A 132,821-nucleotide genomic window follows, 5' to 3' on the forward strand; every position below is an offset into this window, starting at 1 on the left:
GAGGAGAAGGGGACGGCAGAGGATGAGATGGTTGGATGGGATCACCGACTCAGTGGACATGAGTTTGAGTAAACTCTGGGATTTGGTGATGGACAGGAAGGCCTGGGGTGCTGCAGTCCATGGGGTTGCAAAGAGTCAGACAGGACCGAGTGACTAAACTGAACTGAACTGTTTCTACAACCTACCAAGGGTGTGACCTTGGGCAATTTCTTTCATCTCCCTGTGTCTCAGTTTCTTCACCTGTACAATGAGGATATGATAGCACCATTAGGAAGGCTACACTTCAACTTCATGAGAATGGCTGGTTCTGATGAGAGGGCAATACACCCAGTGTGTAGAAGGGAGGCTGGAGCAAAACAGGAGCTCAATAAATATTTGTGGAATTAATAAAAACATGACATTAACAAACCAATCTTGAGCTGGTACCATGGTTCAGAAGTAGAATGTTGAGAACATACACAAATGTTGAGAACATTCACTTCAACTCTCTGAGAATAACATCGGTAGGAAACTCTGCTTTGAACTGGACAGCGAACACTTGGTTCTTCTAAATGCACCTAAAGATCTGGGACTGATGCTAGACCCCCAGGGAGAAAAATAAATCAATTTTTTTTCCTTTTTCCAGTCTGCTCTTCTTAGATTTTGGTTTGGAAAGCAGATAAGAAATTGAGTGTGGATGGTGACGGGGAGAGTTGGAGTAAGAGTCAAGATGGATTTTTACAGGCAAGTACAGCAAATGAGTGTGGATGGTGACGGGGAGAGTTGGAGTGAGAGTCAAGATGGATTTTTACAGGCAAGTACAGCAAGCTGCCAATCTTTGACTTCCAAGGATTTCAGAGGACTTGCTCGTTCTTGGTCAAGGTTGTTAAGATTTCCACATCTACCCAGATCTTATCCATGGCAAATCACTTCAGGGAATTAAGATGTGAAGGCAGCCTGGGTTGGGCTAATACACATCTAGGGAGGCCTAAGCCCCTGGGGGCACCATACGCAGTGCAGGGAGACACACAGCGCTCCCAGAACACAGTCTGGCGCACCAGGACTGAGGCAAGTAGACACACGTCAATGCAGATAGTATCTGTAGGTGCAGAGAACCAAACAGGGTTGCTAAAGGAAGCAGCATTTCCAGGGAAGTTTTACTGCCTTGGGAACACTGCTCAAGACCTTCTGAAAGCAGATGTGTTTCTTTAAGGATTGCCTTTGCTCTTGGTATCATTTATTTATTTGGCTGTGCTGGATCTTAGTTGCGGCATACAGGATCTAGCTCCCTGACCAGGGATGGAACCCAGGGCCCCCTATATTGGGAACACGGAGTCTAAGCCACTGAAGCACTAGGTAAGCCCCTCTTGGTATCATTTTACCATGTCTTTTATTCAAACTGTATTTCCCTCTCAAACTGAAAAGAGTGACAGTGCTTACCCCCCTCCTCTAATCATATGTTCAGGTATTTAAAAATCAAGTATTAAAAAAAAAACTGTAAGGAACTAAAGCTCACCTGTAATTTTATCCTCCTTCCAGAGATAAAGTGGGGTGTATATACCTCTTGACTGTGACAGATTTCCTGTTGTCCCCAATAGCTCTTGTCCACTTCTTCCACAGAATTTTAGTTGGGCATATGGTTGCTCAGGATAAAATCTGTATTTCTCAGCCTCTTTGCAGGTAGGTATGCCCACAGACTGAACTTTGGCCAATGGGACGGAAGCAGCATTCCAGAGATGTGATGAAGGGTTAGGATATTTTCCTTTCCTTCCTTCCTTCCTATACATTTATCCATCCATCTATCTAGAGATATTTTATAGAGATATAGAGAGACAGAGGAAGACTGGGAGAGAGATAGAGATTATCAGAAATTGGTTCATGTAATCATGTGTGGTAAGTCCAAAACCTATAGAGCCAATGTCCTAGTTGGAGTCTGAAGGCTGGAAGTTGTTTTGGATTCCAGTTCCAGTTCAATAAATGCCCGAGGCAGGAAGAATTCTCTCTTACTAAGAATTCACCATACTAAGATGTGGTATGGTGCTGAGTCATGTCTTTGCAGCCTCATGGACTGTAGCCCTCCTCTGTCCGTGGAATTTTCCAGGTAAGGATTCTGGAGTGGGGTTGCCATTTCCTACCCGAGAGGATCTTCCCAACCCAGGGATGGAACCCACGTCTCCAGTTCTTACCACTAACTAGCTCCACCTTAAACAGGGAAGGGTCAGATCAGATCAGATCAGTCGCTCAGTCATGTCAGACTCTTTTCGACCCCATGAATCGCAGCACGCCAGGCCTCCCTGTCCATCACCAACTCCTGGAGTTCACCCAGACTCACGTCCATCAAGTCAGTGATGCCATCCAGCCATCTCATCCTCTGTCATCCCCTTCTCCTCCTGCCCCCAATCCCTCCCAGCAAAGGAGTCTTTTCCAATGAGTCAACTCTTCGCATGAGGTGGCCTAAGTACTGGAGTTTCAGCTTTACAATCATTCCTTCCAAAGAAATCCCAGGGCTGATCTCCTTCAGGATGGACTGGTTGGATCTCCTTGCAGTCCAAGGGCCTCTCAAGAGTCTTCTCCAACACCACAGTTCAAAAGCATCAATTCTTCGGCACTCAGCCTTCTTCACATTCCAACTCTCACATCCATACATGACCACAGGAAAAAAGGGTCAGTCTTTTGTTTTATTCAGGCCTTCAACTGACTGGATTAGGTTCCTTATGGAGGATAATCTGCTTTACTCAATCAAGTGATTTAAGTGTTAATCTCACCCCAAAACACTCTCACAGAAATACCTAGAATGTTTGGTCAAATATCTGGACATTTCCTGGCCCACTCAAGTTGACACATACATTTAATCATTTCACTGACCAATAAACAACTTTCGGGGATTGGATTAGTTGTCCATTTTCAACTCAAAGCAGGAGCTTCCACCTCTTACTAGTTTTAGAAAACCTACAACCCAACATAAACATTGGACAACACTCTTCTCACAAGCTTGAAGCCACACACCTCTGCTGCTTTCTCCTCTGGTTCTATGAATTTAACTTTCCTTGATGGGCCTAACATCTCACTGACTGCTTCTGGTGAATCCACAGCAGCAAAAAGCACAAAATACCAACTGTTTAATAGTGGAATCTTACCACACATGTTGTCTTATAATCTGCTTTCTTATGATATCTTAGATATTATTCTATGTTAGCATAAATGGAGTTACATATTTTTTAATGTCTACAGTTTTCTGCTGCATCATTGAAAAAGCAAGAGAGTTCCAGAAAAACATCTACTTCTCCTTTATTGACTATGCCAAAGCCTTTGACTGTGTGGATCACAATAAACTGTGGAAAATTCTGAAAGAGATGGGAATACCAGACCACCTGACCTGCCTCTTGAGAAACCTATATGCAGGTCAGGAAGCAACAGTTAGAACTGGACATGGAACAACAGACTGGTTCCAAATAGGAAAAGGAGTACGTCAAGGCTGTATATTGTCACCCTGCTTATTTCACTTATATGCAGAGTACATCATGAAAAACGCTGGGCTGGAAGAAGCACAAGCTGGAATCAAGATTGCAGGGAGAAATATCAATAACCTCAGATATGCAGACAACACCACCCTTATGGCAGAAAGTGAAGAGGAACTCAAAAGCCTCTTGATGAAGGTGAAAGAGGACAGTGAAAAAGTTGGCTTAAAGCTCAACATTCAGAAAACAAAGATCATGGCATCTGGTCCCATCACTTCATGGGAAATAGATGGGGAAACAGTGTCAGACTTTATTTGGGGGGCTCCAAAATCACTGCAGATGGTGATTGCAGCCATGAAATTAAAAGATGCTTACTCCTTGGAAGGAAAGTTATGACCAACCTAGATAGCATCTTGAAAAGCAGAGACATTACTTTGCCAGCAAAACATAGTCAAGGCTATGGTTTTTCCAGTGGTCATGTATGAATGTGAGAGTTGGACTGTGAAGAAACCTGAGCGCCGAAGACTTGATGCTTTTGAACTGTGGTGTTGGAGAAGACTCTTGAGAGGCCCTTGGACTGCAAGGAGATCCAACCAGTCCATTCTAAAGGAGATCAGTCCTGGGTGTTCATTGGAAGGACTGATGCTAAAGCTGAAACTCCAATACTTTGGCCACCTCATGTGAAGAGTTGACTCATTGGAAAAGACTCTGATGCTGGGAGGGATTGGGAGCAGGAGGAAAAGGGGATGACACAGGATGAGATGGCTGGATGGCATCACCGACTCGATGGACATGAGTTTGAGTAAACTTCGGGAGTTGGTGATGGACAGGGAGGCCTGGTGTGCTGCGATTCACAGGGTCGCAAAGAGTCAGACATGACTGAGCGACTGAACTGAACTGAACAGTTTTTCTTAGCAAGAATGTACCACAATTGAGTGAACTATTTTGTCACTGTTACACAGTAGGGTCATGTACAAGTTTTTACCTTTATAAATAGCACTCTGATGTACATGATTGTGTATGCTTGTCTGTATACATATGTATATATATATATTGGCTTATGTATCAAAGGTCAGTTACAAGACAGAAACTATACTAATTATTTTAACACAGAAAATTTAACATAAAGAATTGTTTCAGTTCAGTTCAGTCGTGTCCGACTCTGTGACCCCATGAATTGTAGCATGCCAGGCCTCCCTGTCCATCACCAACTCCTGGAGTTCACTCAAAGTCATGTCCATCGAGTCAGTGATGCCATCCAGCCATCTCATCCTCTGTCGTCCCCTTTTCCTCCTGCCCCCAATCCCTCCCAACATCAGAGTCTTTTCCAATGAGTCAACTCTTTGCATGAGGTGGCCAAAGTACTTGAGTACTTTGAATTGTTTAAGACCCCCAAATAGCCAAAGAAATCTTGAGAAAGAAGAACAAAGTTGGAGGTATCCTGCTTCCTGGTTTTAAAATTATATTTCAAAGCTATGGTAACCAAACCAGTATGGTATTGATATAAATAAGACACATAGATCAATGGAACCAAATAGAATGCCCAGAAATAAAGCCACAAATATATATGGTTAATGGTTTTATGACAGTGGAGCCAAGAATATACAATGGGGAAGGGACAGTCTCTTCAATAAATAGTATTGAGAAAACTGAAGGACAACAAGCAAAATAATAACACTGGACTACTGTCTCACACCACACACAATATTAACTCAAAATGGATTAAAGGCTTGAATCTAAGACCCTAAACCATAAACCTCTGGAAGAAAACATAGGCCGTAAGCTCCCTGACATCAGTGTTGGTGATGATTTTTTAGATTTGACAGTAAAAACAAAAACAGACATGTGGGACTATATCAAACTTAAAAAGCATTTGCACAGGGCTTCCCTGGTGGGTCAGTGGTAAATAATCCGCCTGCCAATTCATGAGAAATGGGTTCAATCCCTGGTCTAGGAAGACCCCACATGCTGGGGAGCAACTAAGCCCCTGTGCCACAAGTACCAACCTTGTGCTCTAGAGTGTGGGAGCCAAGGGCTGCAACTGCTGAAGCCTACATGCCCAGAGGCCCTGCTCCATAGTAAGAGAGCTCATCGGAAGGTGAGAATCCATGTACCACCGCAAAGAGAAGCCCCTGCTCTCCGAAACCAGAGAAAAGCTCTTGCAGCATTGAAGACCCAGTATAGCCAAAAATAAATTTTTTTTAAGTTTTTGCACAGCAAAGAAAACCATCAACAAAATGAAAAAGCAACATACCAAATGGGAGAAAATATTTGCAAATCATATATCCAGTAAGAGTCTAATTAATACCCAAAATATATAGGGAACTCACACAACTCAATAGCAAACACCCCAGAAAATCTGATTAAAAATCTGAATAGACATTTTTTCCATTGAAGACATATAGATGGCCAATGGTTACATACATGAAAAGGTGTTCAATATCATTAATCATCTGGGAAATGCAAATCGAAACCAAAAGGTGGTATCACCTTACACCTGTTAGAACAGCTATCATCAAAAAGCCAAGAAAGAACAACTGTTGGTGAAGCTGTGGAGAAAATAAGGACTCCTTATGCACTGTTGGTGGTAATGTAATTAGTATAACTGCTATGGAAAACAGTATGAAGTTTCTTCAAAATATTAAAAATAGAACTGCTGCCGTTCATGGGGTTGCAGAGTCGGACACGACTGAGCGACTGAACTGAACTGAATTGTATGACCCAGCAATTCCACTTCCAGTTATTTACCCAAAGGAAATGAAAACACTAACTCAAAACCATATCTGCACCTCCATATCCATAGCAACATTATTAACAACAGCCAAGACATGAAAGCAGCCTAAGTGTCCATCAGTGGATGAAGGAAGAAAGAAAACATGGTATATACACACGATGAAATTTTACTCAGCCATTAAAAAGAAGGAAATCTTAGGACTTAGGACTTCCCTGGTGGTCCAGTGGGTTGAGACTCCTATGCTTTCACGGTGGAAGGCCTGGGGTTCAATCCTGGGTTGAGGAACTAAGATCTGACAAGCTACAAGGTGTGGCCAAAAAAAAAAAAAAAAGATAACTGAACCTACTTCTACACCATAACTACTACTCTGCTGCAAGTCGAGTGTTAACACGGAAGCAGCAAATAGCTATTAAGGAGGATGGGTAGTTAAGGAACACTTCATGCAGGAGGTGTGTTTAAGTAAAGTTAAGATTCAGTAAGATATCTGCAAGCAGAGATGGAAATTTCTTGGTAAATTGTGAGATCTTCTTTCCTAAGTACCCTCGAGCCCCTGCCTGGATTATAATCCTGGCTCTCTAGTTCACTGGCTCTGTGACCTTGGGAACCTGTCTGAGCCTTCAGTCTCTTCATTTGTAAAATGGCAAAGCGACAGTAATGGTACCTTCTGCGAGAACTGCGGTGAGGATTAGTTGATACCTGTAAAAGTGCTTAGATCATTACTTGGTACAGAGTAAATGTTATAGGTGTTATCTATTCTTATTTTTTTCTTTTTTATGAAAATAAAAAGACATGAGTTTGAGTAAGCTCCGAGAGTTGGTGAGGGACAGGGAGGATTGGCGTGCTGCAGTCCATGGGGTCGCAAAGAGTCGGACACGACTGAGCGACCGAACTGATGAAAATAAATGTTTATTGTGGGAAAAAAAAAATCTAAGACGAAAATAAAAATCACCTATAAATTCTACCACCCAGAGACAATCACTAGTAACTGTTTTACTGTATTTTTCTTTCACAATTCTTTGTACAGATATATATGGGGCTTATCCACGCATCTCTGTAGACTTCCTCCTCACACACGCCTCCAACCACCCCACCGTTTTCCAAGCACCAACAAAACAGAATTTAACGATTCTTCATTTCGTCACGCAAAGCACGCATGCGCGCTCCCAGAGGTTGGGGGGTCGCCGGCGGAGGAGGGCGCCGAGGGGAAGTGACGTCAGCACGTTCGCAGTGACGACGCGAGGGGCGCGGAAGTGTGCGAGTCGGCCGGCGCGCCGCGCTGCTTTCCGGAAGTGGCTGCCGAGGCACCATGCTCTCGGAGCTGGGCTTCATCCGGACCATAGGCGAAGATGAGGACGTGCAGGTGGAGCCGGAGACTGACTCTGAGGACGAGGAGGAGGAGGTACTGGCCGATCGGGGTGGCAGCGCGGCGGCAGGCAGTCGCTGTCCTTGACTGCTTCCCTTCTCCGTCGTGCCTCAGGTCCCTGCCCCCAGGTCCTCTGTATCCTCTGCCCGGCTGCCAAGTGTCCCTGGGCCTCACCTGGACCCCCGGTGGTTGCCACTAGCCTTTCCTCACCTGTGCCCGTGCCATTCTGTGTCGCCTTGGTGAGCTCCGTACCCATTCACTGAACTGAAGTTTAATCCAGGCCTGTGTCAGAGATCCAGAGACGGAGTCAGTCCTGGTTTCTTATTCAAGGAGCCGTGTTATCCATGCATTCATTAAGTCAGTACTGATTGAACTGATTTACGTGTGCGACACCTAGTGTTGAGCATCCAGGGCATAGCGGTGAACAGAGTAGACAAGGAAACCGCTCTCCTGAAGCTTATGTTGCTTGGGGAGTTAAGAGACTTAAGCAGGATGGCGATTAAAAAGGCATAGGTGTCCTGGAAAGGTGCTCACCCTTTAAAGATCCAGCTCAAGTATTTCCCCCTCTGTGGCCTCATCTGCTTACTGACACCTCCGTTTGGGGGTCCCTTGGCCTCTAAGGGTTCAGTTTTTTCAAAACTGAACTCTTGGGTCTCCCTCACCCTGCCAACCTGCTCCATCTCACACCAGAAACCCTGCAGTCATGCAGCTTCCTTCTCCTCTCTCCCCTCCAATGCTCTGTAGGCTACCTTGGAAATCTCTCTTCAGCGACTTCTGGGCTCAGTCCACACTGCTTCCACCCTAGTCCAGCCCACTACCATCGTGTACCTGGTTACCTACAGTCTTAATATACCTGGTCTCTAGCTGTTTCTCTCGCCTCCCTCTTCCCCCACAGTGTATTTTCCACTTAGCAGCCAGAATGATCTTTTCACTTCGTGAATGGAAAACTGTCATAGAAAAGTTATCGCTTACATGTGGAATCTAAAATATGACACAAATATAGAGAGCAGACTTGTTGCAGGGGAGGGACGGATTAGGAATTTGGGATTAGCTGATGCAAACTATTATATATATAAGATGGAGAAGCAACAAGGTCCTTCTGCATCTGGGATCTAGTTCCCTGACCAGGGATTGAACCCGGGTCCCCTGCATGGGGAGGGTGGGGTCTTAGCCACTGGACCACCAAGGAAGTCCCTCATTTCCTTCTTCTCTTTCTGGTGTTCTTTCATCTTAGTCCCATAGTCATCCTTCTTCTCCCTCTTCCCAGGGGCCCATTGTGCTGGGCAGAAAGCAGAAAGCCTTACAAAAGAACCGCAGCGCTGATTTCAACCCTGACTTTGTTTTCACTGAGAAGGAGGGAATGTACGATGGCAGCTGGGCCATGGCTGATGTCCTAAGCCAGCTGAAGAAGAAGGTGAGATTGACAGTGATAGGCAGTTCCAGGCCGAGAATCGGACACAGTTAAGGTTGGACACTGGGTTTCAGGATCCAGTGTTGTAGGAATACCAAATGTCACATATAAATTGCTTGACTAAAAAATGGACATAGCTGTGTTAAAATGGTCTCTCTTCTAGATGTTCATTCCTCTAGAAAGAAACCTTTTTAATGTCAGTTTATTACAAAGAACAGTCCAGCAGATTTCCTTGGTAGTGGGGTTTCTGAAGGCTTGATGCAGTCCCCAGAGACTGTTACTCTCTGTCACTTGTCAGGTGATCTCAGGTGACTTTAGTGTTTAGGATTCCTGGTTCCCACACATCACAGGCAAAACCACCACAAATGTTGTTGTCATCTGCTTATTTGCCAAAATCCTGTGCTTTCCTTTGAATGTGGTTATTAACAAGCTAGAAGATGCTTGAAAGTTTTTTCCATTTCATGTGCTTCAGAGAGAATTATTGCCTGCTCAGAGCAGTTTAATCCAGACTGCTGGTCTGCCAGGAGAAATATCAGTAACCTCAGATATGCAGATGACACCACCCTTGTGGCAGAAAACGAAGAAGAACTAAAGAGCCTCTTGAAAGTGAAAGAGGAGAGGGAAAAAATTGGCTTAAAACTCTACATTCAGAAGACTAAGATCCTGGCATCCAGTCTCATCACTTCATGGGAAATAGATGGGGAAACAATGGAAATAGTGCCAGACTTTATTTTTTGGGGCTCCAAAATCACTGCAGACGGCAACTGCAGCCATGAAATTAAAAGACACTTGCTCCTTGGAAGAAAAGTTATGACCAACTTAGATAGCATATTAAAAAGCAGAGACACTACTTTGCCAACAAAGGTCCGTCTAGTCAAAGCTATGGTTTTTCCAGTAGTCAGGTATGGATGTGAGAGTTGGACTATAAAGAAACCTGAGTGCCAAGGAATTGATGCTTTTGAACTGTGGTGTTGGAGAAGACTCTTGAGAGTCCCTTGGACTGTAAGGAGATCCAACCAGTCCATCCTAAAGGAAATCAGTCCTGAATATTCGTTGGAAGGGCCGATGTTAAAGCTGGAACTCCAATACTTTGGCCTCCTGATTGAAGAACTGACTGGAAAAGACCCTGATGCTGGGTAAGATTGAAGGTGTGAGGAGAAGGGGACAACAGAGATGAGATGGTTGGATGGCATCACTGACTCGATGGACATGGGTTTGAGTAAACTCCGGGAGTTGGTGATGGACAGGGAGGCCTGGCATACTGCAGTCCGTGGGGTCACAGAGTCAGACGTGACTGAGTGAATGAACTGAACTGAACTGCTGGTCCTTGTTCTGACTGAAATGAAACAGCATTGCCTTTTCAAAGTCATCTTGGAAGGATTTTTTTTTCTTTTCATATGAAATTCATGTAATTGAAGACTTACATTCTTAAGTCTTATAGAGCTTACATTCTAGCAGGATAGAAAATAACTAGACAAATAATTAAACAGTTAATTGTGGTTATGGTAAGTACCATAGCAGTTTAAGGTGCTTTGAGCGTGCAAAAGGGGGGCCTGCCATTACTTACTCTTTCTAGAGTTTTAGCAGTACCCATCATTCCCTGAATTTGCTCAGATTTCAATATTTTATTTGATAGGCTAAATTATGTTCAATCGGCAAGGGGGAAAGTTTTTTCCAAGTAGCATTCATTCAGATATGATGTGACATCTCTTGGTAATTGTATCATTCTTAATAGTCAACACTTTCTAGAATGTGGATGTCCTTATTGGTTCCAGGTAATTTAAAGGTATTTTTTAAACAAACAGACCATTTATTTAATGTTTTTTTGTTTGCTTGTTTGCCTTATTGTGAGTAATCTAGATTGATCAATCTGTCCAAGGACAGACGAGCTTTTTCTATACTGAACATCTCAGAACCAACCCTCAGAAGATGCTTGCTTTGTCTCTTTCCCGTATGTATGTTTCTTTTTCATCTCTTCATTTTTATTTGTAGAGGGCTGCCACAACATTAGATGAGAAGATTGAGAAAGTTCGAAAGAAAAGGAAAACAGAGGTGAGTAAGCAAAGCATCACTTCTCTTTGTTGGTCAGCCTTGAGCGTTGCTCTCAGAGCAACCCTCCTGTTTCTCATTGAGCCTAGGTCGCAGTGCAGCTGGTCCAGGCAGGCTTTCTCTGCGTGTCTGTGGTTAATACTCACTCAGAGTCCACATAGCGTTCTCCCAGGGTGGCGAGCATAACATTGTTCATAGGTTCTTGATTGCCTAAAATGTGTAGTCGTCTTGCTTTATTACAGTTTCTTTTTCTAGGATAAAGAAGCCAAGTCTGGAAAGTCAGAGAAGGAGAAAGAAGCAAAGGAGGGCTCTGAACCAGAGGAGGAGGAAGACCTTGAAAGAAAAGATGTAGAAGCCTCAGAAGATGAAGAATCAGAGACTGACTACTCATCAGCTGATGAGAACATCCTCACCAAGGCAGGTAGGTGATGCTGTGAGAAGCAGGGACAGGAAACCAGAGTGTTCGTCTTGACTTCTGTAGATTATTTTATGCCCTTCTGCACAGTTAAATTTAAGATGTCTCCATGTTGAACTCCTTTCTTTTAGCTTCTCTTTTCCTTGGGATTTTATTAGGGCTGTTGTACTTCGCAGACTGAATTCAGTCTTTCTTTTTTTTTCCTCTTGGCTCATGCCATGAGGTATGTGGGATCTTTCCTGACCAGAGATTGAACCTGTGCCCCCTGGATTGCAAGTGCAATCTTTTTTTTTTTTTAAGTAATTATTTTAGGTGGGGTGGAGCTCAAAGTCTTAATCCCTGGACCACCAGGGAAATCTTTTTTTCTTTTTTTTTTTTTTGGCCATGCTACATGGCTGGCAGGATCTTAGTTCTCTTGAGTAGAGATCAAACCCAGGCCCCAGTGAAAGCCATGAGTTCTAACCACTGGACTGCCAAGGAGGTCCCAAGCTCACTCTTTTCCTCATCTCCAGCCCCACACAGCAATTGGCACTTCTGTGACTCAAACTTATTTGGGGTGATGGGTCTCCCACCTCAGAAGAGTCCACCCACGTAGTAGCTGCTCCATGAATAACTTCTTGCAGAAATGAAGTTCAGAGCTAAAGCATTATTACACAGCACAGTGACTGGGAGTCTGGTCTCTGGAACGTGGTAAGCTTTCTTCGTCTGAGTGACTTACCTTCCCAGCCGCACAGCCTCCTCTTCTGTGAGGTGACGCTGGTGACAGCAGCTCCCCCAGGTCATGGTGTGGCTTCAGTGAGGTGTCTGTCCAGGTAATGCACTTAGGACAGTGTCTAGCTGACTGAGTGCTCAGGAGGTGTGAGCCCTGATTATTTGCTCTCTTTTTCTCCATAGATACACTCAAAATAAAGGAGCGGAAGAAGAAAAAGAAGAAAGGACAGGTGAGCATGGGCTTGGACAACCGTATGGAGCTTATTTTACAACCTGAAAGGATTTTCAGGTCATTTAGTTTTCTTAGTCCCCTTTTGCTGAATTCTCTTTGTCTTTTGATTTTCTGGTGTAGGAAGCAGGAGGATTTTTTGAAGATGCATCTCAGTACGATGAAAACCTCTCATTCCAGGACATGAACCTTTCCCGCCCTCTGCTGAAGGTAGTGGCTACTTTCGTCAACCATGGGATTCTTGCAGTTGCCCCGTAACTGGGCTCTCTGCCCTAAGCTGGGTTGGTGGCCTCCCTGAACTGCGTTGTCCACACAGCTGCTGGAGAGCCTGCTCTTGCGAGGTTTCCCCTGCTGGCCTGTGCGTACGGCCCTGCCCCTTCTGGTCCCCTCTGATGAGGCTTCCCAGCAGCTGTTCTGCTCTGGCCACGCTGGCCTCCTCGCTGACCCTCACACAGGTCAGGCATCTTCTTCCTCAAGGCCTTTGCACTTGGTGTTCCCACTGCCTGGAAGATGGTTCCAAAAACCTGGTTGGGCTGCTCTTCGCTTCTCTCAGGGTTCTCCTCAGTATACCCTGGCCACCTTCCTGGAAATCGCTCTCATCCCTTCCCTGCCGCCCTCCCTAGCCTGCTCAACTGCTGTGGTTTTCCCCACAGCTTTTCTCTTCACATCCCAGCTGTTTGGTTTTGGCCTGTTTTTTTCTCACAGACTCCAAGATTCCTAAGGGCAGGGTTGTTTCTTTTGTTGCCTGCTCTGTGCTCAGTGCCTGGAATATCGACATATACATACACACACCAGACGGACTGAATGATGGGAAGGGACTGAAACCCGACGGAAACCTGCCTTGTTAGTTTGACGCTCAGACCCCCTCCCCCTCCTGTCTGGTCCCACCTTCTCTCTTCAGGCCATCACAGCCATGGGCTTCAAGCAGCCCACCCCCATCCAGAAGGCGTGCATACCTGTGGGGCTGCTGGGGAAGGACATCTGTGCCTGCGCAGCCACGGGGACAGGTACCGAGGACAGGGAGCTGGGGTGGCGGCGGGGGGACGGCAGGAGGAGGACGCATAACGGAGCAGAGGCTCAGGGCTGGCTGACTACAAGGCTGCTTTGCTAAATACGCAGACACACATTTTAATGCAACGACACTATGTATTCTGTATAGTAACTTCCCTTCTAAGTAATGCTTATATATATCTTCTCTTTCTTTAAATGCTCTCTACTTTTTTTAAATAGGGTAGTCACAGGTTACAGGTTTTAGGGGCTCTATCAGGGTGTCTCTGTGACCATGACCTCTTGGCACTCCCGTGATAGGCCCCTGTCATTGGAATAAAGATTTTATAGAAGGGATATTTATCACAACATTGTGGACTAGTGCAGTTAATCATACAGTCATGTCATAGAGAAGAAATAATCATGTAATAGAATACGATGTACTCATTTAAAAGTAGAGTACATAAAGAAATGGGAAAATATATATATAAAGGGAAGTTACTAAACAGTATATAGTATTATTGCATTAAAGTGTATATTTTTATATATTTCTGTCCATTAATAAAAAATGATTGGTAATATAGATAGTTTTGTTAATGCTTACCTCTGGTTGGCTGAACTGTGGATGATTAAAAAAAATTTTTTTTTGTATTTCCCAGATGTTTTACATTAACCATGTGATTTTAAAACCAGAGAGAAAGTTTTATGAAAACTCAGTTCCCTCACTTCCCTCTGAGCAGATGTGCAGGCTCTCTGTACGCAGGTGAACACCTGGGCCTGTGAGTGTTTCACACCCTTCTGCTTACTGTGCTCCTGCTGCGCTTCCCTCCAGGTAAAACGGCAGCTTTTGCCCTGCCGGTCTTGGAGCGCCTGATCTACAAACCCCGCCAGGCTCCAGTGACCCGCGTGCTGGTGCTGGTTCCCACCCGAGAACTGGGCATCCAGGTGCACTCCGTCACCAAGCAGCTGGCCCAGTTCTGCAGCATCACCACCTGCCTGGCTGTGGGTGAGTGTCTGGCTGAGGGCCGTTTGCCCCTGGAAGGCTGACACGGGAAGAATGGATGTGTGCCACCGTGAAGGATGACTGGTGTAGGAAAACCTTCATGGGGCTGATGACGTTTCCACAGTAGAGAATGAGGGGGACGGGGAGGGAGGAACCTTGCAAAATGGAACTTCAGAATACTGAGAACACTTTTTTTCTTGGTACTCAACAAATTTAGGATATAATTTTTGTCTTGCATGAATACTGAATCAAATATTAATTGGAGCAGGCTTTTTCTGATGACGTTATATGATAGTCACTCAGTCTTCATTTTACCCTTTATGCGGTAGGAAGTCACAGGTGATTTAGAAAGATTATCGGTTTCACAGCTGCATCTCTCAGTCCTTGGATGGTTGACTCGTTCTATTCTGTGGCTCCTTTTATTCCGCAGTGCCTTTGTGTCGTCCTCTTTTTTTGATTTTTGCATTTAGTACAGTTGGAGTTAACTAACCCATCTCTCCCAGTGTCCTGTAAAATCCATGCGGGTGGGGCCTCCGCTGGCCTTGTCCTCTGCCTTTTGCTCTGCATTTGCCGTGAGACCTGGCGGGTGGCAGGGCTCAGTCCTTCCAGGTAGCGAGTCCTTACGGTAATGACTCGGCTGCCCACCTGGTGGGCTCTGCTCTTTGCAGGTGGCCTGGACGTGAAGTCTCAGGAAGCAGCGCTTCGGGCAGCGCCTGACATCCTCATCGCCACCCCAGGCCGGCTCATCGATCACCTCCACAACTGCCCTTCCTTCCACCTGAGCAGCATCGAGGTGCTCATCTTGGATGAGGCTGACAGGTACACCTGAAATGCTGGGGTCCCCAGGGCCCCACCCCTGGATGGGAACCTGCACTCCACATGGTCCTACGTAGCTCTCACCAGTTTAGCTGTCAGGTTCACGCCTTTGTCCATCTTCGCCCAGATTATCCGGCTCTCTTTCTCTCTGTGTAACGTGATGGTTAAGAGGGAAGGCAGGTCAGATTCTGGCTCTGTCACTTCCTGAGATTGGGAAGCAATTATGTAGATTCTCAAAGCAAATCCTTTTTGTTTGTAAGTGGGGGTTAAGTACCCAACCTCATGTTGTTGAGGATTCAAGGAGTAACCCCGGTAAAGTGCCAGTGTTTCTGGTGAGGATTCAGCCAGCAGCCTCGATTACCTGAATTTCTTAATGGTGATAATGACATTGTGTCTGTGTAGGGGAGAATCCTTGTCCTTAGGGAACGTGTGCTGAAATATTTAGGGGTCAGGTGTTGTGATACCTGCCACTGAAAAGCAAATGATTCCGCAAAAGGAAAAAGAAAGATTACGCAAATGTGGCCAGATGGTAATTCTTGGTGAATATTGGTAAAAGGATAAAGTAACACTCATAAAATAAGGAAATACGTGAGCCTGAAACGTAGCTAGGGATGATACGCAAACATCTCCTGTATGTTTTCTGTGCTTCGTCGATACAGACGCAGGCCCAGCCCATTTTGTTGACCTCTCCCCTCCCCTGTTGGCCAGGATGCTGGACGAGTACTTTGAGGAGCAGATGAAGGAGATCATCCGCATGTGCTCCCACCACCGCCAGACCATGCTTTTCTCAGCCACGATGACGGACGAGGTGGGCCGTGGGGAATGGAGAGACAGTACAGAGGCCCCTGGGCTGGGCTGGGCTGGGGCAGCATCTCCCTCCTGCCCTCTGGCAGACCAGTCAGCCTCTCTGTCTTTGTGGCTGGCAGGTGAAAGATCTGGCCTCTGTCTCCTTGAAGAATCCCGTCCGGATATTTGTGAATAGCAACACGGATGTGGCCCCCTTCCTGCGGCAGGAGTTCATCCGGATCCGGCCTAACCGGGAAGGGGACCGGGAAGCCATCGTGGCAGGTGAAAGCCCGGGGTGGGACCGGGGAGGGTGGGGTGCTCAACTCCCCTGAGCTTCACACGGAAGGTTTGGTTTCTCCCGCGGCACCCCCTCCTCCATCCAGTCTCCCCCAGTCCCGTGCCTGGGCCTGCTGTCTGCTCCATACTTTAACCAGGGGTGCTTCCCCTCTCTCTTTCATCCCCTCACCTCCCTTCGACCATCCAGCCTTCCTTATGTCCTGCTGAACTCCTGGACACCTCCTCCAGCGGTCCCTCTGGCTCTTCTCCTGGGCCACTACTGCGTCGCCTGGCTTGTTGCAGCAGCCTCTTACCTGGCTCTCTGCTTCCACTCTGTCTCTTCTCCACACTGCAGACCATTAAAGAGGATCATTAACAAACAAGCATTCACCCCGTTCCTTCGCTGTTGAACCCCTCTGCCATCTCTCATCGCTCTTAGACTGAAATCCACGCTCCCTAGCAAGTCCTGTAAAATCCTCTGGACCTGCCCCTGCTTTCCTGGCCTTGGAGCCTTAGCTCATGGTTTTCTAGCCATACCCGCTTGCTTTCGCTTTCACAAACCCATCGAGCTTTTGTGTTTGACTGAACCTTTACATTTGCTCTTGATCCTCTGCCTGGAATCCTCCCCTAGATTGTCTCGTAGATGAGCCTGTCCCATACTTCAGCCTAACGTCACCTCTTCAGAGAGGCCAGCCCTGAAGCGGTGCTGGCTTCCCTGCTTCTGTCCTGCAGTGGAAGCTCCACACGGCGGGGCCCTCACTTGTTTTGGCGGCCCCAGGCACAGCAGCCACACTGCGGGCGAGGAGCAGGACGTGCTTGGAGATGGCCACTGGCTCACTCTTGTCTCCCTGGCAGCTCTGTTGATGAGAACCTTCACTGACCATGTGATGCTGTTCACCCAGACCAAGAAGCAGGCCCACCGTATGCACATCCTTCTGGGGCTGATGGGGCTGCAGGTGGGCGAGCTCCATGGCAACCTGTCTCAGACGCAGCGGCTGGAGGCCCTCCGGTAAAGTCTCGGGGGCTGAGGCTCCCACGCATCCTTCAGAGAGGGCTGTCTTCATTCCAGAGGGGGAGTCCTCCCAGAGGTCATGGTAGTGTAATGGCAGGGCACTCAGCAGAGTTCCCCACATTCTGGCCTAACCATTGTAGGGTCATGTCTCAGACACATTCAGAACTTTGACTTTGTAGGAAATGATACCCTTGCCCCAGGGCTTAGAAACTGGGAGCTGCTGAGTGGGGTCACAGCAGGAAATTCCGACTCGGGAAGAAGCAGGTTCTGACCTCTGCAGCCTTTCCAGAGCAGTGGACGTCCCCAGGTCTGCTGGAGCGAGATCCTGAATCAAATCCATTCACTATTTCTTGAGTGTTTACTTTGCCAGACCCTGTGCTTTTCCATGTGATTTCTTAAGTCCCACAGAATGGGATCAACTTGGTAGGCAAGGAAGTACCCTTTAGAACACTCCACCTGTCCCTATTCATTATCATAGGCAGTTGAGAGTTGTTTGTTTTTTTTTAATTGCTTATTTGGCTGTGCTTAGTTATGTTTATAGAGAAGGCAGTGGCACCCCACTCCAGTACTCTTGCCTGGAAAATCCCATGGGCGGAGGAGCCTGGTAGGCTGCAGTCCATGGAGTTGCTGAGAGTTGGACACGACTGAGCGACTTCACTTTCACTTGTCACTTTCATGCATTGGAGAAGGAAATGGCAACCCACTCCAGTGTTCTTGCCTGGAGAATCCCAGGGACAGGGGAGCCTGGTGGGCTGCCGTCTCTGGGGTCGCACGGAGTTGGACATGACTGAAGTGACTTAGCAGCAGCAGCAGCAGTATGTTTAACTGCTGCATGTGGGATCTAGTTCCCTGACCAGGGATTGAACCTGGGCCCCCTGCACTGGGAGTTCAGAGTCTTAGCCATCAGACCATAAGGGAAGCCCAAGAGTTGTTTCTTAAAGGCTGCTTTGAATGCTGAGACATTTGCGTGTGCTGCTGCTTATAGTCTAGCTCTGTGGTTCCCGAGCTTCCACATTCATAGGAATTTCTGTTTAAAGTTGGATCCACAAAACTACGTTTGCTGTATGTTGTGGGATGTTTGGGGGGCACATAAGTGTTGTTAGGCTGATATTTAGGACCTGTCCCCACCGTGACGGTCTGTACTCTGCTGCTTGACTCCAGAAGGGTTTGTGTTCTTGCTGTGGGTTCAGGCTCCTGCAGAGCGTTGGGGTCGAATATTCAGAGGAACGTGTTTGTGGCTGTTTGTAGGCGCTTTAAAGACGAACAGATTGACATCCTCGTGGCCACCGATGTAGCAGCCCGTGGACTGGACATCGAGGGGGTCAAAACGGTGAGCAGGCTTCCCTTTGCTTGAGCTTCCGGTGGGGATCCTTCTGCCTCCTTGTGCCCTCCTCTCCCTGCCAGCTCCCAGACCTGACTGATGCTCAGCTTTGGCCTTCCAGGTAATCAACTTCACCATGCCCAACACCATTAAGCATTACGTCCACCGGGTGGGACGCACAGCTCGTGCTGGCCGGGCCGGGCGCTCGGTCTCTCTGGTAGGGGAAGAGGAGCGGAAGATGCTGAAGGAAATTGTCAAGGCCGCCAAGGCCCCTGTGAAGGCCCGCATTCTGCCCCAGGGTGAGCAGGCATCAGTGTAGCAGCCCAGGATGGCTTGGGGTGGGGCACGGAGCGGGCAGGGTCCTCAATCAGACCCAGGAGGGCGGGGCAGGGGACAGAAGGTGATGGGTAAGAGCAGGTGCTTTGCTGTTAGGAGCCAGATCAGTATCCCAGCTCTGCCACTTCGTTGTTGAGGAGTCTTGGGCAAGACTGTGTGTGAGAGGGAGTGAGGAAAGGCTTGTGCCCGAAGTGTTTACTCACAGGATTTGTCAGCCTTTGGGAAGAGAAGGCTTCTTCTTAAGGTGCCACCCCCATTAACCCTTCCTCCCTTCTTCTTCCAGAGAGTGAGGAGGAAGTCAGTACTCATTCTTTTTGGATAGTTTTCATTCTTTTTGTTGTTCTCATCCGTAAGGGTCATATAAAGTGCATCCTTACAAAATTTTTTTTTTTAAGTTACAAAAATAATATGTATTCAGTGTTGGAAAAAAGTAAATCAAATAAGAGTAAAATGTGATTGTAGGAACTTCCCCTGCAGTCCAGGCTTCCCAGGTGGCTTAGTGGTAAAGAATCTGCCTGCGATGCAGGAGACGCATGTTCCATCCTTGTGTCGGGAAGATCCCCTGGAGGAGGGCACGGCTACCCACTCCAGTATTCTTGCCTGGAGAATTCCATGGATAGGGAGCCTGGCGGGCTACAGTCCATGGATCACAAAGTCAGACGTGCCTGAAGTGACTGAACACGCGCACACCCCAGTGGTTCAGTTCTTAGGACTCTGCCTTCCAAGGCAGGGGCTATGAGTTTGATCCCTGGTCAGGGAGCTAACATCCCACATGCATTGCAGCCAAAAGCCAAAATATAAAACAGAAGCAAGATTGTAGCAGATTCAATAGACCTTAAAAATAATCCACATAAAAAAAAAAAAATCTTTAAAAAATGTAATTGCATATGAAAGAGCTTACCGCTTGTAGCATTTGAGGTACATCTTTTCAGACCTTTTTTCCCATTCATGGGTCTTTTTCTTTCCCTTTCATTTAAAATTTTTTTCATTTGATTGATTCAGTCTATTGCTCTTTATTGTATTCTAGGTATTGGGGATAGAGCAGGAAACAAAGCAGCTGACTTTGATGAGAAAGAGGCACAATAAATAAGTCAATAGTAGATGTGATTGAGAACAACAGGAGAAGTGACTATTTTTGAAAAGCTATTGGGAAAGGACTCTGAACAGATGGCATTTGAGCTGAGTCCTGGATGATAAGAATGAGGTGGGGGTGGTCTGGGGACAGCTTGTGCTGAGCAGAGAAAACCAGGGCAAAGACTCAGAGACAGGAACACACTTGGTGTGTGAGTAGAAGAGGAGGGCCAGAGGCCCAGAGCCTGTGAGCAAGCAGTAGACAGAAGTCAGAGAGGTAGGAAGGGCCATGCTGAGAGTTCAGATTTTATTCCAGGAGTGTCAGAAAGCCTTTGGGGAGGTATTAGGCAGAGAAGCCACATATTAAAAAAAAAACAGTTTTGTCACTAAATACCCACCCTGCATTATTTTAATCAGTTACACCATATTCATCTTTATTTTAAAATCTCTTTTGTTCTTTTCCCTTGAGACGTCATCCTCAAATTCCGGGATAAGATTGAGAAAATGGAGAAAGATGTGTATGCAGTTCTGCAGTTAGAGGCTGAGGAGAAAGAGATGCAGAAGTCGGAAGTCCAGGTGAGTCCACTCAGTGAGCAGACCACACAGCCCCTGCTGGTCTGCCTTCTGATGGGCTGTGTCTGCCAAACGTACCATCAGAATCCCAGGCATTTGCAGGCCGTGGCTTCCTGCAGTCGCCATATTCTGTGTTATCAGACGTGGTTTCATCCTTCTGCTGTCCCCACAGATCAACACAGCACAGCGGCTCCTGGAGAAAGGGAAGGAGGCACCAAACCCTGAGCCTGAGAGGAGCTGGTTCCAGACCAAGGAAGAGAGGAAGAAGGAAAAAAGTATGTTGGGGAGGTTCCTCCAAAAGCTAAACGTGGAGTTGCCATCAGGCCCAGCAGTTGCACTCCTAGGTCTATGCCCTAAATAACTGAAAACAGGGACTCACACAGATGCTTGTATGCCAGTGTTTATTGAAGCATTATTCACGGTGGCCAAAGGGTGGAAACAGCCGTGTCCATCAGCAGATGAGTGGGTACACAAAACGCGGTATATGCGTACAGTGGGGTGTTCCTCAGCCGTCAGGAAGTTCTGGCACATGCTTCAAGGATGAACCCTGAAAACATGCTAAGTGAAATGGTCCAGACACGAAGGGACAAATCTTTATGATGCCATTTATATGAGGTACCTAGAGGCAAATCCATAGACACAGAACTTACTAGATGTTGTGGGCAAGGAGTTGCTCCTTAATGTTCCATTTGGGATGATGAAAGTTTTAAAAACAGATGATGGCAATGGTTGTACAATATTGTGTCATTAATGCTACTGAATTGTACATTAAAGAATGGTAAAATGGCAAAGTTTATATATATTTTGTCCCAATTAAAAAAAAAAAGGAAGTTGGATATTTTTATATATATATATATATTCCTTTCTCTCTCCCTTTTACAAACAGATGAATTCACGTTGTTCTACACCTTGGTTTTCCACTTATTTGTCGTTTTGAGATCATTTTATATAGGCATAGACACAGCTGCCTTTTCTTTTTTTAATGACTGGTCTTCTCCATCATACGGGTGGATTATAGTTTATTACTTTTCCACTGAGGGACACTGAGATTGTTTCCTATCTTTTGCTATTATAAACAAGTGAATAGCTATCAAGATGTCTTTTCACAATTAAGCAAGCGTATTTGATTTGCAAGGTAAGTTCCAGAAACTGAAATTGTATGTCAGAGGGTATGTGTATTTATTATTTTGTTAGGGGTTGCACAATTACCCTCCAAAGAGGTTGTACCAGGAATTTAAGAAACACTGCCTTTATGTGATGGGACCAAACATTAAGGTGTCTGTATGTATGTTAAGTCTCTGTTGTAAATAGGGTTAAAACTGTATTGTGGGAAGGTATAGGGAATATGTCTTTCATATAACAAGAGGCAAATAGATAATGAATGTCTCAAGTGGATTAATTAAGGAATAGTGGAATAAACATGTTATTTAGTGAGATGGAGGTAATCACCAGAAGAGGGAGTGGTTGGTTCTTCTCATTTTAAGCCCTTAAATGTATCACTTTAAAATATGTTTACTTACTGTGAGTTAAAAAAAAAACAAAACATTTTATAAAACAGTACCTGAAATTCCACGCTCTCTTCTCATCCTAGTTGCCAAGGCTCTGCAGGAGTTTGACTTAGCCTTAAGAGGAAAGAAGAAAAGGAAGAAGTTTATGAAGGAAGCCAAAAAAAAGGGGGAGATGACAGTGAGTGGCCTCCCTTTTGGAGGTGGATCCCTGCCTGGGGCCCTGGGTCAGGGCTGCCTCATCTGTTCTGTACATACACGTCATCCTTCTCCCCAGGCAGAGGAGAGATCCCAGTTTGAAATCCTCAAGGCACAGATGTTTGCGGAGCGGCTGGCCAAGAGGAACCGCAGAGCCAAGCGGGCCCGAGCAATGCCCGAGGAGGAGCCAGTGAGGGCTCCTGGTAGGTAGATGGGGAGCTTGAAGGCGCTGGTAGGAGGGATCTCCCTGAAACCTGTGCTTGTGGTCAGGGAGGAAATAGGAGGGATGATGATGACAAGGGCCCACATCTTTTGAGTACTGAGTATGTGCCTGCATGTACAGCTGTCCTTCATTGGCTCCAAGTGGTGAAGTGATCCCATGGTTAGTGGGGACAGCTAGGATTTGAACCCCACTCTTTCTCATTCTTGGGCTTCCCTGGTGGCTCAGATGGTAAAGAATCCACCTGCAATGCAGGAGACCCGGGTTTGATCCCTGGGCCGGGAAGATTCCCTGAAGAAGGGTATGGCAGCCCACTCTAGTATTCTTGCCTGGAGAATCCCATGGACAGAGGAGCCTGGTGGGCTATAGTCCATGGGGCCGCAAACAGTCGGACGCTACTGACCAACTAACACTTTTTGTTTCTGGAGCCTAGATCTCTAGCAGCTGCTGTTGGAGGAGCGGGTCAGGGTAGAACGATGTGAAGACACTTTCATGTTTAGGGGTCCATTCTACCTTTGGAGTCCTTAAGCATCCTGTCGTTCCCCCCCCCCCCCCCCCGACCACACACACACCTGGTAATTGATTCTTTTTCCCGTTTCTGCTGGGATCTGGTGTGTCACTTCCATGTCAATAAAACATCAAGCCAGAGCATCCACTAAAGTGGGAACCTTGAGCATAAGGGGATTTAGGAGCTTGAGACAAAGAAGCCTTATCTAACTCATTCTCTCTGTGTGCAGCAAAGAAGCAGAAGCAGGTGAAGAAATCAGTATTTGATGAAGAACTCACCAACACGAGCAAGAAGGCCCTGAAACAGTATCGAGCTGGGTAGGGTTTTAAGTCATCATGGAGCTCTTGGTTTTCTGATAAAAGCTGTGACTCTTCTCCCTTGTTCCCCACTCTTAATTCTCATATACCTACAGATTAATAATTTAGGCATACCTCATTTTATTGTACTTAGTGCAGCAACCCTGCCTTGTCAGATGGCTAGCGTTTTTTTATTTTTTAGTAATAGAGTTTTCTTATTTTTATTTAGTTTTTGTTTTTTGGCCACACCACGTGGCTTGCAGGATCTTAGATCCCTGACTAGGGATTGAAGCTAGGTCCCAGCAGTGAAAGCAACACGGCCTAATTACCGGACCACCAGGGTATTCCCAGCAATAGAATATTTTTAAATTAAGATACGAGCATTGTTTTTTAGACATAATGTTATTGCACAGTTTAAATAGATTCTAGTATAGTATATACGTTAACTGTTACATGCACTGGGAAACCAAAAAAAAAAAAAAAAAAGAATCCAAACCCACAGTATCTTTGAGGTCTGCCTATATATAATTTCAAGGGCTCCTATCTACTCCCTCCCCGAGCCCATCTGTGGGTCCCAGGGTGAGAGTAAGTGAAGTGTGAGGGCCCTCCTGCCTTGGAGGTAAAATAGCACATTATGGTTTGGAAGTATAGCTTCTCTCAGGGGAGTGATAGAACAGAGGACTGTGGTGTGCTCTGGAACGTTTTGTTCCTCCCCACATCGTCTGGGCTGGGGTTGGCAGCTGGGTAGACTAAGTTATGCAAGCAGTTTTTTTATATACACAGGAAGGAAGGGCCTCTTCCAGTCTTGCTTTAGAGCTGGGCCCTGACTTTGATAAACCTGTTATCATCAGGTGGAAAAACACAGACTTAGAACCTCAGACCCTAAAGATGATGCATCTGCGTTGTGCTGCTGCTCCGTGTGAGAGCTGGTGGTGGGGATGGTGAGACACTGCCCGCTTGTCCACCATCCTGCCGTCTTCTCATTCACAGCCCCTCCTTTGAAGAAAGAAAAAAATTGGGCTTGCCCCACCAGAGACGAGGAGGAAACTTTAAATCTAAATCCAGGTAATGTTTACAGTTTTGGAGGGCCGGAGGCTACGAGTGGGGTTAGTGAATAAAGCTTTTCTGGGAAAGGAGCTTCTCCTTCCTGTCTGGGCTTGTGGGTTGGTATTTATTTACCCTGCTCATTTTCTTCATAGGTACAAAAGGAGGAAGTAGCCGTGGTGAGCTGAGGAAGTTCATCGGGCAGCTCTTAGATCTCTTCCTTCTGGGAAGTCATCCTGGCTTGGTCTCTCTCCTCTCTGTAAAAAACCTTCTTTAAAACTTTAATTTTGTCATTTGTACATTAAAGAAAGGAAAAGCTGGGGGTCTAAGCGTCCTTGTTAGCTAAGTTTCCTTTTAAGGCTCCTTTTTTGATTAGCTTTCACATAAAGAAAATACCAAATGCAGGAAGTATTTTGGGGAGCGTTGAGACCAGTCTAATTGTACATCTTTCTGTTTCTTCCCTCAGTAGCACAGTCTATGTCACCTACTAGCTTGGCACTGCCATATATACTTGGAACGTATCTCAGTGCTTGGAGAGGAGCTGATGTGGAGTAGAGAAACTCCTACTAGAGGTTCTCTTTCAAAGTCCTAGAGTGAAAATCTGCCGTTTATTGAGCCCCAACTGTGCACCAGGCATTCTGTGTACTGAGCACTGTCTCCTTCAACTCACTACACTCCTATGAGGCAGGTACTATAATCCCCATTTTACAGATAAAGAAATGGAGGATTAGAAAGATGGAGTATCTTCCCAAAATTGTCCAGCTGGGAATTCAGGTTTTCGAAATCCGGGTGTACCTGGACCTATACCCCGACTCTTTACAATGATGTGGAAAATGGTACTGGAGAGATGGATGCTCAAAGGGAACAGAAAGAATACTAGATAAATTAACTCTTTGTTGTAAAAAACAGCCTGTACCCTTTAGAATGATGGTTCTTTTCCTTTTTTGAATCACAGTTCCCTTTGACAATTAGATGAAGCCAGGGGAAAATTGTGATTGTAGTTTGTCATATATAATTTCAAGTTATAATTAGTTATCCAGTAGCACATACCCTCAGTGTTAGATTATGATCAATGCTGTTCATTTAGGCTTCACTTAAAAGTTGCCGACAGAGGGTCCCAGTTCAGTAAATAATGGCCCCCACACAAGATGGAGACCAGGCATTGAACCTGGACCCCATGGAGTGGAAGCGCAGTCTTAAACACTGGACCACCAGGAAAATCCCAGACTCAACATTTTCACGTGATTACAGAAAGAACCCCAAGTTAGATTGTTAGGAAAGTGCACGTTTTAAAGGCTTCAGTTCAGTTCTGTCACTCAGTTGTGTCTGACTCTCTGCGACCCCATGAATCGCAGCACGTCAGGCCTCCCTGTCCATCACCAACTCCCGGAGTTCACTCAAACTCCCATCCATCGAGTTGGTGATGCCATCCAGCCATCTTATCCTCTGTCGTCCCCTTCTCCTCCTGCCCCCAATCCCTCCCAGCATCAGAGTCTTTTCCAATGAGTCAACTCTTCGCATGAGGTGGCCAGAGTACTGGAGTTTCAGCTTTAGCACCATTCCTTCCAAAGAACACCCAGGGCTGATCTCCTTTAGAATGGACTGGTTGGATCTCCTTGCAGTCCAAGGGACTCTCAAGAGTCTTCTCCAACACCACAGTTCAAAAGCATCAATTCTTCGGCACTCAGCTTTCTTCACAGTCCAACTCTCACATCCATACATGACCACTGGAAAAACCATAGCCTTGACTAGACAGACTTTAGTTGGCAAAGTAATATCTCTGCTTTTCAATGTGCTATCCAGGTTGGTCATAACCTTCCTTCCAAGGAGTAAGCGTCTTTTAATTTCATGGCTGCAATCACCATCTGTAGTGATTTTGGAGCCCCTAAAAATAAAGTCTGCCACTGTTTCCCCATCTATTTGCCATGAAGTGATGGGACCGGATGCCATGATCTTCGTTTTCTGAATGTTGAGCTTTAAGCCAACTTCTTCACTCTCCTCTTTCATCAAGAGGCTTTTTAGTTCCTCTTCACTTTCTGCCATAAGGGTGGTATCATCTGCATATCTGAGGTTATTGACATTTCTCCTGGCAATCTTGATTCCAGCTTGTGCTTCTTCCAGTCCAGCGTTTCTCATGATGTACTCTGCATATAAGTGAAATAAGCAGGGTGACGATATACAGCCTTGATGTACTCCTTTTCCTATTTGGAACCAGTCTGTTGTTCCATGTCCAGTTCTAACTGTTGCTTCCTGACCTGCATACAGGTTTCTCCAGAGGCAGGTCAGGTGGTCTGATATTCCCATCTCTTTAAGAATTTTCCAGTTTATTGTGATCCACACAGTCAAAGGCTTTGGCATAGTCAGTAAAGCAGAAATAGATGTTTTTCTGGAACTCTCTTGCTTTTTCCATGATCCAGCGGATGTTGGCAATTTGATCTCTGGTTCCTCTGCCTTTTCTAAAACCAGCTTGAACATTTGGAAGTTCATGGTTCACGTATTGCTGAAGCCTGGCTTGGAGAATTTTGAGCATTACTTTACTAGTATGTGAGATGAGTGCAATTGTGCGGTAATTTGAGCATTCTTTGGCATTGCCTTTCTTTGGGATTGGAATGAAAACTGACCTTCTCCAGTCCTGTGGCCACTGCTGAGTTTTCCAAATTTGCTGGCATATTGAGTGCAGCACTTTCACAGCATCATCTTTCAGGATTTGAAATAGCTCAACTGGAATTCCATCACCTCCACTAGCTTTGTTCGCAGTGATGCTTTCTAAGGCCCACTTGACTTCACATTCCAGGATAATATCTATTTAAAGGCTTAGATATTACAAATGTATGGTATTATCTCCGGGAAGACTCATGAAGCTGTTAGGATTGCCGCTGGGGAAGGAAACTTCAAGTATGACTTTTTGTACAAGTTGAAAATTTTTCTTTTTACCAAGAGTAAAAATGACTTACAAGCCAAAAACAGCAACAGCAACAACAAAAAACACAAAGACCCTTTCGCATAAAGATGAAGGGCCTCCTTGTAGGCAGTGCATCCATCCCCATCCTTACCATCTCAAGTTGCCTGAGCTGCTAACAGTTGAGGAGGACAAACACAGACCACTGGTTTTCTCAATCATTGTTTTTATTAATTGGCTTTATAGGCTAAAGTGCATAGTAAAGACAAAAAAGGAAATGTATACATAGCAAAGGGATGTTTTCTTGCCAACATTAGAAAGACCTGAGATGCCTAAGTGTCAGTTAGAGGGAACACTGGACTGAGGGAGTATGTATTCAGGCAGCAGGCCTGGGGGCTGGCTTCTGGTGTGGACCTGGGATCTGCAGAAGCCACTGGCATGCTAACCCTGCCCAGGTAAAAGCTGCAGTAGAGGGTGTCGGGACAAAGGGTCACACTTTGGATAGGTGCTTCTGGTACCAAATCAGAGTCCAGTTCCACTCAAGGCCCTGGGGAACCAGCACAGCTACTGAACCTCCCCTACTACAGGTAAAGTAACCTCCACCATCCCAAAGTGCAAGTCACAGGAAGGGTACGGGGGTGACTCCTTAGCCTAGGCCTGCTGCACAAGCCCCCAGCTGTGGGGTCACACCTTCCCCCACTCTCAGTGAATATGTAACTGGGTCATGATTGGTCCGCAAAGTCTCTGTCTCATCACATGCCTCCTTTTCCTGAAACAAAGGTGCCCAAGGAGAAGAGGAGGGGTTCTTGAGCTCCTTGGAATGATAATTCACAAACAACAACTCTGGGCCTCTGTTTATTAGAGCAGAAGTCAGCCTGCAAGTTAGGGCCTGGCAATTTAGAATGAGTCTGCTTCACTGAGCTCGTATCTGCCTCTGGAGCACTGCAGAGAAAGAACATCTGACTGAGTCAGGACCCAGAGACACCATAGACAGCCCTGGGTGGAAGCCCAAACATGCTCCAGGCAGTCTGTCCACTAACTTGTAGGAGAGAAAAAGAAGAGAAATCTGTTAACTTTGCTCTCAGTTCTGGAGGTAAAGTGCTTACTCTAGCGCAGGAGTAAATCTAGAAACAAATGTGGGCAAGCCCTAAAAGTGGCTCCTTAAACAGGTGCTAAGACTAAAGGACAATAATAAAAAACAACCTTCAGTTCCTTCGGCAGGGAGCTGGCCCAGCCCTGTGGTGGCCAGGGCAAAAGGCAGTGGGCTGCCACTTTCCTACATCATCCTCTGGAGCTCCTCATAGTTCATCATGTTGTTGGCTGTATCAGACCAGGCAGGGTGCTGGGCTCCATCCATCTCGGAAGCAAGCCGATTGCTTCTTTCCAGCGTGTGGTTTTCCCCCCCGATCACCTCCTGACACTCAGGGCACTTGGCCCTCTGCATGGCTCCCCCACAGTCGCCAATCACATAGATGTGGCCATTGGGGCACTTAAACCAGTGGCCACGACGGTAACCCATGGCTTTGACGATCTGCACTCGCTCTTCCTCTGAGATGCCCAGGCCAGAGCAGGGGAGAGCAGCTTTCAGAGCTTCCATCTTTCTCTGCACAAGCTCTGCATCCTTCTGGGTGAACTTACATGTTCTCTCAAGGATGTTCCGGACAGTGCTGATCTCTTCAGCGACGCTGCCTCTCACCTTCCCCTCGGCCATCTTGCAGCGGGTCAGGAGGTTCACCAGGTATCTGAGCCTCTGGATTTCACTTTGGAGGTCATCTAACTCCTGGCTGCTGAAGCTCAAACGCTTCTTGGCAAGCCATTCGTGAACCTGGTCTAATCGAGTCCTCACTTTCTCTTGCTCTAAGACATGCACTTTTTTCAGGGAATCATATAGGCCAGCCAGGTGGTCATAGAAGCTGATATAATTCTCAACAAGGCCCAGGTCCTTCACTGACAGATTTTTCTGGGCCAGCTTCTCTTCCAACTTCAGGAAATCTTCCGGGAGCTCCTGGCAGAGGAGTTTCTTCCCCTCCAGTAGGGCCGTAAGTCGCTCCTGGCTGACTGCGATCTCCCCTGCTGAGCCCAAGATCTTTTCCTTAACGACTTCAATCTCTTCCAGGCGCTGTTTGAGGCTGGTTCCGTATCTCAGATTTTTGCGGATGGGCACCTGGCAGATAGGGCAGACCTTCAACCTGATGGCAACTTCGTCACCCTGCTCGTTCATGTAGCGGTCTAGGGCTTGCACTTCAAAGATGTGGCTGCAGTCTTCCAGCTGTACAAAGCGAGCATCTGGCTCATCCTCAGAACCAAAGAAGATCTGGGTGACTTCTTCCTGGTGGCAGACACGGCACTTCTTGGGGCATGGTTCCCCACACAAACCAATGCACGGGTGGCCACAGGCCAGCAGCTTGGTACAAGGCACGTAGCATGGTGGTCGGTCACAGGGCTCAGAGCAGAGTCTGGTGCACTGGTAGTGCCGGCAGCGCCAGATGCAGGGTTCCATGCAGGGAGTACACAGTTCCCCACACTTCTTCTTGCACTGGCTGTGGACGCAGCGGTTCTGACAGATCCGCTGGCAGGGTGGACACTCGCCAGTGCAGGGCTCCTGGCACTTGTGTGAACAGATGAGCAGGCGCTTGCAGGGCTGCTGACAGCGCTCATGGAAGCGCCCTTCGAAGCAGCTGTGGCAGGAGCCGGGACACGGATGCCCACAGTCCAAGATGCCACCACACTTGGTGGTGCACTGCACTGGCAGGCCATGCTTGAGGTCCTCCACGTTGCCACACTTCATCTGTTGTCTGTGCCCACACTTGAGCTTCACGGTGACCATTTCTGAACACAGCCACACACAGTCTTCACCACATGGGTGGCTGCAAGTGTGCCCACATTTTAGGACCTTGGGGCAAGGCTCTTGGCAGCAGAAATCTGACTCAGGCACAGAACACGGGACCATTTGTTTATGGCCGCACCGGAGAATGGTTTTGGGTACCTTCACCTGACAAGGCTGACACTCCTGGAAGCAGACAAGAGGGCACCGATGCCCATCTTGGCAGATCACCTTCTGGCATGGCTTCATGCACTGGAACTCCTTGTGTGAGGAGTCATAGGGGTGGCAGGCACGAGTGCAGACATGCCCGCAGCCCAGCCGGAACTCACAGGGTAGGCTGCAGCCTCCTTCGGGCACTTTTTGGAAGTCAGAAGCTTTGGATACTAAAGTGTGGGTATCGGGGTGGTTCTGGCAGCAGAGCCGGAGGGCGCAGCCGATTTGATCATTCTCTCGAAGGGTGTGGATGATCTTGCTCCACAGGGGCACCTTGGCCAACATCTGCATGTTCCCAATGCAGTACATGCCCTTCTTGGCGCGGGACAAGGCCACACAGATGCGGTTGGATATCTGAAGAAAACCCACCTTGCCTTCCTGGTTGCTGCGTACTAGTGAGAGGAGGATGATGTCATTCTCCTCCCCTTGGTATTTGTCCACCACGTGGACCTTGACACCCGCGAAGGTCTTGGCAGGCATGAGTTTGCGAAGGCAGAAGAGCTGCCCAGTGTAGGTGGTGAGGATGGTGATCTGGGAGGGCAGGTACTCTTGGCACAGGAAGTACTTGCACAGCTCTACCACAAAGCGAGCCTCGTGCTGGTTCTGATGGCTTCTGCCTTCTTGGATTTCCTGTTCAGGAAAGGTGTGTTCTACAAAGAAAAGGTTGGAAGAGACCCCCTGGAAAGAAAAAGAAGACACATTAGGTTTACTCATGACAGCTTTTTCTAGCTTCATGTGTGCTGGCCACTGGCCCTGTTCCAGAGAGGAACCTTAGAAGGCTTCTGTACACTCCATACCACAATCTTTAATTTATGAGCATCTGCTGTGCTGAGTGCTTTATATACATTATCTCCTGCAATACGGTAATGCGATCAGGCAGCAACCATTATTCTACTGTACAGAAGACCCTTACCCTTAGAACTGGTATATAATTTGCTAAAGGCTACACAGCTACTAAATGGCAGAGCTGGGATTCAAAAACTCAGGTCTGTGTTCTCAACCTCTGTACCACTCCTCTTCTTAATAACTAGCTTTTTATTGTTTGGGGTTTTTGGTTTGTTTGTTTTGCTTTGTTTTTGCCACCACTTGGCTTGTGGGATCTTAGTACCCTGATCAGGGATAGAATCTGGGCCCTGGCAGTGAAAGCACCAAGTCCTAACCACTGGACTGCCAGGTAATTCCCAATAGCTAGCTTTTTAGAAAGCTGGCTGTATACCCTTCTGAAAGCCCCTTTTCGTCCTGAGAAAAAGATAACCTCCTAGGTTGCTGACAGCATCAGAGAAAGATCAGGTAAAGCAGATTCACCTTAATCTTCTCATATTTGAGAACAGAAGGATGGTTTTCCAGATCCTGGTAAATGTGAGGGGTCAAAAGCCGGGCAATTTCAGGACGCATGCGGTGCTGAAACAAGACACGTATGTCATTAAACACATGGGCAGAGAATAAATGGACAGTTTTAAAGACTAAGTTGCTAGTGGAAAATCTGGGGAGATGACATTTGAAAAGAACAGGGAGAAAAGAGCAGAAGAGAAACAGCTTCTTCATCTGACACAAACTCACCACGGCTGGTCTTGTGTTATCTTAAAACAGAAAACAAAATCAGACAGAGTCATTTCATTACTAAACTAGCTTTATTTTATGAACCCTTTCTTATTGGCAGTTGGCAGGCTGCCAGGAGCCTTCACCTGGACATTCGGTAATAATGAAGATCTAGCTTCTCACCTGGTAATTCAGACGGACAAAAGGAATGTTTACTTTCACCAGCCGTTCAAAGAGGGACACCTCCAGGTTGAAATTCTTGGCCAGGTCATACACATTGGCGCTGGGGCGTAGCTGAAAAGAGAAACACGGCTGAGGATTGTCCACTGAAAATATATGTTAACCATCCACCCATCCACCCACCTATCAAATGTTTTTCAAGTGACTTCTGGGTTCCTGGCTCGGCTTTAGATGTTAACAGGCTAGGGGCAAAGAATGACAAAGACCATGAAGCCAAGAAATAAGGGTGATGTGACAGAATGCCTGGGGGTGGAGGTTCTTTACATAGATCTCCCTGAAGAGTGACATCTGAGTTGACACCAGCATGGAGGAAGTTGTTAGTCATTCAAAAAGGAAGCCATAAGAGGAAACAGAAAGGATAGGAGTTGGGAACACAGTGAGCAAATGAGACAGATGGTGGTGTGAGGTGAGGTCAGAGAAACAGGCTGTACCCTGAGAATATAGGTCTTTGTAGGCCACTTTAAGATGCTTGATTTTTATATTAAGTTCAATGGGTAACCACTGAGGGGTTTTAAGCTGGGGAGTAACATGACCTGATTTGAGTTTTTTTAAAAAATTCACTTTGGTTCCTTTATGAGGAATGGATTACAGCATGGCAAAAAACGGAACCAGTGGGATGGGGAGCATGCTGTTTTAACAGTCCACTTAAAATGCCAAGGTAAATTAAAAACGGCAAAGAGGCCAGATGGAATAGATGACGCTACCTCTAAAATATGCCCCAAATCTAAGAGGACCTGCTCTTACACTGGACATGGGAGGTGAGGAAAAGAGGAATCACAGAAAGCCACCAACAAGCCTGAGGATGGAGGAAGGAAGCAGAGGCCAGGGTCTTCCTGTCTGATTCCACCCCTGCAGAGAGTCAGTTCATCTTCTAGAGGGCCCAGGCCTACCTGCTGGTGGTCCCCAATCAGAATGAGGTGCTGGCAAGCTTTGCTCAGTGTGGCAATGGTGTGGGCCTCAAGGACCTCTGCAGCCTCTTCCACAATGACGATCCGGGGCTCCACCTTCTGCAGGATCTGGCGATATTTGGCAGCACCTTGAGTCAAGAGAAGAGACTCCTCTGAGTGGATGTACTGGACTCCCTGTGTCACTGGCTTCTGGACCGGTGCACCCTGAACCTGGGTCTGCTTCAGCTGAGTCCTCCTGTCCACCTAGGGCTCTGGGGACCACTGGACGAGAATGAGTGCTGCTGGACAGTCTCCAGAGCAGCAGTGTCCCCATGCCATCACTGCTGAGCACTTGCTTTCACTGTGTTTGGAACCTTGGCACTGGAATCATCAGCTGCTGAAGTTCCAAATGCAATGGAAGCAAGAGGGTGAATATCACCAAGAGAATCCAAAACAGAGCTTGCTCTCAAGAGCTCTTCATGGTATTTTCCTCTAACCTACTAAAGAAGTTTCTCTTTACCCGTCCCAGATAATCTGATAGGCATTTGGCACCAACCGTGAACTCCGTGCTTTCTTACCTGTGGTTGTCATTCCTACAATCTGGGCATCTTTCAGGATGTGCAGGTCTTCCTGGAGTCTCAGCTCAGCCATTCTCTCTGCTGATGTGCGGTACTGGCGTTCATAGTTGAGGATCTTTCGGCGGGTGTCAGCCTGGTACATCTGGAGCCACAGCCTGAAGAATGTGAAGAATGAGGAAGAGGAAGCCACATGCTCTTTGAGAAGTGGTGGAACCCCCTCAGTGTGCCCTGTGCATAAGTGGAACCTACACCCTAGAGGAGGTTACATGCCACAGAGAAAGAAGACAAGACCCAAATGTGCAGGGACCTGAGAGTCCTGCACAACAAAAAATGCCCAAAAAAAGAGATGTGCAGAGAGATGTATGTAAGTGGTCAGGAACTAAGGAAGGCGGGGGATAAAGAACAGATGCTAATTACTGGACAAGAGTCGGGAACTTCAAAAGCTTCAAGAAGAATTTCTCACAAATTGTCCCTACTCCATTCCTGCCAAGCCCCCTCCCCCCTCCTCCCCCAATTCTCCATAAGTAAAACAGATTATGTCAGCACTCTTGCTATAAAACCTTCCAACAGTCCTCGTCAGCCCTAAGAGGCCCTGCACAACTTGGCCCCTGCCTCCCTCTCTGGCCTCACTTTCCATTTGTCTGAGCCCCAGCCATGGAGGTTGCCTTCTTTCAGTTTCTCAAACAAACATGCTCCCTCCCATCTGGAGGCCTTTATGCATGTGGTCCTCACAAGCTCATCTGCTCCCCTTCCCAACTGGCCTTAATAAGGCCTACTCATCTTTCAGATCTTGCCTCCAGTGTCACTTTCCTGGATAGCTCAGACCAGCTCAGCTCCCATGTTAATATTCTTAGCTCCTTGGTTCTTTCTTTCTCAGTTGTGATGCCTATTTGTAACTTTTTATTTGTGGAACAAACTAATTTGTTTTCCTGGTTAGACTCTAAACCCCACAGGGTAGAGCCGTGTGTGTCTATTCTATCCTATGGCTGCATCCAGCACTCAGATAATCGGGAGTGCTCCATCCATCACCAGTTAGCACTAATGTTGAGGATTTGAAGGGCTTATATTCTAGAAACAGGAAAGGGACACCCTGGGGAAATTACATGGGCTGGCTGGGGGTGGGGGTGGTGGTGAGAATGGGGACAGGCACCATACCTATAAAGCTGCCAGCGAGAATTGAGGTCCAGTTGCCAAACATCCTGGATTTTATTGGCCTCGGCCTCAGTCATGGTGTTCAGCTTGCGAAGCTCAACCTTCACTTTCTTCTTCATTCTCTTTTTCTGGCTGCGCTGGGTCTGCAGATATCAATACCAGTCAGAGTCATGGAGCAGAGATGGGCCTGGTTCTAAGATGGGAGCCAGAGCACACTGAAAAATGGAACTGTCATCTCTGATGAACATCTCTTAAATGTTCCACACTCTCCCTACAGATATTTCATTGCTAAATGAGTGTTCTGGAGCCAGTGTGTCTGGGTTCTAAGTCCCATCTACTACTTATTAGTTGTGGGACCTACAGTAACATATTGAACCTCTATGTGCCTCAGCCTTCCCTTCTATAAAATGGGAATAATAACAGTGCCTCTTCACAGAGTTGCTGGATTGACTGAAGCAGTAAAATACATGGAAAGCACTTTAGAAGAGTGCTGGTAAACTGGTTACTACTGAGCGTCTTTTGACCACAGTCTGCTTCTTATTCCTAAAACACGACAATAGTGGAGGTACATCTCTCTCATTAAATGCTATACAAATCCTGCTAAGATGGTCTTAATGCCATTATATCAAGATAGTATCTTAAACATGTGGGTGAAAAGCACCATTTAGGAGAAAGTATTCTTCCTTGGCTCTGTCAGAATCTGAGGTCATGAGCCTTTAGAAGGACTAGCATGCCAGATGGATGTCATAATACTATGGACTCCCCTCTATTTCAAAACCAAAAAAGTCAACTCCTCCTAAGGCCACACAGCAGAGAGATGCCCAATCCATGCTTCTAAGTACTGTGATCATGATTCTGTGTCTCACATATAGAGACGCTGAACTGAACTAGGAAATCAGGCTCAAAGCCAGCAGACTGGAGAACACTGCATTCAGTAAAAACCTGCCCTCAAAGTCCCTTAGATCATCAGTAGGGTTCAGTGCTCTATTGTCATAGTAACACACGGTAAATTCTGAGGACCCCAGGGTTCTATCAAAGGAAGGAGAAGACAGAAAGTCTGGGCATTTATACTATTCTGGCTCTAAGAGAAATAACAAATTTCAAAGTGAATGAAGGAGAAACATTCCATTCAGTCTATACAGCTTACTTCATTCTGTTTTACTTGAATCCTCTAAAATCCTAATGCTTGGGCTGGTTTGCTGTTGAGAATATCTATAAAAGCACCAAGCACTAAGACCATCAGTGTCTGATCATTTCTCTAGAAGTTCTCTAGAAGTTCAAGAGAAGTCCTTGGCTACCTGCTTCCTGTTTTTCTAAGTTAGCATTTATCGGCAGGACCCCTCTAAAAGGCCGTAATTTCTATACCCTTGAAAACTGGACCTATTTTATACAGGGATTAGGTTGTAAGAGGGGGAAATGAAAGTGAAAGTCGCTCATTTGTATCTGACTCTTTGTGACCCACTGGACTATACAGTCCCTGGAATTCTCCAGGCCAGAATACTAGAGTGGGCAGTCTTTCCCTTCTCCAGGGCATCTTCTCAACCCAGGGATCAAACCCAGGTCTCCTGCACTGCAGGCAGATTCTTTATCAGCTGAGTCATAAGGGAAGCCCTGTAGAAGGGCAAATTAAGCTAATTATGAGGATGAAATGAATATAGTGCAACAGAAGAAGGTGAAAATCAGGTCAGGACAGATGCTCTCAGATGCTCTCTGTTTCCGGAGTTTAACCCACAATCCCCTGGCGGTAATAATTGAACTCCCCTTTCCCACTCTGTTAGGGCTTTCGGGGGCTGTGAGGAAGTGAGTTACCTCCCACTCTCCTGTAGCCTGCTCCTGCCCGGCTGCCGTCCTGGGGCCATGGTTGTCTAGCCTCATGGCCAGGAGTACTTCCGCCAGCTCCTGGATTGCCCCGTTCTCTTCCTTCCTCCGCCGCCGGGGCCGCGCCAGCTCTTCCTCCTCAATCATCCGGTCTGCCTGGATCAGGTCAGCCTCCTCTGCGATCTCAATCAGCGAACCATCTTCTTCCCCTTCCTCTTCCTCCTCCTCCCTTTCTGCTTGGGCTAAGAGAGGACAGCAGGCAGGACATGGATGGAGAGTCTTAACGTCAAAGGGTAAAGAAGGGTACCTACAAGAGCTTAGATGCATGGAGACATTCCCAAGGTTTAAATGGTCACCTCCGCTGAGAGAAACACAGGAGGAATGAAGGGGAGAAAGACACATTTCCTTCCCCACATTTTTGTTACATTTAGAAAATCACATGAATGTATGCCTTTTTAAGGGAGATCTTACTTATGTCAATACATATACAAAGGAAAGTATACAACATAAACGTGCAATTTAAATGATAATAAAAATATATAAAATGAACATCCAGGTATCTTCCACCCAACTTAAGAAGCAGAAAGTTACCAATTTCTTTGAAGACATTTGTGGGCTGTACTAACTTGAATTTTTTATTACTTATTCCTCCCTTTTAACTTTACCATATATATGTTGTTGTTCAGTCACTCAAACGTGTCCAACACTCTGTGACCCCATGGACTGCAGCACACCAGGTACCCCTGTCCTTCACTATGTCCCAGAGTTTTCTCAAACTCATGTCCATTGAGTCGATGATACTACATATATAATGTATGTGTGTACGTGTGTTAGTCGCTCAGTTGTGTCCAACTCTTTTCAACTCCACAGCTCTTCCGTCCATGGAATTCTCCAGGCAGGAATACTGGAGTGGGTTGCCATTCCCTTCTCTAGGATATAATGAATATACATCTTCAAATAATGCATTATCTAGCTTTGACTTTTCTGAGCTCTAAAGAAATTAAATCACATTGAATATATTTTCCTGTAACTTGTTTTTTTTCATTCAGTATGTTTCTGAGAGTCATATCATATTGCTGTATATGCTGTAATTCATTCCTTTTCACAGTGGTATGGATTATCTGAATAGACGGTAATTGATCCATCTGTTGTACAAATGTGGATGGACATTTTGAGTTCCTTATGTGGATCTGCCAATCAATATTTCCACTAGTATCATATCAGAGTTCCTGCTGCTCACATTCTTCTCAGTGTGGGATTATATCAAACATTTTAATTTTTGCCAGTCTAGTAGGTGTGTAATAGTATATTCTTGTAGTTTTAATTCCTCGTTTCTAGTGAGCACTTTTCATGTTTATTGACCGTGAAGATTTTGTGATATGCTTCTTTAAAAGTCTTTTATTTGTTTTCCTATTAAGCTTTCATTGGTCTTTTTTGATTGATTATAGTTCTTTATAAATTCTGGGCATTACTATAAAGTCTTGCTCTTCTAGTCTTAACCACATTCCACCATAAGATGTGATTCTAGGTATACATGCACTTCTTACCTGTATTTTCAGGTACTGCTGGAGCAACACTTTGGGTGAAAGAACCAACACCCAGACCGAGAAACTCCAACATCACGGAATGTTTCCGACCCCGGAAGCAAACCCATTCACTATCCTGAGGAAAGAAGAATTATTAGTTAAGGAGAATTCTATGACAACTCAGTATGAAGGAAAGGTCTTCTCAAGAGGTCAAAAGGTAATTCCCCTAGAACTCTCTCAAAAATGCAATGTTTGGGCTTTGTTTAACTGGGTCTGTTAATAGAACTTGTACAGAATTTTAAAAACAAAATTTTTCTGCTTCTTTTGACAAAATCAGGAGCTATGGGGGCAATGAACCTGTGTTCCTAAAAGGCAACAAATGGCTGAAGAGCGCTGTTGCCATGCCTTTTCCGGTTTGCCTCAGTCCTCACTACTTAACAACACAGTTAACTAGCCTGCTTCAGTCATTCACACGACCTGACTGACCCTTTTTAAAGTTTTTGGGTTTGTAACCCTGGAAATGCCAACCCACTGATAGTAGAGCTACCATTTCACTGGATTCCTAGCCACCCACTTTATAGAGATTGCATCATGGACTGCCCTGGTGGTCTGGTGGTTAATACTCCACGCTTCAACTTCAGGAGGGACAAGATAAATCCTTGGTTGGGGAACTAAGATCCCTGCATGCTGCGTGGCACAGCCAAAAGAGAAAAAAAAATCCACAGAGTACATCAGATACTTCTTATAATATCCTTTGAATGCAGGCATTATTATTATTCTTGTTGACTGCTGAGGGCCCTGAGGATCACACTAGCTCAAGTCACACAGTCAGTCTGTGTGACAGGTCTGTCAAGTCCCAGGCCTTCTATACGTGCTAGGTTGCCTTGCTATGATTTGGTTTCATTTAACAAATATTTCGAGCACACTTATTAAGTTAAGAGGTTTACAGATATTAACTTGCTTGTCCAATAACAATCCTGTAAGAATTAAGTTGATCTGTAAAAGACTGCCTTTTTGCAAGTTAAATTTACAAATACTGGCAATTTCACATAGTTCAACTAAATATGGTCCCCATGTGTGTGTGTTTTTTGTTTTTTGCTGCACTTCATGGCATGTGGGATCTTAGTTCCCCGAACAGGGATCAAACCCATGCCCCCTGAAGTGGAAGCTCAGAGTCTGAACCACTGGACCACCAGGGGACGTCCCTATCCCCCTTTATAAAAGAGGTAACAGCAACAAAAAAAATTAAGTCGCCTAGAGCAAAATCAAGATTCATATCCAGCAGACTGGCTCTAGAGTCTTACTTTTGACTAGTATATTCAGGTGACTTTTCTCCCGAGAAGGAACTTTTCACATAACAGCAGAATCATAGCAGATTATAGCTAATACTTTGACTGCTACTTCTGCTGGTGGCTCCCTCCCAATACTGGACGAGAGATGCTTGTACTCCATGGGATGACCCCTCTACCTGGTTTGGTCCATTCATCAGGCTTTTCCAGTGCTGGGGAGAGATAAACTTCTCCAGATGCTGTTCCTGTAGTACCCCACGCATGGTACACTCCAGAGTCTGGGCCCCTTCATGCAGTTCTTGCTCTGACTCCTTCATTTGTGTCATGATCTACCAAGAGCAGAGGGAAATAAGTGGATGAGGAAGTATGTCATCATGCTCAGCAGAACTCAGTCTCTGCCTTGAGGGAAAACAAAGGTAACACAGGAACAGCTAGTCTTAAAACCAGAGGATTAGTATCTAAAATGTCTAAAAGCCTCCTACCACTAGGAAGAAAAGGAAACAAATAATACAACAGGAAAATAGACCAAGTATACCATGGTGGAGACTTCTCTTTCCCTTAGTAGTAAGAATTCAGAGTTTTGGTTGGGCACAACACTGCCCACCTAGAAGATGATATTTATCTGGCCAACAGGCTGGAAGAAAGGTTATGGGTGGTTTGGGCGAAGTAGCTTTAAGGTCCTGGCAGGGGCTGGGAGGGGTGGTGTGCCCTTTTTTGTCCTTTCTCCATCTTGGACTATGAGGGCAAAGATCCCACCATAGGATTAATGGAATGCTGGAAGGAACCTGGGTCGTTCCCAGGTTTGTGGAGCTTCCCTATTTCCCCTGGCCTGCCCACCCACAAAGCCACTGCTGTCTTGGTTGGTTCTCCCTTGAGCAACCTCAGATCTCCGAAGCTGGGACTTACACTCATGTAGGCCCTTCGGAGGTGCAAAGGGAGGTTGCGGCGGAATTCCCGCTTGTTCCGCAGCTCCCTCAGGGTGAACTGCTTCAGGATTTCACTGTTGCTCCTTCCACCTACCCGCACAATGCTGGTCTTTTGACACTTGTAGATGCCTAAGGAGCAAAGTGGAGCACGGGCAGAGTTAAGAGGAGCTACGCTGGATTCTCTTGGGTAAGAGCTGCATGTGTCTGGGGTGTTGGTGCAGCTGGTCCCTAAGGGTACAAACTGGTATTTACAGGAAATCTACCCTACCAGTGAACAAGAAGGCCCCAGAGATGACGTGACCTGCAGAGCAGTAAAGTGTGATGCTTCAGTGCAAAGGCTTTAGACTCAGACACCTGGGGACCCAAGTCTTATCTTTACCACTTACTGCTATCTTACCTGGGGCAGGTCACTTAACTTGAGCCTCAGTTTCTTTGTCTGTGACTTGACGACAGTAATACTTTCCCTATAGGGCTATAGCCTGGATAAACGAGAGAGTATCTTTCTAGCTTCTAGGGGGGGCCTGGCCCAAAGTAAGCATTAGTAAATGCTCTCTATTACTCACTCTATAGATATTTGCTGATTGCTTATTATGTACCAGGCTAGGTTTGGAAGCTAAAGTAGTCAAAACGCAGGCTCAGTTCCTCATTTGTTCTCATGACTCACAGTCTACCAGAGAAGACATGTAAACATTTTAACTTAATAAAATTTAATACTACAAATACATGCTAAAAGTGTGTAACAGGGGACCTTAATTAGTTGGGTGGGGTATGGATCTAATTTTTGAGGATCTAATTTAAACTGAGACTCCAGGAATATTGAAGATTTAATGTAGATGAAAGAAGGATATAAAAGAGTGGAAAATAATAGTCTAAGCATTATTTTCCAAAGAAAAAATAAATACTTATTCATTCATTAATGTGATTAATATTTTTTGAGTGTCTAGAATGTGTCAGGATCTGTGAATATAGAAAGAAATAGGACAAAAGCTCTTAGCATTTATAGTCCAGGGTAGAGATCCATACAAATAAATAGTTACATATGTGCCAATTAAGTCTTAGAAGAAAAAATACAACAGGACCTGGGGCAAGAAGGAAAGTCCATATGAAGTGAGACCTGAGGAATGAGCTGGAACCATCTGGGCTAGATGCATCAAGACTGAGAGAGAGAAGAAAAGAAAAAGTACATGCTAGGCAGAGGAGACAGCATGGGCCAAGAAGAAGCTGGAAGAAGACAAGAAATTGTAGACAATCAGTGTGGCTGGAATTAGAACAAGGGAAGAGGTAGGACAAGAGCATCAGACTTAGGCTGGAGCAGACAACACACAGAGGAGGGCATGCAACCCATTCCAGTCTTCTTGCCTGAAGAATCGCCATGGACAGAGGAGCCTGGTGGGCTACAACCCATGGGGTCACAAAGAGTCAGACACAAGTGAGCGACTAAGCACAAGCACACGGACAACACACAGCCTTTCCTGTCATGGTGAGCAAGGACTGTGGACTTTATTCAAAGTGCAACAGAGAGCAACTGAAGTCGCTCATGGTTCAACTATATATGTCTTAAAAGAGAAGTTTATTTTTTCAGCTGTGCTGTGTGGTTTGTGGAATTTCAGTTCCCTGACCAGGGAATGAACCTGCGCCACGGCAGTGAAGCCCATAATCCTAACCATAGACCACCAGAGCACTCTCAACAGAGAACAATTTTGCCTACAGATATTACCTTCCAGAAACTGGTCCAAAGCATGATTAGTGTAACACACAACCAAGATGGGGAACTTCTGGATGCTAATTTGCCAAACAGGCTCGTTGGTTAGAAGGGCCTGAACAATTTTTAGACCCACATAAGTTTTGCCTAAAAAAACAAGGAAAAAGGAGAGTTAAAAAACTTAAAGAGACTTTCTAAAAGGAGTAATTAATTACTTATAGCAAGTTATTATTATTTAAAATTTTAAGGCAATACATTGAGATGGTTTAAAATCCTAGAAGCACAAATGGTTTTGTATTATGTTCTCCTCATTCTTATGTCTCCAGCTACCTAGTTCCTCTCTTGGAAACAACCAACATTACTAGTTTATTGCATAACTTTTCAGAGACAGTCATTCTATGCATACACAAACAAAAATGAATATACAGTCTTTTTCTAGCTTCCCCCTTCCTTTCTAAAATACAAATAGTAGCAGACTATTTTCACTGTTCTATATCTTGTTTTTTTCACTTACTAAAATTGGAGGCAGTTCTGTGTCAGTATAGAAAAAGAATCCTTTGTTTTTCACAGCTGGAAGGCATTGTTTTCAGCTAGTTTTCTACTGACAGACATATATTAATACATTGTTTCCAATCTCACATGGTGAATTATTTAGAAATGCTTTTAATATACCATAGTAGACTTGCCTTTGTGATAGGAGGGAAAAAGTCACAGAAATCAACATTGGAGTTAGAGTTATGGGCTAATTAGTAAATGCTAAATTCTTATATTGGGTCAGGCTGAGAGGGTAGCCACTGTCCTCAAAAGTACTCAATACTGAGTAATACAAGAAAATAAAAATTTTCAGTATAGAGGAATACTTTTCAGTATAGATAAATGACAATTTCTTGCTTCTTTTTCTTCATATAGTATGTATCGAGTGCCAAATAGGTGTTAGATATGGGGTTAAGTACAAGAAATACAATGGTGAGCAAAACAGCCATGGTTCTTATCTTCTGGAACTTACAGACTTGCAGAAGAGAAAGATAATCACACAAACAAATGTAAAAATCATAAATGTGGAAAATGAGAAATACAAGGTACCAAGAAAACAACTGGGATTCTGGTCTACTCAATGGGACTAGAAGAGGCTTCTATCTATCACTTCTGGGAAAGTGGTAACTGAGTAAGGCTGGGCAAGAGAGAATAGAAATGGACTGGCTGGGAGGTTCCTGCCATCTTCCAGGGAGTGACGGAGGATAAGGCCTGGCTCCAGCAGCTGAGATAAGGAGGCAGACTGGGGAGCCGTTCCAGAGGTAAACTTGATTGCCACAGGATAATGGTTTGGCTGGGGCGGGGAATAGAAAAGAGTAACTCCCATGTTTTTAATTTGGAGTCCTGGATGGATAAGGAGACCTCCAGAGGAAAGAAAATCTTTTTAATTCAATATTTACCCCATTCTCTCCCACTGCTTCCTTCCCCTTAGAATGGATACTTTTGGGGATTTCTACCTCCAAGATGACCCTTCTGTCACCTCCCCTCAAATTCACAGGTAGGCTCTTTTTTAGTAGCTGCGTGTGTGTATGTATGTGTGTAAAGCTAGTGTGAAATTACTAAATTACTACTTGGAGCTAAAGAATCCCAATTCAAATGATAATATTAGGGGAAGTTATTTGGAACACAACATTTTTAAAATATACTAACAGCTCCTACAAATCAGTAAGAAAGGGAAACCATCCAATAGAAATATGTCAGATACAAAAAGGCAATCCATAGAAGCAGTAATATAAGTAGCTAATAAAGACAAGAAAGGATATTTAATCTCACTGTTGATTAAAGAAATACAAATTAACCACTGTGATATACATTTCTAGAGGGCAATTTGGCACTACCTATTAAAATTACAAATTCACATATTGTTTGATTCAGTTAGGGATTTCTCCCCTGGACATATTCTGCTTCTGTGTGAAATGACTCACAAACAAGGTTATTTACTGACATTGTTTGTTTTAGTAAATCTTTCCATAGAGAACTGGTTAAAGAGATTATAAACTAACTATACAATGGAATATTACATACTCATAAACAGGATACTACTTGTGCACCAATCTGAAAGGATCACCAAGATATAAGTTAGCAAAGCAATATGCAAACTGTTTTCTAGCACAGAGAGTTGAACACTAATTCATTCTTGGTGGCAGTACAAACTGGTATATCCTTTTCTTCTTCTAAAGCCCTGAAAGCACTACTTTAATTATGCATATTTTCCCATCATATGGGTGTCTCATCAGTAACTACTTTGCATTTTGTTACATTAGTTTCTTATCATGAGCTGCCATTGTTTTATCGGTATTTTTTAAGGACCTCTTCCCATTGTTTTTTTAATATTCTTTTGAGAGGGTAATATAGCAGTACCTACTATTAATGTGAATTCCCACCTTAAGGAAAAACATTACAGAAGTAATAAGCAGAGTACTCAAATATAAACACACACAGAAATAGATATATGAATACTTAATAAGCACTGTCTGTGAAACTAAAAAACAAACAAAAAAACACAATATGGTACATTCACGCCATGAATACAGGCATGCTGTAAAAAGAGTGAGGTACATTTCTAAATGTGACTGTAGTGTAAAGAATGTAAAAATATCCCTAACATGTAGTTATATACATATATAAATTGTAGACCCATATAGATATATAAATATAGCATAATCTCATTTTTGTTATTTAAAAAATAGGAAAACTATGCATACATACATGTATGTATGTAAACACATAAATACATTCAGAGACACGAAGATGTATCAGTTTTAACTTTGGAAAACATCTGGAATGATGTACGTCAAACTGCTAATAGCAGCTATCCTTCCAGAGAAGGATTAGAGTGGCACACAGGTCAGGGAGGAGGTAGGCAGGTGTATTTCCAAGAGAAACAACTACCATGAGGTAGATGACAGAGCCAGGAGCTTCTAAACTGCCTGAGTCTCAGGTCTGTCAATTGCCATCTGTGTGAGCATCAACATATCATTCAAATCCTTTTTGCCTTAGTTTTTTCATCTACTAACATGGAATGGCTTCTACCTCACAGCCTTGCAATGAGTTAACATATGCAAAAAATAGACAGTAGTATTTGGCACACAGGGTATTTATAGTTGATACTATTTAAATTTATATAAAATCAAGCAAATCAATACAGCCTTTGATGAAGCAGACAGAAGTCAGGCATCTCCCTAAGTCTGACCCCTTAGAAGTCTTTTCTAACCTTGTGATTTTGATCTATTACCATGTATACCAATGAGTCCTCACTGGAAAATCACTATGAGCAGTTCCTTTTTAAAAAAATTTCTACCTATTCATTTTTTGAGCAGCTACTTTTTAAACAAGTTTGATGCCCATTTCAGGGGAATGTCTTAAATTAAGACATTCTAGAAACTTAAGAGTCCAAGCCACCCTTGCCTATCTCTTAGGGCAGATGTGTGCTGTGAAAAATTTTATCTTACCTGTTCCAGGAGGTCCTTGAATAATAGCCAGTTCTCTTGTGAGAGCAAACCGCAAGGCTTCCATCTGGGAGTCATCCAGCCTCAGGGCTTCTTTGGAGGGCCACTGGCAGGGGTCTAAGACATTAACTCTGGGATGTCTCAAGCCCTCGTCATTCCTCAGAGGTTCCCCAGTGGCTGAGGGATTCTTTATTAACGGAGTGAAATCATATCTGCCCCCCATGAGCAAGTACCTTGGCTCCCTCACATCAGAGTCACACTCCACGATGTTCCTCTGGAAGGGGACATCTTCCTCTTGGACTTCCTGGAGTCCTTCCAGGACGTGCCTATAGGCCTCAAAGTAGGCGGTTGTCTCCACCATGAGGAAAGAGTCAGAGGGCTGGACATCTGCGAGCAGCTGTTGGCTCTGCTCATTGAAAGAGAGCTGGACAATTCCTCGGCAGAGATCTTCCTGCTCCCGGTTAGACACAGTAGCAAAAAGAAACGTCTCAAAGTTGTCCTTGGACATGCACACTAAGGATCCATAGAGCAATCGCTTGGAGTTCTGCCAGCGGACAAACTTCAGTGGTTTTGTGTCAAATTGCACCTTGTAGACAATACCTGTCGATGAACACACAGGGGTGATAATCCTGGTATCAAAGTAGATTCGGATGTCATCAAACTTTCTCTTCCTCAGGCCTTGGTCTTCAAAGCTTTGGAGAAGTTCCAAAATGCCCTCTCGTAGGGGTCTGACAAAATCCTCTCGTAGGAGTCTGAAGTGGGTATCTAGATAGACAGCAGTGCTCTCATATTTTCCAGAAATAATGTTGGGGCGAAGGAATGGCTTTTCATCCAAGTGCACTTCATTGTAAGTGGGATAAATGGGCATGGTCCGGTAGCTCTCAACATGGTCTTCTGCCTTGGGCTGCACAAGAGTGTAGGTATCCACTTTTAAAGTGCCCTCTCGTCTCTTTTCCTGCAGATGTTCAATGATGGTCTGGACCTTTTCCAGGTTCTTCTCTGTCTCCTCTTCTATGTTAACACCAGAGGCCCTCAAAGCATTAAGAGAAGCTGGCAAGAGAGAAATGAGCATGGAAGTTTCCTGCACAGAGCTGGCAGGGAAGACACTTACAAGGTCCTGGAGGAGGGAGATGATATTGCTAATGTGTTTTGGATACTGGTTTCGAACTTCAGGGAGGGGTTCAGTGATCATCCCTACCACATAAGCTGGCAAGCAAACTTTGAGGAATTTGGAATTCTTCAATATGCCCAGGATATGGAGAACACTGTGGCGGTCCATTTTGGAACTGCAAGCCTTCCGAAGAACCTGGCAGATGAGCTCAAGGAAGTCCGACTTCATAAAAGAATGAGACAAGAGTTCCTGCAGTCCTGAACATGTGGCAAGGGTGATGACCACCTCAGAGGAGTCTTTCTGCAGAAGACTTTCCAGGAACTTGTAGCCCAGTTTCTTTACCTGCTGTGGCTGTTCTGCAGGCTTTTGGTGGGGGGTCCGCCACTGCTGGAAGTTTTCATCAGATCGTGGTGGGGGTCTGCGGTTCCTTCCCTCCTGGTTGCCATTTCTCCTCCTGGTGTCATTTTCCTGACCGTGTCTTTGGCCTCTAGGCTCGTCATTGGCATGACCTTCCTGGTTCCTCCTTCCCTGATGTGGGTTCCCGCCCATGGCCCCAAACCTCTCTTCTCTTTGCCGATGAGGAAAAGGATGGCTGCTGGCCCTGGGATGCCTTCTGGGCTGGCTGGCTCCTCCTCTGAGAGCATTGGCTGGTGGGTTATTGGCCTGATTTCTAGCTCTTGGTGGTAATTCTCCATCCATAGGTCCTAAACACAACGGGAATTTGGGGCAAACATAAAAATCAAGATGCAAGAAAATCCAATAGTACAACAATATGAACATACTCGTATTTTCCAAAACAACTAAGGAGCTTAGGTTTTATTCGGAGAGATAAAAGGTTTCCTACCAAGTCATGTTGTTAAATATAAAATACATTACTATGGTTGCTGTATACATTATGAAAATACTGTTTTTTCAGAGGGTACAAAAAGAACAAAGGGAATAAACATTTGTTGAGTGCCTCATACATGACAGAAAATAATTACTCATTTAATCTTCATAAGCTGGGATTATTTCAGGGGCTCAAAAAGATCATCTCATTTTCTCAGTCTCTTGCCAATACCAAACAATAGTGAAAGCATGAGTTTCATAGCCAAACAGACCTGATTCAAATCTTGGTCTAGGGACTTCCCTACTGTACAACTTTGGCTAAGTTTTATAATTTCTCTAAGCCTCACTATCTGGGTTGCTGTAAAGATTAAATGTTTATAAGATGCTTAGTATACTATCTGACTTTCTGCTCTAAACAATTAGGTCACAGGCAACAGAGGCATCAAGTGGGGTAAAAGTATACAGGGAAATATATATTTGAACTTTGCTCAGCATCAGATGGCAAAAGGGAAGGTAGGACTTCCTTTCCCAAGATGTTTTTGAGCCAAAATAATAGATTGTGAAGGAAACCAAAAAATGAAACTCAAGTTCTGTTTCAGGTCTGAAAAATGAAACTCAAACTTTGATTCAGGAAACTGAAAAGTGAAACTCAAACTGTGATTCAGAAACCTGAAAAATGAAACTTAACTCTTCCTCCTTTCTGCAGCACGAGTTTATCTACATAGTACTTCTCTATTACCAATCCTCAGACAAGGAGGTCTGCAGAAGAGCAGATGTACCCAGCAAACACAAGCTAACATCATCCTGTGGATGAAGCTGAACATGTTCTTCTTGATCTGCCACACATTTCATAAGTGACTTTGGCCAATTTACCCAAGCCCATTTTCTTTCACTTTCCTTTCCTCTAAAACTGAGTCTGGAGCTGACCCAACTTAGCAAAATGACTTGGAGATTTTAAAAACAAATAAAATAAGATTGTATGCAATGATTTGATGATAACAAATGTTATAAAAGTTTCAAATGAATACCATATTCAAGATGACTGGGCCATTTCATGCCGTCAGATCCAAAAAAATCTACTAATGTACATATTTTCTTGTAACTGTTGTTTTTACATTTACTTTTCAAACTCCCAAGATATCATTAAATTTAGTCCTTTTAATACTGGTAAAAAGTCCTACTTTTAATGCTGGTCTGATTAGAAGACAATGTTTTGGAAGAATGGAAAACTGTATTATTTCTCAACCTTTCAACATTCACATAGCTCATAAAATAATATTCTACAGTTCTTCCTCATCTGTTTCACAACCGAAATTCGGAGGATATATTGCAAACTTAGGAAAAGGCAAGACTCCATTCAGTTTTGTTTTAGACAGTTCTGAGCAAACAGAATAATCATTGCAGTAGAGTGATGCTTTTGGAACTAACTTTGCTTTGGTGACTAGAACTCTATACACATACCATCGAACACATAGCCACTAGCTATGTGTAGCTATTAAGCGTCTTAAATGTGACTAGTCTGAATTAAGATGTGTAGAATGACACATGGAATTTTGAAGCCTTCGCAGAAAAAAAGTTGAATACCTCATTAAAATTTTTTATATTGGTAACATATGAAAATGATAATATTGAACACTTGTGGGGAATAAACACAAATTGAAATTGCTGAAGTACTATGAACACTGAAAGGCAGGTGTACTCTCATGTTCATCACAGCATTATTTACAATAGCCAAGATATGGAAGCAGCCTAAGTGAATGAATAAAGAAGATGTGGGGTGTACACACACACACACACACACACACACACACAATGGACTATAACTCAGCTATAAAAAGAATTAAATCTTACAATTTTTAACAACATGGGTGGACCTAGAGGGTATTATGGTAAATGAGGCAGAGAAAGACAAATGCTCTACGACTTTACTTAAATGTGGAACTTAAAAAAAACAAAAGAAGTGAACAAACACAAAAAAATAGAAACAAAATTATAGATACAAAGAATAAATAGGTGATTACCAGCGGGGAGGGAAGTAGGGGAAGAAGAGAAGTAGGTAAGGCAGATTAAGAGGTACAAACTCCCAGTTATAAGATTAATAAATAGTAGAGAAATAACGTATAACACGATAAATGTAGTTAACACTGCTATATATTAAATATTAAAGTTTTTAAGAGAGTAAATCTTAAGATTTACCCTAAAAATCCTAATTTTTTCCTTCATCACAAGGAAAAAACTTTTTTTCTATTTCTTTAGTTTTGTTTGTATACGAGATGATGGATGTTCATTAAACTTATTCTGGTAATCATTTCATGATATATATTTAAGTCAAATTATTATGCTATATACCTTAAACTTACACAGTGCTGTATGTCAATTATATTTCAATAAAACTAGAAGGAAAAAACTCCAAGAAAAGAACTATAATAATAAAACATACTCAATTATAATAAAATGATATTATTTGGATACATTGGCTTAAATAAGACAAATACCAAATTCAATTAAATGATTATTTAGTATTAAGTTTTTAAATTTCATGTCACCTGTTTTTTGTTTTTAATGATGCTACTAGAACATCAAAAATTATGTTTTTGGCTTGCTATGTTTCTACTGGATAATGCTGCTCTAAACCAGTTATTGCCATTTCTGATACCTCATCTCTACCTTTGCTAAAGTGAATTGTACCAATTTAGAAGCTCTCTTCAGAGAAGGCAATGGCACCCCACTCCAGTACTCTTGCCTGGAAAATCCATGGACGGAGGAGCCTGGTAGGCTGCAGTCCATGGGGTCACTAAGAGTCGGGCACGACTGAGCGACTTCACTTTCACTTTTTACTTTCATGCATTGGAGAAGGAAATGGCAACCCACTCCAGTATTCTTGCTTGGAGAATCCCAGGGACAGAGCTGAATGGGCTGCTGTCTATGGGGTCCCACAGAGTCGGACACGACTGAAGCGACTTAGCAGCAGCAGCAGCAGCAGAAGCTCTCTTAAGGAAAGGGGAGGGCTGTTTAGTCTCAAAGTCACTCATGCTGTAGCTAAAGAATAAATCATTCTCGGTTTTTCTGACTTTGCTGCTCGGCTTGCAGGATCTTAGTTCCCCAACCAGGGACTAACCCGGGCCATTGCAGGAAAGTACCAAGTCCTGGAGAAGGAAATGGCAACCCACTCCAGTATTCTTGCCTGGAGAATCCCATGGACGGAGGAGCCTGGTGGGCTACAGTCCATGGGGTTGCAAAGAGTTGGACACGACTGAGCCACTTCACTTCACTCCACCAAGTCCTAACCACTGGACCTCCAGGGAATTCTCAAGAATAAACCATTCTTTACTTGAGAGATGCAGTCAATTTTGGTGGGCCTGCTCATCCATAAGGAACTTGATTTCCTTCCCATTAGAGATTTTCTTTGACTTAGGTTATTTTCTGATAAGCCCACATAAATTCAAAACATTAAGTTAAAAAGGCACTAAATACACCTAATCTATCAAACATCATAGCTTAGCCAAGCCTACCTTTAATGTGCTCAGAACATTAACAATAGCCTACAGTTGGGCAAACTCATCTAACACAATGCCTATTTTATAACGAAGTGTTGAATATTTCATGTAATTTACTGAATAATGTACTGAAAAAATAAGATGGTTGTCTGGATACAAGTGGTTTTAAGTGTATTAATTGCCTGCTCTTGGGACAGCAAGGCTGACTGGGAGCGGAAGCTCACTGCCACTGCCCAGCATCACAAGAGAGCATCTTACCACACACATATCGCTAGCCCAGGAAAAGTTCAAAATTCAAGTCTGAAGCACAGCTTCTACTGAATGGTTATTGCTTTTAGACTACCTTGTAAAGCAAAAAATCATAAGTGGAACCAACATCAATCTGGGATCATCTGAGAGTAGAAAATCTTGCTCACCTCTGTGGTTAATATGAGGATTCCTAGGTCCCACCTCTGGACAAGGTCTTCGGTCCTCCATGTCTGAGTCACCTGATCTCCTCCACGGTCACGTTATTTCAGTTGTCTGGAAGTCTGCACGGTTTAATAGTTTTCAGAGCCTTTGAAACACAGCATCTAGCAGAAAAAGAAAAACAACAAATACCCAAATAGTATCAAGCTAATCCTTCTGCCTCTATATCTTAATGCTTTATTAACTAAGAATCAAACACAGATTTTAATCATGTGCACAAGTGTTCAACTCTGTGAATGCCCAATTATGATACAAAACAGGAAATTCACAATTTAGGATCAAATTCCCCCTTCCCTGCATCCTTGTATTTTCTTGGGGTTAAGGAAGTGTCATCATTTCCCATTCAAAACTCCTGTTTGGTTTATACCTTTAGCCAAGTTACTTAATCAGTTGCTAGGTTTCATTTTCCTCTCCTATAAAGCAAACAAATATTGTTGCCAGGACAGAAAAAAATTACATTTTTATTAACCCCAAAATCATGTATTGGCCACTCCGCCCAACACTTCTATAATACTCTATAGCTTGCAGTACTCTATAGTTTGTAAATAATTAGTGAGCAGATACTAGACTACTCTTTGGAACAGAGCCAAACTGATAAAGCCCTCCCCTCCACCCCAGCAAGAGAAAGAAAGAACGTTTCAAAAACCAGGAGCCTTAACATCTACTGGATACTGTTTTCTCAGGACCAACTATAGATAGAAACGTGCGGTTCCTTCCTTCTTTCTTCTATCTTGATCTGCAAAGGTAGTCCTACAGGAGTAAGAGGAAGCCCCTTTAAAGGAAACTTCTCCATCCTACTCATACACATCATGTGGGCTGGGGCTGGGGAAAGAGTGGGTAATTGAGAGTTCACAGCAAAGGGACCTTTCCCAACTGTCCCTCTCATTGAGTTTTAACACATTCATACTTGGAAACTGTGAACAGATCTGGCATTATGAGGAGTAGGGAGTCCCCTTCCTTCTTTCTGGGAATATTTTTTGAATCTCATCTCTCATTTTATCAAACCCAGTTCTCAAGGCTGCTGCTGCTGCTGCTGCGTTGCTTCAGTCGTGTCCGACTTTGTGCAATCCCATAGACGGCAGCCCACCAGGCTCCCCCGTCCCTGGGATTCTCCAGGCAAGAACACTGGAGTGGGCTGCCATTTCCTTCTCCAATGCATGAAAGTAAAAAGTGAAAGTGAAGGCGCTGAGTTGGGTCTGACTCTTCGGACCCCATGGACTGCAGCCCACCAGGCTCCTCCGTCCATGGGATTTTCCAGGCAAGAGTTCTCAAGGCACAAGTTCAATATTTAGAGTTTTTCTGTTTAATTATAAAAACTTCTCAGGGAACAATTCCTTCTCTTGTTGAAAAAAAAAATACTCAAATAGAAACTCACAAATTTCTGGGATAAAAGAAACAGAAGAAAAGAAAGCAGAAAGGCAAGGAAAGGGAGAAGCAGGGAGGAACAGGAAATGCTACCAAAAAAGCAAACTAGAGTGGGTTTATTTGGGAATCAAAGCCTCAAAGGACAGGAAGAAGAAAATCAGTGATGTTCAAGCCAAAGGAAGAGTTAAATCAGAGAAGAATGTAATTTACCAGGGTGGAATGAAAGATGTTAGAGGAAGTTTCCAGGCTCCTGAGAGAGTAGAAGAAAGGACGGAGAAGTCCCTGACACCCAGGGCCTCAGCAGGTCATGATGGAACTATTATAGGGTCAAGGGACAGCCAGGGCTGGGTGGGGCCACGAAGAAGGTGCCCTGCAAGGCTGAAGCCTGGAGCGGCTGGGGAGGTTGGGGAGACAGCAAGAGGTTTGGGGTTCTCAGGAGGGAGAAACTGAACTCAGCTGGGGGCTGCGTGCTGAAGCGCCGAGGGCGGGGAGCGGGGCGCCTAGAAATAAGGATGGGGAGTCTAGGTGCGGAGGGTGCTTCTAGAAGAAAGGGGATGAGTGAGGTGATGGAAGGTGAGGATGAAGGAGGGGCTGTGGCAGAAAGTGAGGACCGAGATGTGGGGGACAGAGGGGAACTAGATGATGAGGATGTAGGCGGAGGAGGTGATGGAGACGCTGAGGAGGGTAAGAGCGACGATGGGAAGAGGGGACAGGGACTCAGGTGGATGAGGGGGGCGCTGAGGGGGTGATGAGTGCGGAGATGGGTGATGGAGGTCCTCAGAGAGTGACAGGGGCTCTGAGGCGGGTGATGGGGACGCGGGGGCTGAGGGGGCGGCGGCAGAGGCAGGCGAAGGGCGGCACGGACCCCGAGTGGCAGCGGGCGGGACCAAGTGTGGGACAGGGGCGCGGGGCACGGGGTCGCTCACCAGGCTCCGGCGCGTCCTCTCTCCGCCGCCGCCGCCGCCGACTGGCGCTCGGACTCGGGCCCAGGCAGGTCCGCGGCCCCGCCCGGCACCGCGCACTTTCGGTTTCCCGGCCCCTCAGACACGGGGCGGGGCGAGGGGCCGGCCGGCAGGAAGACGGGGGGAGGAGGAGGAGGTGGCCCAGGACGCCGAGCGAGGGGGCCAGGCCCTGGCACAGCCGGCACCCCCTGCCCTAAGGCCCGTCAGGGGCGGGCGGATGCGCGGGCGTCGCCTCAGCTACCCCAGGCACCTGGGCAAGAGGGCTCGGGCGGGCGCCGCTGAAGGGAGGGGACTGCGGGGGGCGGGTTAACAGCACCCAAGGCCGTTGTAGGCCTCAGCGGCCCCCAAAGGAGCGGGGACCCGGCGGAAGGCTCGGTGCCTGTGAAGCGCGACATGGCGACAAGGCCGACGGCACCCGGAGGCCTAGTAGGTACAGAGAAAGGGCGGGGCTAAAGCTGCCTGGACGACCATTAGACTTCTTACGTCTGGGCGGCGCGGAGACTGCATTTCCCAGAGGGCCTCGCGCGGCGCGGGCTTGGCGGGGGCGGGGAAAAGGAAGCGCCTCGGAGCCAGTGCGCAGGCGTGAGAGTCCCCGCTGGCTACTTAAGGGAGGCTCGCTCGCTGTTCTTCCTTTCGCGTCTGCGGCGCTTTGTCTTCTTTGTGGTCTGCTGTCTTTCCTTCATCCGATGTCGTCTCAACCCTGGAATCAGAATTTACTACTGTATGTGGTGAGTAGAAACCTCGCTTCTACATCTCTGCGCTTCCTTTTCCCTCTTTGTGCCGTCGCCTCTCCCGGTGCTCCCCTCTCCTCTGACTGAATAAGCGTCGTTGGGGAGATGAATGAGAGCTGAAGAAACCTAGGATTCCTCGGCCGGTGTAAATGATGAACTCACTTTTTTCCCCATCAGATCGACCATGTTGATGTCTTTGAATACTTGCCAGTTAATTCTGATAACACCGGCCTCAAAAGGCGGTGCCCTGTTCTCTTCTGACTGTGGAAAGATGGCGACTGACGACCTTCTTTGTTGGTTCGCAGATTTGCGTGATCAGACGCTACAGAATGAATCTTGGCGGAGGGGTCCCTGCTGGGGCTCAAAGGGAACCACGTGTCGACAGGCACAACCTTCAGCTTCCTGACCTCTGGAGTAAGCACGTTTTTCTTATGTTTTTGACCTGTTGCAGGAATTTGTGCTCTGAGGAACCTCTTGGTTTGCTAGGCCGCCTTGCAGGGGAACAAAAGAGAGTAAGGATTACTAATAAGCATATTTTAGTTACTCGATTTTCTTGAGGTAATCTGGATTCATTTTATTATAATTCACAAAAACATATGTATTAGCCACATTTCGAGCCAGGATAAGTGAATCGGTGTTAATTTTTAAAATGCTCCTTATGGCACATACTCAGATGCCCGTTCCTTCCTTTTTTTAGTAATAAACAGCTTTTTTGTACTTAAATTTCCAAGTGGGTGAATACAGTGATGATATTGCTTTTTTAAGGAAGGCCAAATGTTTCTTTTGACCATGTTACTCTAATTCTCAAAGGTTTAACTTTTAAAACGAGTCAAAAATGCCACCCTAATGTTGGGATCTCTGAGACAGTTTTCCTTAGACCTTGCTGTGTTAGAAGTGATGACATGTTGCATTCAAGTGTGATGATCAAAACGCTGCAGTCACTTAAGTAAAAGCCAACCATTTTCCCACAGCTCTTGGCCAGCCATGCTGGTCTCTATCACATGTTAAGTACAGAAAGCTGGGGTGTTTGCCTTGTAGAGTCCAAGAGGTTCCTGCTGGCATTAATGATGACTGAACTTTTTTCCCCGACAGATCGACCATGTTGATCTAACTTCTCTAAGCCAGTTTCTGTCTGATATGCCAACTTGGGCAGCTCTTCTGCCCCCCACTGCTTTTGCATCTAGCTGACTTACAGGTCATGTTTCAATGTTTGCATCTCAGGCTCACTGTTGGCAGCAAACAGGCATTGAATGGACCATGATGGATCCAGGATTGGGAGAGAATTTGTAAGTCATATCTATTTAACCGCTTTTTTTTTGAAAGGGTTATCCCCCTATGTTCTACTTTTCTGTATGGCCATTGCAGCTGATGACTTAACTTTTTTCCCCATCAGATCGACCCTGTTGATCCAACTGAACTATTAGCCAGTTTTGTCTGATGCATTGGCCTCAAAGATAACTCCTATTTGTTTTCTGCTTACCACTGACTTTCTGTGTGGGTGGTTTTTTTTTAAACTGGGAATAGGGCTTGCCCTATGATTTCCTCCCCGGCATCGTTCAAGTCATTTATCTTTGCTTCCTCTTACTTTCCTACAGGACCAGAGCCCTGTGTACATCAGGGCCTACATAGGTTGATGGCAGCCTGATTGCAGTTTGGTTCAGTTCTGTAACAGGTAAGATTTTTGTAAATTTTTGTCCCTTTAGGTGTTAACCCCTTGGTAAAATGATAACTGATTGTGTTGCGGGTAGAGAAGTGTTGGGTTTGCCCAGTTGGGAGTGACTTGGGGACCAGTTGCAAGTAGGGTTCCAAGTTACCTTTTGAGTTGAGTTCCAAATGGCTTGTAATTCATTATGAAAGATTGAATTCTTAACACTGTTAGTTGGATGCCAACCTCAGTACATTACTCCATGGGCCTCTTAAACATGGCGGACAGACTCCTCTGTCCAGTGGCAAAGAAGTCTGGGTTTGATCCCTGGTCAGAGAACTAGATCCTATGTGCATCAGCTAAGGCCTGGTGCAGCCAAATCAATAGAAGTAAATATTTTAAAACTACTGCCTTGCATCATCACAGTGAGCAGATCAAGGAGACAGTTTTTTACCTTCTGCCTCCCTTCTTAAACATAACGCTTTGTATGCCTGCTTATCCACTTTACATTCAGATGCCTCCATTTGTCCCTAAAGTATCTTTTGCATTTATTTCATGCAGAATGTTGAGTAGAATCAATATTTGGCATATCAGGAACAATATTGACTTTGATGGGCAGACCCCAGGTTGGAAGCCTCCCTCCTTGGTCTGGTACTTACCTGTACATCTTCCTAGTTCCTGAAGTTTAGATACTCCGACATCCCAAACAAGTAGCCATTTGCATCCTAATGAAGTACTGATTGTGATGTGTCTTTCTTTTTAAGGAGTTTCAACTGTGGAGTCAGAATGCAAGGCCTCTTGAGAAAAATGTACATTTACTTCTGAAGCATGAAGCATGAAGGTTTGGGTTGTTGTGTAACCTAAGTGTGTAGAGGTAAAAAGCTTGTGGCTGTTTTGGTTATTTTACTTTGTAGCCTTCCTGTCTAGAGAAATAAAATAAAATCCTTTAAATGAAAATGCTGTTCTCTTGAGTCATTAGAAAGACTTTGAACCAAATGATACTGAGTTAAAAGGTGGATCCCACACAGAAAGTGTTGGCCACGGCCCCCACCAGGCTCTGTCCATGAAATTCTTCAGGCAGAAAGACTGTCAGTTCAGTTGCTCAGTCATGTCTGGACTCTGTGACCCCATAGACTATAGCACGCCAAGGTTCCCTGTCCATCACCAGCTCCCAGAGCTTGCTCAAACTCATGTCCATCGAGTCGGTAATGCCATCCAACCAACCATCTCATGCTTTGTTCCATTCTGCCTTCAATCTCCCAGCATCAGGGTCTTTTCCAATGAGCATCATCAGGTAGCTAAAGTATTGGGAGTTTCCGCTTCAGCATCAGTTCCCAATGAATATTCAGGGTTGATTTCCTTTAGGATTGACTGGTTTGATCTTGCAGTCCAAGGGACTCTCAAGAGTCTTCTCCAACACCATATTTCAAAAGCATCAATTCAGTGCTCAGCTTCATAGTCCAACTCAATCCATACATGACTACTGAAAAAACCATACCTTTGACTAGATGGTTACTGTCATGGGTAGTCATTCCCTTCTGGGTGACTTCCTGTCCTGGGGATAATCTAGGTCTCCCCACATTGCAGGCAGATTCTTTACTGTTGGATCCACCATCTATTCTCTGTATGCTGTGAATATACTCTCCCACCTGTCCTCTCTCCACCTTACATGGTTGGTAACAGGTGGAGTCAATGGCCTGGACCATCTTCCTCACTGTAACCTCTGACCTCATCTCTTTTCCTTCTTTCAGCCATATGAGATCTCTTAACTGTCCTTCAGGTTCACTCCAATCTGGAATGACCAGCCCTAGCCCCTGCATGGTTCATAAACGCCACCTTCTCTGGGGACCTATAGTAAACAATCATCCCCCCCACTTTCTGTCCCCTTTGTCTTTCACTGTGTAACAAGTGGTGCCAATGCATATACAGTATACATACATTATATGTTTATGTAGCACATGTATCATCTATCTCCCTGCATTAGAGACCTGCATTACTCCATGTAGAAAGCAGCTTTCACTCCTTTGTGGCCCCTCCATGGCACGTGACAGTGCCTGGCCCAAAGTAGGTCACTCTAAATGTTACTGAGTGCCTTGTGGGACTGCTAAGGCCTTTGACCTGCACGCTTGTTACTCTACAACAGCCTTGTGAGGAGAGAACTACCATGGTCCCCAGTCGAATTGCATAGATGAGGAAACTGAGGCTCAGAGAGCTTCCCCAAATCTGTATGAGACAGAATCAGGTCACACACCCTGACTTAAAATTTGACTCCATTTCTGTCTACAACTTACTGCCTTTTACCATAACAAATATTTTCTGCTCTTTGCATCCCCTACAGTTTCTAAAGCTGTTTCTTGCACATACTAGGTGCTCAGTGAGGCAAAACTGATTAAATGAATCCTTGAACCATCACTCAAACGGGAAACCTGAAGACATATTGAGTCCACAGAATGTTTCCTAAGAAAATGCACTCATGTGATCCATTCTGTAACTTTATCAGGTATCTACCATGTGTCAGGCTCTGTTCCTAGGTGCTACAGATACAGTACTGGGAAAAAATAACTTGCCTGCGTGGGACATGACATTGCTAGTAGAGGGAGGAACAGTAAAAAATAATGCACTGAGTTATGATATTTAATAAAGTGCAATAGAGAAAACTAAAGTGAGGAAAAGGAATAGAAATGTAAAGTTGCACATCTGAGTACAGAGCTGAACAAGATCATGGAGTGAGTGGTTTATCGGTGGGATAGAACAGACCAGTGCAAAGGCTTTGAGGTGAAAACCTGCTTGTTAGAAAGGAGGCCAGTGTGGCTTCTCAAGGAAAATTTGGAAGATCTGGTCAGAGTGGGCCCATTTTCTTACCTTATAATTGGCTGTGGCTGAGTAACGTGTGTATGTATGTTTTTATTTTAGCTCATTTATTTTTGGTTTGCGCTGGGTGTTCGCTGCTGCGAGCAGGCTTTTCTCTAGTGGAGGTGAACAGGGCTGCTCTCTAGGGCTGCACAGGATTCTCACCGCAGTGATTTCTTTGTTGGGGAGCACGGGTTCCAAGCACAGGTGGTTGTGGTGCCTGGGCTTCATTGTCCCATGGCGTGTGGGCGTGTGGGATCTCGCGGAGCAGGGATTGAGCCTGTGCCCCCTGCATTGGAAGCGTGGAGTCATAGCAAGTGGACCACTAGGGAAGTCCTTGTATGCATGTTTTCAGGCAGGTCCTGTGCTTTCTATTTCCCCACACTGGTGTATTTCCCTCTTTAATATACTTGCCCTTGTAGTAATAGGGGATGTGGGAATCCCACAGACGGGTGTCAGGCAGGCTACAGTCCATGGAATTGAAAAGAGTCGGACACCAGTTAGCAACTAAACAGCAAATGGCTGACATTTATTGTGCTCTTACTGTGTGTTAATTACAGTTCTTCACATGTAATAAAACATTATTCTTCCAACAACTGTGTGAGGTAGATTGTATTCTTAAATATGTCAGTTGAAGGATCAGTCTCAGAGAGAGAAAACATCTTGTCTAAAGTTACACAGCCTGTAAGTAATAGAGCCAGGATTCAAACCCAGTCAGTCTGGCTCTTGAGTCTATAACCCTTGACTTAATGGCAGCCTCTTATGGAAATGCAGTCTTATAGGAAAGAGCCAATTTCCAGTTCTTACAAGCTCAAATTCTTCTGACTTCCTTGGTGAAACACCTCTGAGGTCAGAAGTGGCCCCGAATGCCTACCAGCCAGGGTTGGGGACATTCGCTAGAGAGCTTCCACCCAGCTTGAATCTCTCACCTTTGATATTACTGCTTCTTTGAACTCCGCAGGCAATGTTAGGCCTTAGCTGCTCAAACTTTTTGCATCTTGTCTCCCCAGCTTCAGTCTCACTAAACATTTGATGCTCCAGACTCATCCTACTTCTTTGTCCTCTTAGCTGAGGGACCTTAGGCACCTTCTTTACTTCTATAAGCCTCAGTTTCCTCATTTGTGAAATGGGATTCATAACAACACCTGCTTCAGAGAGTTGTAAGCGTCAGTAAAATCAGGTCTGTAAAGCACTTAGCCCAGGCCTGGCACATAAGAGACACACAATTTTTTTTTTAATGCTGTTGCCCACATCCCCTCTGTTCTTTTTTTTTTTTTTTTTTCAATGTGGACCACTTTAAAAATCTTTATTGAATTTGCAATATTGTTTCTGTTTGATGTTTTGGCCTTTTGGCTGGAAATACCTGGGATCGTAGTTCCCTGACTAGGGATCAAACCCATACTCTCTTCAGGGAAAGGCAAAGCCTTAACCACTGAGCTGTCAGGGAAGCCCCAAAACATAATTCATATCTAGTGAATAAAATCTTCCTGCCACATTGACATGGAAGAAGATCTGTGTTGGAGTGATGGAAGAAGTGAGCTCATTGAGCGCTTACCATGTGCGACACTGTGTTAATTATTTTCTCTTTAATCCATACCCCACCTTTGTTTACTACCATCCTGTTTTATCCCTAAAACATCTACAAGGTGGCGGAGTAGAAGGATGTGCACTCGTCTTCTCCTGCAAAAACTCCAAAATTACAACTTGCTGCTGAAAACCATGCACAGGAGAAAGTTGGATCCCACCAAAGAAAGATACCCCACGTCCAGGGACAAAGGAGAAGCCCCAGTAAGATGGCAGGGGGACGAAATTGCATTTAGAATCAAACCCCATATCCACCAGAGATGCTCAGAGGGCTCAAACAAAACCTTGTGCACACCAGGAGACCCCGCAGAGACTGAGCCAGACCCGCCTTTGAGTGCTGAGCGTCTCCTGCAGAGGTGTGGGCCAGCAGTGGCCTGCCGCAGGGGCAGGGGCCCTGGGTGCAGCAGACCTGGGTATGGCATAAGCCTTCTTGGAGGGTCGCCATTAACCCACCATGGAGCCGCCAGAACTTACACTGGACTGGGGAAACAGCCTTGCAGGGCACAAACAACACCTTGTGTGCACCATGACCCAGGAGAAAGGAGCCGTGACCCCACAAGAGACTGACCCGGACTTGCCCGGGAATGTCCAGGAGTCTCCAGTGAAGGTGTGGGTTGCGGTGGCCTGCTGCAGGGTCAGGGGTGCTGAGTGCCGCAGTACATGCATGGGACCTTTTGAAGGAGGTCGCCATTACCTTCATTACCTCCACCATAGTTTGGCCTCAGGTCAGACAACAGGGAGGGAACATAGCCCTGCCCATCAACAAAAAATTAAAGATATACTGAGCATGGCCCCACCCATCAGAACGAGACCCAGTTTCCCCCACAGTCAGTCTCTCCCATCAGGAAGCTTCCATAAGCCTCTTCTTACCCGTCAGAGGGCAGACAAAAGGCAAACCACAATCACAGAAAACTAATCAAACTCATCACATGGACCACAGCCTTGTCTAACAAAGAACTTATGAGCCATGCCGTGTAGGGCCACCCAAGATGGATGGGTCATGGTAGAGAGTTCTGGAAAAACGTGGTCCCCTGGAGAAGGGAATGGCAAACCATTTCAGTATTCTTGCCTTGAGAACCCCATGAACAGTATGAAAAGGCAGAAAGATAGGACAATGAAAGATGAACTCCCCAGGTCGGTAGGTGCCCAATATGCTGCTGGAGATCAGTGGAGAAATAACTCCAGAAAGAATGAAGAGATGGAGCCAAAGCAAAAACAATGCCCAGTTGTGGATGTGACTGGTGATGGAAGTAAAGTCCGACGCTGTAAAGAACAATATTGCATAGGAACCTGGATGCTAGGTCCATGAATCAAGGCAAATTCAGTTCAGTTCAGTCGCTCAGTCGTGTCCGACTTTTTGCGACCCTATGAATCGCAGCACGCCAGGCCTCCCTGTCCATCACCAACTCCCGAAGTTCACTCAGACTCATGTCCATCGAGTCAGTGATGGCATCCAGCCATCTCATCCTCTGTCGTCCCCTTCTCCTCCTGCCCCCAATCCCTCCCAGCATCAGAGTCTTTTCCAATGAGTCAACTCTTCACATGAGGTGGCCAAAGTACTGGAGTTTCAGCTTTAGCATCATTCCTTCCAAAGAAATCCCAGGGCTGATCTCCTTCAGAATGGACTGGTTGGATCTCCTTGCAGTCCAAGGGACTCTCAAGAGTCTTCTCCAACAACACAGTTCAAAGGCATCAATTCTTCGGTGCTCAGCTTTCTTCACAGTCCAACTCTCACATCCATACATGACCACAGGAAAAACCATAGCCTTGACTAGACGGAACTTTGTTGGCAAAGTAATGTCTCTGCTTTTGAATATGCTATCTAGGTTGGACATAACTTTCCTTCCAAGGAGTAAGCGTCTTTTAATTTCATGGCTGCAGTCACCATCTGCAGTGATTTTGGAGCCCAGAAAAATAAAGTCTGACACTGTTTCCACTGTTTCCCCATCTATTTGCCATGAAGTGATGGGACCGGATGCCATGATCTTCGTTTTCTGAATGTTGAGCTTTAAGCCAACTTTTTCACTCTCCACTTTCACTTTCATCAAGAGGCTTTTGAGTTCCTCTTCACTTTCTGCCATAAGGGTGGTGTCATCTGCATATCTGAGGTTATTGATATTTCTCCCGGCAATCTTGATTCCAGTTTGTGTTTCTTCCAGTCCAGCGTTTCTCATGATGTACTCTGCATATAAGTTAAATAAAAAGGGTGACAATATACAGCCTTGATGTATTCCTTTTCCTATTTGGAACCAGTCTGTTGTTCCATGTCCAGTTCTAACTATTGCTTCCTGACCTGCCTACAGACTTCTGAAGAGGCAGGTCAGGTGGTCTGGTATTCCCATCTCTTTCAGAATTTTCCACAGTTTATTGTGATCCACACAGTCAAAGGCTTTGGCATAGTCAATAAAGCAGAAATAGATGTTTCCCTGGAACTCTCTTGCTTTTTCCATGATCCAGCGGATGTTAGAAATTTGATCTCTGGTTCCTCTGCCTTTTCTAAAACCAGCTTGAACATCAGGAAGTTCATGGCAAATTGGAAGTAGTCAAACAGGAGATGGCAAGAGTGAACATCGATATTTTAGGAATCAGTGAACTAAAATGGACTGGAATGGGTGAATTTAACTCAGATGACCATTATTTCTACTACTGTGGGCAAGAATCCCTTAGAAGAAATGAAGTAGCCCTCATAGTCAACAAAAGAGTCCGAAATGCAGTACTTGGATGCAATCTCAAAAACAATAGAATGATCTCTGTTCATTTCCAAGGCAAACCATTCAATATCACAGTAATCCAAGTCTATGCCCCGACCAGTAATGCTGAAGAAGCTGAAATTGAAAGGTTCTATGAAGACCTACAAGACCTTCTAGAACTAATACCCAAAAAAGATGTCCTTTTCATTATAGGGGACTGGAATGCAAAAGTAGGAAGTCAAGAGATACCTGGAGTAACAGGCAAATTTGGCCTTGGAGTACAGAATAAAGCAGGGCAAAGGCTAACAGTGTTTTACCAAGAGAACGCACTGGTCATAGCAAATACCCTCTTCCAACAACACAAGAGAAGACTCTACACATGGACATCACCAGATGGTCAACACCGAAATCAGATTGATTATGTTCTTTGCAGTCAAAGATGGAGAAGCTCTATACAGTCAGCAAAAACAAGACCGGGAGCTGACTGTGGCTCAGATCATGAACTCCTTGTTGCCAAATTCAGACTTAGAATTTGAAGAAAGTAGAGAAAACCACTAGACCATTCAGTGGTCTAAATCAAATCCCTTATGATTATACAGTGGAAGTGACAAATAGATTCAAGGGATTAGATTTCATAGACAGAATGCCTGAAGAACTATAGACGGAGGTTCACGACATGGTACAGGAGGCAGGCATCAAGACCATTCCCAAGAAAAAGAAATGCAAAAAGGCAAAATGGTTGTCTGAGGAGGCCTTACGAATAGCTGAGAAAAGACAAGCTAAAGGCAAAGGAGAAAAGGAGAGGTATACCCATTTGAATGCAGAGTTCCAAAGAATAGCAAGGAGAGATAAGAAAGCCTTCCTCAGTGATCAATGCAAAGAAATAGAGGAAAACAATAGAATGGGAAAGACTAGAGATCTCTTCAAGAAAATCAGAGATACTAAGGGAAAATTTCTTGCAAAGTTGGGTACAATAAAGGACAGAAGTGGTATGGACCTAACAGAAGCAGAAGATATTAAGAAGAGGTGGCAAGAATACACAGAACTGTACAGAAAAGATCTTCATGACCCAGATAATCACGATGGTGTGATCACACACTTAGGGTCAGACATTCTGGAATGTGAAGTCCAGTGGGTCTTAGGAAGTATCACTACAAACAAAGCTAGTGGAGGTGATAGAATTCCAGTGGAGCTATTTCAAATCCTAAAAGATGATGCTGTGAAAGTGCTACACTCAATATGCCAGCAAATTTGGAAAACTCAGCAGTGGCCACAGGACTGGAAAAGGTCAGTTTTCATTCCAATCCCAAAGAAAGGCAATGCCAAAGAATGTCCAAGCTACTGCACAACTGCACTCATCTCACACACTAGCAAAGTAATGCCCCAAATTCTCCAAGCCAGGGTTCAATGGTACGTAAACTGTGAGCTTTCAGATGTTCAAGCTGGATTTAGAAAAGGCAGAGGAACCAGAGATCAAATTGCCAACATCTGTTGGATCATCGGAAAAGCAAGAGAGTTCCAGAAAAACATCTACTTCTGCTTTATTGACTATGCCAAAGTCTTTGGCTATGTGGATCACAACAAACTGTGGAAAGTTCTTTAAGAACTTTAAGATGGGAATACCAGACCACCTTACTTGCCTTCTGAGAAATCTGTATGCAGGTCAAGAAGCAACAGTTAGAACTGGACATGGAACAATAGACTGGTTCCATATCAGGAAAGGAGTTCACTAAGGCTGTATATTGCCAACCCTGCTTATTTAACTTATATGCAGAGTACATCATGTGAAATGCCAGGCTGGATGAAGCACAAGCTGGAATCAAGATTGCCAGGAGAAAGATCAATAACCTCAGATACACAGATGACACCACCCTTATGGCAGAAAGCAAAGAAGAACTGAGGAACCTCTTAATGAAAGTGAAAGAGGAGAGTGAAAAAGTTGGCTTAAAGCTCAACATTCAGAAAATGAAGATCATGGCATCCGGTCCCATCACTTCATGCCAAATAGATGGGGAAACAATGGAAACAGTGACTGACTTTATTTTGGGGGGCTCCAAGATCACTGCAGATGGTGACTGCAGCCATGAAATTAAAAGACGCTTGCTCCTTCGACGAAAAGCTATGACCAACCTAAACAGCATATTAAAAAAGCAGAGACATCACTTTGCCAACAAAGGTCCGTCTAGTCAAAGCTATTGTTTTTCCAGTAGTCATGTATGGATGTAAGAGTTGGACTATAAAGAAAGCTGAGTGCAGAAGAATTGATGCTTTTGAGCTGGGGTGTTGGAGAAGACTCTTGAGAGTCCCTTGGACTGCAAGGAGATCCAACCAGTCCATCCTAAAGGAAATCAGCCCTGAATATTCATTGGACGGACTAATGCTGAAGCTGAAACTCCAATACTTTGGCCACCTGATGTGAAGAACCAACTCACTGGAAAAGACCCCGATGCTGGGGACGATTGAAGGCAGGAGGAGAAGGGGACGACAGAGGATGAGATGGTTGAATGGCATCATCGACTCGATGGACATGAGTTTGAGCAAGCTCCAGGAGTTGGTGATGGACAGGGAGGCCTGGCATCCTGCAGTCCACGGGGTCGCCAAGAGTCGGACACGACTGAGTGACTGAACTGAACTGAACTGATTTTGTCCCTTCTAGAACTTGCATCTCCAGGCTGCGTCTGCAGGGGGCGCTGTGCGCACGCATTTCTCCAACATGAACGTGAAGCCTCGGTTAGGAGGAGGGAAGATGGCTCAGAGGAGCATGGTGGTTGGGCCAGCTTTTCAGATTCTGCAGCCGGCACTGTGGGGAACCTGAGAAAGATCGAGCTCCCCAGGCCTAAAGCTCGGGTTACTGATCTTGTGACCACCACTCATTGTGTAACAAACCAACCAAAACCAAATTTGCCCATGATCCTTTCAATCTAACATTATCGGTAATTAATTTTCACTCTTCCACATTCCCTTCTGTTGTCTTTATGTTACTATAATGGGGCAGCTGCTACCAGCATGGCCGGAGCTTCCAGTTTTTAAAGAAAGCCAGAAATCCTTAAAATGTTGGCTACTGATTCCAATTTTATCAACAGTGAAGACTGAACAACTCACATTCGTGAGCCTCATAGAGCCTGGAGGCCACCAGTGTGAGACCTCTGGAATTTGAGCTGTGACCCTTTCAGCACCATCCCTGTCATTCCTGGGCCAGAAAAACATACAATGCCCAGTTACATTTGAATTTCAGGTAACAAATTATTTTAACAGTGTCCCAAATATTGCCTGGGACACACACTAAAAAATTGTTACTTATCTGAACTTCCAGTGTACTTGGGTGTTCTGTATTTTTATTTGCTAAATCTGGCAACCTTGTTGTAGAGAGCATCTGGCCTGGGATGATGTATCTGTTCTTTAAGGAACCCTGGATGGACTTTGTACCTTCTGAGTAACTTGTATCTCTGCTGACTTGAACTTTCCTCCCAAGTTATTTGTAGGGAAATTGTGGCTTATGGAATCTCCCGATAGTTTATAATTTACCTTCAATGCCTGGATGGGTAGAATTGGCAGGTCCTACAATCCCCTGAGCTGATTCCCTGATCCATTTCTCCTAAGGTCCCAATGTTGATTAATTGCAGGTCTGTTTAGAAGGCAACTGTCTTTTATCTGTAAGTCATGGCAGAAACAGGCCATCTTGGGCTTATTTTTATCTGTGGCTTTTTCAAAAAGAGAGAAAAGGAGACATCTGGATCCTCTCACTTGGTAGGCTCATTTAAACAAATGGTCCTTTTGCTAAAACAGACTGGCACCATGGAGCCACAGTTTGCAGGTGGGAGGATTGGGGATGGGGTGGTCCTGGTGGGTAAGAGCATTTTTCTCTTTCTCCAGTGTTAAAATGGTGGCATGTGCAGCCTGGGATTTCGTCATCACTTTGGTCGCTGCCCATTTTTACACTAGAGGAGCTACCTACTGAGTGTGGTGGTATTTATCATCATACATGCTAGGCTGCCTCAAATATTTCACTGTCCCACTGTTTGGTCAAATCCAAACCTTCCTCTCTAAGCTCCATTTCTCTCTGCATAGCGGGCAGATTCTTTACTGTCTGAGCCACCAGGGAAGTCTCCCATGTTTCCCTACTTGAATCATAATAGTAATAGCACAATAATTGCAATGCCATTTGTTGAAATTTCTTACCAGCCTCCTTGCTAGGTCCTTTACATGTTTTAAATAACTTATTCCTTAAAAAAAAAAAAACCAATATATTCTTCACATCAACTCTATAGGGGCAATAATATTACTATCCTGGCTCTACAGATTAGGAAACCGAGGTTCAGAGAGGGCAAGTGACCTCCCTAAGTCACACAGTTAGTAAATGGTTCTGCCAGTGCCTTACCTTGCTCATCCAGGTCCCCTCCTCACCCTAGTCTACCTTCCTCAGTGTACCTGGAGCAGGGACTCAAGAGCATCAGCTCTGAGTCCTGTGGTCCTCTGCAGGAGACGGGATGGGGCTGAAGAGCGAACCTGAGTTGTGCATTCCCCTGGCTCCCCGCTGTCGGGGCACCTCTCCAGATGTTCTACCTGACTCTCCCTCTGGGCTCCAATGCACCTTCCCTGGCCCTCTCAGATGTAGCGGGAACCCGTCTATTCCAGCCCCAAGGTTTTGCACTAGCTTCTGTGGTTGCCTTATATCCTATGAACATCACTGTGTGCTTGAATTACACTCTGCTGAGAGTTATTCTCTTTCCAGAGGGCCAGAACCAGGAGAGCAGCAGAGCTGGAACCTGAACCCAAGGACTCCAAAATAGCCTCTTTGCTCATGGCCTCCTAGAACTGCTTGCTCCTTGCTCCTACCAGGCATGGGGTTTTCATTCAGGCTTGGATCACAACCTAGTCTCATTCCTATTCCTTTTCTCCAACAATTATAGGAGATGTTGTAAAGTGCGTTTTCTGTGCCTGCTACTGTACACATGCGTGCTCAGTCACATCCAACTCTTTGCAACGCTATGGACTGTAGCCCACCAGGCTCTTCGGTCCTTGGGTTTTCCAGGCTAGAGTCTTGGACTGGGTTTCCATTTCCTACTCCAAGAGACCTTCCCGACCCAGGGATTTTTGTTGCATCTCCTGCATTGGCAGGTGGGTTCTTTACCACTGAGCTACGTGGGAAGCCTGTTAGTGTATGGCAGTGCATGCTAAGTCACTTCAGTTGTGTCTGACTCTTTGCGACCCTATGGACTGTAGCCCATGAGGCTCCTCTGTCCATGGGGATTCTCCAAGCAAAAATACTGGAGAGGCTTGCCATGCCCTCCTCCAGGGGATCTTCCCAACCCAGGGATAAACCCACATCTCTTATGTCTTCTGTATTGGCAGGCAGGTTCTTTACCACTAGCACCGCCTGGGAAACCACATGCTAGGGTATGGGCCCTATTAAAAATAAATCAAAAACAACGCTGGCTTGACGTGACTTGTTCTTAGCGAAGACGTGCACCTTCACCCTCAGCCTACCGCCAAGTGCTGAATGAGAATCATGTTAAGAAGTGCTTCCTGAACATTCCCTGAGTGGAAAAGCATTGAGTGGGGCTAAAGGAGTGACAAGAAGGATAACTGTCCCTCAGTCTCTGCCCTAAAACAATTCACAGCCATGCCACCAACTACCTGATTAATTTTTCAGGCTAGAATTTTATGGGGGTTGAGAACAAGCTCCTCTACCTGTGGTTTCCAGACTCTAGCCTCACATTTGGAAACAGGGACACACAGATGTTTTTTAAATTTAAATTTTAAATTCAGGTGGGATATACACTCAAATATATTCTTATTAAAAATAAAACTTTTACTATGCAGAATGAGCTATTGATAATATACAACAACCTAGATTCATCTTAAGGGCGTTATATTTACTGACAAAAGTCGATTTCAAAAGGTTACACATGTGCGATCGTGGATATAATAGTCTTGAAATGACCAAATTATAGAATAGGAGAATAGATTAGTGGTTGCCTATGTAGAAGGACTGAGGAGAAGCGTGCAAACATAAATGGACAGTGTCAGGTAATTCCTTTGTGTTTTATATATATATCTTTCTCTCTTTTTTAAATTTAGCCGTGTGGCATGTGGAATCTTGGTTCCCCAACTAGGGATCGAACCTGCAGCCCCTGCATTGTAAGGTGGAGTCTTAACCACTGGACAGCCAGAAAAATGTCTGTGTTCTGTATCTTGATTGTGATGGTGTTTACACAAATACATGAATCTATACATGGGATAAAATGACATAGAATTATATGTGCCTGTGTATACAGACACAAATAAATGTGTAAAAAAATGGTGACAACAGAAAGAGGTAATCTAGTTAATTGTTGTTTAGTCACTAAGTTGTGTCCAACTCTTTTCAACCCCATGGACTGTAGCCCACCAGGCTCCTCTGTCCATGGGATTTCCCAGGCAAGAATACTGCAGTGGGTTGCCATTTCCTTCTCCAGGGGATCTTCCTGACCCAGGGATGGAGCCGGCATCTTCTGCACTGGCAGGTGGATTCTTTACCACTGAGCCATCTGGGAAGCCCCAGTCTAGTTAATAATATTGCATTAAAGTCAATTCCCTGGATTTTATGTTGTATTACATTATATAGGATATCATTCTTGAGGGAAGCTGGGTGAAGGATACATGATAGTTTGTGCATTATGTTTCTGCTTCCTATGAGTCTAAATTTCAATATAAAAAATTAAAACATTTCATTGTTACCAGAACAGAATAAGCACATTGTAAAAAGTCAAATATAGAACAAAAATAAACACTATATTCACATAAATCAGACTACACTGTTAAGCCTTATTGTATTTCTTTCTAGATCTTTTTCTATGTGTTTATATATAGTATATGTATTTTTGAGGAATCTGTTTTTTAAAATGCAATTATTTAAAAGTAGTTTTAGCTCCACAACAAAATTAAAAGCAAAGCACAGAGATTTTCCGACATATCTCCTTGCCCCACACGTGTAAAGTTTCCCTCATTGTCAACATGCATGCAAACGTGCTCAGTCACTCAGTCGTGTCCAACTCTTTTCCACCCCATGGACTGTGGCCTGCCAGGCTGCTCTGTTCACGGGATTCTCCAGGCAAGAATACTGGAGTGGGTTGCCATTTCCTTCTCCACAGGATTTTCCCAACCCAGGGGTTGAACCAGGGTCTCCCACATTGCAGGCAGATTCTTTACCATCTGAGTCACCAGGGAAGCCCAAGAATACTGAAGTGGATAGCCTATCCCTTCACCAGGGGATCTTCCCAACCCAGGAATCGAACTGGGATCTCCTGCATTGCAGGCAGATTCTTTACCAGCTGAGCTACCAGGAAAGCCCCTAATGACATATATCAATCATTATATATAACATAATAAAGATTATTTTCACTAAAAATCTTCTGTGCTTTGTCTGTTTATCTCCCTCCCTACCCCTGGCAACCACTGATCTTTTTGTTATCTCCATGTTTTTACCTGTTCCAGAATATCATCTAGCCAGAATCACACAGTATGTGGCATACATACAGTTAGTATTATACAGTAGCTTTTTCTAGTAGTAGAAGATTGGCTTCCTTCACTACTTGGTAATAGTAATATGCATTTAAAGCTCCTCCGTGTCTTTTTATGACCTGGTAGTTCGTTTCTTTATAGCTCTGTACAGTACTCCCTTGTTGGAATGTACCATATTTTATTTATCCATTTTTCTAATGAAAGACATCTTGGTTGCTTCCTACTTTTGGCAATTATGAATAAAACTTCTATTGCTATCTTTGTGCAGTTTTTTGTGTGAACATAAGCTTCAACTCTTTGGGAGAATAATCATATGGTCAGAGTATGTTTAGTTTTGTAAGAAACTTGCGAAGTGCCTTACCATTCTGCATGCCCACCAACAATGTATGCGGCACCTTGCTGGGATTTGGTGATGTCAGCATTTCAGATTTTGACCATTCTAATAGGCGTGAAGTGCTGTCTCATTGTTACTTTAATTTCCATATCCTGATGACCTGTGATGTAGAAGATCTCTTAATAAACCCATTTGTCAACTGTATGTCTCTGTATGTTCTTTCTTCAATGTTGTGTTACATAATTAAAAAGATGGCATAAAAGATGATTCTTAGGCAACAGAAGTAAAAATAGATAAATTGGACTACATCAAAGTTAAAAACTCTGTTCAAAGTACACAACCTACAGAGGGAAAAGGTAAGCTATAGAATAGGAGAAAATATTTGCAAATCACATATCTGATAAGAGGTTAACAGCCAGAATATATAAAGAACTTGTATAACTCAACAACAACAAAATAATCTGATTGAAAATAGGTAAAGGACTTGAATAGACATTTCTTCAAAGAAGATATCAGATCAGATCAAATCACATCAGTCGCTCAGTCGTATCCGACTCTTTGAGACTCCATGAATCGCAGCACGCCAGGCCTCCCTGTCCATCACCAACTCCCGGAGTTCACTCAGACTCATGTCCATCGAGTCAGTGATGCCATCCAGCCATCTCATCCTCTGTTGTCCCCTTCTCCTCCTGCCCCCAATCCCTCTCAGCATCAGTCTTTTCCAATGAGTCAACTCTTCGCATGAGGTGGCCAAAGTACTGGAGTTTCAGCTTTAGCATCATTCCTTCCAAAGAAATTCCAGGGCTGATCTCCTTCAGAATGGACTGGTTGGATCTCCTTGCAGTCCAAGGGACTCTCAAGAGTCTTCTCCAACACCACAGTTCAAAAGCATCAATTCTTTGGCGCTCAGTCTTCTTCACAGTCCAACTCTCACATCCATACATGACCACAGGAAAAACCATAGCCTTGACTAGACGAACCTTTGTTGGCAAAGTAATGTCTCTGCTTTTGAATATGCTATCTAGGTTGGTCATAACTTTCCTTCCAAGGAGTAAGCGTCTTTTAATTTCATGGCTGCAGTCACCATCTGCAGTGATTTTGGAGCCCAGAAAAATAAAGTCTGCCACTGTTTCCACTGTTTCCCCATCTATTTCCCATGAAGTGGTGGGACCGGATGCCATGATCTTCATTTTCTGAATGTTGAGCTTTAAGCCAACTTTTTCACTCTCCACTTTCACTTTCATCAAGAGACTTTTTAGTTCCTCTTCACTTTCTGCCATAAGGGTGGTGTCATCTGCATATCTGAGGTTATTGATATTTCTCCTGGCAATCTTGATTCCAGCTTGTGTTTCTTCCAGTCCAGCATTTTTCATGATGTACTCTGCATATAAGTTAAATAAACAGGGTGACAATATACAGCCTGTTTTAAAAAAGTACTCCTTTTCCTATTTGGAACCAGTCTGTTGTTCCATGTCCAGTTCTAACTGTTGCTTCCTGACCTGCATACAAATTTCTCAAGAGGCAGGTCAGGTGGTCTGTTATTCCTATCTCTTTCAGAATTTTCCACAGTTTACTGTGATCCACATAGTCAAAGGCTTTGGCATAGTCAATAAAACAGAAATAGATGTTTTTCAGGAACTCTCTTACTTTTTCCATTATCCAGCGGATGTTGGCAATTTGATCTCTGGTTCCTCTTCCTTTTCTAAAACCAGCTTGAACATCAGGAAGTTTACGGTTCGCATATACGAGTGGCCAAAAGTACACAAAGAGATGTCCAGCATTACTAATCATTCAGTTCAGTTCAGTCGCTCAGTCATGTCTGACTCTTTGCGACCCCATGAATTACAGCACGCCAGGCCTCCTGTCCATCACCAACTCCCAGAGTCTACTCAGACTCACGTCCATCGAGTCAGTGATGCCATCCAGCCATCTCATCCTCTAGGAAAATGCAAATCAAAACTACAGTGAGGTACCACCTCACACCAGTCAGAATGGCCATCGTTAAAAAGTTTACAAATAACAAATGCTGGAGAGAGTGTGAAGAAAGGGGAACCCTCCCACACTGTTGGTGGGAATGTAGGTTGATGCAGCCACTATGGGAAACAGTATGGAGGGTCCTCAAAAAACTAAAAATGGAGTTGCCATATGATCCAGCACTCCCACTCTTGGCCATATATCTGGACAAAACTATGGTACAAAAAGATACATGCACAACTGTGTTCACAGCAGCACGATTCACAATAGCCCAGACGTGGACGCACCTAGACGTCCTTCAACAGATGGACACACAAAGAAGATGGGTGCGCACACGCAGTGGGGTGCTAGGCAGCCACAAACAGGAATGAGTGCCACTTGCAGTGACGTGGATGGACTTAGAGACTGTCACTAAGTGACTCAGAAAGAGAATGGCAGGTACCATGTATCACTTACATGGGGATCTAAAAGTAACACAAACGAACCTATCCAGCCAAGCAGAAACCGACTGGCATGGAGAACAGACTTGTGGTTGCTAAGGGGGCTGGGGTGGTGAGGGTTATAAGATGCAAAAAATTATGTATAGAATGGATAAACAGCATTCTACTGTATAGCACAGGGAACTATATTCAATATTCTGTGATAAACCATAATGGAAAAGAATATTAAAAATGTATGCATATGTATGGCTGAGTCACTTTGCTGTGCAGCAAAAACTAACCCAATGTTGTAAATCAACTATACTTCAATACAAATTTCACTAAAATATAAAAATAAAAGAGCATTGTGAATTTAAAAAAAGGAAGCTTCTATTTTAAGATAAAATGACTTTAAAGAAAAATGTCAGAGATAAATAAAAATTTCTGTATCATCTTAAGAAAAAAAAGAAAGATGCTTTTGCAGCCAGTCTGCTGCTGCTGCTGCTGCTAAGTCACATCAGTCGTGTTCGACTCTGTGCGACCCACCAGGCTCCCCCGTCCCTGGGATTCTCCAGGCAAGAACACTGGAGTGGGTTGCCATTTCCTTCTCCAATGCATGAAAGTGAAAAGTGAAAGTGAAGTCACTCAGTCGTGTCCGACTCTTAGCGATCCCATGGACTGTAGCCCACCAGGCTCCTCCGCAGGACATAAAACTATTAAACGTTTCTGAATATAAAAATATATGGCTCTTATGAAAAATATTAAAAATTTAGAAAAGAAAACAATATTAAAATACAAAGCACATCTCTATTCAGATTTTCCAGCTAGAAAAAGTCACAGGATATGCCATGGCTCCCATGGGAGACAGACTTTTGTTATGAAGGAAAGTATATTTGTGTGTGTTTGAATCCTTGCCTCTCCTACCCCCATTCTGTATGCAAATCCCACAGAGATTGGCGTCCTGGGAAACATCACTTCCCAGCTGTGAGACTTTAGAAAATCATGTACTCTTTCTTTGCCTCAGTTTTCTTACCTGTAAAATGGGCTTCATAATGATGCTTCCCTGGGTTGGGGCAATAATGAAGTATAGACAATGTCTGGTGTGCAATCAGTAAAGGAGCTCAGTAAAGATCTGTGAAAGGGACAAACTCTTTTTTAAAAATCAATGAATTGAATTTATTTTGTCTGCACTGGGTCTTTGTTGCTGTGTTGCTTTCTCTGGTTGCGGTGCTCGGACTTCTCGCGGTGGCTTCTCTTGCTGAGAGCCCAGGCTCTAGGGCATGAGGGCTTCAGTAGCTGCAGCATGCGGGCTCAGTAGTTATGTCTCTGGGGCTTTGTTGCTGCAGGAAATGTGAAATCTTCTTGGACTAGGGATCCAACATATGTCCTCTGCATTGGCAGGCGGATTCTTATCCATTGCACTGCCAGGGAAGTCCTGGAAAAACTCTTAATGCCCACCCCAAAGATATTAGCAAAATAAAAGTGAATGGCACGGGCAACTTAATGGCGTGCTATTGAATTTAACCTTGGGGTGTTGCCCTTGAGGGCATTATTCTGGAAAAAGTAAAAAAAAATTGAGTTCTCTCCCTCTCTCTCTTTTTTAGATCCACTTAAATCAATCATGGGTTTTCTTTTCCTTTCTCCCTTCCCCCTTAATTGTCTCTTTCAATATGCTGACTCCCTAAATAAGCAAATACAGTCTTAGGCTGACGTGTTCCCTCTAGTGAAAACTCTCCTAAATTGCTGATGACCACTGGAGAGGCTGGTCGGTTGGTGGTTAGAGAAAAGTACTCAGCTTGAGATTATTTTTCCGAGCAATAAATTTTATTTGATGCCAAAATCCTGCATGATGCTAAGCTCTTAAAAGCGCTCCTAAAGCAGAACAATCAGATTCTGGGTGAGATGCGCTTACCCCAAATTAGATTCTGGTCATATCCATCCCTGGGACTTCCCTGGTGGTACAGCAGGTGAGAATCCGCCTGCAGGGGATGGGTGTTCAGTCCCTGGCCTGGGAATGTTCTACATGCCGTTGGAGCAACTAAGCTTGTGCACCATAACTGCTGAGCCCAAGTTCTAGAGCCTTCGCACCACAACTACTGAGCCTGAGTGTTGCAGCTACTGAAGTCAGTGTGCCTAGAGCCTGTGCTCCGCCGTGAGAAAAGCTACCGTGGTAAGAATTCCTCACACCACAAGAGAGAGAAGCCCCCGGTCACCGCAACTAGAAAAAGCCCGGGTGCAGCAACAAAGACCCAGAGCAACCAAAAATAAAGAAATAAATAGAAGAATCGATAATAAAAAAGAAGGAAAAGAAAAGAAAGACATCCCTAGAGGGGCACTGGGTTATTCACATGATTTTTCACCCTGAATCTCTAAGTAGCAGTGCCTGATGATCTAGACAGACCAGAGTTACTGTGAGTGTAAAGTCAGTTGATGGATGTGAATCACTAAAAAGATGGTTAGTACATAGCAAGTGATCACAAAATAATCTATCATTTTTATTTCTAAGCTTTTTCTACATAATCAAAAAGATTTACTCAAAGGTTTAAATCTAATGAAATCAGTGATTTTTACTGCCTTGTTACAGATCTTCCTAGGTGAAATTGGCTTTCTCTTTTTTTAATGGTGAGTGTGTAGGAGTGAAGAGCACAGTGATTTCCAGCAGAGTTTGGTGCCACTGTGTTGATTCTTGCGGAGGAGACTGCAGGTTTTCCCATCATTGCGTTCATAGTTAGTGTGACTGTCGACGCTAAGGTTGAAAGGTTGAAAAAGGTGAGTAACATCTCACTGCCATTAGGAGACCTTGCAGACCTTCTGAAAGTGTCCTAAGCAGCAACACTTTAAGAGCTACCAGTCTATTCTGATTATTATTCAAATTATTCCAGTTTCCCTCCTAATATCTTTTTTTCTGGTCCAAGAGTTAATCTAGGATCCCATGGTGCCTTTAGTTGTCCTGTCTCCTTAGACTTTTTTTTTTTTCTTCTTCTTCTTCGACTCTTTTTCATCTGGAACAGTTCCTCACTCTGTCTTTCCTGATCCTGACACTTGTAAAGAGTACTGACCAATTATTTTGTAAAATGTTCCTCCATGTAGTTTGGAGTTTCCTTATGAAAGAATTCAGGTTTTACACCTTTGAGCAAGAATACACAGAAATATTATTGTGCCCTTCTCCATACAGAATATTGGAGTGGGTTGCCATTTCCTTCTCCAGGAGATCTTTCCAACCCAGGGATTGAACCCAGGTCTTCTGCATTGTAGGCAGACGCTTTACCATCTAAGCCACCAGGGAAGTCCTATCAGGAGGCACATGACGTCAATTTGTCCCGTAAATGCTGGTGTTAACTAGATAATTTGAAGCTCCTTATTCTGGCTCTTATTTTGTGTGGCATTAGTCACTCAGTCAGGTCTGACTCTTTGTGACCCCACCAACTGTAGCCTGCCAGGTTCCTCTTTCCGTGGGACTTTTCAGACAAGAAAACTGGAGTCGGTTGCCATTTTCCTCCTCCGGGGGATCTTCCCAACCCAGGGGTCAAACCCGTGTCTCCTGTGTTGCAGGTGGATTCTTTACCTGCTGAGCTCTGGAAACAGTCATTTAGCCAAGGAACTCTGATTTAGGCACCAGGTATGCTCCTTGCCACTAGGCCCCTTAGCAGGTGGAGCTAGGAAAGATGTGTGTGTGTGTTTTAAGGTATTTATTTATTTATCTTGTTTTTTTTTGCCTCACAGTGCGATATGGGTGATCTTAGTTCCCTGACCAGGGATCGAACCCGGGCCCCCTGCAGTGGAAGTGCAGAGACTTAACCACTGGACTGCCAAGGAAGTGAGAAAGATGTGGTTTCTGATCCCATAAAGTTTTCACTCTAGTTGGGGACACAGTCAATAAGCAGGTAAACAAACACAGAGAGAAGATAGTGTCGGACAGCGGGAAATGCTATAAAGGAAATAAAATAGGGGGATAGGAGAGAAAATGAATAGAGGGTTGCTTTGGTTACGATATTCAGAGAGGGTCTCTCTGAGGAGGTGACAGACCCAAAGGGTGAACAGGAGCTGGGCAGGAGAAAATCTGAAAGAGAAAGCATCCTGGGAAAAGAAACAGGGAGTGCAAATTCTGTCCAATGAGAATGAGCAGAATTGTGCTGAACATTCTGCGTCAGCTTCTGAACAACCTGTCCGCAGATGGAACTTGGGTCTTAGACACAGAGAGCTAACACCAGTTAAACCCTTATCAGACCTGGGCTCATGTGAATGTGGGGTAAAAATGGAAAACTCCAGATATTTCTTTTATTTATTCATTATTTATCTATGGCGACACTGGGTCTTCATTGCTGCCTGTGAGCTCTCTCTAGTCACAGTGAGCGGGGGCTACTCTAGCTGCAGTAGTGGGTAGGCCTCTCATTGAGTTGGCTTTTTTTGTTGCGGCCCATGGACTTAGCTGCTCTGCAGCATGTGATATCTTTCTGGACCAGGGATTGAACCTGTGTCCCCTGCCTTGAAAGGCAGATTCTTAACCACTGGGCCACCAGGGAGGTCGCCAGACATTTCTTTAAAAACACTTGACATGTTTCATTTGCTTTGGAGAAATTCTCTTCATCTCTAACTCACGGGCCTCCAGTTTCCCAGACTCTCTCTGTCAGAGTGGGAAATTGAGCTGGAAAGTTATCCATCCAGAGAGGGTCATGCACTTGGCTACACCCTGAACCTCATCATTTACCAGTGGAGCCAGCTAGGCATTTGGCAGGAAATAGTGAGGATAATGCTTTCCTGGTGGCTGAGGGTGCCATATGCATTTTAACTTGGGTGGTGTCCAAAATCAGACAGGAAAACTCTAGTTTTATCAGGTATCCATCTTTTCTTTCTGGGTGTGACTAGCCATACAGGAAATCACATAGTTACACATTGTCCACTGAGTTAGCTCTATCCTTAAAAAAATATGTTATCTAAGATATAAACACACACAGAGGGCAAGAGGAAGGCCCCTTGAGGAAGTGGCTAGATCACCATATTGGACATCAGGGCATCAGGGTTCAAGAGTTTCACGCCACAGCTAAACATCTCGCTTGTGCTAAGTCACTTCAGTCGTGTCCAACTCTTTGCGACCCCATGACTGTAGCCCACCAGGCCCCTCTGTCCATGGGATTCTCCAGGCAAGAATACAGGAGTGGGTTGCCATTTCCTTCTCCAAGGGATCTTCCCGACCCAGGGATCGAACCCGTGTCTCTTCTGTGTCCTGCATTGGCAAGTGAGTTCTTTACCACTAGCGCCCCCTGGGAAGCCCAAAGATCCTGCAGGCTGCAGCTAAAAAGAAGCCACACGCTGCAACAAAGACCCTACATGCTGCAACCAAGACCTGGCACCGCCAAATAAGTAAATATTTCACAAAGGAAGATTCGAGGTCAGTAGGTCTGGGGTGGAGACCGAGATTCTGCATTTCCAATAAGCTCCCAGGCGATTGCGGGTGCTGGACCCAGTTCTGAAGAGTGAGGGCCACGCCAAATCAGGATGTAGCTTCTGGGTCTGAGGGCAGGGGGAGGCGGTCCTCCTTTGAAAGGTCTTGATGCTATTATTGAGGAAGGGAGAAAGTCAGGGGAGAGGTGGACTAGCCCACTCCTGGGCCCATCAAGGGAACCAGTGTGAGGTTAGGAAGAGTGCAAGTGCACACGTGGGCAACCTCACAAAAGCAGACGCTTGTACAGCTGTTCCCAACCCCCTCCCATGCCGAGAAGTCTGTGTCTGCCTGAGTCTTGGGTTTAGCCAGGTCACGACCATGGACCCCAGCCTGGGTTCAGCTTGCTTGTCCTAAAGTCACCCAGCAACCTGGCCCTCTGGAGAAGCCAAGTGTGGCATCCAGAGAGGTCTGGTCCCTCTGCCCCGAAGACCCCATGGAGACGGACACCAGGCTGCCAGGTGGGTTAATTACCCCAGTGGGAAGTTGGCTGGGGGAGTCGGTCTGGGGCAAAGATTAATGACTCCATTATCTTCCTGGGCAATCATCCCACATGGGCCTCCGTCCAGAATGTAGATATAAGGTGTAAATAAAGTCCCTGTTCTGAGGGAGCACAGTTTTCGTCGTCTCTAGTTGGGAATTTGGCCCAGAAACCCTCGGCTGAACTCCAGGAGGTGTCTTTGTTTAGTGGAACAACCTGGCCCACTGGGGGCATGTGACACAGGCCTCCTGAGCGCTGGGCTGAGACTTGGGATAAAAAAACGTATTGCTCCTTTTCTTAAATGCATGTCATACGTGCTTGTCGTAGGAAATTTAAACTAGGAAGCTGCATGCGTGTAAGGTAACAGGTGATAGTTCTTGCCCCACACCCTTTCCACGAGGTAACAATGATTAACTTTTGGTGTGCATTCATCCAAACTCGGGCTTCTCAAGTGATGCTAGTGGTAAAGAACCCTCCTGCCAATGCAAGAGACATAAGAGACTCAGGTTTGATCCCTCGGTCGGAAAGATCCCCTGTAGGATGGACAGCATGGCAACCCACTCCAATATTCTTGCCTGGAGAATCCCATGGACAGAGGAGCCTGGCGGGCTGCGGTCCGTAGGGTTTCAAAGATTCAGACACGGCTAAAGCAACTTAGCACACATGCTCATCCAAACCCATGTCTTTCTTTTTCTTTGATTCGACTTTATTGAGGTATAATCGAAATACACTACACGGCACATATTTAAAGTGTATACTTGGATTGGCGTTGCTATAGGTCAAATCCATGAAAACTTCACCACAGTTAAGATAACGAACATATCCATAGCCTCCCAAATCTGTCATCCATTCTTGTGGCCTCTTGCAATCCTCCTCCCTTCCTCCCCCGACCACCACTTACTGACTTCTGTCACTGTAAATTAGTTTGCATTTTCCAGAATTTATGTAAGTGAAATAATGAAGTATGTACTCATTGTTATGTGGTGGAGGTCGGCTTCTTTCATTCAGTATGATGATTTTGAGACGTCATGCTGCTGCTGCTGCTAAATCGCTTCAGTCGTGTCCGACTCTGTTCAACCCCATAGATGGCAGCCCACCAGGCTCCCCCGTCCCCGGGATTCTCCAGGCAAGAACACTGGAGTGGGTTGCCATTTCCTTCTCCAGTGTGTGAAAGTGAAAAGTGAACGTGAAGTCGCTCAGTTGTGTCCGACTCCTAGAGACCCCATAGACGGCAGCCCACCAGGCTCCTCCGTCCATGGGATTTTCCAGGCAAGGGTACTGGAGTGGGGTGCCATTGCCTTCTCCGTTTGAGATGTCATAGGTACCAATAATTAATTCCTTTTTTTTTTTTTAACTATTGAGAAGTATCCCATTGTTTTGGGTGTTCCATGATTTGTTTATTCATTCATCTGTTAACAAACTTCTTCAATTGTTTCCAGCTTTTGGTGATTACAAATTAAGCTGCTCTGAACATTAAAGCAGAAGTCTTTGTGGAGACGAATGTTTTCGTTTCTCTTGGAGAAACGCCTAGGAGTGGAATGGCTGGATGGGATCTTATGGTGGGGACATGTTTAACTTTTCAAGAAACTACCCAACTGTTTTCTAAAATGGTTTAGCACATTTTTCATTTCTCCAGCAGCGTATGAGAGCTCCATATGCTTCCCGTCCTCACCAACACTTCTTATGATCGGTCTTCTGGACCGATCTAATGGATGTATAGTGGTGTCTCATTGTGATTTTATTTTCATTTCCCTAATGACTAATGGCATTGAACATCTTTTTATGTGCGACCACTGGCTATTGACACACACTCTTTTATGATGTGTCTGGGAGCAGGGGGTGGCAGGTGTTTTTAGAGGGGCTAGCGTTGAGGCCCCCGTGTGATACCCACGTGCAGATGTCAAGTGGGCAGTTGGAGACCAGAGGCAAGACTTCAGAGGAAAGGTCCAGGCTGGCAATGTAAATTCAGGAGTTGTCAGCTGATCATTTTTAGAGGCCTGAGGCCGGATGAGATCACTAAGGGAGGGCATGTAGAGGAGAGGCCAGGTCTGGGTCTGCAGGCACTAGAGTAAACTGAAGCCAGAAGATGAGGAAAAACCACTGAAGACTCTAAGAAGGAGCTCTGGTGAGTTTAGAGGCAGAGGAAGAGAAGAGAGTGCTTATGGCAGCAACACAGCAGTGCTGCTGCTGCTGCTGCTGCTAAGTCGCTTCGGTCGTGTCTGACTCGGTGAGACCCCATAGACGGCAGCCCACAGCAGTGGGTGGGCTCCAAAGGTGGCCCGTCGAGAAGCGCACTCTGTTCTGCACACCCTTGTCTCCCACCTTCATTCTGGGCTGGCCCTGTGAGAGCAACAGAATGGAGCTCTGAGGCCATGCTGTGGGGAGCTGTAAGAAGCCCTGTAGCTTCCACCTTTGACTTGGGACATTGTGTGCACATGTGCTCAGTCGTGTCCTACCCTTTGTGACCCCCTGGCCTGCAGCCCACCAGGCTCCTCTGTCCGTGGGATTTGCCAGGCAAGAATACTGGAGTGGGTTGCCATCTGCTCCTCCAGGGGACATTCCTAACCTAGGGATTGAACCTGCATCTCTTGCAGCTCCTGCATTGGCACGTGGATTCTTTACCATTGCATCACCTGGGAAGCCCCTTTGGGACAATGCTCTGGGATAAATTAGTTGCCATTTAAGATATCTGATTCTGAGACTGCCACAATAGGGGGAAGCCCAAGCTAGCCACGTGGCAAGACAATATGAAGAGGAAACAATGGTCAGCTGGTCCCTGATTCTTCTGGTCATCTCAACTGAGGTGGCAGACAGGTGAGTGGAAAAGCTGTTTTGGACGTCTGGCCCCATCAAGCCTTGACATGACTTCAGCAGCAGCTGTGTTCCCCCAACGCCCTCCCAGCTTGCAGGATCTTAGTTTCCTGACCAGGGACTGAGCCTGGGCCCTCTGCAGTAGAAGCACAGAGTCCTAACCACTGGACCGCCAGGGAAGTCCCAGCAGCAGCTGCTTTCTAACTGCAACTGCATGAGAGACCCTAAGCGAACCACCCAACCCACCCACAGGACTCTGATGGATAATAATAAATGGTTGTTTTAAGCCTCTAAGCTCTGGGGTAGTTTGTTACGCAGCAGCAAATAACTGAGACAGATGTGAGCAGTGAAGGGCGAAGGATCAGCCTCCCTGCCTCAACGAAAGCCCAGTACCCTGAAGCCCAGAACCATGGAGAGAGGGGTGCTCCACCTCAGCTGGAAGGTTCTCCGGCATTCTGATGGGCCCCTCCCTGCGAAGAGGAGAATAAGCTTCTCTTTGGAGGCTAGAAGCTACAGGAAGCTGCTGGTTCTTGCCTTGGGGACAAGTGGGTGCCTGCTCCCACCTGACCTTTACATCAATAGGGACCACTTCTCTCTGTTTCTAGCTCCTTGTTTCCTTTCTTCTTTCTTTCTTCTGGTAGTTAAAACATTTGCAAGTCAATATTGTATATATGTATATAAGTAACCTGGTAGCTCAGCATTAAAAAATCTGCCTGCCAATGCAGGAGATGTGGGTTTGATCCCTGGGTTGGAAAGATTCCCTGGAGAAGGAAATAACAACCCACTCCAGTTTTATTGCCTGAAAAATCCCATAGACAGAGCAGCCTCGCAGGCTACAGTCCATGGAGTCAAAAAGAGTCAGACATAACCGAGGGACTAAACAACAACAATTTTATATGTATATAATATTGTTACATATATATGAAAGTGAAAAGTGCTGGCTGCTCAGTTGTGTCTGACTCTTTGCGACCCCATGTTCTGTCCATGGAATTCTCCAGGCAAGAATACTGGAGCAGGTTGCCATTTCCTCCTCCAGGGGATCTTCCTGACCCAGGGATTGAACTCACATCTCCCGAGGCTCCTGCATTGCAGGCAGATGTTTTTTTTTTTCTTTTAACGGCTGAGCCACTGGGGAAGTCCTGCCTTTCTCCAGACCCTCCTCAATTCCATTCAAAAAAAAAAATCAACCTTTCTGATTTTCACTAATTGGTAAGAAATGGTATCTTTGTACTTTTTACATTTGAACAGTCTTATCAGGAGGTTTGACTATCCTCACTTTGCATGGCAACTATGTCTTTGTAGCTATTTCTTCTAATTGTTATTTCCATAGCATTAAATCATGTATTCAGGTGGACGTTTGTTGACTTATCAGCTTTAGAAACATTATCTACTGAGTTTTGCTCCAATATGTGAGGATTGAACTCACAGTATCCTCTGTCTTATATGTCTTCTCTCTTTCCAACCTTCTTTCCTTCTTGTTTCATTTATGAAAAGAGTATTCCTGGCTTTCCACTTATGGTAGTGATATGTTCTCTTTTAAAATAGACTTTGTTTTTTAGAGCAGTTTTAGACTCACAGTAAAATTCAGCAGAAAGTACAGAGAGTTCTCATAAACTCCTTGACCCCTACCCCTACTCAGCCCGTCCGCTGGCAACATTCCCCACCATAGTGGCCCATTAGTTACAGTAATGGAACATACATCAACTCACTGTTATCGCCCAAAGTCTGTGATTTACATGACTGTTCACTTTCGGTATTTAAGTTCTACGGGTTTGGACGGATGTATAATGACACATCAGTTCAGTTCAGTCGCTCAGTCGTGTCTGACTCTTTGCAATCCCATGGACTGCAGCACGCCAGGCTTCCCTGTCCATCACCAATTCCTGGAGTTTACCCAAACTCGTGTCTGTTGAGTCAGTGATGCCATCCAACCATCTCATCCTCTGTCGTTCCCTTCTCCTGCCTGGGCTTCCCCAGTGGCTCAGAGGTAAAGAATCCACCTGCAATGCAGGAGACACGGTTTGATCCCTGGGTCCTGAAGATTGCCTGGAGGAGGAGATGCGACCCACTCCAGTATTCTTGGGCTTCCCTGGCGGCTCAGCTGGTAAAGAATCTGGCTGCAATGTGGGACACCTGGGTTCGACCCCTGGGTTGGGAAGATCCCCTGGAGTAGGGAATGTCTACCTACTCCAGTAGTCTGGCCTGGAGAATTCCACGGACTGTATAGTCCATGGAGTCGCAGAGTCAGACACGACGGAGTGACTTTCACTTTCACCAGTATTCTTGCCTGAAATCAGTAGAGTATCATATGGGCTTCTCTGGTGGCTCAGTGGTAAAGAATCTGCCTGCCAATGCAGGAGATGAGGGTACTATCCCTGAGTCAGGAAGATCCACTGGAGAAGGAAATAGCAACCCACTCCAGTATTCTTGCCTGGGTGGTCCCATGGACAGAGGAGCCTGGCAGGTCACAGTCTTATTGTTGTTCCATTGCTCGTTGTGTCTGACTCTGCAACCCCATGGACTGCAGCATGCGGGGGTTTCCTGTTCTTCACTATCTCCTGGAGTTTGCTCAAACTTACGTCCATTGAGTCGATGATGCCATCCAACCATTTCATTCTCTGTTGCCCCCTTCTCCTGCCCTCAGTCTTTCTCAGCATCAGGGTCTTTTCCTGTGAGTCAGTTCTTCGTATCAGGTGGCCAAAGCATTGATGCTTCAGCTTCAGTATCAGTCCTTCTGATGAATATTCAGAGGTGTAGTGGTAGCTCATTGTTTTAATTTGCATTTCCTTAATGACATGATGTGGAGTACCTCTTCATATGCTATTTGCCATCTGTAGTTCTTCTTTGGTGCGGTGTCTGTTTAGGCCTTTGGCTCATTTTTAAATCCAATTGTTTGTTTTCTTGTTGAGTTATAAGAGTTCTTTGTATGTTTTGGATAATAGTTCATTATCAGATGTGTCTTTTGCAAATATTTTCTCCCAGTCTGTGGCTTGTCTTCTCATCTTCTTGAGTGATACAGCTTTGTAACAAAGAAATCACTGAAAATTTTAAAAAATGAGTCAATTTAAAGAGACATGTTCAGGAAATGATAGTCAAAATGGTAGGAGTATAGCAAAAAATGAAGCTGTATTCAAGGGACTCAGATTTGGGCATTACTGATGATACACAAAGAGCCTGGTACACAGTCTGGCTCCAAAGCTCCTTTACCTGGCAATTATTAAGCCTATTATTATTGTTTAAATAATATGGCAGCTATTTTAATCTTCTTGCTACTATTCCTATGGCATAGTGGCTATTACTGTTATTACTGCTGTAACGATACACTACTGTTGTTTATGACAATGCATTGTTTTGCTGAACCTCAGTATCTCTTGTACCTCCCTGGAACCTGGGGGCAAAGGGAACCCTGCAAAGTTGGTACTATTTGAACAATTTTGTTGAAATAGTTGTTGTTACTTTGTTGTTACTAGTTGAACCCTGTGATTGTTACCATTATTATCTTAATATTTCACTGCCGATAAGCTGTGCAAAATTTGGATAGAATGTTGTTTAATTGCTAAGTCGTTTCCAGCTCTTTAGGACTCCATGGACTGCAGCCCTCCAGGCTCCTCTGTCCGTGGGATTTCCCAAGTATTCTTCCCACTCCAAGAATACTTGAGTGGGTTGCCATTGCCTTCTCCAGGGGATTTCCCCGACCCAGGGATGGAACCCGCGTCTCCTGTATTGCAGGCCGATCCTTTACCACTGAGCCACCAGGGAAGCCCGGATAGGATGAATAGGGGTGAGTAATAAAAATAGCTCCGTGACATGTAGGGGAGCGGTCAGGCCAGCAGCCTCCGCCGCGCCAGGACGGCTGCTTAGGGTCGGTGCCTGCCCGCCTCCGGCTCCCAGCAGGACCCCGGCTCCCGCCCCACGGGGCGGGGCGCCGATCCTGCCCCTGGCGCTCGCTCTGACCGCGGTGGCCGCGGTGCCCTGAGCACAGGGCAGGTCGAGCGCGCTCCGGGCCCGGCAGGGCGGCGCAGTGCTGGGCCGCTGCTGCTCGGGTCGTGACCTGCCCTGCGCCGCCCGCGGGCCCCCGCGCTGCTTCTGCGATGAGGAGTGCGGCAAGGTGGGAGACTGCGGTCCCAACTACACGCGAGTCCGCAGAGGTGCGCCCCGCGGAGCACGGGGCGGGGGCGGAGCTCTCAGGGCCTAGGGGAGCCGGGTACCAGCGTGCCATCGCAAGGAAGAAAGACAGCCAGCCTGGTGGAGGGTGGGGAGGGGTGCGGTTCTGGACTTCGAGGGGCGCACGAGCAAGGGGGACGGGGACGCGCGGGACGCCAGGGCAAGAGTGGGGCTGGGAGGGGCGCGCGGAGAAAGAGGCGCGCTGGCCCCCGACCCCGCTGCGCGAGTCTGTGTGTTATGGAGCCGAATGGACACGGATGGGAGGAGAGTCGATGAGCGTTTGGGAAGAGAAAGCGCAAGAGTCCTCACCTTGCACCGGGCCTGGGAGGGCGGTCCGAGGATGGAGCGCTCGGGGAAGAGGCGCGCGAGCCAGGCACTCCGGGGCGAGACGCAGGGCACCCAGCAGGAACAGCGCCAGAGAGGAGGGGCGCACGCGGCCACACCAGGTGAGAGCCGAGCGGCCGCCGTCGGCGGCTCCCGCAGTGTGGAGGCGCGCGAGGGAGGCGCGGGCGGCGAGGGGTGGGCCCCAGGTTTAGTGGATAAAAACGCAAGACGCCCCGTTACACTCGCATTTCAGATAAATAACCCGTATTTATTGAGTATACGTGTGTCCTGAATATTGCACGGGCCATACTCGCAAAGAGTCGGACACGACTGAGCGACTGAACTGGAACTGGAATACTTATATTAAAAATTATTGATTATTCGTCTGAAATTAAAAACTAGGCCCAAAACGGATTCTTCTTCTGAAATTAAAATCTAACTGGGCATCCTGTAATTTTATCTGGCAGCTCTAGCTGGGGGAAGGGCGTGGGGCTTGGAGGGGTTCGAGGTGGGAGCGGGAGGGCGGGCGATCGTCGCTGGCAGGGCGGTTCAGAAGGCAGATGGAGGCGGTGTTGAGAAGCAGAAGGAAGGGCTGAAGCCTGGAGAGGGCTTGGAGTGGACGGACACGGAGCAGAGAGAGGGAACCGACAGGGTGGTCCCGGAGGGGCGGAGGAACTGGGTGTGAGGGGTGGCGGGGGCAGGCTAAAACTTGGGCGAAGGGGGGACTGCGAGGGTGGGAGTTCCTGACGGTAGGCAGGCAGTGCCACTGTGGGCTCAGTGGGAGGCGTGGCCGTGGGTTCCAGGGTCTAGGGCATACCTCATAGCGAGACACCCCCATCCCCCATCCCCACCGCCCCTGCCCCTCCAGCATGGTATCAAGAACCCACCTGCCAGTGCGTGAGACATCAGAGAAGTAGGTTGGATACGAGGGTCGGGAAGAACCCCTGGAGAAGGGAATGGCAACCCATTCCAGTATTCTCGCTCAGAGAATTCCATGGACAGAGGAGCCTAGCGACAGTCCATGGCGTCGCAAAGAGTTGGACACAACGGAAGCAACTTAGCTTAGTGGGGAGGACTCCATTTTTATTTTAAAAAGATTTACTTGTTTATTTTTGGCTTCGCTGGGTCGTCATTGCGGCCTGCAGGCTTCTCACTGCCAGGGCTTCCCTTGCTGCGAAGCACAAGCTCCAGGGCGCTGGGTCTTCAGTCGTTGCAGCCCATCCAGGAACGCGAGAGCGGAGGCTCAGCGGCCGCGGTGCAAGGGCTTAGGTGCCCTGAGCAGGGATGGAACCCATGCCCTCTGCCTTGGCAGGTGGATTCTTAACCACTGGACCACCAGGGAACACCCCCTTCCCCATCGTTTTAAAATTCTAACAATTTAAATTATTGTTCAGTCCCTAAGTTGTGTCCAACTCTTTACTACCTTTTGGACTGTAACCTGCCAGGCTTCACTGTCCTTCACTATCTCCCGGAGTTCGCTGAAATTCACGTCCATTGAATCAATGATGCTATCTGACCATCTCATGCTCTGTTGCCCCCTTCTCCTCCCGTCCTCAGTCTTTCCCAGCATCAGGGTCTTTTCCAATGTGTTGGCTCTTCGCATCAGGCAGCCAAAGTATTGGAACTTCAGCTTCAGCATCAGTCCTTCCAATGAATATCAAGGTTGATTATTAATATTCAGGGTTGTTCCCCACTGGAGACCAAAAAAATCTAAATTTTGTCACCTTGTCAAGTGGATATGATCTAAATCTCCTTTGTTGGGGAGAAGAGTGATTTTTAAAAATATTTATTGGGCTGCCACAGGTCTCAGGTGGCACAGTGGTAAAGAATCTGCCAGCCAGTGCAAGCGACGTGGGTTCAATCCCTGGGGCAGGAAGATTCCCTGGAGAAGGCAACGGCAACCCCACTCCAGTAGTCTTGCCTGGGAAATCCATGGACAGAGGAGCCTGGTGGGTTACAGTCCATGGGGTCCCAAAGAGTCAGACATGGCTGAGAGACTGAGAACACATACAGATCTCAGGTGCTGGAGGTGGAGTCTTCCTGTCTTTTGCGGGACATTTCAGTGTGGGCAGATCCTTGTGGGGTGGAGCCAGGATCTCTAGTTGTGGTGTGGTGGTTAGTTGTTGCTGGACATACGGGATCGTTAGCTCCCCAACCAGGGATTGAACCCACATCTCCTGCTTGTAGGGCAGACTCTTTACCTCTGGACCAGCTGGGAAGTCCTGAGAAGGGTGATTGATTGGACCCCTCTACCTGGGGCCTCAGGGGAGCTTCCTTCAGAAGCTTATGTTTCAAAGAGAGCAGCTTTAAAAAATTCAAAGTGGAAGGGACCTGACATTTACTGGGATTTCCCTGCTGGCTTGGTAGTCAAGAATCTGCCTGCAGGGTAGGAGATGAGAGTTTAATCCCCTCCAGGGTCAGGAAGATACCCTGGAGAAGGAAATGGCAACCCACTTCAGTATTCTTGCCTGGGAAATCCATGGACAGAGGAGCCTGGGGGGCTATAGTCCATGGGGTCACCAACACGACTGAGTGATCAAACAATAACATTTACTGCCCACCAGCGTACTCTGTAAGCTGGGTGTCTCATCCAACCTGGTTTCTGTCTCATGGCATTCTGGAGCTCTGGCCTATAATAAGGTCCCTGCTCAGCCTCTGGGAAGAGCGTGGCTCAGACAGGTGCGGGCTTTGGCTAGCCAAGGCGACCCAGCAGGATTTGGAGCTGGGCTATCCGCTTGCTTCTAGCTCCTTGCTGCTCCCCACAACTTGCAGTGGTACATGGTGGAAATTCAGGTAGTAGAGAGTAGAAAGTATTTTTGGATGTGGTGTCTTCCCAAATTATAGCAAATGAGTAGTTGTTGTTCAGTCTCCCAGTCGTGTCCAACCCTTTGAGACCCCAAGACTGCAGCACACCAGGCCTCTCTCTCCCTCAGCATCTCCCAAAGTTTGCCCAAGTTCATGTCCATTGCATTGGTGATGCCATCCAACCATCTCATCTCTGTCACCCTCTTCTCCTCCTGCCCTCAATCTTTCCCAGCAACAGAGACTTTTCCAGTGAGTCAGCTGTTCTCATCAGATGCCCAAAATACTGGAGTTTTAGCTTCAGTATCAGTCCTTCCAAGGAGTATTCAGGGTTAATTTCCCTTCAGATGGATTGGTTTGATCTCCTGGCTGTCCCACTCTTAAAAAACTGGAAATAGAACTGCCATACCACCCAGCAATCCCACTGCTGGGCATACACACCGAGGAAACCAGAATTGAAAGAGACACGTGTACCCCAATGTTCATTGCAGCACTGTTTACAATAGCCAGGACATGGAAGCAACCTAGATGTCCATCGGCAGACGAATGGATGAGAAAGCTGTGGTACATATACACAATGGAATATTACTCAGCCATTAAAAAGAATGCATTTGAAACAGTTCTAATGAGATGGATGAAACTGGAGCCTATTATACAGAGTGAAGTAAGTCAGAAAGAAAAACACCAATACAATATACTAATGCATATATATGGAATTTAGAAAGATGGTAACGATGACCCTATATGCGAGACAGCAAAAGAGACACAGATGTATAGAACAGTCTTTTGGATTCTGTGGGAGAAGGCTAGGGTGGGATGATTTGAGAGAATAGCATTGAAACATGCATATTACCATACGTGAAACAGATTGCCAGTTTAGGTTCTATGCATGAGATAGGGTGCTCAGGGCTAGTGCACTGGGTTGACCCTGAGGGATGGGATGGGGAGGGAGATGGGTGGGGGGTTCAGGATGGGGAACACAGTACACTCATGGCTGATTCATGTCCATGTATGGCAAACACCACTACAATATTGTAATTAGCCTCCAATTAAAATAAATAAATAAATTTTTTTTTTAAAAAGAAGTCTTCTCCAGCACCACAGTTTGAAGGCATCAATTCTTCTGTGCAATGAGACTTTGGAGCAAATTAGACTCCCCCAGATTAAACTTGCAGAAGGACTGTCTTAGGAATGCTTTTGTATTCATCTGATTTTGGTGCAGAGGGTGCTGGTAGCCATAGGGTCATGCAGAGTGTGGGGCTGAGGTTCTTGGTGTAGCTGCACCCACAGGGCCCCCGTCACAGGGCAGGAGTGGGGGCCCAGGAAGGGGACCAGGCAGGGTAATCTGTGACACTTTCCCACAGTCTGAACTGAGCTCACAGAATCACATTGTGTTATCAGCTCCCCAGCGGCTGCTGCTGTATAAACAGCTCAGGCTGCCTCAAAGCTTTGCACACTTCTTTGTTTTGCTCCTCTGGGAAGGCATCAAAAAGGCAATAGGTCTAGGAGCTGCCCCTTTGTCTAGGCTGGGCAGAGCTGAGGTCTTTTGAATAGAAAAAGTCAGTTTTCCACCTTTGGGAGGAGGGAGGGGAGAAGGGCAGAAAGGAGACGTGGGGACCAGTTAAGAGGTAAGATTTGTATTTTTCATGAGTGATTTAGGCAGTAGAGTTGACTGACTTCAAGAATTGTTTGTGGTAAGGAGAGGTGTTGAGGATGGCCTAAAAAAAAACAACCCACTAACATTTACTGAGTACTTATCACGTGTCAGAAGATACTGTTTTATGTACTTAAAAAATATTGTTTTAAAATTTTATTTTAAATGCTTTAAATAAATTATCTCCTTTAAGCCTCATAACATCCCGATGGAATAGTGTTGTCACACTCATTTTATAGATAAGGCACACAGACGTGGAGAGGTGGTGACCTACTTGTGACTTGCTCAGCTATTAAGCAGTAGATCTAGGATTTGAACCCCAGCAGTCTTTGTGGCTCGGACGATAAAGAATCTGCCTGTAATGCAGGAGACCCAGGTTTGATCTTTGGGTCAGAAAGATTCCCTGGAGAAGGGAGTGGCTACCCACTCCAGTATTCTTGCCTGGAAACATGGGCAGAGGAGCCTGGCAGGCTACAGTTCACGGGGTTGCAAAGAGTCGGACACGACTGAGTAGCTAACACTTTCCTTTTCACCTTTTCGGTCTGACTCCAGATCACACTACCATATGGTAGCGTGAGGATGGGAGGGACTTCAGCCTGCTGCAGGAGGGAAATTGAGCCCGCAGGTGAAGCAGGAACCCTTGGTGTCGCCCACCTTCACTTCAGTTACATTGCGGGCCACCTGCTGTGTGCCCAGCTCAGCTGGGAGCAGTGGGGGTCGGAAAGATGGGACTCTGGTCCCCCTCAAGCTTATAGTCTGCCTCTGGGGAGACAGGGTGGCTGTGGAAGAAATAAACAATTTCAGTCAGAGCAAAATGAGGCTTGGAAATGATTGGTGAGAATGGGGTGGAGGCAGGGAGAGGGTGGGTTGGAGCGGCTAATGAAGCCTTAGAGGATAGACCATGACCTCGCGGGGTTTCAAGTTCCCTACTGAATATTTTACATACTTTAGGCTCTTTCATTCTCATTTCAATCCTGGAAAGCTCAAAGTCCCCATTTATACACTTGCTGCTAAGTCGCTTCAGTTGTGTCCGACTCTGTGCAACCCCATAGATGGCAGGCCACCAGGCTCCCCTGTCCCTGGGATTCTCCAGACAAGAACACCTGAGTGGGTTGCCATTTCCTTCTCCAACTCATGAAAGTGAAAAGTGAAAGTGAAGTCGCTCAGTCGTGTCCGACTCTTAGCGACCCCATGGACTGCAGCCTACCAGGCTCCTCCACCCATGGGATTTTCCAGGCAAGAGTACTGGAGTGGGGTGCCATCGCCTTCTCCGAATGAAAACATAAGTGCCTGGAAAATCCCATGGACGGAGCATGGTAGGCTGCAGTCCATGGGGTCGCTAAGAGTCGGACTCGACTGAGCGACTTCACTTTCACTTTTCACTTTCATGAGTTGGAGAAGAAAATGGCAACCCACTCCAGTGTTCTTGCCTGGAGAATCCCAGGGACGGGGGAGCCTGGTGGGCTGCCGTCTATGGGGTCTCACAGAGTCGGACACAACTGAAGCGACTTAGCAGTATGTTTTCATTGTACTAGTTTGAGGGCTCTGAGGGTTGTGACACAGCTCATATACTTCAGCTAAGAAGGGAAAGTATTGGTGAAAACCGACCTGTGCGTTCTGGCTTCAGGCAAGACTGGACCCAGGGACTCCAAGGTGACTCCAAGGTCAGCAGGACTCTCCCCCTTCTAGCTCTGCTGTGTTAGCTTGAATCTCAGGCACACTGTCCCCCAAGTGTTGACAAAGAGAGTCCTCTGCAACTCCAAACTGGCGTCCCTAGTGGAATGGGAGGTCCCTTTCCTAGTTATTCCAGTCAACCCCCCCAGGGATGGTTCTCATAGGCCCAGTTTGGGTTGCATGCTGATTCATGATCCAATAAATCACAGCCTGGGGTGAAGGAAGATGTCAATCAGTCATGTCTGGGTCACATACTCAGTCCCAGCAATGGGAATATGAGGTCAGCCTTATCCAAAGTATGTGGACTGAGTGTGGGGAGGGTGGTTCTTCAAAAGGAAGCCAAAGTCACGTTAAAAGAAGATGGGGATGGGAGGGCCGGGAGGGCAATGCCAGCTGCGCACATCTGAGCTGTGGGGGCCCCTGCATTTCAGGGAAAGTGAAAGTGTTAATTGTTCACTTGTATCTGACTCTTTGGGACTCTGTGGGGCTTCCCTGGTGGCTCAGACAGTAAAGCGTCTTCCTGCAATGCAGGAGACCCGGGTTTGATCCCTGGGTTGGGAAGATCCCCTGGAGAAGGAAATGACAACCCACTCCAGTACTCTTGCCTGGAAAATTCCATGGACTGAGGAGCCTGGTAGGCTACAGTCCATGGGGTCGCAAAGAGTCGGACACGACTGAGGAACCTCACTTTTACTTTTGGGACTCTGTGGACTGTAGCCCACCAGGCTCCTCTGTCATGGGATTTTCCAGGCAAGAATATTCAAGTGGGTTGCCATTCCCTTCTCCAGGGGATCTTCCTAACCCAGTGATGGAACCTGGCTCTCCCACATTGCAGGTAGATTCTTTACCATCTGAGCCACCAGGGAAGCCCCAAAGTAAAGTGTGCTGAGACATCAAACAGAAGGAGGAAGCAGGGGCTTGACTGTAGATGTATTGCAAGAACCCTTAGATTTTCAACCACTAGTCTTGGGGGCTCTGTGATTCACTATCACAAAAGACCTTTTGTGAAACCTATTGCAGTCCATGGGGTTGCTAAGAGTCGGATATGACTGAGCAACTTCACTTTCACCTTTCACTTTCATGCATGGGAGAAGCAAATGGCAACCCACTCCAGTGTTCTTGCCTGGAGAATCCCAGGGACGGCGGAGCCTGGCGGGCTGCCGTCTATGGGGTCACACAGAGTCAGAGACGACTGAAGCGACTTAGCAGCAGCAGCATCGAGGGAAAAGGAGATGAGAACCACTAAAGGATTTCAGGTGACAGGCTAGAACTGCATTCCAGAAAAAGCTTTTTGGTAGACAGTGAGGAGGATGGACGGCCAGAAGGCAGGGCATTGAGGTTCAGAGAAGAAGCTGGGGTTTAAATTGTCCAGAAAAACATTTCCTGATGAGCCTGGGTCTGTTGGAGATGGGGCAGAGAGATCCAAGGGACTGTGGGAAATTCAGTCTGGCTCCAGCAGGCTCAGCTGACATGATGTTATCTGGGTCTCTAGGGCTGGAAGAGCAACCTTAAAACCTCCTTTTTCAGCTGCACTGATAAGCTAGAATTTCTCCTTTACTCAGAAAAACATGGGATGGGCTTTGAGAAACACTGCCATCTGGCGGCATGTTTTTGCAACACCAACTTGTGGTCATATCTCCTTTGTTGTTGCTATGGCTCCAGGAGCTCGTTCAGAATTCAGTGACTTGTTACTTACTGGGTCCCTGTATGTCAGGCACTGTGTTTGGTTCTGGAATTCAGCAGGGGAATTCCTGCCTCCACGGAGCTGACGTTCTAGTTGAGGAGGCTGGCAAGGTATGAAAAATCACACAACGGTACTGAGGTTGTGACCCTGGGTCTAGACCAGGCGTGGAGACAGTTCTCTGGGGGTGTCAGCAACGTGAAAAGAACATGCGTAGAGTGGCGTCTGCCTAACTTGCTGCAAAATCTCTCACCTGCCTGGCAGGGGATCCTTGCAGAAGGCTGGGGCTTCCCCTTGGTCCAGCTGCCTAGCCAGTGCCTGAATCTGGTCTGTAGTCTCCTTGCCAGGTCGTCCAGCCACTCTTTGAACACTTCCAGTGACGTGAAACTCTTTTTTTTCTAGTAGGTTTTTCTATTGTAGATTATACTCTCTCGCCTGGACAACTGCAGTACCCTGACTCCCACCCAGCAGCTAGAGACCGCCCGTTAAAACCTCAAATGTGATCATGTCACTCCTCTGCTCCGAACTCGGCAATGGCTTTTTTTTAAAATAATTAAAACCTTCAGCTTCAAAGGGAACACGCGTCCTCAGTGTGGCCAATCAGAGTATTGCATCACTCTGGCCCTACTGATTGGTTCAGCAGCAGACACAGGACCCAGGGCAAGCCAATGAGACTTCATCCTAGGACGTTTGCTGAAACTAAGGAGATAGAGGCTTTTTCTTCCATCTGCTAGAGTGATTCCAGGGAAGTGTGGAGCTATCAAAGACTTACGGGGGAATGCTTGTCTGAAAATGAGGCCAACTCAGAGGAAAACAGAGCTGAGAGATGGAGAGTGGGTCCCGGCAACATTGTTTGAGCTCCTGGACCCAGCCATGCCTGAATGCAGACCCGAGTCACCCATTCTTTCGCTCAGGTCAGTTTAAGGTGGGTTTCCTATCATCTTCATTTAGACAAAACCATAACTGATTCACACTGGGGGATGAGTAGAAAGAAGACATCGAGATGCTTAGAGAAAGTCAGAACTTCTTACTTCATTCACAGGGTGAGGAGGGGGATCAGGGCACGGGAAGACAAAGTCCCACCCTAAACTCAGCCCCCACATGGGAACTTGTGGAGGGCCCTGCAGTTCAGCCAGGCTGTTCCCTCTGACAGCTGCCCTAGGGGCCGTCCCCACTCACTCAGGGACAGCCGGCACTCCACTCCCTGTGGTTCCCGCACTCCACGCAGCCAGCCCGCTCCTCCGAGTGGGGGCAGGGAACACCGCTGGTCCTTGGTTGCTGCAGGACCTGCCTCTCGTGGACGCGGTAAGACACCTGGCAGGGCTTGGCACAGTGACTCCAGCTGCCCCACTCTGCCCCGGCGCGTGGGACTGCTGGAAGACGAGGTGGCATCTCCAAGGGCAACGCCTGTGGCATTTGGGCAGTGCCCCGGTCTTGCCCCCTTTTCCCACAAGCAGAACCCCTCACATCTGATGATTCGGCCTTCGAGACCTTCAGCTTCTTCATTCGCATTCACAGCCCCAGGGCGGGACTGGGCCAAACCCAATGCGGAAGGCCGTTTGGCCAAAACGCAAGATCTTCAGACATTCCTCATGGAGAAAATTTTTTGACAAGAAACTGTCAAGCCTTTCTTGAGATGCCTTAACAGTCACTCACACAACATACATTGCACACTCATGCACGCACACACGTGCACACTCATGCACATGCACACACACGGCACTGCAAACGTCAGATCCCTCATCCCCAAGATATTTCCCCAGCATCTCCTGCGAGTCAGGCACTGTCCTAGGTGCTGGAGACACCACAGGGAACAAGAAAGACCAGGTCTGTCCTCATGAGCAACACTCACCACAAGCACACGTGTCCTACTTCAGCAGCTTGAAAACGTGAAGAAAAAACAAAAGTGTGCATCCCTGAACTGAGGGAAGGAGGTGACTGTGTTATAAAAACAGCATTGCTTCTGGCACCTCAGGAAGTCGCATACTCCTCGCGTGGATCTCAGCGCTTAGCAGAGCTGAAACGCTCGGCGAGGAGGGAGGGAACGGAGGACGGAGGAAGGAAATCATGTGTTGCAGCCTAACAGTCATCTGTTGCTTCCAACATCCACCTATAACAGCATCAGTTACATCACCGCTGCCGGACCAGGCAAGTCACAGCCCAGACTTCGTGTACCCTTCACAACAGCCTTAGGATCCTTCTCTGGGCCCTCTGCCCCCCGGGAAACCTGTGCATCCCAGAGGCTCCCAGGCCCCCTGGCTGCTGATTGAGTTCTGTCAATGAGGGGCACCCGCAGGGAGGACCAAGCTGCCCCGGTACTTATCACCCCCACACCTGCCTCACCCTCACCCCTGCTTGGGGGAGACACACGGCCATGGGTCCCGCCCTCGCTGGGCTCCTGTATCCCCCTCTCCTCCTGCTCCCCTGCCCCCACCGTCACGAACAGAGCCCTTGTCAAATTCTGTTCCATTCAGCTCTTCTGGGCGTACCATCTGTCGCTCGCCAGAACGCTAACTCCTACGTATATGTACGTATTTGCACTATTGTCAGATCCATCTCCCAGAACAGGCAAGTGGGGCTGAAGGAGACTGAATCTCTGAGTTGAGCCAAGATGCTGGAGTCTCTCAAGTTTGCATTCCAACTGCAGTCTCACAGGATTCCTGCGACGACGGGTGTGAAGCTCTGGGAAGACAGGAAATGCTCAGTATGACAGAGGACTCTGCACTTATTCAACAACTATTAAGGGCCTCCTAAGTGCCAAGCACTGACAGAGGAGTGAAGCAGAAAAAGCTCCTGCCCTGGAGATGCTGACATCCAGTGGGGGGAACAGACAAGAAACAATACAGAGACTTCCCCGCAGGTCCAGTGGTTAGGACTCCACGCTTCCACTGCAGGGGGCACAGGCTGATCCCTGGTTGGGGAGCTTAAATCCTGCAAACCACATGGTATGGCCGAAAAAGGAAAGAAACAATAAAGATATGATGTAATTTCAACGAGCGATCCATGCTCTGAGAAAATCCGAAGCAGAATAAGAGTGGTGGGGGTGTAGGGTGGTGAGAACCTATTTCAGATAGAGGGGTCAAGGAGGACCTCCGTGACAAAGGGCATCTGAGGAGGCGAGGGAGGAAACTGTGTAGGTGTCTGAGGGGACAGATTCTAGAGAGAACAGGCAGTGCAAAGGCCCTGAGGCAGGGTCCAGGTTGGATGCTGGAGGGACAGTGAGGAGCCCAGCATGGCTAGAGCGTAAAAACCAGAAGGAAAGTGGCAGAAAATAACGTCAGAGAGAGAGGTGGGCATGATGGCTACAGAGGCTTGATGGCTGTTGCAGGGAATTTGGATTTTATTCTAAGCGTGAAGAAAAGCCACTGCTGGACTTCGCTCATGGTCCAGTGGATAAGAACCTGCCTGCCAGTGCAGGGGACATGGGTTTGACCCCTGGTCTGGGAAGATCTCACATGCCTCGGAACAGCTAAGCCTGCGCATCACAACTGCTGAGCCCACCTTGTAAGGCCTGAGAGCTGCAACTACTGAAGCCCGAGCTTCAAAGTGAAGCTGAAGGGTGGGTCAGCCCCATCTGAACGAGAGTAGGGGAGGGGTGTTCTCCAAAGGAAAACTGGGGGGAATGGACGCAGGGGAGGCAAAGCAACAGACATTGGCCCCCCCCCTGCACATACCGATAAAATGCTTTTATCTCAATACCAAAAAATAGGTGATGCTCATTTTACAACTGGAAAGACTGACGGAGAGAGTGAAACCTCCAGTTTTTCCCGAAGGGGTAGAAGTGCAGGATAAACTGTCCCCTCCCGATCTCTTCCCGTGCCACAGCCTGGCAGGGAGCGCAGCACACATCTTACCCTGGTGTCCCCCTCCTGCCTGAAATGCTCCAGTAGGTACTCAGTGACCTCAGGGTGAAATCCAAACTCCTTTGCAGTCTACAAGCTCAAATGCTCTGGCTGTTACCTCTTGTGGCCTCATCTCCTTCCTCCTCCTGTCTGTGTTTTAAAAGGATGATTCTGACCCCTGTGGGGGACAGCAGACGGAAATGGGTCAGAGGGCAGCAGGGAGGCCCCCTGCAGTGATGTGGGCAGGAAAGGATACTGTCTGGACCAGGGTGGTGGCGACGGGGAGAGGAACGAGGGATCATCATTTCCTCTGCCTGAAACCCTCCTGCCCCTCTGCCACCCACGTCTAACTTGCCTGGTTCTTCGTTTCCTGCATGGATGACAGTTTTCTCCAGGAAGATTTCCTGACTGCCCCTACGGTCTACCAAGTACTTTGCCCCATTTCTTGACTCTGTGAGGCCCATATTACTCTGCATTTTCTGAAGGGGATACCAAGGCTCAGGCAGGCACAAAACTTGCCTGAGATACATGGTTCATCGTGTATCATTTTATTCAACTCTGACAATCAGTGTATGGTATAGGTTCTAGCATTACATCCATTTTGCTGATGAGGAGACTGAGTCTCAGAGCAGACCAAGATCACTCATCTTTAAGAGGGAGAGCTGGCACCAGAACCCGGGCTTCTCTGGGACACTCCCTCATGCTCTAGGCTACACAAAAAGCAGATAGAGAAGAGAAGGGAAGAGAAGCTGTGTGTTAGGTGCATCACCTTCTCTAGAGGACAAGCATTAATTAGTTCAACAGCATATCTTTGACTCAGTTCCATCACTCAGGGACTGGGGAGGGGTAGGAACTTCCTTTGGCTTCTTTTTCCATCAAGAATCGATATCTACTCCTGGACTGACTGAGTTCTTCTCTGTGCTCTCCTGTGCTCTAGGAAGGAAGGTATTTGGAAGCTGGCTCAACAATCACTTACTTTTATTAATTTATTCATCCACCCATACCTCTGTCCCCCTTTCTTCCATTCTTCCATCTTCCCACCCTTTCATTCCTCTGTCATCTGGCTCTTCCACCCCTTCATCTATCCATCCACCTTTCACCTCTCCATCCATCCTTCTTCCCATTCACCATCTCGTCTCCCTCCTTTTTCCCATCTTCCCACCTTCCCATGTACTCATCACCCAACCATTCTTCCTTTTCTGTATCATTTCAGTCACCCATCCATCCATCCAGTTATTAACACGTCTCTTTTTTCACTCACTCACTTATTCATCAAGATCATTCATTTGAAGAACTTTTTGTTGAGACCCACTGTGCCACCCACTGTGCGAGGCTGTGAGTCTCAGAGATAAATGTAATCTTGCCTCCATTGTAGCATAAGGGGAGGTCCTCGTGGGGACCATCTACCTGGTTACGAGACTCAACAGGCTCCTCAGGGCTGCCATAGACATGACTCAGGCATTAATTCTTCCTGTGGTGTCACAGCCTTGTCGGGGGGCACCTGGAAAAGCTGGGCTACTTAACTCTGTTTCCTCCTGGGCCCACAGTCCCTGCTCTGATAACCACAGGCAGCTATGGGAAAGAGCGAGAAGACCGAAATGTCACCAAGAATCAGGAGTTAATAGGGTAGGCGGAAGCGAACAAACCCCAAGTCAGCTTCAACTTTGTGACCATTTCCCCCTGGATTAGACTTTCATCCTGTCTCTGTCTTACTTTGGGAGCTTTAACATCTCCCCATTTTGTGCCCTGTTACATTTGTAAACTCATGAGCAGGAAATGTGACATCCCTAATAATTGGTCTCTATTCAACTTCATTCATTCACTCATTCACTTAATGTTTATTATTTGTATGACAGGTGCTGGGTTTAGGCCTTGGGGCTACAGCAAGGAGCAAAAAAGGACAAAAATACTTATTTTCATGGAGTTGGCCTCAGGAGGCAGACAAGAAAAAAATAGATAGCCTGTCAAATGGTGCTAAGTGCCATGGAGAAAAATAAAACAGGAAGAGGGTTGTGTGTTAGAGACATCTTTACTGAGAAGGTGATATCTTAACTAAGCTATCGGAGAGGTTACTTGGGGGAAGGGTGTGGCTGGACGATGGACCAGCAGGTGTGAAGTCCTGAGGCAGGGTGTGTTCAAGGAGGCTGGAGTTCAGGGAGAGTGAGAGAGAGTAGGAAATATGATATATTGGTGGGTGGTCAGATCATACAGGGGCTATAGGCCGTGGTGGGAACTTTCTCTGCATGAGATGGGCGTCGTGGGAGGGTTTGGGGCTGAGGAATGACAGGCTCTGACTTAGGTTTTCGCAGGATCCCTTTGGCTGCTATTTGGAGAACTGACCTCAGAGAGGCAAGGTGGGAATTAGGGGGACCAGTGCAGAGGCTACTGCAATATATTGTCCACACGAGAAATGAAGATGGTTCGACCAGGGTGGAAGCCCTGCACCTTTGAAGGGTGGATTTCAGGGATGGAGTCAAGCAGTGTGTTGCTGATGGCGGTGAAGAGGCCAGGCTTCTAGGACAGTGCTTCATACATGGTAACTATTCAACAAGCATCAGTTGAAGGAGTAAGGTCTGAACGAAGGCAGTGCTAAGCGTGATGGCAAGAGCAGCCTATTAGGATTCCTTTCATTTCAAGGGACAGAAACTCAACCTAAACTGGCTCAAGGGAAAAGGAGATTATTATTTATATAACTGAGAGGGAAGTTTTGAAATAATATTTCAAGCCTGACTGGAGCCAAGAGGTCAAATATGATTGAAGTTGACCAATCAGAGGTCCCGTCCCCTGGATCATGGTGATTGATTGATTCACGGATGGGTCTGGGATCCAAGCAGGACCCAGCACCCTCCTCCAGAAATGATGCTGAGATTGGGAAACAGGACTCCTCCAGCTGGGATAGCTAAGCTGGGAGGATGTGGGGATGTTGGTGGGGGCAGCTTGGCAGCTCCAGGGAGAGGGGCTGCTTGAGAATGAAGCCAATATATGAAGGGGGGAAAGTGGGGAGATGGAGTCTCGATAATATGTCCATGCTAGGGGAGGTGTGGGGAGCCAGAACAAGGATTGCCCCTCCAAGACCACGTAAGGTGAGAACGAGGGTTCCCCCAAATAAACCACCAAAAGGCGAGAGAAAGCATGTTGGGAAGATGAAAGTTGCAATTATCACAGGCTCCTGGTATGAGACAGGGCTTCCCTGGTAGCTCAGCTGGTAAAGAATCTGCCTGCAATGCAGGAGACCACAGTTCAATTTCTGGGTCAGGAAGATCCCCTGGAGAAGGGGATCAGGATCCCCTGATCTGACCACCCACTCCAGTATTCTTGGACTTCCCTGGTGGCTCAGACAGTAAAGAATCCAGCTGCAATGTGGGAGACCTGGGTTCAATCTTTGAGTTGGAAAGATCCTCTGGAGAAGGGAAAGGCTGCCCACTCCAGAATTCTTGCCTGGAGAATCCCATGGACAGAGGAGCCTGGTGTGCAGCGGTCCATGGGGTCACAAAGAGTCAGATATGACTGAGAAACTTTCATTTCACTGGTAAGAGACAGATTCCTAAGGAGTTCTTGGGGGCAGCTGAGAGAAAAGTGCTCTGGGCTGGCTTTGGGCTATTCCCAGGAGAAAACTGTCCGATCCTTGATCCTTCCAGAGGCTGCAGCAGGGGGCACCTCGTGCCAGCAGGGGGCAGCAGGCCCTCACAGTCACCCCCGGGTTCTTGACAAGCTGCGTCTCCTCCAGCAGGGGACGCCATTTACTGCTGCTTGGACAAAAAGTTGGGTCTAAGTAAAATTTTGGCAAATTGGATCTTAACTCAGACCCTCTCCGCTTGTGGCTCAGCTGGTATAGAATCCGCCTGCAATGCAGGAGACCTGGGTTCGATCCCTGGGTTGGGAAGATCCCCTGGAGAAGGGAAAGGCTACCCACTCTAGTGTTATGACCTGGAGAATTCCATGGACTGTATGTATAGTCCTTGGGGTCTCAAAGAGTTGGACACAACTGAAGGACTTTTTTTTCCCCCAGATACTCCAGAATGGGAGAATTATTTAAATAATTCTCATGGTGAATCTTTTCTATAAAGTGATATATTTTGCAAAGCGCTTTGGAGCGCTTATTGAGGCTTTTGGGATGAGGGTTTCATCGTAGGTCCTGCCATTTATCATCTGTCTGACTCTGGGCAAGCTATTTTCTTGGTCCTCAGTTTCCTATTCTGCAAACTGGAGCTGACCTCTACCTGGCATGGTTTCCCTCTTCCGTGGGACCAAATGATTCATTTCTCAACTTTTTATTGCACCAGATCCTGATCTAGGACTTGGACACAACAGTGAGCGGAACAAATCAAAATTCCTGCCATTGTGGAGCTGCCATTCTCGTGGGGGAGACAGACGAGAAATAAAGTATATGGTCTTCTGGATACAGTGTTTGAAGAACTGGCTCATGGAAGCCCTCGCTTGTATGTTACCTGTTGATGCAGGCTGAGTTGCCCCAGAGGTTTCTGTAACAGGGAGAAATGTCCCAGCCTGAGCTTACACAGGGCAAGGTACACAGTAGGCGCTCCAGAAATGCTCACAGGTGTTTGAGGTGGTGTCTTCCTGTGTGGCTGCAGGCACTGTGTTCAGTTCCAGCTGGGGCCTGTTCTGGAGAGCTGCCAGGAGGTGAAGGAGCCCCATGCCCAGTGGGTGAGGTATCTGACCCAGGGCCACATAATCTGTGTGAAGTGTTAGTGGCCTTCCCAGGACGCCAGGAGCGGGCACTGCTATGGGGATGGTGCTGAGCCTGGAGGGTAAGCAGGGGGACTTGGGCCTGGGCAAGTGTGACTCTAGAGCCCGGGGCCTCTCTGCTGCCTGAGAGGTGAAGGTGGGAGGGGGTGGGATCCTGATTTCTGGCCAGGGCAGGCGGGCCCAGGAGGGTCCTGACCCCAGTGTCTGAGGAGAAGCAGCTCCTGCCATTCCCAGCTGTGTGACCTTGGGCAATTGCATGGCCTCTCTGAACTTCAATTTCCTTGTCTGAAAGTGCAGATAATCAGAGGACCTCCCCATGGGGCAGTGATGAAAGTGAAATGAGATTGTGCAAGTTGAAGATTTAGCATAGTTCTTGGCATCTAGAAAAGGGAGCTGGTTTGATGGTGGACTCCTTAGAATTCCCCTAAACACTATGTTTTGTTCCCCTCATGTTATAGGTGGGGAAACCGAGGCTCAAAGAGGCATTGTGACTTAGTCAAGGTCACACCGGATTTGGCTGTTATTATCTCCCAAGCTCCTCCCACAAAGGCAGATGTCTTGGAAAACACTTAGTATTACAATAGTAGCTAACATTTATTGAGTGCTTATATGTGTCAAGCATTATTCTGTGTTCATCCATTCATTCATTCAACAAGTATTTGTTGAGCGCTTACTATTAAGCATGTGTCAGGCAATGTTTTGGGCACTGGGGAAATTCAGTGAGCAAAACAGCTGTGGTCCCTTCTCTCATGGAGACACATTCTGCTGTGAGGAGGCAGACACAAGGCAAGTAAGTCTGTAATTTGTCACATGGGAGATAAATGTCAGGGAAAGAAAGCACAATTGGGGAAATTCTGGGAATATTTATTATTATTAGTTTTTAAAGGAAGGTGACACTAAGGAGTGGCATTTGAACAGAGACCTGAAGGCAGTGAGGGAGGGAGCCATGGGGATGTTTGGGGGAAGGGTATTCTAGGCTGAAGGAACAGCAGGTGCCAAGGCCCTGAGGTGGGAACATGCCACCATTGAGGCTGGTGTGGAATGAGCAAGGGGGAGTGGGGAGAGCCCAGAGTGAACACTTGCAGGGTCCTCTTTCTCTAGAAGAGGAGACTGAGTCACAGAGACGCGCCCAAGGTCACACACCTGCCAAGAGGCAGAATCAGTCTCCTGGGCCAAGTACTAAAGATGAGTTGAGACCGTTTCCCACTAGTGTGCTTTTCTGGTGCAGGGATTATCACCCTGCAGGAATCAGAACCCCCTCTGGGGTCTGTCCGGGGAGTTCTTCTCCCGTTTCTAAGGATGTTAGTTTCCTGCCTTTTGAAACTGAGCAGCCCTCTCATTGTAAATCTAGAGCAGGGGAGGCTGATGCCAGATGGGGTGTTAGGGACACATGTTTCTGAACAAGAGGCGATGGGACTGCCCAGATCCAGGTGCAAACCCCACTTCTGGTCCTGACCGTCCCCATCACTTGTGCTGCAGGAAAGATCCTGAGATCTTTGCACAGCACCTGCTCCTCATAGATGCTTACTAGTGGAAGCTGCTATTGTCATGTTTAACCTATAAAATGGATATAATAATATGTATTTTGTGAAAATGAAGTATAATAAATGTGACAAACTTGGCACATAGTAGGTGTCAAATAAATAAACGGCAGACGATAGGGAGGTCCTCTCGACCAACCTTGCTCCAATCTCTATCCACCACCACTTACTCATCCTAGACCTGAGATTCTACCATTAGAGATTCATTCTTTGGGCTAGATCTTACTTATTAGAGCCTCAATTTACCTACCCATCTTTGAATAAGCATTGCTAGCCCTAAAACTCTGATTAATCCCAAACCTCTCTTTTTGGAAGCACATACTCCAGGAACATGGCACTTTGGTGAGGCTGAGATGAGGGTCCTAGGAACCCCTGCCTCCACCAGGCATCATGGGCTGGGATGGAAACCAGAGCCAGGGCTGTGCCAGATATGGGCATCTCTGCCTGCTCCCACCCCAGCCAGGCCAGGCCTACAGAACAGGTGGTGGAAGGTCTGACTGGGGCATGAGCTCACCAGGCAGGACTGAGCAGAGGAGGAGGAGCGAAGTGAGGATGGGGATGGACTGCCAGCCAGATTCTTTCCATGGGCAGCTGGTGAGGGTGGGCATGCAGAGGGCTGGGACCTGGGGAGGGTGAGCCTGCTGGTGGGGGAGTGTAGGAAGGTTTATTCAGCAGGAGAAGTGTCTCTGAGTCTGGGACAAGCAGAATGACACCCACCATGGTCATGCACCCACTGTGTGCTGTGTACCAACTGGGTGCTTTGTCTGTGAGCTCTTATTCAAGCCTCACAAGCCCTTTGGAGACAAGGGACATTAGTTCTAGTTTATATTCTGAGCATAGCAATAATAATGGTAACTTTAAATGCTATCCTTTGTGAAGTGTCTATGAAGTGCCAGGGACTGTGCTTAGAAGCTTAGAACAGTGCCTTGCACATAACGCAATCTCACTATGCTATTACTGTTATTCTTTTGCATTTTTAAAGATGTGAATTATACCTACAGTGTCTTCCCTGGTGGTTCAGACAGTAAAGAATCTGCCTGCAATGCAGGAGACCCAGGTTCGATCCCTGGGTTGGGAAGATCCCTTGGAGAAGAAAATGACAGCCCACTCCAGTATTCTTGCCTGGAGAATTACATGGACAGAGGAGCCCGGCAGGCTACAGTCCATGAGGTCGCAAAGAGTTGGACACGACTGAGCAACTAAAACTTTCGCTTTTCATACCTACAGAGAATTGGCTAAAATATATATGAACCCGTTTCATAAATGTTTGCAAAGAGGACACATCTGGGTGGTCACCACCCAGGCAAGTGATAGAATTTGGCTAGCCCCCCAGTCTTCCCAGAACCCCCCAACCACAGTCCCTCCCTTCCCGTAGAGAAGACCACCATCCTGATTTTATGGTAGTCCATTGTACAGTTTTCTTTATAGCTTTAGTCAACCTGGTACAGATCCCTAAACATAAAAGTTTAATTCCCCGCCCCCCAAAATCCACATGAATGAAATGTACAGGAAGTATCTTTTAGAATTCCGTTTCTTTTGCTCAGCGTGTGGTTTGCGAGGTCTATCGGAGTGACTGCCTTGTGGCCTTGGATTGTTCATTCTTGTGGCTGAAACGGTTAGTTATTATTGTCGTGATTGCTTTTTCACTTTGCACACCGCATCTCATCATACCCTTCCAACACTTCAGAGGGGCAGAGATTATGGTTGTGTGTGTGTTAGTTGCTCAGTCGTGTTTGACTCTTTGGGACCCCATGGACTGTAGCGGGCTTGGCTCCTCTGTCTATGGAATTCTCCAGTATCCACTAAGAATACTGGAGTCTCTTCCTGACCCAGGGATCAAACCCAGGTCTCCTGCATTGTGGAGATCTTCACCATCTGAGCCACGAGGGAAGCACTATGGTTATGTCTGCTATTTACCAAAGAGCCAGAAGCTCCTAGTAGCTGGGTCACGAACTCCCCCCACCCGCATGCCAGAACCTGTGTTCTTAATCCCTCCACTCTGTTGCCTCCCAACAGGAGGGAAAGGGGGCACAGGGAGGCTAAGGATATGAGGGGGTCACCTTGTCAGACCCTAAGAGTCCAGTCTAGATTGCCCAGGGTGGCCTCTAGGATCAGCGGTTCTTCAGCCAGTCTGGGGCCAACTTCTCCACCAGGCAAAGAATACACACAGGACCCAGGGCCCATATTCTTTTCAGTTCAGTCAGTCGCTCAGTCGTGTCCGATTCTTTGCGACCCCATGAATCACAGCACGCCAGGCCTCCCTGTCCATCACCAACTCCCGCAGTTCACCCAAACCCACATCCATCAAGTCGGTGATGCCATCCAGCCTTCTCATCCTCTGTCATCCCCTTCTCCTCCTGCCCCGAATCCCTCCCAGAATCAGAGTCTTTTCCAATGAGTCAACTCTTCATATGAGGTGGCCAAAGTACTGGAGTTTCAGCTTTAGCATCATTCCCTCCAAAGAACACCCAGGACTGATCTCCTTTAGAATGGACTGGTTGGATCTCCTTGCAGTCCATGGGACTCTCAAGAGTCTTCTCCAACACCACAGTTCAAAAGCATCAATTCTTCAGCGCTCAGCTTTCTTCACAGTCCGACTCTCACATCCATACATGTCCACAGGAAAAGCCATAGCCTTGACTAGACGGACCTTTGTTGGCAAAGTAATGTCTCTGCTTTTCAATATGCTACCTAGGTTGGTCATAACTTTCCTTCCAAGGAGTAAGCGTCTTTTAATTTCATGGCTGCTATCACCATCTGCAGTGATTTTGGAGCCCCCAAAAATAAAGTCTGACACTGTTTCCACTGTTTCCCCATCTATTTCCCAAGAAGTGATGGGACCAGATGCCATGATCTTAGTTTTCTGAATGTTGAGCTTTAAGCCAACTTTTTCACTCTCTTCTTTCACTTTCATCAAGAGGCTTTTTAGTTCCTCTTCACTTTCTCCCATAAGGGTGGTGTCATCTGCATATCTGAGGTTATTGATATTTCTCCCAGCAATCTTGATTCCAGCTTGTGTTTCTTCCAGCCCAGCGTTTCTCACGATGTACATCTCATGATGTACTCTGCATATAAGTTAAATATACCTCACAGAAACATATACTTTTAGGCACCACAAAAAAGCTTTAATTTTAACCTGTTAAAATCAGAAGAAATAAGATGTAATAAGGATGCAGATCTGATACGGAATGTAGCCCGGATTCTATTTATCATTATACAATGCAGTTGTAGACTTTGATTTGAAATATTTTTGCATGGAGAAGGGGTCCCTGAAAGCCAATATCCCCAGCGCCCAGGAGAGTCATGTCACCACTGAAACAGCCCCGTGTCTTGCAGGCGCCAGCTGTTACTGTGGCAAGCGGCCGGCAACTCCAGCTGCCAAGAGACCTGGGAGAGACGGGGGCAGTTCCAAGACTGTTCCTGCCCTGAGGTTCACGGCTTTGTCTTCATCTAGCAGCTGTGACCCCCATCTGTCTGAGCCCCTCTTTCCACAGCCTCCTTGGGTGGCAGGGAAACTCCCAGGGCTTGGGAGGCCATAGGACGAAGGAGTGGGGAGAAATTAGCAAGTCTGAGACTGCAGGAACAAGCCTTGTCCTTACGCTGACACTGAAAATAGCTTTTGTTTCCAGTGGGTGCCAGCTGAGTCACAGTCTTACTGCCGTCTCCCTCTGGTTCGGGGCTTCCCAAACTTCTCCTAAATACGTTCTTCTCAAGCTTGCTCCATTTTCCTTACCTGTAGCACCCTTTTTTTTGACTCTCCACTTCATCCCTTTCTTGACTTAAATAAATTTATTTTAAAAGGAAGCTTATACTTACATGTGTGTGTTAGTTACTCAGTCGTGTCTGACACTATGGGATCCCACGGACTGTAGCCCGCTGGGCTCCTCTGTCCATAGAATTCTCCAGGCAAGAATACTGGAGTGGGTTGCCATTCCCTTCTCCAGGGGATCTTCCCGACTCAGGGAGCGAACCCAGGCCTCCTGCATTGCAGGTGGGCTCTTTACTCTGAGCCACCAGGGAGGCCCTATACTTACATACTGTGTATAAAGAGGAAATTTTTTTTTAATTGCAACTAGAAATGAAAATAGATAATAGTTGCAAACATTTATTAAGTACCTACAGTGTCCCACGCACTGTCCCGGCCTTTTACACGTACTGATTCATTGTATCCTTGAGTTAGATGATACTCATTGTATTATTGAGTTAGATGCAGTGATTACCCCCATTTTGCATGTGGGGGAACTGAGGCACAGAGAGGTTAAGTTACTTGCCCCAGGACACACAGCCAGTGAGTGGCAGAGCGGGGATTTGAAACACATGAGCTACACCAACTGCTCAGATTTTCTGCCCTAGCAGGACATCAGCTCCACGAGGGCAAGGGTTTTGGTCTTCTTCCCTGCTGTCCCCCTGTGGCTAGAGCGGCGTCTGTCACACCATAACGCTTAACACATATTTACTGAACAAATGAACAGGTGAACAATCAGTTGCCATAATTAGAAGGCAATCAGAAGAACAAACACAACGGAAAGCAAACGAGTCTGACGAGGCACTGCTCTTCAAGGAGCCGAGCGTGAAGCCTGCTGTGTCCTTGTTCAAACAGGACACAAGCACGTGTGTGAGAGGAAGTGAGGGGCCACGCGTTCTAATGGAGACTGGGGCCTTGCCTAGTCTCCACTAGAGAATTCACAAAGGACTTGAAAGGGAGCAGTTTTTCTCCCCTTGGGAGTCAGTTGTTATTAATATGTCTTTTAACACCTTTGCTGAGCTAGAGTTCACAACATTATACCATTCACTCAAAGTGTATAACTCAGATAATCGTCTAACTTGATCTAATTGTAGAAACCTTTTCATCCCCACAGAAGCCTCGTTACCCTTCAGCAGTTACCCTTCATTCATCAGACCGCCAGCCCTAAGCAACCACGAGTCTGCTTTCTATTTCCATGGATTTGCCTCTTCTGGACATTTCATAAAAATGGAATTATACAAAGGGTCTTTCATGGCCGGCTTCTTGCATGTAGCAGAGTGTTTTCAAAGTTCATCCATCTTCTAGTCAATTATTTCCTGCCCTGTCCTGGGTTCATGTAAAACCATCTCTGACGAATCCCTTGCTTCAGGTGCATAAAGAACCGTGGGTGAGTCCTGGCCTTCTCCCGCTCCTCCTCTAGCGAGGGTGCTGGCTTGGTTCTCCCAGTGTTTGGACCCAGGAGCTCCCAGGATGGAGTTGGAGGAGGGGTGTATCTTTCCACTGCCCTTGGGTCTGGGCAGGGACTGGCCCACATGTTCCTGCTACTCAACCCTCTTTCCTAAATCAGGACTCTGGGCACTCCTGGGAATCACTGTCTGCCCCCACCGGCTCTGGGAGTGTCAGTGAGTCACTGGGCAAGCATTTCAGCAGCACCTGTGTGTGTCCGTCTGGGATGAGGAGCTGGGGTGATGGAGGGGAAAGAGATGCTGACCGGTCAGGCAGTTCACACTGAGGTCAGGTTCCCTAGAAGCAGGCTTTCTCTGCCTCTGCCCCTATGCTTGTTTTGGCCACGGGAGGTCGTTTTATGTGGAAATTATCTTTTATGTGTTTGTTGTTCGGCCGCTCATTCGACCCCATGAACTGCAGCACACCAGGCCTCCCTGACCTTCCCCATCTCACAGAGTTTGCTCAAACTCACGTCCATCCAGTTGGTGATGCCATCCAGCCATTTCATCCTCTGTCGTCCCCTTCTCCTCCTGCCCTCAATCTTTCCCAGCATCAGGGTCCTTTCCAATTAGTTGGCTCTTTGTATCAGGTGACCAAAGTATTGAAGCTTCAGCTTTAGCATCAGTCCTTCCCATGAATATTCAGAGTTGATTTCCTTTCGGATTGACTCGTCTGATCTCCTTGCAGTCCAAGGGACTCTCAGGAGTCTTCTCCAACACCACAGTTTGAAAGCATCAATTCTTTGGCTCTCAGCCTTCTTTATAGTCCAACTCTCACATCCATACGTGACTTCTGGAAAAACCAGAGCTTTGCCTATACAGACACTTGTTGGCAAAGTAATATCTCCGCTTTTTAATATGCTGTGTAGGTTCGTCATAGCTTTTCTTCCAAGGAGCGTCTTTTAATTTCATGGCTGCTGTGTTTAGCTGCTGTCTTCCCAAGCAGACTCAGTGTCTGAGATGCCTGGGCTCTGTAGCGTAAACGTTTTGGAGTCCCTCATAGTTACTGTTGAAAAACCAGCCTTTAAGGAGTGATGCCACTTTTAACTTTCTGGGATTCTGGGAGGTGGATGATCTTTCTCCCATTTACAGAAGCTGAAACTGAGGCTCAGGAAAGTCAGGTGACCTGTACAAAGCGTCATTGTTAGGAAAAGTTGGAGCTGGAGTTTGAACTGGATGCCAAAGCCCGTGCTCTTGACTGAACAGGAAGTTAGAGGCTGTGGTGGGGAACACGGGGGACAGGTACTGTGAAAGGGGACATTGCCCTTGGGTACACCTTCTGGAGTGTGTGCCCGTGTCACTGAACTAGCTTCGTTTTGCCCAACACACAGCAGGCCACGATGCTGAGACAGCTAAGTGTGCATGAAACACAAAGACGACACCAGTCTCAGATCTGCCTCCCGAAAGGCCAGGAGCTTGGGAGTGTTTATGGGATAACGAATAGAGCGGGAGGGGGGTCTGAGCGTGGGGAGTGTGGGGAAGGGTGATTGGAAAAAGGTGCCATCGTTGTTCTCTGCAGGTGCAGCCAAGCTCTGGGCCTCTGTATGTTAAAAGATGAAGACGCTTAGCACCACCTGAGGGTGGAGTTTTTGACCCTCCAGAATCAAAGGGTCACCAAGGGAACACTCACGCATGCCCAGTTGGAGGGTCGGTGGTCCCGTCTTGTCCTGTCTTAACAGGCTCAGCTAGAACTAGACACAGCTGACTCCAAGTTCCTGGAATACAACTTCTTATGTCTTAGGCTACTTGCTGCTTGGAGGGCATGCAAAGCCTTGATCAGTGAAGGCAGGTGAAATGGATTTGACTCATTACCCCCAGTTTCAGCAGGAGTTTGTACGGAGTCAGGTACTCTGCCAGAGGAGGGGGAAGTATCTCCATCCAACCAATACCAAAAAAATTAAAAATAAAAGGACTTCCCTTGTGGTCCAGTGGTTAAGACTCTGCGCTTCCAGTGCAGGGGGCATGGGTTTGATTCCTGGTTGGGGAACTAAGATCCCACATGCCGTGTGGCTATGTCAATAAAAGACAAAAAGCTTCAAAAATCAGAAATGATTTGGAGATGAAGGTGGGAAGCATGTCGTGTGGTGTTCCTGGAGCCTTGGCCTACACCTAAGCACTTCAAGTCAAGGCCTTTTGTGTGTGTGTGTGGCGGGGGTAGGGGGTGGGGTGGGGGTGGGTTGATGAGCGGCAGAACTCAGTCAACTTTGGCAAAAATGGAAATTTATCAACACATGTAATTAAATATTGAGGACAGATCTCCCTTCAGGTGAGGCTAGATCCAGGGCTTGCGGGGTTAGAGCTGTCTGATCGCCACCCTTTGGTCCTCCGCTCCTCCGTTCGGCTCTTTCCTTAGGCAGGCACCTCGTGGTGGCAGACATGGACACCAGCATCTCTGGATCTTCTTCCTCCCAGTTTAGTATTGCTGAGTGGAAAAGAACTTCTCATTTCCAATAGCCATAGCTCCGGCTAAACTCCTGGCGTCACTTGCTCATTGACCTGGCTCGTCTTACATGCCCATCCCTGAACTGGCAGGGCAGTGGGCTCTGATTGGCTGGGACTGGCCAATCGGTGCATCCTAGGGCTAGAGAGGGATCAGTCCTAATTGAACCACATGGACCAAGGGGAAAAAAGGATATTTCCCCGAGGAAAACTCAGGATGCTGTTACAAGCAGCAGCAGGAAGGGGACTGGACAGGTCCAAGTCAATAGACTTCTTCCTCACGGGAGGTGGAAGATACCATCCAGCTATCTGGCTTCGCTGCCTACTAGCTATGTGAACTTGAGATGACGCATCCCACCCCCACCCTCCCCCTCTTTTTTAAAAAAAATATATTTTGGCTGCGTGGCATGTGGGATCTTAGTTCCCTGACCAGGGATCGAACCCAAGCCCCCTGCAGGGGAAGCTCAGAGTCTTAATCACTGGACCACCAGGGAAGTCCCCGTTCCCCCTTTCCGAGCCCCAGTTTGCCCATCTTTTACAGTGATGATCTCCTCGAACTCACCCAGCTCTGAACTTCTGACCAAAAGATCTCACTTAGCCAGAAGCCCAGCATCCTAGCTTGACAGATCCAAGCTGCGGCTTAGGAATGCTTGGCCTTCGCGCACCCTGAGGTTGAACTTGGAACCGGACATTCAGCCTCCTGTTCCTGCTCATGCCGGCAGGGTACAGCCTGTGTTAGTGGGAGGAGGTTTCTTTGTACATCCCCAGCGTTCTCCTTCTATAATTGGCTCCGAATGAGATGATCTCATCCCTGAGCACTGAGGAAGATGGGTGGGGGTGGGGTGGGGGGAAAGAGCTCCCTGGCAGCATCTGACACTGTTTGTGACTCAATCATTTCCCAGAGAGAGAGAGAGAGAGAGAGAGAGCCCACTCTCTTGAAGACGACATAAAAGTTTGGGGAAAAAAAACAAAAAAAACAACAGTCTTGGTAATAGATGGAGGAAGGCTCCAGCTCTCTGGGCTTTGCGAGGCCTGAGGCAGTTCTTCATTCTGTCCAAACCACGTATCTTCTGACTGTGGCTCACAAGTCAACGTGATCAGTTGTGCCATCTACCCCTGGCCCGAGAGGAGGTGAGCATGGCCACGCGGTCAAGCCGGTTGTCCTGCATGGATTCTTGATGGAGTTTCGTGGCTGGCTGCAGCTCGTTTAAATGCCCATACATTAATTGTGAAAGATGAGCTCCTGACCAACTTTTAAAAAGCTTGTCACGGCACCATCTGCTTGGCGTTTGCACTATTGCATTACATAAGAGGAAAGACATTTTTAAAGAATGCGGCTGCATTTAGTAATTGGATCGCCGGAGAGGAGCCAAGCTGGGGCGGATGGCACTGTGATCTGGGGTGCGACGGCCTCCCCAAATTCCAGGCGGTCTTGGCAGAGACCTGAGTGCAGCCCAGCTTGGGAGACAGGCCCTCGGTGTCTTCTTCTCCTCTTGTCTCTCTCTTACTTTTCCTCCCCCCATCTTTGTTCTTCCTCACCCCTGCCAGTCTGATCAATTCTGTCAAGTATTAATGATAACCAAAATATTTCACCTGCCTAAGCTCCAGTTTCCTCATCTGAAAGCGAGAATAGCTACTGTGAGGTTTAAATGCATTGATACACACAGTGCCTGGCACATGGTGAGTTCTTGTGAGGTATTACGTGGAGCTGCGTCTGATACATTGGGGGCTTCTTTGGTGGCTCCGTGGTAAAGAATCCTTCTGCAATGCAGGAGATGCAGGAGACGCAGATTCAATCCCTGGGTCGGGAAGATCCCCTGGAGGGGGGCATGGCAACCCTCTCCAGTATTCTTGTCTGGAGAATCCCATGGACAGAGGAGCCTGGTGGGCTACAGTCTATAGGGTTGCAAAGGGTTGGACACAACTGAAGTGACTGAGCGCACACACACACTGATATATTGAGGGACCAGATGCCTGTCTGTTTTCCTCCCTTTCCCTCTAACTTCTTTTATTAAAAAAAATAATGCAATCACTTTATTTGTGTTTGGCTTCACTGGGTCTTCGTTGCTGCGCACTTTCTCTAATTACAGTGAGCGGGGTCTATTATTGGTTCTGGTGCCAGGGTTTCTCATTGCAGCGGCTTCTCTTGTGGAGCACGGGTTCTAGGGTACTCCGGCTTTGGTAGCTGTAGCACACGGGCTCCGAAATTGCAGCTCCAGGGCTCCTGGAGCACAGGCTCAGTAGTTGTGGCACACTGCCTGAGTTGCTCCGTGGCCAGTGTGTGGGATTTTCCCGGATCAGGGATCGAACCTGTGTCTCCTGCACTGGCAGGCAGATTCTTTACCCCAAGGCCACCAGGGAAGCCCTTCCTCTGCCTTGCATTTGATTCAGTAAGTATTGAGGAAGTGCCTACCTGAGAGGCCGGGCCAGCTTCACAGATGTGCAACTTGGGCGATTTGTTCAGAGGCCCGTGCTCCGAAGCGAGGGTCCCCCAGGGATCACTGCTCTGTCCTTGCTGGTTTTTTCCGAATCATTTCTGAACAAGAGATCCTGCCCTATCACTTTGCGCTGGTCCCCGATGGTCCCACCTGGATGTCTAAACAACATGTTTTATTGGACTGCTCGATATTGAAAAGAAAGAGCTTGGTCTGCGTTTTAAAATTTGGAGAGGTCACATAAGAACGTGCTGTATTTTGGAAGACTGGAAACTCTTGCCACAGAGAGTCGCTATGCCCACATGCCTCCAAAGATGGGCTGGTCATGGGCGGTGGGGCCCTCTGCAAAGGTCACGGGCTTCAGTTCATCAATGTCCACACCTCTTTCGGAGGCTTTGAACTGAGTCCCTTTGTTCATTTACAGAGCATCTGGGATGGTGGCTGGGGCCATGGGCTTTGCAGCCAAGTATGTTTTCAGCTTTGCCAGTCAACAGCCGTTGACCTTGGGCAAGCAGCTCTTTGCCTTAGCTTTCCATCTGTAAAATGGAGATAATGAGAACAATAAATTCTCCCTTAGGGATGTGAAGCAGAGACTAATTAACACATGGAAAGCATCTAGAACATGTTGTATTAGTATCACTGCTCTTTTACCTGCTGCAGAGGCTCAGACTCCGAGTCTGAGGGGAGCCCCCAGGAGCTGGAAGCTGCACCCCAGCAGCTGGCTATGATGTCATTTTCCTCCTGCCAGTATGAGCAGCCTTGTCAAGGCTCACTTTCTCTGTGCCTTCAGAGTCGGAGTTTGTACTTGGAAGCTGCCCTCTGAAAGTTATAAGCATCATTTTGAGGGAAGGGCCTTCTGTTCCTTAAATAGACCAGTTCATCCCTGCCTCAGGGCCTTTGTACATGCTGCAGTTTCTTTCTGGAATACTCTTTCCCTATGTATTTGCATGGCTAAATGCTTATTCTGGTTTAGCTCAAGTGAGAGAGCAGTTCCTTAACCCCCCTAAGTAGTGTCTGCCCTGATCCCTCCACTCATCTGCATTCAGTTGCATTATCTCCCTCCCAGAACATGTTTGTTGTCTGTCTCCCAGACAACCTGGTCTGTCTTAGTCGTTGCTGTATCCCCAGCAGCTAGACCATTGCCTGGCACATAGCAGGAGCTCAGTAATAATTTGTGGAATGAATGAACCACTGAGCTCATTAACTCTTCGTGGCCACCTGTAAAACAGGGACAGGAGACACTATAGCTCAAGGTCACATAGCCAAGGAGGCCAGGAAGGTAGGCGGGGATCAGGTGCCTTGCTTCTGATCCTCTTGCCCCCAGGGGGGAACAGGAGAGACAAGGGAAGCTTTGGGCCCACCTAGCTACCCAGAAGGGGTCAGGTACGGAGCAAGGCCACGGAACAGCCTCTAAGCGTGGCAAGAGTGAGCCAGCCCGGCAGCCAGGAGGCGGGACTGTTAGTAAGAGCAGGAGACCATCGCCATGACAACTGGACAGCCTACAGCTTCCCGCAGCAACAGCAACGTCGCCAGGGCTGCAGATTTGAATTTGGCTGGGGTGCAATGAGGTCAGTGAGGGGTGGGGACTCCAGACACCCAGTCTGGGGGAAGGAGGTTTCTTTTCTGAGAGTTGCCTAAAAACTGAAAGGACGGGGTGACACTATATAAGAGTGTGTGTGTGTGTGTGCGCGCGCGCGCGCGCGTGTGTAGGAGTGGACTGGGTGGAGCCAGGATGCTGGGCTTGAATCTCAGCTTTACCACTTCTGCACGTCTTGTCCAAGTGATTTAACTGCTCAGTGCCTTGATTCCCTCCAGGTAAACTGGGGATAGACAGTGGTATCTTCCGCATGGTTCCCAACCTTCTTGGCGCTAGGGACTGGTTTCGTGGAGGTCAGTTTTTCCATGGACAGCGGTCAGGGAGGGGGATGGTTTTGGGATGATTCAAGTGTATTACATTTATTGAGCATTTAATTTCTATTATTATCACATCAGCTCCACCTCATATCATCAGGCATTAGATGCTGGACACTGGGAACCCCAGCCTAACAGAGCTGCTGTGATAATTAAAGGAGATAGTACGCTCACATCACTTAGAATGTATCTTACATTGCCACTAAGTTCTAGAATTCAACTTTCATCTGACTTTTGGTTGCCTTTCTGCTGAGGTAGTGGGAAATTTGGTCTCAGTCATCCTCAGGGATCCCCACTTTCTTGGCTTTTTCCATTCATTTAACTAATATTTATTGAGCACCGACTCTGTGTGAGGCAATGCTCTAAAGCTGGGAAACACAGCAGTGAACAAAGCAGACAAAAATCCTTGCCTTTGTAGAGCTGATATTTTAGTGGTCAAAGTGTTAGTTGCTCAGTCGTGTTCAACTCTTTGTGACTCCATGGACAGTGGCCTACCAGGCTCCTCTGTCCATGGAATTCTCCAGGCAAGAGTACTGGAGTGGGTAGCCATTCCTTTCTCTAGGGGATCTTCTCAATGAAGGGATCAAAACTAGGTCTCCTGCATTGCAAGTAGATTCTTTGCTGTCTGAGCCAGCAGGGAAGCCCTGACATTTTAGCGGGGTAGACATTCAATAGGATAAAAAGGAAAATACATTATGTATGTGTATGGTCAGTTGATAAGCTGTGTCCTGCTCTTTGTGATCCCATGGACTGCAGCCCGCCAGGTTCTTCTCTCCATGGGGTTTTCTGGGCAAGAATACTGGAGTGGGTTGCAGTTTCTTCCTCCAGGGGATCTTCCTGATCCAGGGGTTGAAGCTACATCTCTTGCATTGGCAGGCAGATTCTTTACCACTGAGCCACCTGGGGAGCCACGTATCATGTCAGATGGTCTTAAATGTCAAGGGGAAAAATAAAGCCAGTTTGGAGGGGATATGGACTGTGGGTGAGGGTTTGCAATTTTAGACAATGGTAGGTTGTGGAGGTGTTAGAGCCCTTCTGACAAAGTCAGCTTCGAGGATGTAGGAGGCAAGAGAGGGAGCTACGTGGTTATACGGCAAGAACATCCCAGGTAAAGCAAACAGGAAGTGCAGAAGCCCTGGGGCGAGCAAGTCAGCTGTATGAAACCATATCGTGCAGTTCCACTGTTTGGCGTGTGTGCACGAATGGTGTTACGTGGCACCATTTAGTCCTGCGTGGGTGGCTGTGAGTCTTCTCATGGATGGAGATGTGCGTACATGTTTGTTCACACACAGGCCTGCTGTGTTCAGCCAGAGGTGCTGTTCTTGCACAGAGGAAGGATGCCATCTATGCAGATTACAATAGAATGGGACCCCCTGGGGTTGTGCCATGCAGTGGCTCTGTGCAGATTTTATGAGGAAATACACAAAGATATGTCTGTGAAAATGTCCATATGCGCATATGTCTGGATATTTGCACAGAAGTGATATGTAAATGTGTACATAAGGATACGTCTATTTAAAATGTTAATATTTTGAATATCATGGGTTTTTGTACTATCGATTTTTTAAAATATTATTTATTTTTCAGTGTCCCTGAAATACATTTTTTTTTCTAATTACATTTTTCTAAATACAATTTTAAAAGATTTTTTTTTTGATGTGGACCATTTTTTAAGTCTTTATTGAATTTGTTACAATATTGTTTCTGTTTTATGTTTTGCCTTCTTGGTCATGAGGCATGTGGAATCTTAGCTCCCCAACCAGGGATCGAACCCCCCACCCCCTGCATTGGAAGGTGAAGCCCTAACCATGGGACCACCAGGGAAGCCCCTGTCCCCTTACATTTTACGCCACAGCAAGAGCCTCACTTTGTTTACCTGAGGCCTGGTCCTGTTCTGTCCGCAGGATGTAAAATAAATGTGGGGGAGGCCTGGCTGAGGTGAGGGAAGCCTTTTCTTCCAGTTTCTTCCAGCATCTGTGCTCATTAGCGTGTGACCAGAATCTAAACTCAATCTGAGCACCTCTTGTTTCTCTAAGACAAGATTTATGGAGCGTTGATATGTGCCAGGGAGTCACATACGTTATTTCACTTTATCCTTACAACCATCCTCTGGGGTGGAAAATTTTTTTGTTCAATTGCACATGTATTTATTTATGGCCTACTATGTGCCAGGATCACCATCTGGTATTCCTGCTGGCCCAGCATACATTCTTTATTTTTCTGGTAAGAGCACCCCAGGTTTTTGGGAGGAGGCTAGCCTCTCCCCTTCACAGTGCAAATGGCTCAGCCCTGGTTTTCTGCACCCCTCCCCGTAGCTCTAGGAGGGGATGGCCTGGGTGGCCCAATCAGCATTGTCCATCTCTCTGGCCATAGAGATTGGTGATGGGATGATCATGTGACCCAACTTGGTCCAATCAGAGTGAATACTAGGACTTTTGCTGTGCTGTTTGAAAAAAACTTTCTTTCAACCAAGATTTCTAGCTGTAAGAAATCTGATGTAATCTTGGAGCTCTTAGGGAGGGTCTCCTACGTGGAGAAAAAGAAAAAACTGAGCCCTTGGCATCTTTAGAGCCCCTAGATCCAACTGTACCTGAAGCTATTGCCCAAAGACTTTTCAGTTCTAAGAGTTTACCATTGGTTTTTAAAATTAGTTTGAGAAGGCATCTGAAATCCTGTGTTGCCATCTTTATACATTATCTTCTTTAATTCAGGGATGAACTCAATGGAGAAGGGGCAAAAATTATAAAGGAACTGAGCCGCCAGGAAGTAAGCATTTTGTTCAAGGTCATATAGCAGGTCAGTAGTTGAAGCTTGGATTCGAACCCAAATCTCTCTGCCTCCTGAGCCTTCCTTCCATTCCACACTGTCTGAGCTCTGGACTAGAGGATCTGTGGAGATGAAAGACAAAAGACTCGAGTCCCATTTTGGTCACTGTTTTCTATGTGTCCTTGATCAGGTCACAACCTGAGCCTCAGTTTTCCCATCTGTAAAATGGGGAACATAGTAGTGCCTATACCATCTTTTTGTCATGAAGGTTGAACGAAATAACCCATGTAAGTAAAGTGCTTAGAACAGGGTTGGGCAGGTGAACAGGAGCAGTGAAGATGAGCTATTATTATCATGGCTGTTTTTTGGAGTAAAGGAAGGGGGTCTGGGGGCTTCATTTTTGCCTATAGCCAGGATGCTCCCTGCCTCCCTGCTGGTCACAGGTTCCAGGAGACCTAGGGCGGCATCTTCATCCATCTCCTGCCAGATCTGACTCACTTACCCAGGAAGTAGGCACTTAAAGAGCCGCTTCCCCAGTTTCTCTTTTAATTTTCATTACATAAATTTCTCATTTCCTGGAATAGAGATCTTGAACGGCTGGGCTCATTTGGAAATCAAAGTCAGCAAAGACCTCATTTATATTAATGGGGATGCTAGTCTGGCTTACAGGGAGGCTGAAACGAGGATGGATGGTAGCGACTCTGGCTGAGCTGCTCCAGGCTGAGCTCTTGGACGCTGCCTTGGAGGAGCAGATTCTTCTAGGTTCATCTGGGACTGTCTTCATTATGTGAGAGGCTCCTGGATGCAAGCTTCCCTGGTGGCTCAGACGGTGAAAAGTCTGCCTGCAATGCACAAGACCCAGATTCGATCCCTGGGTCAGGGAGATCCCTGGAGAAGGAAATGGCAACCCACTCCAGTATTCTTGGCTGGAAATCCCATGGACAGAGGAACCTGGTGGTCTATAGTCCATGGGATCACAAGAGTCAGACACGACTTAGCGACTAAACCACCACCATCACCTAGATGCCAGGACTGTGTTGGTCTCTGCCTTAAATGCCCCCATGGCTGCTCTGAGAGTGACCTTGCTTAACAAGGTGCTGTGTGATCAAGCCCTGTTGACCTCTCTCACCTCCTACCTATCATTCTTCTTACTCATCCTGCTCCAGCCAAGCTGGTCTCCTGAGAGTGTTCCTACCTCAGTGCCTTTGCACTTGCTGTGCCTTCTTTTTAAAAATTTCTCCTAGTAGCTCTCCTGGTGGCTAGCTCCTTCTGTCAATTAGATCTTGTCTCACAATCACCACCTCCTCAGCTTCAAGAGGGACTGAGGAAGGAGAAATGGGGAGCTATTGTGTACCGGGTACAGAGTTGCGGTTTTGCAAGATGAAAACATGCTGGAGATGGATGGTGGTGATGGCCGCACAGCAATATGAATGTACTTGATATCACTGAGAACTGTATACGTCAAAATGGCTAGAGTTCGTAAAGTTTGTGTTACATGTGTTTTTTTTTTTTTCACACACACACAAAAAAATTAGAGCAAAAAGAAATTCCAGCTTCTGTCTTTCTCTTGGATCACTTACTCTGGGAGAGGCCCTCAGCCATATTGTAAAGAAAGGGAAAACACCTTATGGACAGATTCGTGCGGTGAAGGACCAAGGCCTTCTGCCTACAGCCCCAACACCAACTTGTCAGGCCCCTGCGGGAACTATCTTGGAAGTGGGTCCTCCAGTCTAGCCAGGCTTTCAGAGGACTATAGCCCTGGCCAACATCTTGACCGCAGCCTCATCAGAGCGTCGGCCCTGGAGCCACACAGCTAAGCAGTCCCCAAATCCCTGAGCCACAGAAGTTGTGAGATAATAAGCGTTTACTGTTGTTCTAAGCTGCTAAGTGTTGGGGTAATTTGTTATACAGCAGTTGGTAACTAACCCAGCTCCTCATTTGTAAAATGAGGGTGATGACAGTTTCATGGAATTGTTGTTGATGATAATTTTATAATACTCATGATGATAATTTCATAGGTTGATTTTTATAGAGTCGTTGCTAAGAATTAATTAGCAAATAAATGCATGCGAAGTGCTCAGAACCGTGCCTGGCATACAGTAAATGCTCAATAAAGCTTAACTAGCAGGATTTTATGTTCTCTGTGATTTCTGGCATTGTGAGGAGCTCAGCCTGAACAATAGATCTCCACTAAGGAACAGATATAGGCCGCAGGCTATGGGACAAATAACATTGATGGTAACAAAGAGAGCTGGCCATTATTGAGTACTTATGCATGCTAAGCCTAGGGCTAGGCATTTAACATCTTTTTGTTAAAGCTTTCCAGTAGTCTTTCAAAGTAAACACTGTTATTTTCCCATTTTATAGACTAAAAAAACAAGGATCCACAGAGGGAAAATGACTTGCCATACATAGGTCACATAGCAAAGCAATAGTGTAGGCAGAATTTGAACTCAGACGCTTCAGTTCAGTTCAGTCCAGTCACTCAGTCGTGTCCGACTCTTTGCAACCCCATGAATCACAGCACCCCAGGCCTCCCTGTCCATCACCAATTCCCGGAGTTTACCCAAACTTATGTCCATCGAGTCGGTGATGCCATCCAGCCAGCTCATCTTCTGTCGTCCCCTTCTGCTCCTGCCCCCAATCCCTGCCAGCATCAGGGTCTTTTCCAATGAGTCAACTCTTAGCATGAGGTGGCCGAAGTATGATGCTTCAGACCCTAGCGTTTCCCTTCTGAACCACTAGATTGAGCTGCAGCTTTAAATCCCCGCTCCTCCCACCTCCGCCAGACAAAGCCCGTCTTCCCCCTTTAGCTATTTCCTGTTTATTAGCACAGGGTTAATTGCCAGCACATCCCGACAAGCGAATAATTTGTTTCCTCAGCTCCCATCTGCTGAGGGTCAAACCCCCTTCCCCTTGGGAAACCAGAGAGTCGATTCCCTTAGAAGTTTGTTTTTCTGATTCCAATATCCTCTCCCAGGCTCTCACCTTTTTAAAGAAAACTTATTGACTGCTCCAGGTCTTAGCTGTGGCATGTGGGAGCTAGTTTCCTGTCCAGGGATTGAACCCAGGCCCCCTGCACTGGGAGCAGGGAATCTTAGCCACTGGACCACCAGGGGAGTCCCCAGACTTTCACCTTTGCTATTGAGGTTGGGCAATAGGAACACAAACACATTCAGAAAAAAGCACCAAAGTATCTGCCCAGCCTTCGCTCCCTATAGCAGCTCATCAGAGGCTGTTTAATTGGCCCCAAACCTTTGGAGCCCGGCACTTCCAGACATGCTGCCAGCTGGCTCTTCACAAACAGCTTGCCTAATATTTGCCTAATATGTGCATGTGGCCATCAGGAGGGGCATGTCCCCAGACAGGCGATGAGCTCAGGACATGGGCATCGCCACACCTGCTCCTCTCCCTGAGGACGGGGGAAACAGCTGTGTAGCCACTGACAGCAGAGCGTTTTCTGAGCTCGGGTCTTGTGTGTATATTTGTGTGTAGGCAGAAGGGCAGACAAGGACCAAGCCAAGGCCAGTGGGGGCCCGGAGCGGGGGACAAGGAAGTTTGCCCCTGCGATGGGGCCACGGCTGTGCTGGATCTGCCCTCCCTCGAGCCATTGCTCCTCAGATATTTCTGACCATTAATTAATTTCATTTTTGGCTGTGCTGGTCTTCGTTGCTGTGTGTGGTCTTTCTCTAGTCGTGGTGAGAGTAGCTATTCTCTGGTTGCAGCGCTCAGGCTTCTCTAGTTTCGGAGCACCGGATCTAGGGCGGCAGGCTCAGTGCTTGCTGCACTTGCCCTTCGTTGTCCCACGGCATGTGGGATCTTTCTGGACTAGGGATTGAACCCATGTCCCCTGCATTGCAAGGCAGATTCTTAACCACTGCACCACCAGGGAAGCTCAGAAGTATTTTCGCATTGTGAACTGTCACACACACACCGCCCCCCCACCACCACCACCAACACACACAAGTGAAATGAAAGTTTCATGAATCTGAATTCATTTTATTGTGAGCAATGCATGCCGATCTATTATATTCTGTTCTAATCTGGTCTGGTCTATATCATTATTTCATCCAAAAAAGTGCTAGTTGTGACCCATGAACTCGATTTCAAAGACCCCTTTATGCAGGGATTTGTAAGCTGGGTCCGTGAACTTTAATGGGACAATACTCGATAGTTTTATTTTCACTGACCTCCAGCTGAAATGTAGCACTTCCTTCAGTTATAGAGAAAAAAAATCTTAGTAATATAAGCAGTATTTGTGATATTGTCACTAACAAACACTATATGATTTTGCATCTCCATTATGCTGTTGCAGATCCCTTGAAGCAGCCCAGAAATGCTTTGTGTGTGTTAGTCGCTCAGTTGTGTCTGACTCTTTGTGACCCCATGGACTGTAGCCCACCAGCCTCCTCTGTCCATGGAATTCTCCAGGCAAGAATATTGGAGTGGGTGGGTTGCCATTCCCATCTCCATCAGATCTTTCCAACCCAGGGGATTGAACCCTGGACTCCTTCATTACAGACAGATTCTTTACCATCTGAGGCACCAAGGAAATCCAAGAAATGCTTTACTTCCTTGAAAGAAAAGAAATGCTTTACTCCCTTGAAATTATGGTAGTTACTAGACCTGATCTCAGGTGGCCTCGGCCTGGAATGGCTTGGAGTGGGGCTTGGGTTCCCAGCCAGAGATTGAGGCTGGGTCATGGCGGTGAGAGCTGCAGATCCTAGCCACTAGACCATGGTCAATGACAAGGGCCCTGGATCCTTGGCTTTGCAGAAAAGAATTGCCACAAAGACAGAAAGTGGTGAAGCAAGTATTTATCAGGAGGAAAAGATACAGTGTGTGGATAGACACATGAGCAGACTCAGAAGGAGAGTCCCTCATGGTAGTTTGAATTATTTATATGGGGCATTTCTTTTGGGCTTCCTTTGGCCAATCATTTTGATTTGCCGCTTCACAGTGCACATTTGGTATATCTTGGGGTCCTCCCATGTGTGTGCATGCATTCTTAGCCAAGATGGATTTTACCGGAAAGGCATATGGGTAGAACATCCCTTGGCATCACTCACCCTCTAACCTCCAAGGAGCCTTTCTGCGCATGTGTGATCAGGGAGGTCTCTTAACTTGGAGAATGAGAAATATGTGATCAGAGCCGTGCCCAGCCGCCTTCCTCGATTGTCATGCTATTCTCGTCTTGGAGTTTCAGTCTACAGGGAATAAATCTCCAGTTGCTTGGAGTGGGGGGGGTGTCATCTACCTCCCGCCTCAGACCCACTTCTAGCTCTTGTTATTTAATTTGCTAAGAAGCCCATGTATTTAAAAATATCTTGATAATTCCATGTCAACAGATTTCTTTTGTAAACCTATGTATTTTATTTTATGCACTTAAAATTATTATCTGAGGAGGGGTCTGTGGGCTTCACTGGACTGCCTGGGGGTCCACAAAAAGGTTAAGAATCCTGGCATCAGTGGGGCCCCGCTCTCAGTTTATGAAACCAACACTGCCCCAGCAAGCTCCAGGAGAGCAGAGCCCTGCAGTCTCTGTAATGTGCCCCCAGAGCCAACACTGAAGTCACATTAATGGCCAGTGTCTGCAGAGCGCTTTAGCAGGCGCCAGCCTTTACACTAGGTGCTTTATGTGAATTACTTATTTTAATCTTTATACCAACCTTGTGAGGTGGGTTCTATTTTTTTTTCCGCTTCGTGTCTCTCTCTTTCCCCAACTTTGTTTTTCTTCTTAGCTTCAGATGTGTCATACATTTAAACTCCGTTGATTGGCAGCCTTCCCCTCTACGATGTGCATCACTTTAAGGCAGGAATTTGCTTTGCTCAAGGCTGAGTCCCCCAAGGGCAGGGATGGGACCAAGATGAGGTGAGTGAGGCACTCATTTCTCAAGAGATTTAAGGGTGTGCCCCAAACTTGGCAATCTAGGTAAAGCTTATTTAAAAATTAATGCAAAAAAGCTACGATGAACAAAATATCAACATTTCAGATAATGACAGAATCCAACTCTGCACTGGTACAATTCTGCCTCGGTCACCTCATCCTATTCTTGGCCCCGAGGGCTTTAATGTATAACTATTGCTTAAGGAAACGAGCCTTATTCTACAGATGGAAACTCTGAGACACAGCAGCTAGAGAACCCCCTGATGCCATATAACCACTAAGTGGGCCATATAACCACTAAGTGGAGGAGTCAGGATTTTGAACCCAGGCAGTCTAGCTGCAGCCTGCCGCGCGCGCTGCAGTCCATGGGGTCACAAAGAGTCGGGAACAACTGAGCAACTGAACTGAGTCTGGCTCCAGACCAGACCTGTCAAACACCGCACAGTTTCGTCTACTAAATTATTATGTTCGATCCTTTTACCAGGTAATTGTGGTACTGGAGAAGACTCTTGAGAGTCCCTTGGACTGCAAGGAGATCAAACCAGTCAGTCCTAAAGGAAATCAACCCTGAATATTCACTGGAAGGACTGACGCTGAAGCTGAAGTTCCAATACTTTGGGCACCTGATACAAAGAGCTGACTCACAGTAAAAGACCTTGATGCTGGAAAAGATTGAAGGCAGGAGGAGAAGGGGGCAACAGGGGATGAGAGTTGGATGGCATCACCAACTCAGTGGATATGAATTTGAGCAAACTCCAGGAGGAAGTGAAGGACATGGAAGCCTGGGGTGCTGCAGTTCATGGGGTCGCAAAGAGTCAGACATGACTTAGCGGCTGAACAGCCTTGTAAAGGGGCTTCCCAGGTGGCGCTAGTGGTAAAATAAAGAATCCACTTACCAATACAGGAGACTTCAGAGATGAAGATACCCTGGAGGAGGAAATGGCGACAAGCTCCAGTATTCTTGACTGGGAAATGCCATGGACAGAGGAGCCTGGCGGGCTATAGTCCATAGGGTTACAAAGTGTCAGACATGACTGAAGCGACTTAGCATGCACACAACCTGGTAAAATTGGACAGACCCGGGTTAAAATCTTGGCTGTGCCTGTTCTTAGCTAGACGACCTTGGACAAGTCACCTTACTGCGCTTTGCTTCAGCCTCCTTGGCTGCAAAATGCAGATAATGATGCTTTCCTAGTAGTGTTTCATGAGGACTGGGGGAGACGGCACATGGAAAGGGCTCAGCAAAGCTCCTGGAACACAGGAGATCTTGGGTCACAGCACGTTTCTTGCAGGCACCCATGATCTATGTGTGTGTATGTGTGGTTTCTTCGAGGCCCCCTTGACCTTTTCCAGTCCTGTGGCCACGGCTGAGTTTTCCAAATTTGCTGGCATGTTGAGTGCAGCACTTTAACAGCATCATCTTTTAGGATTTTAAATAGCTCAACTGGAATTCCGTCACCACCACTTGCTTTGTTCCTAGTAATGCTTCCTAAGGCCCACTTGACTTCACACTCCAGGATGTCCTGCTCTAGGTAAGTGACTGCACCATTGTGGATACTGGGGCCATCAAGACCTTTTTTGTACACTTCTGTGTATTCTTGCCACCTCTTCTTAGTCTCCTGCTTCTGTTAGGTCCTTACCGTTTTTGTCCTTTATTGTGCGCATCCTTTGTACTTTTCTTTTATATAGATCTTATACGTATCTGTTGGATTTATACCTGTTTCAGTTTTTGGGTTGATACTGTAAATGGTATTGTGTTTTTTAAATTTCAGATTCTACTTGTTTATTGCTAGTTTGTAGGAAAGTGATTGACTTTTGCATATTGAACTTGTATTCTCTGACTTTGCTATAGTCATTTGTTAGTTCAGGAATTTTTTTATGTCAGTTCTTTTGGATTTTCTACTTAGATAATCATGTCATCTATGAACAAAAACAGTTTTATGTCTTCCTTCCCAACATGTACACCTTTTACTTATTTATTCAAGTCTTATCTCTTTTTTCCCCCTTAGCCTAGCTGAAGGTTTGTCAGTTTTATCTTTAAAAAAATAGTTCTTGATTTTTATGTTGCTTTTCTGGTCTTGATTTCGTTTACTTCTTTTCTGATCTTCTTCATTTTCTTCCTTTTGCTGACGCTGGGCTTACTTTGGTCTTCTTTTTTCTGGTTTCTTGAAGTGTAAAGTTAGATTGTTTTTTAAGACTTATTATTATTATTATTATTATTGCTGATGTACCGGTTTATAGCTATAAACTTCCCTCTTAGAACTGTTTTTGCTGCATTCTATAAGTTTTGGAATATTGCATTTCCATTATTGCTTCTTTCAAGGTACTTTTCGATTTCCTCTTTGACTCAATGGTTGTTCAGAAATGTGTTATTTCATTTTCACACAGAAATTTTCCATTTTTCTTGTTATTGATTTCTAGTTTCATAGCACTGTGTTCAGAAAAGATATTTGCTAAGGTAGAAATTTTCTTATATTTGTTAAAACTTGTTTTGTGACCTAATATAATCTATCTTTGGAGGAGGAAATGGCAACCCACTCCATTATTCTTGCCTGGAAAATTCTGCAGACAAAGGAGCCTGGCGGGCTACAATCCATGGGGTCGCAAAGGGTCGGGTAAGACTGAATGACTGAGAATGCACTTATGATCTGTCCTTAACATTGTTCTTCGTGAATTTGGGGGTTTTTGGATGGAATGTTCTATATATGTCTGTTAGGGCCATTTGGTGTAAAGTATAGTTCAAATATAGTATTTCTGCATTGATTTTCTGTCTGGGTGATCTATCCATAGTTGAAAGTGGTGCTTTAATCCACTCAAATCCCTACTTAAATTTCCCACTACGATTGTATTGCTATCTATTTCTCCCTTCAGATCTGCTGGTATTTATTTAATACATGTTAGGTGCCTATATATTTACAACTGTCATATCTTCTTGATGAACTGACCCTTTTATCACTAGATGAAGTTTCTGTCTCCTACAGTTTTTGTCTTAAAGTCTATTTTGTCTTTTATAAGTACAGTTATCTTTGCTCTCTTTTGGTTTCCATTTGCATGGGATATCTTTCCCATCCTTCTTTTTTTATATTTTATTTTATTTATTTGTGTATTTGGCTGCATTGGGTCTTAGTTGTGGTACGTGGAATCTTTTTTTTTTTTTTTTAAGTTGCGTCATATAAGATCTTTGACTTCCAGCATGTGAACTCTTAGTTTCAGCCTGTGAGATCTAGTTCCCTGATCAGGGATCGAACCCGGGCCCTCTGCATTGAGAGCACAGACTCTTAGGCACTGGAGAGTCTCATGGACAGAGGAGCCCAGCAAGCTACAGTCCATAAGGTGGCAAACAGTTGGACACGACTGAAGAGGCTTAGCACGCACAAGCACACATGTGGATACAGGTATATGTACGTATATACATTTCACTGTATATAAGTGAAGTCCTATTGAAAAAACAGGGAAGTCCTATTATACTTAAAAAAAAAACAAGCAAAACTTTTTTAGTGGTTTCCCTGGAACTTGCAGTATACATTTACAACTAATACAAATTCACTTTCGAATAACACTGTAAGACTTGGCACATAGTTTGAGTACCTTATAGTAACTAATCCAAATTTCTCCTTCTTGTCTCTTGTATCATTACTGTTATTCAATTCACATATATATATTGAAATGTATGTATATATACATGTACCTGTGTACACATGTGTGCTTGTGTGTGCTAAGTCTCTTCAGTTGTGTCCGACTCTTCGCCACCTTATGGACTGTAGCCTGCGGGGCTCCTCTGTCCATGAGATTCTCCAGGCAAGAGTACTGGAGCGGGTTGTCATGCCCTTCTCCAGGAGATCTTCCCAACTCAGGGATCAAATCTGCTTCTCTTACGTCTCCTGCATTTTTATATGTGTATACATATATAAGCATACTAATGGAATACATTATTGCTGTTGTTCAGCGGCTCAGTCATGTCCAACTCTTTGCAACCGCATGGACTGCAGCATGCCAGGCTTCTTTGCCCTTTACTATTTCCCAGAGTTTGCTCAAACTCAAGTCCATTGAGTCAGTGATGCCATCCAACCATCTTGTCTTCTGTTGTCCCCTTCTCCTCCTGCCCTCGATCTTTCTCAGCATCAGTGTCTTTTTTCAATGAGTTCGCTTTCACATCAGGTGGCCAAAATATTGGAGCTTCAGCTTCAGCATCAGCCCTTCCAGTGAATATTCAAGGTTGATTTCCTTTAGGATTGACTGGTTGGATCTCCTTGTAGTCCGAGGGACTCTCAAGAGTCTTCTCCAACACCACAGTTCAAAAGCATCATTTCTTTGCTGCTCAGTCTTTTTTATTGTCCAGTTCTTACATCTGTACGTGACTACAGGAAAAACCATAGCTTTGACTATACAGACCTCTGTATACTGTCTAGGTTTGTCATAGCTTTTCTTCCAAGGAGCAAGTGTCTTTTAATTTCATGGCTGCAGTCACTGTCCGCAGTGATTTTGGAGCCCAAGAAAATTAAGTCTGTCACTGTTTTCATTGTTTCCCCATCTATTTGCCATGAAGTGATGGGGCCGGATGACATGATCATAGTTTTTTGAATGTTGAGCTTTAAGCCAGCTTTTTCACTCTCCTCTTTCACTTTCATCAAGAGGCTCTTTAATTCCATTTTGCTTTCTGCATTAGGGTGGTGTCATCTGTGTATCTGAAGTTATTGATATTTCTCTCAGCAATCTTGATTCCAGCTTGTACTTTATCCAGCCTGGCATTTCACGTGATGTAATGCATACAGCCTTGATGCAGTCCTTTCCCAATTTGGAACCAGTCCATTGTTCCATGTCCAGTTCTAACTGTTGCTTCTTGACCTGCATACAGGTTTCGTAGGAGGCAGATAAGGTGGTCTGGTACTCCTACACTTTAAGAATTTTCTAGTTTGTTGTGATCCACACAGTCAAAGGTTTTAGTATAGTCAGTGAAACAGAAGTAGAATTTTTTTCTGAAATTCTCTAGCTTTCTCTATGATCCAACAGATGTTGGCAATTTGATCTTTGGTTCCTCTGCCTTTTCTAAATTCAGCTTGTACATCTGAAAGTTCTTGGTTCACATACTATTGAAGCCTAGCTTGAAGGATTTTGAGTATTATCTTACTAGCATATGAAATGAGTGCAATTGTGTGGTAGTTTGAACATTCTTTGGCATTGCCCTTCTTTGGGATTGGAATGAAAACTGACCTTTTCCAGTTCTGCGGCCCCTGCTGAGTTTTCCAAACTTGCTGACATATCAAGGGAAGCACTTTAACACCATCATCTTTTAGGATTTGAAATAGCTCAGTTGGAATTCCAACACTTACATTAGCTTTGTTTGTAGTGATGCTGCCTAAGGCCCACTTGCACTCTGAGATGTCTGGCTCTAGGTGAGTGATCACATCATTGTGGTTACTTGGATCATTAAGATCTTTTTTTGTATAGTTCTGTGTATTCTTGCCACCTTTTCTGTTTTTTTTCTTTTAAATTAATTTCTTAATTTTAATGGAGGCTAATTACTTTACAATATTGTGGTGGTTTTTGCCATACATCGACATGAATCAGCCACGGGTGTACATGTGTTCCCCCATCCTGAACCCTCCTCCCCATCCCTCTGGGTCACCTCTTCTTAATATCTTTTGCTTCTGTTGCTGCTGCTGCTAAGTCACTTCAGTCATGTCTGACTCTGTGCGACCCCATAGATGGCTCCTCTGTCCCTGGGATTCTCCAGGCAAGAATACTGGAGTGGGTTGCCATTTCCTTCTCCAATGCATGAAAGTGAAAAGTGAAAGTGAAGTCAGTTAGTCGTGCCTGACTCTTAGCGACCCCATGGATTGCAGCCTACCAGGCTCCTCCGTCCATGGGATTTTCCAGGCAAGAGTACTGGAGTGGGTTGCCTTTGCCTTCTCCTTGCTTCTGTTAGGTCCATACAATTTCTATCTTTAGTGGGCCCATCTTTGTTATTTATTAGATCAATTAATAATAAGAAGTTATTATTATTTTCTGTTATATGCAGAATATATCATGCGAAATGCCAGGCTGGATGAAGTGCAAGCTGGAATCAACATTGCCGGGAGAAATATCAAGAACCTCAGGTATGCAGATGACACTACCCTTAAGACAGAAAGTGGAAAAGAGAGTGGAAGATGGTGACTGCAGCCATGAAATTAAAAGACACTTGCTCCTTGGAGGAAGAGCTATGACCAAGCTAGACAGTATATTAAAAAGCAGAGACATTACTTTGCCAACAAAGGTCTGTCTAGTCAAAGTTATGATTTTTCCAGTAGTCAGGTATGGATGTGAGGGTTGGACTATAAAGAAGGCTGAGCTCCAGAGAATTGATGCTTTTGAACTGTGGTGTTGGAGAAGACTCTTAAGAGTCCCTTGGACTGCAAGGAGATCCAACCAGTCCATCCTAAGGAAATCAGTCTTGAATATTCATTGGAAGGACTGATGCTGAAGCTGAAGCTCCAATACTTTGGCCACCTGGTGTGAAGAACTGACTCATTTGAAAAGACCCTGATTCTGGGAAAGATTGAAGGTGGGCGGAGAAGGGGACAATGGAGGATGAGATGGTTGGATGGCATCACCAACTCAATGGATGTGAGTTTGAGCAAGCTCTGGGAGTTGGTGATGGACAGGGAGGTCTCACTTGCTGCAGTCCATGGGGTCGCAAAGAGTCGGACGCAATTGAGTGACTGAACTGAACTGATAATAAGAAAACTGAAGTTTTATTTTGTCTTTGCTTATTTCTTCTTTGATGATTGTTCCTTATGTAAACAGATATCTTTCTTTTTTTCTTTTTTTGGGCACCCTCGGGCTTGCAGGATCTCAGTTTCCCCAATGGAAACAGGCATCTCACTTTCTTTTTCTTTTCTTTTTTGTCCACCCTGAGCTTTTCAGGATCTCAGCTCCCCCACCAGGGATTGAACCTGATCCACGGCAGTGAAAGCTGGACTCTTACCCACTTGGCCACCAGGGAACTCCCACATCGCTATGAAGTTCCAAGTTTATAACTTCTATCTTTTTCCATCTCTCTAAATAACTTTTAGAAAACATTTCATGCAAGGCAGGGCTACAGGCAACAAATTCCTTCAGTTTTTGTTGGTCTGAGAAAAAAATCACAGTTTCTCCCCTTCTGAAGAATAATTTTGCATGGTCCAGAATTCTAGGCTGGTAGTGTTTGCTTTTTTTCAATACTTTAAATTTTGCATTCCATTCTCTTCTTGCTGGTCAGATGTAATCCTTCTCTTTGTTCCTCCAGAGATGAGGTGATTTTTTCCTTAGGCTTCTTTTAGGATTTTTTTTTTTTTTTTGCATGTTGCTAAGTTCAGTTTAACAGGCATTCTTAGGCAGAAAAGGGGTAAAGGAATACATGGAATTTAAGGAATTTGTCTTGGAGTGGGGGGGTAGTGGTGCCAGTTCCTCCAGCCGGGTTCAGAAGTTTTCTGTTAATGACCATGGGGAGTAAAATGTCCCCAGTGCACGTGGAATACAGTGGAGGCTTGGGGCATTTGGGTTCATCGGGATGATAAGCAGAGCCTAATGCCATGCCTAGCATTTGCATCTAAACCAACATCATCCTGCAAAATCGCCGCCACCCTGGCAGGCACAGGTGAGATCTGAGACCTGAGAAAGGTACTTGCCCAAGGTCCCCTGGGAGGCGGGCCTCACCCTGCTGCGCCTCCTCCCAGCTGCACAAAGTCAACTCCCTTGGCAGAGGCTGAGATGC

At 46.2% G+C, this 132,821-nt stretch overlaps 3 protein-coding genes, 1 long non-coding RNA gene and 3 other non-coding genes across 11 annotated transcripts; 6 read left to right on the forward strand and 1 right to left on the reverse strand.

The window, feature by feature from the left end:
• Positions 1 to 7,399: 7,399 nt before the first annotated feature.
• DDX27 (DEAD-box helicase 27) lies at positions 7,400 to 24,620 on the forward strand. 2 transcript variants are annotated; one of them, XM_061437912.1, is made up of 21 exons: positions 7,400 to 7,570; positions 8,802 to 8,948; positions 10,938 to 10,997; positions 11,250 to 11,415; positions 12,304 to 12,350; positions 12,473 to 12,559; positions 13,251 to 13,356; positions 14,169 to 14,342; positions 15,008 to 15,158; positions 15,864 to 15,963; positions 16,082 to 16,223; positions 16,950 to 17,226; positions 18,478 to 18,559; positions 18,672 to 18,849; positions 20,427 to 20,533; positions 20,703 to 20,805; positions 22,122 to 22,216; positions 22,313 to 22,436; positions 23,191 to 23,278; positions 24,248 to 24,322; positions 24,457 to 24,620. In XM_061437912.1, exons 1-21 carry the CDS (start codon positions 7,478 to 7,480, stop codon positions 24,473 to 24,475), a joined length of 2,421 nt encoding a protein of 806 aa, XP_061293896.1. In that variant the 5' UTR covers positions 7,400 to 7,477; the 3' UTR covers positions 24,476 to 24,620. The 2 variants fall into 2 exon arrangements, with proteins under 2 accessions (XP_061293896.1, XP_061293897.1); XM_061437913.1 differs by having other exon boundaries at positions 7,401 to 7,570; positions 17,073 to 17,226.
• Positions 24,621 to 27,409: 2,789 nt separating this feature from the next.
• ZNFX1 (zinc finger NFX1-type containing 1) lies at positions 27,410 to 53,704 on the reverse strand. Its single transcript, XM_061437911.1, has 14 exons — positions 53,572 to 53,704; positions 51,229 to 51,384; positions 45,380 to 47,191; positions 41,910 to 42,041; positions 40,173 to 40,321; positions 39,446 to 39,595; positions 37,999 to 38,113; positions 36,443 to 36,693; positions 34,637 to 34,776; positions 33,482 to 33,636; positions 32,907 to 33,052; positions 31,960 to 32,070; positions 31,543 to 31,638; positions 27,410 to 30,915 (listed from the first exon to the last, which is right to left on the reverse strand). Exons 2-14 carry the CDS (start codon positions 51,287 to 51,289, stop codon positions 28,477 to 28,479), a joined length of 5,757 nt encoding a protein of 1,918 aa, XP_061293895.1. The 5' UTR covers positions 51,290 to 51,384; positions 53,572 to 53,704; the 3' UTR covers positions 27,410 to 28,476.
• A 140-nt stretch (positions 53,705 to 53,844) lies between these two features.
• Positions 53,845 to 72,477, forward strand: LOC133259866 (uncharacterized). Of its 2 annotated transcripts, none has more exons than XM_061437914.1 (5): positions 53,845 to 54,335; positions 54,644 to 54,752; positions 55,560 to 55,624; positions 55,934 to 56,010; positions 56,748 to 72,477. In XM_061437914.1, exon 5 carries the CDS (start codon positions 63,784 to 63,786, stop codon positions 64,708 to 64,710), a length of 927 nt encoding a protein of 308 aa, XP_061293898.1. In that variant the 5' UTR covers positions 53,845 to 54,335; positions 54,644 to 54,752; positions 55,560 to 55,624; positions 55,934 to 56,010; positions 56,748 to 63,783; the 3' UTR covers positions 64,711 to 72,477. The 2 variants fall into 2 exon arrangements, with proteins under 2 accessions (XP_061293898.1, XP_061293900.1); XM_061437916.1 differs by having other exon boundaries at positions 53,845 to 54,033.
• LOC133259945 (small nucleolar SNORD12/SNORD106) lies at positions 54,478 to 54,569 on the forward strand. The gene has a single exon (XR_009740612.1). It is a non-coding gene; the product is annotated as a small nucleolar SNORD12/SNORD106 (small nucleolar RNA).
• Positions 55,393 to 55,483, forward strand: LOC133259946 (small nucleolar SNORD12/SNORD106). The gene has a single exon (XR_009740613.1). It is a non-coding gene; the product is annotated as a small nucleolar SNORD12/SNORD106 (small nucleolar RNA).
• On the forward strand, positions 55,694 to 55,785 carry LOC133259944 (small nucleolar SNORD12/SNORD106). The gene has a single exon (XR_009740611.1). It is a non-coding gene; the product is annotated as a small nucleolar SNORD12/SNORD106 (small nucleolar RNA).
• Positions 72,478 to 112,908: 40,431 nt separating the features above from the next.
• Positions 112,909 to 131,823, forward strand: LOC133259868 (uncharacterized). 3 transcript variants are annotated; one of them, XR_009740547.1, is made up of 3 exons: positions 112,909 to 113,218; positions 125,571 to 126,618; positions 131,106 to 131,823. It is a non-coding gene; the product is annotated as an uncharacterized LOC133259868 (long non-coding RNA). The 3 variants fall into 3 exon arrangements; XR_009740548.1 differs by lacking the exon at positions 112,909 to 113,218 and adding an exon at positions 114,582 to 116,090; XR_009740549.1 differs by lacking the exon at positions 112,909 to 113,218 and adding an exon at positions 122,382 to 125,071.
• The last annotated feature ends 998 nt before the right edge of the window (positions 131,824 to 132,821 follow it).

This window comes from Bos javanicus, chromosome 13 (genome assembly GCF_032452875.1).
Source record: "Bos javanicus breed banteng chromosome 13, ARS-OSU_banteng_1.0, whole genome shotgun sequence".
In the NCBI taxonomy this organism is placed as follows: domain Eukaryota; kingdom Metazoa; phylum Chordata; class Mammalia; order Artiodactyla; family Bovidae; genus Bos; species Bos javanicus.

Excerpts from the sequence above, each read along its gene's own strand:
- DDX27 (XM_061437912.1), top strand. The coding sequence starts at position 7,478 with ATGCTCTCGGAGCTGGGCTTCATCCGGACCATAGGCGAAGATGAGGAC. Across the intron at positions 14,343-15,007 it reads CACCACCTGCCTGGCTGTGG|GTGGCCTGGACGTGAAGTCT; the intron begins GTGAGTGTCTGG and ends TGCTCTTTGCAG. Across the intron at positions 20,806-22,121 it reads AGAGAGGAAGAAGGAAAAAA|TTGCCAAGGCTCTGCAGGAG; the intron begins GTATGTTGGGGA and ends TTCTCATCCTAG.
- ZNFX1 (XM_061437911.1), bottom strand. The coding sequence starts at position 51,289 with ATGGAGGACCGAAGACCTTGTCCAGAGGTGGGACCTAGGAATCCTCAT. Across the intron at positions 38,114-39,445 it reads TGATGAATGGACCAAACCAG|GATAGTGAATGGGTTTGCTT; the intron begins GTAGAGGGGTCA and ends TTCTTTCCTCAG. Across the intron at positions 33,053-33,481 it reads TGTAGGAATGACAACCACAG|GTGCTGCCAAATATCGCCAG; the intron begins GTAAGAAAGCAC and ends TCTTGACTCAAG.
- LOC133259866 (XM_061437914.1), top strand. The coding sequence starts at position 63,784 with ATGGTACAGGAGGCAGGCATCAAGACCATTCCCAAGAAAAAGAAATGC.